Source organism: Lissotriton vulgaris, chromosome 7, assembly GCF_964263255.1.
Source record: "Lissotriton vulgaris chromosome 7, aLisVul1.2, whole genome shotgun sequence".
NCBI classification, from domain to species: domain Eukaryota; kingdom Metazoa; phylum Chordata; class Amphibia; order Caudata; family Salamandridae; genus Lissotriton; species Lissotriton vulgaris.
Window position 1 is genome coordinate 131,186,773 of NC_141695.1, and position 144,179 is coordinate 131,330,951.

Genomic DNA, 144,179 nt, shown 5'->3' on the forward strand with positions numbered 1-144,179 from the left:
GAACAACCCTTCATGAGAAATACGAAAATAGTGAGATGAACTGAGCTCCACACCATGAGGGCTGCAAGACAGCTCGGCTCCATCACCCATCCCGCACAAAATAACGACAAACCCTATGCAAATATTAAAAATATAGACAACACACCAGCAAAGAAACAGGGTAAAACATTTTATTAAAAAACTATTTACATAACGTTGGTTTATAAGATGATGTCAGTAGTGGACCGATGTGTGAATAGGTCGAAAGCAGCACAAGGCTCCAAGATCCGGATGGCAAGCTCCTGGATGTTGGGTGCCATAGTTCAGAGTTCTGAGTTTGAGCCTTTTTCAATGCCTGTGCTTTGTTGAATCAAAATGGCGGCTTGACACAAAGCTGACTCAAGCGTTGCTACTGATGCTATGCAGACCAAAACTGGTTTTCAGTTTGTACATTTTTCTAGATTTTTCAATCCAAGTTTGGTTGACTTTGTAGAACGATGGCTTCAAATTTTCAACATACGGTGTGGTGGCGCTGACTGGGAGGGGGCGCTTCGCTCCTGCCCCCTCCCCAAGTAAGATTTTCATACGTGAAAGTACGTTAATGGTTTTGGTCCCTGAGTTGCTTCGATGTCACTGCCATTCTCAAATGGCATAAGTTCTGGATGTTGGGTGCCATAGTTAAGAGTTCTGAGCAGTGCTTGTAACACTGTCTGAAGCTTATTTCCACCTACTGCAGCTTCACTATTCTCAAAGTAAGTGAGTGTCGTTTGTGGACCTGACTGCATTAGAAAACAATGTGATATGTTACCTTCCTAAACAGCTTGACGGAGGCCCCTGAGGGGCGGTGTAATGGCCATGGACTCGGAGAAGACGCTTGGCTCCGACACCCTCCCCAAGTCTTATAGCACTGGTGTAGCCTGAGATCGCCCCCGACATAGGCGGCCGGCTCCCGGGGTCCGGCAGAACTTTTTGCCTTTTGATGACTCTTCAATTCTGAACCTTGTCCCACAATCCGTTTGACCTGAAGACACGCTGTAGTGGGGCGCCCCTTTACCGTTTCAGTTGCCATTCCGCCCGCTTTTGCTACACTGTGCCTCTTCCGCCATTCAGCTGTTTACCGCCCGCTCTTGCGACTACAGCGTCTCGCTCATCATGTAGTTGAGTTGCTCCCGCTCTTGCGGTGCAGCGATAGGCGGCTGCCACAGGACTCTCAAAATGGCGGCCGGCTCTTCGGTTTTGGGCCTGGTCCACTAAAATGGCCCTGGGACACCTTTGAACTCGGACGCTTCCCTGATAGGGCTTGGGTCCCATTCTCGAAAAGCGTCCCCTCAGCCGTGAAGATTCTACAAAAGTCTTGGGGGCCTCCGACTCCCGCAGGCTTCTGGTGGGGAGCGGCTGCCATGATTGCTCGTGGAATGGCCACGACGGAGCTACGAGATGGTAGTGGTCTCATGCTGACGCCAGCTTTAGTCTGAAACATCCAGAAACACTGTAGACTACCAATTCGATCAGTTCCTGTAGCGCCCCAACATGACCCGGAAGAGAAGAACTTGCCCTCCCCTCTTTGACTGATGGTTCTTGTTGCCTGTCCCCTCTGTTGTCATTTAACAGAACTTTTTGGACTGCTGAAAGGGGTTGTGTTCCGAACGCTGGTTGGTGGAGACATTTTGACTATATTCTTGACCTACGTTGTCGCGTAATGCGTTATATGACACGCCGCGTTACCGCACCCGGAAGTGATCCGAGGCGCGGCGCGCAGCGCGTAACGTAAGCATAACAGGTCATGTGACTTGTTAATAAAACTTTTCATTGGTTCATTTTACTTTTGTTAATTTAATGATGAAAAGCTTGGTCATATGACCTAAAAATTACGCTTTTTATTGTTTTCGAACAATATTTTTTTTTCAAACATATGTTATAATATTCCAGGCTAATGTACTTTCCCGGAAAATTTACAACTGTCTTGCAAGTAAAATATATTCCTTTTTCGAGAAAAAGGGAGTTTCTTCCTTCCATGACGGAGCCGTTGAGTAAAAGAGATTCGGCCTGCTGTCTTAGTCGCCGATACGCCTGATTATCAGATTCTTATCGATCACTTTATATTGCAGACATGAAAAACACAACTGCCCTTGACCATTTATCTTTACTGCGTTCCTACATATTATACCTTTTATCCGTCATGTAATTGGACTGCTTTATTTCACTTGCCTTTTACTGATTCGAAAACAGTGACTAAAAGTAAAAACTTTACCAATGTAAATACTACTACCGTGTTTTGTTTTAAAAACCTTTATTGTGAAAATGTCAGTATACAAATACGGGCCTATAACCACGTGGGCCGGCCACGGAGCAAACTGAAATCGTATATGATGAGGAGACATTTACACTGTAGAAGAACGTAACGAGCGGGCCATTAGGTTGCAAGAACAAAGGTGTCTAACAGTTGCGGAATCGGTGGACGTACATTTTGTAATTAAAATACGACAGGGCCACTTACAATAACATTTTCTAGATATACATTTGCGGGCAAGGAGTTACGAGTCCCATTTATACCAGCGCCATTTTGGGCGAGGCCGGGCAGGTCCAAGATATAGTCAAAATGTCTCCGCCAACCATCGGCCAGACCAGAACCCCTTTCGGCCCTTTATGCTACAAGATGGTGTCTTCCATTCAGAAAATATTGTTGGCAGCATTTTGAAAGGAAACAGAAACAGCCGTTCTCCTAGTGAGTTTCACATTGTTACATTTAGGAAGAATGTTGAAGAGTAGTATGTGGAAAATTTGAAGCCATTTTTCTACAAACTCTCAATCAGACTTGGATGGAAAAAAAAAACCTGAAGAATGTACAAACTGAAAACCAATTTTTGTCTGTATAGCATCAACAGTAACGCTTGAGTCAGCTTTGTGTCAAGCCGCCATTTTCATTCAATCAATAGCGTCCCCCTGCACACATTCAGGGACCTGGTCGTGTCTTCAGATGAAACGGATTGTAGGAAAAGAAGCAGAAAGGAAAAGGAAAAAAGTTCCGCCGGACCTCGGGAGCCGGCCGCCTATGTCATGTGCGACCTTTGGCCACACCAGGGCAATAGTGAAGCTGCAGCAGGTGCAAATAAGCTTCAGACAGTCTTACAAGCACTGCTCAGAACTCTCAACTGAGGCACTCAACATCCAGGACTTGCCATTCGGATCTTGGCGCCTTGTGCTGGTTCCGACCTATTCACACATCGGTCCACTACTGACATCACCTCATAAGCCAACGGGGCACCCCACGCCGACTTTCGGCGCAGCATTGTAGGATGGCCACACCAGTGCGGCAACTTGCTGGACACAACATCGGGGCCATCCAGATCTCGGCGCGTTCGACTCACTGTACCGCAAGAGTGACCGCAACTCAGCTGGACACGCCATCTTTCGGCGCAGCATTGTAGGATGGCCACACCAGTGCGGCAATTTGCTGGACACCACCTCGGTGCCATCCGGATCTCGGCGCGTTCGAGTCACTGTACCGCAACAGTGACCGCAACTCAGCTGGACACGCCGTCTTTCGGCGCAGCATTGTAGGATGGCCACACCAGTGCGGCAATTTGCTGGACACCACCTCGGTGCCATCCGGATCTCGGCGCGTTCGAGTCACTGTACCGCAACAGTGACCGCAACTCAGCTGGACACGCCGTCTTTCGGCGCAGCATTGTAGGATGGCCACACCAGTGCGGCAATTTGCTGGACACCACCTCGGTGCCATCCGGATCTCGGCGCGTTGTGCTGCCTTCGGCCTATTCGCACATCGGTCCGCTACTGACGCCGCCTCACGTGCCAACGGATTTTCTACGCTTTTTGTAGCCCTATGCCGCATAACAGGTCATGTGACTTGTTTATAAAACTTTTCATTGGTTCATTTTACTTTTGGTTTCCTAAAGATGGAAGTCTTGGTCATATGACCTAAAAATAACACTTTTCATTGGTTTAGAACATTTTTTTTTCCCAAACGATGAAAGCCCCACCTTGTTTCTGGATCATTCAGACTGAAGCTGGCGTCAGCATGAGAGCACCACCATCTCGTGGCTCCGTCGTGGTCATTCCGCGAGCAATCATGGCAGCCGCTCCCCACCGGAAGCCTGCGGGAGTCGGGGGCCCCCAAGACTTTTGTAGAATCTTCATGGCTGAGGGGACGCTTTTCGAGAATGGAGCCCAAGCCCTAGCAGGCAAGCGTCCGAGTTCCAAGGTGTCCCAGGGCCATTTCAGTGGACCAGGCCCAAAACCGAGGAGCCGTCCGCCATTTTAAGAGCCATGTGGCAGCCGCCTATCGCTGCACTGCAAGAGTGGGAGCAACTCAACAACATGGTGAGCGAGACGCTGTAGCCGCAAGAGCGGGCGCAACTCAGCTAGATGGCCGCCACCTGGGGAGGCCCGTTCACGCCGCCTCCCCCACGCCCCCCCCCCCCCCCGGGCCGCCGCACGCCAATTTTCGGAGCAGCATTGTAGGATACCAAAACCAGTGCGGCAGTTTACTGGACATCACCTGGGTGCCTGTCGTACATGTTGTGTCAGCCATGGGACACTGGACACAGTCCCATCAACATCTCAACGCGTTCTGCTGCCTTGGGACTATTCGCACAACATACCGCTACTGACGAGGCCTCCCCCCGCACCACCCGGGACGCCCCACGCTGTTTTTCTGTGCTGCATTGTAGGATCCCAAAACCAGTGCGGCACCCAGGCGACATCACCTGGGTGCCGTCCAGAACTCTACACGCTGTGCTGCCTTGGGACTATTCGCACAAAAGACAGCTTCTAACCATTGTTGCTTTTTGAGTTGAAAAATGTTTAAATGTTTTTAGTTTTTGTTCCGTTCATTATAGTTAAAAGTTAATAAAGTTTTATAATCTTACTTTGTTGGAGTGTTATCTATTTTTTTTAAAACGGGTGAATAGGGCCTTGAATCGGGTTATTGTCATGTGTGGGATTTGGAAGTGTGCTGCTGCAGGATCGGACATTTCAAACTCAAATGCACGTTCTTTTTCTTACCTTTCCGAAGCATGGAGCGCAATAGCAGGCAGAGAAAGGGTGATGCACGTGTTGAACACTACCTGACCTGGCAAGTTGCTGGCAGTGCCCCCCCGCCCGCTCCTGAAAGAGGGCACACACACACCGCCGCCCCGAGTACTTCACAAATCTTTAAAAGACCATGCGCTTGTTCATGAGGCTTAAATGGTTTATCACCTCTTCTAGAACCCCTGCATCGACCCTCTGACGTTTCCTGGAAAAATTACCATGTAACACAATACCAAGCCCTGTCAGCTGAAACCCCCAAGGAATCGTGGGGCATATTATCAAGGGGGTTTACCTCCGCTTTTTTGGCTTTAAAAGCCATGAAAGCGGAGATAAAATTATCTCCCTATTACCAAGCTGTCGCTAACACCAGTTAGTGACAGCTAAAAGGAGATAGCGACCATCTTGGGCCCCGCTTTGCATGTCAGTGATACTTATCACTAATGACATGCAAAGTGGCGTGCCAAGATGTTAGCGACTGGAAACAGTCCCTAACATCGCTATCTCCTATTACCAACTTTTGGAGATATTCGCGCTAAGCGCGAATATCTCCAAAATCTAACACCTGCCCTGAGCAGTTCTTAGCCATGTTATCCAATGGGAGGTGGATAACATGGCTAAGAGCATTTGCTCGATAATACATGAATATCGCTGACTTTTCTGCGATAATAGCAAGGTTTATCTGCGATAAAAATCGCCGATGTGCGGCGGTAATTTTTGTCTCTAAACAAGTTAGAGACAAAAATTATCGCTAGTTGTTCGTAATATGCCCCCGGGTTTTTGCTTGCAGAAATCGGGAGGCGGGAGACTAGCACTGAAATCAGTAGTCACACGCCTGAATCGGGAGGGTTGGCATGTCTGAATTCTCTACAGCTGGGGCCATAAACTACATCCGCAGGGGTAGGTGATAGCCTGGGACCAGCCTGGCATCTAAAATGGCTGCTGTGCACGACAAAATTGTGGCATTGGAAAAAAGGCAAGATGGCGCAGCCGCTGGAAGAGATGTATCAACATATATCAGCCTCCTCAGCCACCCTCAGGAAACATAGGGGATTAGGATACGTCTCCCGCACCCCCTTATACCTAGTAATTTAATTAACGAAGCACAAAATGGCAAATTCCCGTTTCGCTACCAGTTTGCGGCCCAGTTCGCGGCCCGTGAAGCGCTTCTACCGTGAAAAATCATTTTTCTTTTTATTTTCCCCACGGGACCCTTTAATAACCCCAACAACATTCCTAGGGGGTCAAGAGGGGGATACCTTGCCCCCTTTCATTAAATTCCCCCTTCGTTTTTCACCTCTTCTTCTCTCTCGATCCTACCGAGAGACAAGATGGCGGCCGCTCCGGACTGTCACGCAGCAAAAAAAAAAAAAAGCTCACGCACAGCCGCTGGAAGAGATTTATCAACATATATCAGCCTCCTCAGCCACCCTCAGGAAACATAGGGGATTAGGATACGTCTCCCGCACCCCCTTATACCTAGTAATTTAATTAACGAAGCACAAAATGGCGAATTCCCGTTTCGCTACCAGTTTGCGGCCCAGTTCGCGGCCCGTGAAGCGCTTCTACCGTGAAAAATCATTTTTTTTTTCTTTTCCCCACGGGACCCTTTAATAACCCCAACAACATTCCTAGGGGGTCAAGAGGGGGATACCTTGCCCCCTTTCATTAAATTCCCCCTTCGTTTTTCACCTCTTCTTCTCTCTCGATCCTACCGAGAGACAAGATGGCGGCCGCTCCGGACTGTTTAGAATGTTGACAGACACCGGAGAGCCAATCAGCTTTGCTTCGCAAAGTTCCGATACGCGAAAAGTTCGCTAACCGGATCGCTGCCCGGAGCGCTGTTACAGATATATATCTTGATTTAAACGGTAATTTCTCAAAATCCACTGAAGCACATATATTGAGACCTAGCAAAGGCACATCGGGCTAACAGTCCCTAAAATTTTGCCAAGTTTCGTGAAAATCCATTCAGCCGTTCGGGCTAAAAGTGAGTCCAACCGCCCTATGGAAATTAACATGGGAAAAACGCGTTTTGGGACCCCCCTTTTTTCTCGGCCCCCCCTTGACGACCCCCCCCCAAATTTTCAGGGGCTGCTCAGAAACAAAATGTGCCATTTTCCTGAAAATTTCAGCCGATTCCGTCCACAAACGCTAAAGTTATTAGACATAGAATTTTCAGAAATGCCATAGGGAAAAAATCCTAACTATATATACCTACTGGCGACCGCCAGTAGGTAATATTACCTACTGGCTGTCGCCAGTAGGTATATATAGTTAGAATTTTTTCCCTATGGGACTTTTGAAAATTCTATGTCTAATAACTTTGGCGTTTGTGGACGGAATCGGCTGAAATTTTCAGGAAAATGGCACATTTTGTTTCTGAGCAGCCCCTGAAAATTTGGTGGGGTTTCGTCAAGGGGGGGCTGAGAAAAAAGGGGGGTCCCAAAACGCGTTTTTTGCATTGAGTTTTCCATAGGGCGGTTGGACTCACTTTTAGCTCGAACGGCTGAATGGATTTGCACGAAACTTGGCAAAATTGTAGGGACTGTTAGCCCGATGTGCCTTTGCTAGGTCTCAATATATGTGCTCCAGTAGTTTTTGAGAAATTAACGTTCAAACCAAGATATATATCTGTAACAGCGCTCTGGGCAGCGATCCGGTCCGCTTACTTTTCGCTTATCGGAACTTTGCGCGCAGAAAGCTGATTGGCTCTCCGGTGTCTGTCAACATTCTAAACAGTCCGGAGCGGACGCCATCTTGTCTCTCGGTAGGATCGAGAGAGAAGAAGAGGTGGAAAACGAAGGGGGAATTTAATGAAAGGGGGCAAGGTATCCCCCTCTTGACCCCCTAGGAATGTTGTTGGGGTTATTAAAGGGTCCCGTGGGGAAAATAAAAAAAAAAATGATTTTTCACGGTAGAAGCGCGGCCGCGAACTGGTAGCGAAACGGGAATTCGCCATTTTGTGCTTCGTAAATTAAATTACTAGTTATAAGTGGGTGCGGGAGACGTATCCTAATCCCCTATGTTTCCTGAGGGTGGGTGAGGAGGCTGATATATGTTGATACATCTCTTCCAGCGGCTGTGCGTGAGCTTTTTTTTTTTTTTTGCTGCGTGACAGTCCGGAGCGGCCGCCATCTTGTCTCTCGGTAGGATCGAGAGAGAAGAAAAGGTGAAAAACTAAGGGGGAATTTAATGAAAGGGGGCAAGGTATCCCCCTCTTGACCCCCTAGGAATGTTGTTGGGGTTATTAAAGGGTCCCATGGGGAAAATAAAAAAAAAAAGATTTTTCACGGTAGAAGCGCTTCACGGGCCGCGAACTGGGCCGCAAACTGGTAGCGAAACGGGAATTCGCCATTTTGTGCTTCGTTAATTAAAGTAGTAGGTATAAGGGGGTGCGGGAGACATATCCTAATCCCCTATGTTTCCTGAGGGTGGCTGAGGAGGCTGATATATGTTGATATATCTCTTCCAGCGGCTGCGCCATCTTGCCTTTTTTCGAATGCCACAATTTTGTCGTGCACGGCAGCCATTTTAAATGCCAGGCTGGTCCCAGGCTATCACCTACCCCTGCGGATGTAGTTTATGGCCCCAGCTGTAGAGAATTCAGACATGCCAATCCTCCTGATTCAGGCGTGTGAGTACTGATTTCAGTGCTAGTCTCCCGCCTCCCGATTTCTGCAAGCAAAAACCCGGGGGCATATTACGAACAACTAGCGATAATTTTTGTCTCTAACTTGTTTAGAGATAAAAATTATCGCCGCACATCGGCGATTTTTATCGCAGATAAACCTTGCTATTATCGCAGAAAAGTCAGCGATATTCATGTATTATCGACCTAATGCTCTTAGCCATGTTATCCACCTCCCATTGGATAACATGGCTAAGAACTGCTCAGGGCAGGTGTTAGATTTTGGAGATATTCGCGCTTAGCGCGAATATCTCCAAAAGTTGGTAATAGAAGGTAGCGATGTTAGGGACTGTTTCTAGTCGCTAACATCTTGGCACGCCACTTTGCATGTCATTAGTGATAAGTATCACTGACATGCAAAGCGGGGCCCAAGATGGTCGCTATCTCCTTTTAGCTGTCACTAACTGGTGTTAGCGACAGCTTGATAATAGGGAAATAATTTTATCTCCGCTTTCATGGCTTTTAAAGCCAAAAAAGCGGAGATAAACCCCCTTGATAATATGCCCCACGATTCCTAGGGGGTTTCAGCTGACAGGGCTTGGTATTGTGTTACATGGTAATTTTTCCAGGAAACGTCAGAGGGTCGATGCAGGGGTTCTAGAAGAGGTGATAAACCATTTAAGCCTCATGAACAAGCGCATGGTCTTTTAAAGATTTGTGAAGTACTCGGGGCGGCGGTGTGTGTGTGCCCTCTTTCAGGAGCGGGCGGGGGGGCACTGCCAGCAACTTGCCAGGTCAGGTAGTGTTCAACACGTGCATCACCCTTTCTCTGTCTGCTATTGCGCTCCATGCTTCGGAAAGGTAAGAAAAAGAACGTGCATTTGAGTTTGAAATGTCCGATCCTGCAGCAGCACACTTCCAAAGCCCACACATGACAATAACCCGATTCAAAGCCCCATTCACCCGTTTTTAAAAAAATAGATAACACTCCAACAAAGTAAGGTTATAAAACTTTATTAACTTTTAACGATAATGAACAGAACAAAAACTAAAAACATTTAAACATTTATTAACACAAAAAGCAACAATGGTTAGAAGCTGTCTTTTGTGCGAATAGTCCCAAGGCAGCACAACGTGCAGAGTTCTGGACGGCACCCAGGTGATGTCGCCTGGGTGCCGCACTGGTTTAGGGATCCTACAATGCTGCTCCGAAAATTGGCGTGGGGCGTCCCGGGTGGGGCGGGGGGAGGCCTCGTCAGTAGCGGTCTGTTGTGCGAATAGTCCCAAGGCAGCACAACGTGCAGAGTTCTGGACGGCACCCAGGTGATGTCGCCTGGGTGCCGCACTGGTTTAGGGATCCTACAATGCAGCACAGAAAAACAGCGTGGGGCGTCCCGGGTGGTGCGGGGGGAGGCCTCGTCAGTAGCGGTCTGTGTCCAGTGTCACATGGCTGACACAACATGTACGACAGGCACCCAGGTGATGTCCAGTAAACTGCCGCACTGGTTTTGGTATCCTACAATGCTGCTCCGAAAATTGGCGTGCGGCGGCCCGGGGGGGGGGGGGGGGGGAGGCGGCGTGAACGGGCCTCCCCAGGTGGCGGCCATCTAGCTGATTTGCGCTCGCTCTTGCGGCCACAGCGTCTCGCTCACCATGTTGTGGAGTTGCTCCCACTCTTGCAGTGCAGCGATAGGCGGCTGCCACATGGCTGTCAAAATGGCGGACGGCTCTTCGGTTTTGGGCCTGGTCCACTGAAATGGCCCTGGGACACCTTGGAAGTCGGACGCTTGCCTGCTAGGGCTTGGGCTCCATTCTCGAAAAGCGTCCCCTCAGCCGTGAAGATTGTATAAAAGTCTTGGGGGCCCCCGACTCCCGCAGGCTTCCGGTGGGGAGCGGCTGCCATGATTGCTCGCGGAATGACCACGACGGAGCCACGAGATGGTGGTGCTCTCATGCTGACGCCAGCTTCAGTCTGAATGATCCAGAAACAAGGTGGGGCTTTCATCGTTTGGGAAAAAAAAATGTTCTAAACCAATGAAAAGTGTTATTTTTAGGTCATATGACCAAGCCTTCCATCTTTAGGAAACCAAAAGTAAAATGAACCAATGAAAAGTTTTATAAACAAGTCACATGACCTGTTATGCGACATAGGGCTACAAAAAGCGTAGAAAATCCGTTGGCACGTGAGGCGGCGTCAGTAGCGGACCGATGTGCGAATAGGCCGAAGGCAGCACAACGCGCCGAGATCCGGATGGCACCGAGGTGGTGTCCAGCAAATTGCCGCACTGGTGTGGCCATCCTACAATGCTGCGCCGAAAGACGGCGTGTCCAGCTGAATTGCGGTCACTGTTGCGGTACAGTGACTCGAACGCGCCGAGATCCGGATGGCGCCGAGGTGGTGTCCAGCAAATTGCCGTACTGGTGTGGCCATCCTACAATGCTGCGCCGAAAGACGGCGTGTTCAGCTGAGTTCCGGTCACTCTTCCGGCACAGTGACTCGAACGCGCTGAGATCCGGATGGCACCGAGGTGGTGTCCAGCAAGTGGCTGCACTGGTGTGGCCATCCTACAATGCTGCGCCGGAAGTCGGCGTGGGGTGCCCCGTTGGCTTATGAGGTGATGTCAGTAGTGGACTGATGTGTGAATAGGTCGGAACCAGCACAAGGCGCCAAGATCCGAATGGCAAGTCCTGGATGTTGAGTGCCTCAGTTGAGATTTCTGAGCAGTGCTTGTAGAACTGTCTGAAGCTTATTTGCACCTGCTGCAGCTTCACTAGGTCCGGCGGAACTTGTTGCCTTTTCCTTTCTGCTTCTTTTCCTACAATGCGTTTCTTCTGAAGACACGACCAGGTCCCTGAATGTGTGCAGGGGGACGCTATTGAATGAATGAACGCGCCGAGATCTGGATGGCACCGAGGTGGTGTCCAGCAAATTGCCGCACTGGTGTGGCCATCCTACAATGCTGCGCCGAAAGTCGGCGTGGGGTGCCCCGTTGGTTTAAGAGGTGATGTCAGTAGCGGACCGATGTGTGAATAGGTCGGAACCAGCACAAGGCGCCCTGCACTGTTGAGCCTTTTTCAATGTCTGTTTTTTGTTCTTTCCCCTCCATCAAAAACAAAACAAAAATACAAGGCGCCAAGATCCGAATGGCAAGTCCTGGATGTTGAGTGCCTCAGTTGAGAGTTCTGAGCAGTGCTTGTAAGACTGTCTGAAGCTTATTTGCACCTGCTGCAGCTTCACTAGGTCCGGCGGAACTTTTTTCCTTTTCCTTTCTGCTTCTTTTCCTACAATGCGTTTCATCTGAAGACACGACCAGGTCCCTGAATGTGTGCAGGGGGACGCTATTGATTGAATGAAAATGGCGGCTTGACACAAAGCTGACTCAAGCGTTACTGTTGGTGCTATACAGACAAAAATTGGTTTTCAGTTTGTACATTCTTCAGGTTTTTTTTTCCATCCAAGTCTGATTGAGAGTTTGTAGAAAAATGGCTTCAGATTTTCCACATACTACTCTTCAACATTCTTCCTAAATGTAACAATGTGAAACTCACTAGGAGAACGGCTGTTTCTGTTTCCTTTCAAAATGCTGCCACCAATATTTTCTGAATGGAAGACACCATCTTGTAACATAAAGGGCCGAAAGGGGTTCTGGTCTGGCCGATGGTTGGTGGAGACATTTTGACTATATCTTGGACCTGCCCGGCCTCGCCCAAAATGGCGCCGGTATAAATGGGACTCGTAACTCTTTGCCCGCAAATGTATATCTAGAAAATGTTATTGTAAGTGGCCCTGTCGTATTTTAATTACAAAATGTACGTCCACCGATTCCGCAACTGTTAGACACCTTTGTTCTTGTCACCTAATGGCCCGCTCGTTACGTTCTTCTACAGTGTAAATGTCTCCTCATCATATACGATTTGAGTTTGCTCCGTGGCCGGCCCACGTGGTTATAGGCCCGTATTTGTATACTGACATTTTCACAATAAAGGTTTTTAAAACAAAACACGGTAGTAGTATTTTCATTTGTAAAGTTTTTACTTTTAGTGACTGTTTTCGAATCAGTAAAAGGCAAGTGAAATAAAGCAGTCCAATTACATGACGGATAAAAGGTATAATATGTAGGAACGCAGTAAAGATAAATGGTCAAGGGCAGTTGTGTTTTTCATGTCTGCAACATAAAGTGATCGATAAGAATCTGATAATCAGGCGTATCGGCGACTAAGACAGCAGGCCGAATCTCTTTTACTCAACGGCTCCGTCATGGAAGGAAGAAACGCCCTTTTTCTCGAAAAAGGAATATATTTTACTTGCAAGACAGTTGTAAATTTTCCGGGAAAGTACATTAGCCTGGAATATTATAACATATGTTTGAAAAAAAAATATTGTTCGAAAAAAATAAAAAGCGTAATTTTTAGGTCATATGACCAAGCTTTTCATCATTAAATTAACAAAAGTAAAATGAACCAATGAAAAGTTTTATTAACAAGTCACATGACCTGTTATGCTTACGTTACGCGCTGCGCGCCGCGCCTCGGATCACTTCCGGGTGCGCTAACGCAGCGTGTCATAAAACGCATTACGCGACAACGTAGGTCAAGAATATAGTCTAAATGTCTCCACCAACCAGCGTTCAGAACACAACCCCTTTCAGCAGTCCAAAAAGTTCTGTTAAATGACAACAGAGGGGACAGGCAACAAGAACCATCAGTCAAAGAGGGGAGGGCAAGTTCTTCTCTTCCGGGTCATGTTGGGGCGCTACCGGAACTGATCGAATTGGTAGTCTACAGTGTTTCTGGATGTTTCAGACTAAAGCTGGCGTCAGCATGAGACCACTACCATCTCGTAGCTCCGTCGTGGCCATTCCACGAGCAATCATGGCAGCCGCTCCCCACCAGAAGCCTGGGGGAGTCGGAGGACCCCAAGACTTTTGTAGAATCTTCACGGCTGAAGGGACGCTTTTCGAGAATGGGACCCAAGCCCTAGCAGACAAGCGTCCGAGTTCCAAGGTGTCCCAGGGCCATTTTAGTGGACCAGGCCCAAAACCGAAGAGCCGGCCGCCATTTTGAGAGTCCTGTGGCAGCCGCCTATCGCTGCACCGCAAGAGCGGGCGCATCTCAACTACATGGTGAGCGAGACGCTGTAGTCGCAAGAGCGGGCGGAAAACAGCTGAATGGCGGAAGAGGCACAGTGTAGCAAAAGCGGGCGGAATGGCAACTAAAACGATAAAGGGGCGCCTCACTACAGCTTGTCTTCAGGTCAAACGGATTGTGGGACAAGGTCCAGAATTGAAGAGTCATCAAAAGGCAAAAAGTACCGCCGGACCCCGGGAGCCGGCCGCCTATGTCGGGGGCGATCTCAGGCTACACCAGTGCTATAAGACTTGGGGAGGGTGTCGGAGCCAAGCGTCTTCTCCGAGTCCATGGCCATCACAGCGCCCCTCAGGGGCCTCCGTCAAGCTGTTTAGGAAGGTAACATATGACATTGTTTTCTAATGCAGTCAGGTCCACAAACGACACTCACTTACTTTGAGAATAGTGAAGCTGCAGTAGGTGGAAATAAGCTTCAGACAGTGTTACAAGCGCTGCTCAGAACTCTTAACTATGGCACCCAACATCCAGAACTTATGCTATTTGAGAATGGTAGTGACATCGAAGCATCTCAGGGACCAAAACCATTAACGTACTTTCACGTATGAAAATCTTACTTGGGGAGGGGGCAGGAGCGAAGCGCCCCCTCCCAGTCAGCGCCACCACACCGTATGTTGAAAATCTGAAGCCATCGTTCTACAAAGTCAACCAAACTTGGATTGAAAAATCTAGAAAAATGTACAAACTGAAAAACAGTTTTGGTCTGCATTGCATCAGTAACAACGCTTGAGTCAGCTTTGTGTCAAGCCGCCATTTTGATTCAACAAAGCACAGGCATTGAAAAAGGCTGAAATTTAGAACTCTAAACTATGGCACCCAACATCCAGGAGCTTGCTATCCGGATCTTGGAGCCTTGTGCTGTTTTCGATCTATTCACACATCGGTCCACTACTGACATCATCTTATAAACCAACGTTATGTAAATAGTTTTTTAATAAAATGTTTTACCCTGTTTCTTTGCTGGTGTGTTGTCTATATTTTTAATATTTGCATAGGGTTTGTCATTATTTTGTGCGGGATGGGTGATGGAGCCGAGCTGTCTTGCAGCCCTCATGGTGTGGAGCTCAGTTCATCTCACTATTTTCGTATTTCTCAAGAAGGGTTGTTCCTAATATTTCTATTTTAGCGAGGTCAAAAAGAGATCCAATTAGTGGCCTACTGATTTTGCTCGATTACTTTTATTTTTTTACACGATTTTTCACTATCTGCAAAGACTAAACAGAGTATTGCGACTTTGTGCTTGTTTGTAAATAGAGAATGATCCAAAGAGAACCAATTCTAAAACCGTAAATGCTTGGACAACAATCAATCAAATGGAGAGACAAGGAGGTACGACGGATTACAACGGGGGTAAAGGCCTGCGTTAACTACCCTTCTGTATCTGCAAAGAGAGAGTACTACTAAGGCAAAAGAGGGGAGGGGGGGGGGGCAGCGTTCAAAGCACATCAGCGTGCATAAATACGAAAATGTTTTTATCTATCACGTACTTGACATTTTAAAGCTTTTCATATTTGCTATTAAAAAACCAATGAAATTCACAGAAAAAACCATAGGTTATAGTGGATATATAGTTAGGAATTTGCATTTACAAAACCTTGAAAATTCAATGAAAAAACCATAGGTTATAGGCCATATATAGTTAGGAATTAGCATTTACAAAACCTTATTTTACTCGCATAAAACCATTGAAATTCCATATATAGTTAGCTAACTATAAGCGCTAACTATATATCGCGCACCCGCAATCCACTGCTGATGATGTCACATATTACATCATTCATGACATGGTCAGTGACATCACTGATGACATCACTGATGACATCTCAAATGACATCACTGATGACAACTCAAATGATATCAATGATGACATCTCAAATGACATCACTGATGACATCACTGATGACAACTCAAATGACATCACTGATGACATCTCATTTGTCATCACTGATCACATCACTCATGTGATAATACAATGAACCTCTTCAGACTCTAATATAACCTTACATACACTCAGTATAAACAGACACTCACAGACTGTCACTCATCCATGGAGTTACTCACACACCTAGTCAGTCATGCAAAGAATCAATCACACCTCCATTTCCTCAACTATACAGTTATACACATCTTACTTATTCAAACATATAATAACACATATTTACTCTCTTATATAATCCCTGATACAAGCTCACAGTGATCGATACAGCCACTCACACATTCACTGGCTCTTATGTTCAGTTATTTATATATCTCAACTCTCACATGTATTGTGTTTTACATACGTACTTACTTGCACATGTAGCAATGAGAAATCCATTCACTCACCAACACACCCATGCACAGTCAACCGCCCATATAGCTGTTTCCACATGCACTCTTGAACTCATACTCCTAGTGAATCAACTGCTTACACATCTATGCACAGAGTCACGCACCTCCCAGCCACCCACACACACACTCAGCCTCCCATTCAAATACTTGGGCAACCAATCAATAACCCATATGGCCACTCTTATAGCTACTGATCAACACATGCAGCAGCTTACACAACAACAAACATACTGATGCACAAATTAAGACAGTTTAGTCACTAACCCATGCACTCAGTGAGACACATTTAATCACTGTTTCATACAGTCAGTCATGCACCTACTAAATTCTTCATCCAGACATTTATACATCCACTCATTCTTCAATATGTAAGACATATTTTAACTTTACAGAAACATACAGTCACTGGATGTTGTCATCAGTGATGTCATCAGTGATGTCATTTGAGATGTCATCAGTGATGTCATCAGTGATGTCACTGACCATGTCATGAATGATGTAATATGTGACATCATCAGCAGTGGATTGCGGGTGCGCGATATATAGTTAGCGCTTATAGTTAGCTAACTATATATGGAATTTCAATGGTTTTATGCGAGTAAAATAAGGTTTTGTAAATGCTAATTCCTAACTATATATGGCCTATAACCTATGGTTTTTTCATTGAATTTTCAAGGTTTTGTAAATGCAAATTCCTAACTATATATCCACTATAACCTATGGTTTTTTCTGTGAATATATATATATATATATATATATATATATATATATATATATATATATATATATATATATATATATATATATATATATATATATATATATATATATATATCCATACACACATATATATATATATACATATATATATATAGATAGATAGATAGATAGATAGATAGATAGATAGATAGATAGATAGATAGAGAGATAGATAGATAGATAGATAGATAGATAGATAGATAGATAGATAGATAGATAGATATATGCAGATATATACACTTGTAGTTAGGACAGAAGAGTGGGCTACAAGTGCTAGTTGGCTAGCCTCTTGTTCAGTGTTAGACCTGGCATTATTTGGCATGGTATCCCCTGACTTTTTGACTTCCAACTACCTGTTTGGACACTGTTTTTCTTGTGTAGGACTTTGAGCGGTTTGCCACTGCCATGCAGTGCTAAATTGCTGTGCTTGTCATATACATAATGGTGATTGGTTTGTAAATGATTGGCTGATTTGAGTTAGCTGTAAGTCCCTTGTCCAGTGGTAAGACATATACTTAGGGCAGTTAACTTCAAACTCTCCTCTGTGGGCCTTGGGCAATGGTTGTGCAACCTACGGAGGTAGCTCTTTAACCCCTTCGATGCTGACGTGTGCGGATGACGAGCTGAGCTCGTCATGTATCGCGGTTATTCGAAAACAGCCGCACAGTGCAAAAATAACCGCAGCAGCGATGCGGTTAAAGTACACATAAAGGCTTTCCTCCCTGAGCAATTGCAGTAATAATCTGTAGGTATATTCGATCTTTAGCACACATGTATTAAATCAAGGTGCAAATAATGTTTAAGATCCAGTCTGTCCAAGTTTGTAAGAGTTCAAAAGTATAAATCATACACAATCCGTTCATGTAAGGTGTTGTCCAAAAGGAAAACCTCCAATTCAGTCTTGTCCAAGTGAACCTTTAATCAAGTTTTCTACAGAGTCAAAGAATATACAATATTCAATCCATGACAGAGCAGCCTACACATGTTTCGTCAAGCACACATCTGTGCAACTGACTTCATCAGGGCTGCGATTCAAACAAAAAACATACATTTCATTATAGTATAAATCCAATAGTTGTTCTTAAATACGAACATTGAGAAAATCTCAAAAGAAAGAGAAATATGTATAGAACAACACCATTAAAGTAACTAAAGAATATTATCAAGAGGATACAGCAAGTCACCAGGGTCAGAATCCACCTTAGGGCGCACCTCCACCGAAGAATACAAGTAGTTAAAATCAAGCTATTATATTAATTAACCGTCTTGAACATAAATTAGCTAGGTCCAAAGTATTGCTTGCTTCACTTAGTATTTGATCTCAACTCTGAGAAAATATTATTTATAGTGAGCGAAAAAGAGAACAATTATATCAGTTCTCTAACCTGATTATAACTCAGTATTTAACATTATTACCATATGGCTCGACGTGACACCTTACCTGAGATTATAACGATGTATCACTACCCTTCTGTAAAAACTAGTATTTAGATACACTTCAGTATCTACTTTTTATTAGTAAAAGGGGCTCACCTAAATTCTCGAATGAGTCCTCACTTCAAATGGTCATCTACGTAATACTATTTATTTCTGCAAAAGACAGAGGAAATAACTACTGAGCACCACGTTTGTAGGAGATGAGAATACATCCTAACATACTATTACACTGTATGAGCAATAACCCTAAAACACGCACCAATATATTGTGATCAGTGTTTTTATGAAGATGCAAATTAATTCCATATATCTCAGTCGTCACCCCTGTTAGCGAAAAAGAAGACCAAAGTGCGTCCTAAGTATATTGTCTCATCATTAGTACACTCCAAGTAAGAGACCGTGTAAATTCCAACGATTTATCCGGATCCTGGTCTTTCTGGGCCTATGATGCTCGTCGACGTTTTGACCCTATTGCGCCCCGGTTGGTGGTCGCGGCGGGTCTTTCTCAAGACAGAGGGACAGTTTATGGGACAGACCGGATAACTTCAGCCTGAGACCGGTGTGGCATTCATGCCAATCAACTCTTGTGGAGAGATTACTTGCAGAGTAGACGGAGGTGCTTCGTTCCTCTCGTATGCGCGCTGGGTCTCAGCGCGCATACGAGAGGAACAAAGCACCTCCGTCTACTCTGCAAGTAATCTCTCCACAGGATCCGGATAGGAACTTTAGGAATCCTTGGTTCAAAAGCATTGTCTGGCCAATGAAGAAACTTGTATATACTTGTACATAGATTGCACTGTATATTTCGCCATTCACTGAGCACCTTTCACCGAAAGTCACTTTTTATTTGACAGTCACTACAAGCATTGAATGTTATCTAAGAATGAATACAATTCAGATACCAAATGTTTGAAAACCTTTAATACAACTGATTGAATACATGACTTAAAGCTTTTGAGTGTTCATTGATTTATTCCTCAAATTGTTGGACTTGTATCAGAGAGTTCTTGTTTTTGTTCTCATTAACTGAATGTTTTCACAAGTAATTCATCTGTGGAATCAGCGGAACCTGCGGAGCGGTGGAATAATGGCTCCGAAGCCAATGGCGAGCGCAGCATCGAAGGCAGCAGCTGCGGCAGCCCGCAAACTGCGAGAAGAGACAGGTGCGAGCTCGGTCACTGCTGAGCCGACAGTATCGGAGCTGACCCTGGGAGAAACGCCGCAGATGCTGCAGGCCCCGCCGCCCCCGATCCGCCGAGGAGAGGACGAGGCAGAACTGCAGCTAAGAATCGGCCAGCAGGTCCCACGATAGCGGAGCTGCTGACGCGCAGCAAGGAGCCACCTACAGAGACAGCAGTGGCATCAGTGGAGGCTGTAGCAGCGCCAAAAACGCAGAAGGGTGCAAGAAGGAAGCAGGCAGGCGAGGTGAGCCCAGATGAAACCCGGGTGGGTCACCAAGGCTGTGTGAGTAAAGGGACGGTATTGACTGTACTGACCACACAATTAGGTAGCACTCAAGCGGCAGCCCTCCCTGCTCATTTGGATGTGGAGGAAGGGGAAAGTGTGCATTCAGGCAACTTGGGGGAGATAGTTAGAAGTGAGAAGACTACAGAGGAAAGTGCTGCTGTTAACAGTGATACATATGTCCCAGAAAAAGTGATTGTCCCTGGAGAATTGGGAGCTGAAGCAGAACAACATCATAGTCCCAGGGGAGCGGCTGACGGGGTGCTGAGCTCTTTTGATGCTTTATCAAACAAAAAATATATAGATAAAGATAAAGAAAGGGTGGAGAATAACAAGGACAAGGATCCTAGTGACTGTTTTTTCTCCATCTCTGAAGGGGCCGAGTGGTCTGAAGATGAACGGAGCTCGTCTCTAGGAGACAGTAATCTGGACTCAGACAGCGACTTTGAGCCCCCTCGCAGCTACTAAAAGGCCTAATACCCAGCCAGAGATTCAAGCTCAAGGCAGAAAAGATTTAAAATAGGATTACTCATCTACCATCCCATTTTCTGGGGTACTCAATTCAGAAAGCACCACAACCCATCCCCCTATGTTAGAGATAATCCATCAGGCTATTTTATTGCATAGATAAGAAACACACCAGGACTCTCGCAAGGCCCAGGCAGCAATGAGAAAGATGCAGGGGGTTGTAAGGAAACTCTCCAAGGCCTGCATAAAGGTTGGTGACATGGTGTCAAACCTCGAGGAGAGGATAGTAGCAATGGAATCAGAAGCAGCCGCCGCCTCTGCCCAAGTCGAGGCTCAAAATGCTCAAATTAAGGATATCCAGTGGAAACTGGAAGATTTTGAGAACAGGCAGAGAAGAAATACCTTTAGGGTGCTGGGGGTTCCAGAGGGGGTGAATGGCCAGATGTAAGGGCCTACATAATCCAACAGTTTGAATCTGCCTTCTCCGATCTGCCGGAGTGGAACTGGCCGGTTGAAATCCAGAGGGCACACCAAACTTGTTTAAACTACGAGCTGTATCAAGGGTGGGGGGAAACCTAGAGCAATATTGGTATTTTGGGGAAAATTTCTCCTGCGACAGGCAATATCCAAGAAGGCAAGACTGGAATCAAGGAGATCAAGTGGCGGGGTCACATTTTTTGTCCAACAGGATTACTGACACACAACGGTTGAACGACGATGGAGGCTGAGGCAGCTAATTAAGCCATTTCAAGAAAAGAATGTCCGGGTTTATCTTATTAATCCAGCACAAGTTAAAGTGATCAATGAAGGACAAACTCGGTATTTTGCATCTGAAAATGAAGCAATAGAATATTTAGATACTCTGGGCAATCTTGCAGAATAACTGTCATCGCACTGTAGAAACTGTTTGAATTCACTGTATAAGGGTAAGCGGGTTGTCGAATATTTAATCTGAAAAAAACATTTAGTCATAGCTTGCTGCTATACAGTCTGATCACATTGGTTTTTCTGTTTTTTTTGGGGGGATAAGGGTTCTTTTTTCTTTTTTTGTATGATTAGGAATGACCTGGGCGCTATTGCTGCATGCATCACATGCACAGACCTAGGTCTGAGCACTTCATGAGGAAGGGGGGAGCAAGGGGAGGGAAGAAGGGAGTGGGGTTGGGGTTTGAGGTGGTAGGGTGGTTGAAGGGTTGGCAAAGGGGGGAAGGGAGGGGAAGGAAAAAACTCTAAAAGTGAGAATACCTGGTACCATTCTGTTTTTGTTCTGTGCGTTATGGAATTTTCTATATGTGCACATCTAGTTTTGTTATTACAAAAGGAAGGAGAGAATTGTAAAAGGAAATATTGGGAAACTTAATGTATGTTCTACAGGAAATCCATCTTCCCTGGGAAAAGAGACATCTGCTAAATTTAAGAAAGCAGCCAATGAATATCAGGTCCATTGGGGTAAGCTCTACGAAACGGGGGAGTAGGCGGCAAAGTACTGGCATTACAGATTAGGCAGGGAATTTCAAAGAATGTAATCTCAAACATAGAGGAAGATGGGCAGAATTATACAGAACCAACGAAGATTCCGAAAGTATTTAAAAACTATTATCAAGCACTATATAAGGAAGAGATAGATATGGGTGTTACTAGAGGGGAGGCTGTAGATGTAGGGCCCCAGTTGGATGGTTTGGAAAGGGAACCTTCAGATAAGGATTTGGTAATAACTGAGATATTTGAGGCAATGTCAGAATTAGCAGCGTGTAAAACCGCGGGCCAGATAACATCCCGTTGGAAGTTTATAAGAGTATCTTGAACGAAATAAACCCAATACTCCTGGACTTATTTAGCAGGATAATTTGCACGGGCCTGATTCCAGAGTCCTGGAAGGAGACAAATAATGCTGTGTTCCACAAAAAGGGGAAGCCAAAAGAAAATCCCAGATCATATAGCCAATATACCTCATATATGCGGACACTAAGATCTACGCTAAGGTTCTCGCTAAAAGGCTGGGGAGGATTATTGGCGGTCTGGTCTCCCCTTGGCAGCATGGATTCATCCCAGGTCGAGGGACTACTGACCACATCAGGCGAGCTATTGCCCTTTTTTGATGTCCAGGCTGCCACGGGGGGACGGATGGCCATGATCCTCCTAGACGCGGTAAAGGTCTTTGACCGCATGAAGTGGAAGTATCTATGGGGGGCCCTAAAATACTTAATGCACTCAAGGCTATGTACAGGGATCCAGAGGCCAGAGTCCAGGTAATGGGAGGAAGCTCTGGGAAAATCTACATTACAAGGGGGACACAACAGGGGTGTCCCTGCTCACCGATAGTTTTTGCGCTTTATATCGATCCATTGGTACGGATGATCCAGGGCTGTGTTGATGTTCAACCTGTAATCTTTAATGGGTTTGAGACTAAATTGTTGGCATACGCCAACAACCTGACTGTAATTTCCCCAGAACCGGATAGGGCTATGTCAGTACTTACCGGGATAGCAAGAGAATTTGGGAATCATTCGGGGTAGCGTATGGATGAGGATAAGACTGAGATAATCTGCACCAATAATATTACTAAAATCGACTCGAGATATGTGGAATCGGCAGTCTATCTGGGTGTTAGAATTAACACAGTAACAGACCTAATTATTAAAGATAACTTTACCCTGCTTTTAAAATCAATAACGGTAGACCTGAAAAGAATCGATGCATTACATCTGTCTCTAATAGGGAGGGCTAATGTTCTGAAAATCACCATGTTACCGAAAGTCTTGTATCTGTTCTGCACCATTCCCCTCATAATAGACGAGCGTCTGATAAAATTAATTGAGGCAATATTTATGAATTTTTTATGGCAGTATGGCAAGATTAGGCGATCATTTTAATTTATGTCCCTTCCTGAGGAAAAAGGGGGGTTAGGAATTCCTAATATTAGGTTTTATCAATGGGCATGCTTGCTAACCCAGATGGCAATATTATTTGATCCAGCCACAAGTGTGGCTGATTCACCCTGGGGCAGTCAAAACCCCCCCTCTATTTATGAGTTGTTGTTGGGTAGAGAGGCAGTGGGATTGGTATTAAGGAAAACGGACCGGCAGTCCTACAAGAAAATGCGTTACAAAATTTTTAGGTAGTGCTTGGAGGGTGTGGAGACTTGTGCAAAGGTCATTGGCAATTCCGAAAATTAACAGCCATATGTCAATATGGAAATCTAATATTTTCCCACAGCTTAGCAATGATAGATTGTGGAAGTGCTGGGAGCAGCAAGGCATTAAAACAGTAGGAGATGTTATGGCAGGGTATACTGTGTTGAGGTTTGAGATTATCCAACAGAGCTATGGTATTCCGGCTAATCAAGGGTTTAAGTTTGCTCAGATCTCCCAAACACTAATGGCTAAGAGACCTAGGATCGCCCAAGGAGATAGAAGTATTGTGTTGGACTACCTATTAAATGGTGGTAGTAAGATTAAAATGGTATATAGATCACTATTGACTGGGATCCAAGACGATCTGGAAAAATGTGAGATAGATGTGGATAAGCCCTGCCACTAGATAAGAAATGATTCTGTTCCTCGAATCTTAGAGCGCAGCACTTTAAAACACTTTTTAATCTATATTTCACACCTGCTAAATTGTTTGATTGGGGTAAAAGGGAGGATAACAGATGTCCTAGGTGTTCAGAAGGACCAGCTGATCTACTCTATATGTTTCACCAATGTGAGAAATTATACTCAATTAAAGGGGAAATTGAGAAATTCTGGGAGGGACTGCTAGGTTTAAAGATCAACCTATCCCCTACCCTAAAGATAATAGGCATTGATTGTAAACTGGGGCTGAAATATGAGAACAAAGTCTTCGTGTTCATCTCTGTTGCTGTCCTTTGGATCCTCATCTCTGCAGGGTGGAAGGATGTGGTAGCACCATCTTTCCAGATGTGGTTGTTTAGACTCCTGGGGATACATAATATTGAATCCTTTCTGTTAGAGCATCAGGGTAGGAAAACACGGGAGATGGGGTTGAATATATGGGCCCCACTAAAAAGCTGGAAAGATTCTTGAATATAAAAGGAAACTATGTCAGCAGGCAGGCAGTTATAAACCTGATATGAATTATTTATGTATAATGTTATTTTTACACTGTGGTTAGGAGTCATGTGTTTTCCTATATAATATGTGCCTTATAGAATGGTTTTTCTCTCCCTGTTTTTTCTCACCTAAATAATTTAATTGTATATGTCTCCTTTTTAAAATAATTATGCAAAATATAAAGTATTTATTGATGTTTGTATCAGGAAATTCTCAATATTTTTTTTTTTAAATGACAAGGGTCGTCTTGGAGCTGCTTCCTACACAAATCTGATAATTTGTCCTAACATAAATAATGGCTAGTTGTAAAAGAGCCATGTTTTTAGTGACTTCCAAAATGGACAGGTGATTTGGGCTGTCCCTGAGTTCAATGGGAAGAGAGTTCCAGAGTCTAGCTGTTCCTGCAACGAAATTCGTCCACCACGTTAAGCTCTGTTTATCCTGGGCACAGTAAGGAGTTTTCCACTGGATGATCTCGAATGTCTAGATGGAAGACACCAAGTGAATTTTTTTTCGAGAAAATCTGGGCCAATGGTATGCAATGCTTTAAAAGCTATGCATAAAGATTTAAACTTGATCCTTTTACAAGTTGGAAGCCAGTGTAATTTGATCAATTCTTGAGAGAGCGATTTATGCTTGAGAATGCCTAAAAGCAGTCGTGCAGCCGCATTTTGAGCCAAGGTCCGGAGTGTGCCCCAAAGCGTTTATACCTTGTCTTGCCCACCTCATCTCTGAACCAATCTCATCCTCAAGCCACATACTTTGGTGCACGCCTCCAACAGTGTCCTGCTGGGTAGGTGATCCACCATACCTTCGCAGCTAGCCTCAATCTGGATCTGGTGTTGCACGCCACCCGCAATCACCCACGCTCAGTGGCAGCTACGGGGGTGTTACACGTTTCCACAGAGTTCCAGCCGGTACAAGCAAGAACGTTCTCCTGGCTTGGCTGCACTTCTGGCCGGCTGGCAGTTAAATCGATTCTGGGGATTCGTGGCCTAGGTTTCACGCCACTCCATCTCGCGTATCTCTCAGTGCACACTGCGTCTCAGTGCGGCCAGGACACTTCTTTATGTAGCCGATCATCTCAGCTGTGCGGAGCTATGGTTTGCGGGTACCTTGCCTCTGGCAAAATCAGGATTTATTAAGGATAGATCATTTGAAGTGCGGAGCCCTTCACTTAGGCGGCCATCTTCGGCGCCGGCAAGCTCCGCCCCCAGCTCTCCCATTTTTATCCAATGTCCCTGGGCATCAAGCAAGTGAGCACCACTTACTAATGGCATGCAGGATGCAACCCCCAGGCAGGACCATTTCCTACAAAGTGTAGCATGTTCTTGACCTGGAAAGCACTAACTCTGGGCAAAGCACTACGCTACACTCACGTAGTTTGCGAAGTTTGCGCAACTTCGCACTATGCCAACTGCACATAGCACAGTGCAAGCATATGTAGGGGAGCGTAGCATAGTGCAGCGGTCAATTTTTTGCTTGCTCGCGGTCATCAGCGTCAATTTGGCGACCCGCAAGCAAGCAAAATGACATCCTCGCAGGACTTTTTCCTTGTTCGCGAGCATGGAAAATAAACCTCCCGGCAAGATTCTCAACACGGGGAGGTCAGGTTTCTCATTGCGAGTGGTCGCGCATGCTCGCGACCGCTCACGATGAGAAACTACCAGTCCGCGTTGAGAAAGCGGCAGCTCTAGTAAAAATCTACTCAAGCGGCAAAAAAGTACAGCTCGCACTGTGCAAGATGCCGTTTTCTTTTTTTTTTTTTTTTTTGGAAAACCTTTATTTACGACACAGTAGTACACAGCTATTCAGCCATACATCCCGGAGGCTAGGCAGCAAGACTTTACGTAATATAAATGGTGCACACAGAATACAGTACAGAATCACATGAGGTTTATTTTATAATATGAAAAGAAAGAGAGATGCCGTTTTCAATGATTGCACTGTGCCGGATGCTTGTCCGCACTGTGCAATCATTGAAAATGACATCTTGCACAGTGAGAACATGCTACTACGCAGTTCACGTAGTGCTATGCATAGCTCGCGTAGTGGGAAGTGCACTTTGCGTAGCTACGTGTAGCGCTACTTCGCGAACTACGCCCACCCCTAGAAAGCACTATTCTTCCAGAATCCAAAATGAAGAAACTCTGTCCTGGAGGTTAGGATCTGGCTCAGTGATGCAATTGGTGTGGCTAAGTTTCCTAATCACCCCCCTTCCAGACCCTCTACTATTCTAATTCCAGCCGCTACTGCCAAGCTGGGGTGGCAGGATGTGTGCGGGTGAACCTGTGTTTTGTCCTAACTAGCCTCCCCTCTTTGAGGACCAATATGGCTACTCCACCGTGCCCTCGCTTTTGGTCTGCAGCAGCAGTTCTCCTTCCACCAGAGTCTTCCTTTGTCTCATTTCAGGCCACTTCACACCTCATTAAGGCAGCTTGGTTTAGCCTGGCAGAGACTGACCAATCAGAGAAGTACTGCTGGAAGGCTGGATTTTGGCTCATCAGAAAAAGCAAATTCTATAACTTATTGTCTGCGATAGTTATATTAGATCTAATGCTGGAAAATTGATGGATTTATTCTAACTATGATTTTGATAATTTGAAGTATATTTTTTTAGCTTGCTTCTATCAGTAGTTATACTTTTTTTAAGTATTCCCATATCCATTCCCTATGGAGCCAATTGTGCAACAATGAGGAAAACCGAAATTGGCAGTTTTTCCCACACCAGGGCATATAAAACATCTTTTACAATGTCCCTGCTTTTAGTTAACACCTTGGCTGCTAGGGGATTTTCCCCTCCTGTGCTGCAAAGTGGTATTTATCATTGTTCATGACAAGGACAACTCATCATAAGCACAGCTCAACTGTGCCTCATGATGAGCTGGCCTTGTCATGAGCATGGAAGGGGTTAAAGGGCGCCCTACCCCAGGAACACCTGGGGGAGACCTCAGAGGTGACCTAAATGTAAAAATAAGCTAGTTTAAGACTTTGAAATAACCATAATTCGAATATCGAATTTGCATATTGTGACCGGGTGTAGTGGGGAGGGGATACCCGGAGGTATGAAATTTGGTTCCGGGTCAGGACTGCTGGGCACACCCGGTAGAGAATCAGAAACTGGATGGACAGCAGGTCTTGGAAGTAAAGAGGGTTTTATTGGTATTGTACGTTTAGGGTTTGGTTGCAAAGTTCTCCGGGTCCTAAACGTAAGTCTCTCCCTAGCAAATTGACCGGGATCCGTCTTTGAACCGGGGTGATCTCCTTCTCTCGGGTCTTTGGTCTTCCGGTCTTGGCCTCAAGGTCTGGTCAAGGAGGTGTCTCGTCGCTCCGGAGCCCATGAAAAGGAAGACCAACAGAGAGGGAACCGTTAGTTCTACAGTCTTTTTGGGGATTGCACCTTGGGGCCGTGTGAAGTGGGGGAAGGAGGGCACCAGTGTTGAACTTGCTGCTATTCAATCGGTGACATGGGGAGGGTACAGAAAGTGAGGGATAAACGCGGGGTAATGAACACTAGAGGGAGGGAAATACGAGGAAACACGAACGGGGTTTGCTGTACACTATTTACATGCACGCCGTCTTCCCACCCACACCGCCATACGCTCCCGTACCTGGGACAGCCACGCTCCTCCCCCGGGAGAGTGGCACGGCGGCTCACAGGGTCGTTGGCCTCCTGGCTCTCCGTGTGGCTCGTCTCTTCCGGCCTGTTCTTCGGAATTCCTTCGGTGTCCTTCTCTACTGACTTCTCCGCTTCTTTCCAACTGCTCTCCGACGCCGCTCCTCGCCTTCTCCTCCTCCGGGGTGATGTCACACGCTTCCTGCAGTACTTCCTGCTCTATATCCGAGCTCGCAGACGTATACAGGAGGAGGGGTCACCTCCTCCTCTGAGTACGCCCAATTAAAGGCGCCACGCTCCTCATCTACGTCGTCCAGTCCTGTATCCCAGGGGTCAGTCTGTAAGGAAGGAGGCATGACAGGGTCAGTTATGGGAGTCCACCATTCCTCGGTAGCACTCCGCCTCGCTCTGTTACATTCCTCCCCCCTGGATTCTCCCGATCGGGGAGAACCGGCATGCGAGAGAGATAATCAGCGTTCCCATTGTCCCTTCCCTTCCTATGTACCACCGTAAAGGCAAAGGGCTGAAGAAAGAGGAACCATCGTAGAATCCGTGCATTCTGAGTCCTGTTCCTCTGCATCCACTGCAGTGGCGCATGATCGGAATACAACGTGAACGCCCTACCCTCCAGATAATAACGTAGTTTATCCACAGCCCAGCGTATAGCCAAACACTCTTTTTCAACCATGGGATACTTCCTTTCCCTAGGGTGGAGCTTGCGGCTGACATACAATACGGGATGTTCATCATCATCCACCCCTATCTGTGACAGAACTGCCCCGATTCCCGTCTCTGAAGCATCAGTGGCCAGTATAAAGGGACGCCCGAAGTCGGGTGGAATAAGCACAGGACTGGTGGTAATGGCTCTCTTTAAGTGAAGAAAGGCGTTCTTGGCTTCCAGGGGAGGGGGTCGGGGCAGTGCATTTCTGACGTTCTTCTGCAACAAATTGGTCAGGGGGGAGGCGATTTCTGCGAAGTTCTGAATGAACCTTCGATAGTAGCCCATGAGGCCCAGGAACGCCCTTTGTTCCCGTTTCGTGGAGGGAAACGGGGTCTCTGTTATGGCTTTTATCTTCTCTTCTTGGGGAGCTATTACCCCATCCCCTAGCATGAAGCCGAGGTATTTCACTTTTGGGAAGGCAGCTCTGGACTTCTTGGCGTTAACATGAAGACGGGCCTTACCCAGAGAGGACAGTACATTAGCCAGATGTTCTAAGTGTTCTTTCCAAGTCTGACTGAAGATGACAATGTCATCAAGGTACACCGAACTATAGGCGGTGTGAGGGGCCAATACATTGTTCATAAGCCTCTGGAATGTGGCAGGAGCCCCGTGGAGTCCGAAAGGGAGGACGTTGAATTCGTACAGACCGTCCTCGGTGGCAAAGGCTGTTTTGTGACGGTCCTCCTCCCTCAGGGGCACCTGCCAGTATCCTTTCGTCAGATCCAGAGTGGTTATGTATTTGGCATCTCCTATCCGCTCTATGAGTTCGTCCACCCGGGGTATAGGGAACGCATCAAAAGTGGACACTGCATTCAATGCCCTGAAGTCCATGCAAAATCGAGTGGACCCATCGGGCTTGGGCACCATGACTATGGGAGATGACCAGCTGCTTTTTGACGGTCTAATAACCCCCAGTTCTAACATACTCGCAACCTCCTTTCGTACGTCTGCCCTTTTTGCAGCTGGGATGCGATAAGGCCTCTGTTTTACTATACTCCCTTTGGCCGTAAGTATCTCATGTTCTGTCAGGTGGGTGCACCCGGGTGTGTCTGAGAACAACTGAGAAAAAGGGCGAAGTCTTTCAAGCAAGGCCTGTTTCTTCTCATCTGTGAGTTCTGGATTGATTGGCAAACAGTCTAAGGTTGTCTCAGTACTATTTTCGGGTAGCACCAGGTTAGATGATTGAGGGACTGGTCCTAACCATTTTTTCAGGAGATTTATGTGGTATGTTTGATTGCGTTTGGGTGATAGCTGTATCTTATATGTCGTATTGCCATATTTCTCTAGGACTTGGTATGGTCCGTTCCATTCGCTCTTGAACTTTTGCGTGGAAGAAGGGAGCAATACCAGAGCCCAGTCTCCTTTGTTCAGCGACCTCCACCTTTTCCCTTTATCATAACATTGCTTTTGGTGATTTTGGGCCGACTTGAGATTCGAGTAGGCGAGATCTCTCAACTTGCCTAATCTGGACCGCAACTGCTGGGTGTAGTCCAGTAGTGAACGTTGCTCCTGAGCCTCTTCTCTTTCCCAGACGTCTCTAGTTATTTCAAGTAGCGAGCTTGGTTACCGGCCATACAATAGTTCGAACGGGGAGTATCCCAGGCTGCTCTGGACTTGGGCCCTTACTACATACAGGGCCAATGGGAGCATTTTGTCCCAGTCTTTATTTTCGGCACTCAACAGTTTCTTAAGAGTGGATTTTAAAGTCCTATTGTATCGTTCCACTAAACCATCCGTTTGGGGGTGGTAAACGGAAGTGCGGATGTGTTGAAGGTCCAGGGTCTTGCAAACCTCCTTCATCATCCGTGACACAAAAGGAGTCCCCTGATCCGTTAGGATTTCCCGGGGAAATCCGACTCTTGAAAACAGTTCCACCAGCTTCTCTGCTACGTTCTTGGTGGTCGGGGTGTGTAGAGGAAATGCCTCAGGGAAGCGGGTGGAGTAGTCCACCACCACTAGAGCGTAAGTATGACCCCGTAAAGTGCGGGGCAATGGTCCTATGAGGTCCATCCCCACGCGTTCCCAGGGATTACCTATTACGGGCAGGGGTTGCAGAGGCACCGCTGGGGGTTTAGTCAGGTTTCTCCTCTGACACACCTCGCAGTGTTGGCAGTAGGCTTCGGTCTCTTTGTAGATACCGGGCCAAAAAAACAGCCTCAGTATATTTTGGGTGGTCTTTTCGGCCCCACTATGTCCTGCGGTTAAGTGAGTGTGTGCATAGAACAGTATCTGCTCACTGAACTCTTTTGGTACCACCAGTTGCCCTTGGTCCCCCTCTTTCCCTTCTTGATAGAGTAGATCATTTACGATCCTAAACCGGGGGTATCCCCGAACAGTGTCGGTGGTTTGCGCCACGTGGGCTGCTTCCCATGCATTCAAAAGGGTCGGATCGTTGGCTTGTGCGAATTTGAACCCCTTGTCTATGACCCAGGGTTCGACTGATAAGAAGGCCTCCACCGGTCGACTGGCTAGCTCTCGTTTAAATAAGGCCAGGAAATGGGGATTATCCGACCCGAGGATCAACTCCTCGGGTTGTGACGCAACCACTCCTACTCTCACTGAGCATGGTTCCCTTCCTATCGGGTTTATAGTGATGCGTGCAAGGGGATATGTCTTCACATCCCCATGAACACACCGGATGTGTACTACGCCCTCCCGCCCTATTTGGGATGGTACCAGCAATTTCTCCCGTATGACGGATTGTCTGCACCCTGAATCGAGAAGCGCCTTTACAGGTGCTTGGTTCACCAGTACCCTTACATAATAAGAAGGTCCCATTTCGGCGTAGTACATCACAGCTTTGGGTATGTACCCAACTTCCATGGGTTCCTCAACCGGTTTCTTTCTGGGGCACAACCTCGCAATATGGCCCCACTCCCCGCATTCAAAGCACTGGGGTCCCCTCATTGGAGTAACATCTGGGCGGAATGGCCGTGGCTTTAGGGGTTCGTAGATGGGTTTCTTTTTCACTGTCTTAGGGGGTGGTACCAGAGCCTTTGAGGGTTTTTCAGTCTCCCATGGAGAAGGTCTAGGAGTAGCTCTGGTGTAATTCGCCGCCATTTCTATAGCCTGAGCTGCGGTCAGTCCAGGGTGCTGTCTTAGCCACCGCTGGGTCCCATAGGGAAGAGCTTCCATAAATTGTTCAAGTATAATGCTCGTCATAACATCTTCCTTGCTCCTGCTTTCGGGACGCAACCATTTTTCCGCCGCCATTTTCAGGCGTAAATACAGTGTCTTAGGGTTTTCCCCCGTGACCCCTTTCTCCTTCCGAAACCTGAGTCTATATGCTTCGGGGTCCATCCCGAGGTGATCTAGTATCACCTCCTTGATTGCAGTATATGAGGAGGCACCAGCATGATTTGCGACCTGGTATGCCGTCTGTGCTTCGCCCGTCAGCAAGGGCGCAAGAAAAAAGGGCCATTTTTCCTCTGGCCACCCACACGCCCGGGCGGCCCTCTCGAAATTGACCAGGAAGGCATCCGGGTCTTCTCCGACTACATACTTCTGTAAGGAGACTCCGGCTGGATGTGGTCCGGCCGGTCTTCGATCCACCGAGTCAGCGGTCCCCGGTGTCTGAACCACTTTTTGCAAACTGTCCAATTGTTGCGTCATAGTGCTACGGAACAGGGCTCGATCCGCATCCGCTGTACTGATTTGTTGGCTGACCGCCCATTCCAGTTTTTGCTGACCATCGACTAGTGTCTGTATGATTTGTTCCATGGTCGTTTCTTGCTCAGAGGGAGTAGATCCCACTTCTGACACCACTGTGACCGGGTGTAGTGGGGAGGGGATACCCGGATGTATGAAATTTGGTTCTGGGTCAGGACTGCTGGGCACACCCGGTAGAGAATCAGAAACTGGATGGACAGCAGGTCTTGGAAGTAAAGAGGGTTTTATTGGTATTGTACGTTTAGGGTTTGGTTGCAAAGTTCTCCGGGTCCTAAACGTAAGTCTCTCCCTAGCAAATTGACCGGGATCCGTCTTTGAACCGGGGTGGTCTCCTTCTCTCGGGTCTTTGGTCTTCCGGTCTTGGCCTCAAGGTCTGGTCAAGGAGGTGTCTCGTCGCTCCGGAGCCCATGAAAAGGAAGACCAACAGAGAGGGAACCGTTAGTTCTACAGTCTTTTTGGGGATTGCACCTTGGGGCCGTGTGAAGTGGGGGAAGGAGGGCACCAGTGTTGAACTTGCTGCTATTCAATCGGTGACATGGGGAGGGTACAGAAAGTGAGGGATAAACGCGGGGTAATGAACACAAGAGGGAGGGAAATACGAGGAAACACGAACGGGATTTGCTGTACACTATTTACATGCACGCCGTCTTCCCACCCACACCGCCATACGCTCCCGTACCTGGGACAGCCACGCTCCTCCCCCGGGAGAGTGGCACGGCGGCTCACAGGGTCGTTGGCCTCCTGGCTCTCCGTGTGGCTCGTCTCTTCCGGCCTGTTCTTCGGAATTCCTTCGGTGTCCTTCTTTACCGACTTCTCCGCTTCTTTCCAACTGCTCTCCGACGCCGCTCCTCGCCTTCTCCTCTTCCGGGGTGATGTCACACGCTTCCTGCAGTACTTCCTGCTCTTTATCCAATCCGAGCTCACAGACGTATACAGGAGGAGGGGTCACCTCCTCCTCTGAGTACGCCCAATTAAAGGCGCCGCGCTCCTCATCTACGTCGTCCAGTCCTGTATCCCAGGGGTCAGTCTGTAAGGAAGGAGGCATGACAGGGTCAGTTATGGGAGTCCACCATTCCTCGGTAGCACTCCGCCTCGCTCTGTTACACATATAAATCACTTTTTAAAAGCAGCCTGCAAAGCATGGCTGCTCCTTAAAATGACAAATGCAAAAACAACAGTTGATGGACAGAATGCAGAACAATGTCATACATTCACCCTAGTACAGAGATCTGGGGATAAATTCATCGTTTATTTGCACTCCACACCACCCCAGTTCAGACATGGCCATATGCAAATCAGCCTTGACCCTGTGCCTCATGGGAACAGTCCAGCCCGAATTGCCAAGCCATGTCTTTCCTGGACCGGAATCAAGCATCCTAGAACCGGTTACTGCCTATCAGCCGTCTTCAGCCAGGATAGCTTGACTCCAGTGGTGTGGAGAGCATGGGACTCACGTCTGAGCATACCCATCCCACTCTGGGTGACAAATGCAAAAACAACAGTTGATGGACAGAATGCATAACAATGTCATACATTCACCCCAGTACAGAGATCTGGGCCTAAATCCATCATTTTTTTGCACTTCACACCACCCCAGTTCAGACATGGCCATATGCAAATCAGGCTTGAACCTGTGCCTCATGGGAACACTCTAGCCTGAACTGCCAAGCCATGTCTTTCCTGGACCGGAATAAAGCATCCTAGGACCGGTTTCTGGCTATCAGCGGTCTTCAGCCAGGATAGCTTGACTTCAGTGGTGTGGAGAGCATGGGACTCACGTCTGAGCATACCCATCCCACTCAGGGTGACAAATGCAAAAACAACAGTTGATGGACAGAATGCAGAACAATGTCATACATTCACCCCAGTACAGAGATCTGGACCTAAATCCATCATTTTTTGCACTCCACACCACTCCAGTTCTGACATGGCCATATGCAAATCAGCCTTGACTCTGTGCCTCATGGGAACAGTCTAGCCCGAACTGCCAAGCAATGTCTTCCCTGGACCGGACTCAAGCATCCTAGGACTGGTTTCTGGCTATCTGCCTTCTTCAGCCAGGATAGCTTGACTCCAGTGGTGTGGTGAGCATGGGACTCACGTCTGAGCATACCCATCCCACTCGGGTGACAAATGCAAAAACAACAGTTGATGGACAGAATGCAGAACAATGTCATACATTCACACCAGTACAGAGATCTGGGCCTAAATCCATTGTTTTTTTGCACTCCACACCACCCCAGTTCAGACATGGCAGAAAACGGTCCTATTGAGTTCTGGCGTCCCGTTATTTACCCTTTTTGTACTCAAACCATCTTGTTATGTTTCTTTTGGGTGGTTTCATGAAGGAGCTGAACAACGGCCATTTTTTGAGCTACCTTCGTGTTCTTTTAAAGCTCAGGGGTTTTTTGGGTGTCTTTCCAATTCCCTTGACGTTTTTTTTCCCCTGTCCCTTTTTTGTCTTTTCATTGTGAATTCCACCCCTTTGACATTCTCGATGTTTCCCGAGGGGGCGTGGTTGGTTTGGGGTTACACAAGAAAGAACCAATACAATTGCAGAGGCAGTATTCCTGTTTCGTATCAAGCCACTCCCGTTTGTTAACTTGGGTAAGCAGGGAGGTCGGTGGTTCATGTGTGTACTTGGCACTGGTATTATTAGTGGGGTGTATCTAACATTGTCCCCCTTTTTTCTTTTATAACGGTCTCATCTGAGTCAAGCAGTTAGCTGCCGAGAAGCCGGATGTGACGAGCTGTGTTCCCCAAGACCTTGGGTTCCCTTGTTTTGTTTACCCACCTTCTCCCGGTGTCGTGTTCTCCACCACCCGGTTTATTCGTGGGTGTTGGGGGTCACGGCGAGGGTAGGGGATTGGGACGTTCTTCACTCCTGCGGTGCTTGGCTGGTCGGCATCGGAACACATTGTTCTGCATTCTGTCCATCAACTGTTGTTTTTGCTCCTTAAAATGACAGCAGGCAGCACAGTAGTACACACCTCTGTGCATTAATCTGCAGGGTCTCTAAACCTACATGCCCTACCATGTACTAGGGGCTTACAGATAGATTGTCAGTATCAATTGTAATTACATTTAATTACCATATACCTTTTGAACGCAACACTTGCCCTAGGTCTGATTTGCAGAATCCAGGGTACAGAGTTAGTAACCACCAGTACCAGTCAAAAAGCGGGAGTGATCAGGGCAAAAAGGATGACTTTCACTCAGTGCTATTATAACTTGAAGAGGAGTACCAACCAATTTCACTTACAATCCACGTTCTCACAGCTACCAACACCCGGCACAAGCTCTTCCGGTATAATTTTGTTTAAACAGTAGTGAGCCCAGAAGAAAAGGAATGATTTTGAGAGGAAATTTTTACATGCTCTGGGACACTGATCGAGACAGTACTTTGGACACCATATACACAGCCAAGATAGTTATTCTACTTGATATCACTAGAGACTTATTCAGAAAAATTATAGATTTACTGGTAATAGGGGGTACCATCCCGGATCCCAGCCAAATTAGTCTTTGGATAGCAAAAGCTGCCAAGGAAAGGAGAGGGAGATTTTGAGATTTTAGGGATAGGGTAAATAGAGAGTAACTAGCCCACAGCGTACACAACTAATTTACAGAAAATTATCCCAAGGACACTACTCAAAACAACTATTTTGATTCATTTGAAGCCACCTTCTGGGGGAAACTATATTCATTGTCCAGAATAAGAAGGCTAAAAGAACAGAAACTCCTAGAGGAGTGTTGAAACTGACCCTTTCAGGTTAGTTGAGACGATACCCTAGCCAGGCAGAATCTACCACTCCCATCATAGGTGGATGATTACACTGACTGTAAAACCTGTGATCACCTGGGCCGGACTGGCCGTGGCGGGCACCGGGTGTTTCCTGGTAGGGCCGCCTGGTTGGGGACCGGTTTTGGGCACCTGGGGGGGCATTTCTGTTATTGGGGCCAGCAGTATCGGCCCCCTGTAACAAAATAGTCTGAAACCAGCCCTGCAAACAGCTTGGCCGAACCCTCCTCCCTCCCCCGCCCCGTTAGCGGGTCCGACTGAGCAGTTTGCTATGATAAAACATGCTTGAAAACTAGCCCTACTAGGCACAGCCTTGTTAAAATGATATCAGTAGTATGCACACTTGGGAAATACCATAATGTATCGCCTGGCACCACTAGGCCCATCCTGGCAATTCTCAAATCTCAATACCACACAGTTATAGGATGCATCCCAGATCACAACAATTTCAAAAATATGCACAAAAAGGAATTATCGCACCATTATGCAACACTGTGGGCAGAGGCCACATGAGTAAAACCACTGTCAAATGTAGTATTCTTCTGTCAAGGAATCAACATGTGAAGCAACGCCTCCGGCTAATGTCATTTATCACAGGTAATCTGCAGGATGTCACTCCCACACGCAAACACTTTACTCACGACCAAAACATGGCGCAATGGATTTCAGGCACGTCTGTATGAAAAAAACACACACAGATATGCATACAGCACTGTAATGAGGTGAAACTAATATTGAGCAGGTCAGTTGATAGCACACTGCAGACCCTGTGAACCAAGCCTCCCTCCACCCCCAAGTCCTCCTGACTATCCTATGCCCACGAATTGGAGATAACCAGCTTTATCCTTGGATAATGGCCACACGTGGCCAAAGTCACACTTAGTCAGGGTCCCAGGGAAGAAGGTGGGGGTATGTGGCAGGACTAATAGGGAGGCATTCATCAAATGGTGTTTTGAACACCTCTTTGGAAGTTCACACCCAGGATGTGGGGCAGAAGCGTGCTGAGGGCAATAATCGGTCACTCAAAATGGTTCCACAAGGTACCTTCTGGCACCAGCTAAGTTCTGAAAAGCCCAGGGGGTGGGGTATATCACACAGTCACTTGACCCGCTTACGATCATCTCAGATGCATTACTTCAACCCCGTCAGTCCCTCTCAATACCCAGGCCTGATCCGGTTACTAATACCTGCCTGCACAATGTTGTTGGGGCATGAAAGAGGATAGGGTAGTTGGTCCAATGCACTGAGGAACCAAAGGAACAATTGATGAATAGGGAATGAAGCAGGGAAAGAAGGAAGAAGAAGGAGGCCCCCGGTCAGGCACACATCGATCAGAGTAGCAACCAGGCAATCTGGGCACAACGTCTGGTGAGACAATTCCGGGCTCACACAATGAAGAGTTGCAAGCTAAGTCCCTCCCTGGAAATGAGGTACACCGCTTGGTGCATGTTGCTCCGAGTTGCACCCGACAGTTCTGGTCACACATGTCGAAGAGCTGCATATTCTGTACCTCCCTGGAAATGAGGCACAAAGGTGCGCATTGATACTTGCCGCACAAGGCAGTCCCAGTCACACATACAGGCGCAAGCACAGCAGTGCCACATCAGGTAGAATGAGGTACTACTAAGGGTACAACTTCACCTCCGAGGTCACAACCTGTGAATCGGACACCGCACGCAATGAGCATGCAGTTGCCGTGTCACACAACAGAGATACAGCACATTTGATGAAGGGGGCCACACTGTATTCCGCAACCGATGAATCCACTCACTACCAACACGATGCTTATGTGTGTTGAGGTCACCACAATGCAGGGGCCCCACCCCTTAGATGTGGGCAATGCTTTTGGGGCTCAGGACAATGCAATCCAGACTGAAAGCTTACTTCTTAGTTCCACGCTCACGCCGCGCTACCAGTTGTGATCCAACAGACGATGTAGGCACTTAAGAGGGTACCACTCTCCAGGTTTCCAAAGTAGATGGTGTGCGTGCCTCACAGGAGGTCTTTGATGTCCCTGAGACATCCACAAGAGAACAGGGGCTAAGCCAATTAGCCCTCGGCGAGCACACTACATGGTACTACGCAGCAGCAGGTAGTCAGCCCACGCCAACTACTATTCAGGAAGCACAGTCCCTTCCAATGGCAGTAATCCTTCTTGTGCACAATAGATTTATCTGGCAGTGTGCACCACATAGTTCCAGATTCTTAGGCCCCACATCCCCACACATGTATCTATGTCCTGCTGAATTATGGCACCAGTAGTTATACTATATTGTGCCTTTAAAGTTGGGGGTTGTTCAGAGAGTTTCCTTTTAAACTATAGATGTTTCCCCTAAATTTCAGTCCTGTCTGTCATGAAGCCATGAATTGCATTTCTTAATCTATAGTGGGGCCATGATCTGGCTCCCAGAGACCAAGTGTCAAAACCTTTTCCTCCAATCTATCCAGCTAGGCCCTCCAATGGCAGACGTCTGTCATTAGAGTTGCATGTCAAATATTTATAGCTGTTGCTTGGAAATGCACAGATGTCCTCCCCCAGCCGCCAGTGCAGGATGGAGACAAACTAAAAGGCACACAAAGAGTTTTAGAGCAGAGAAATGCCCACTTTCTAGAAGCATTTCTAAGCTAGTAATGTCAGAACCACCTTTACTATAGGAGAGGGTTTGTCATTGTGAATCCAATTATACTATTCACAAATGCAAATTTCAGCATTATCTGTTTTAAGATCAAATCATTCTTGTCAGCCTACACGTTTCGTCCTGTGGTGGACGTCATCAGGGCTATGTTTATTAATCCATCAGATTCCCATTTCTTAGCAATTACTTTATTATCCACGATCATCAATTTCAAGAATCAATTTCTATTGCAATCTGTGAGCAGCTCTTATGCTGTCAACTATTCCAATCCGTCCATGGAAGGTTAAGTGTTACAAGTCTCCCCTCCACATTATATGCCTTCATTAATCCGCTACTTTGAATACTTTGTTCTTCTTTAAGTTCGTCTACTCTTATTTTTATGTATTTCTGTTGTCCATGTCAGAGTCGCCCTTCATGCACCCGTCACCTCAACCAGCCAGTCCGATAAAACCTGCTGACCAGGACTAGTTCCATGCCCTCATCGCCAAGTGCATTCTGTATTAGTGAATCCAATTATAGGTAGCATTATGAGGCTGCTCCACTCCAATCCACTGTTGCAGCCATAAGTCATTTGAATCATTCTACCATATTAATCTATAGGAAGAGCAAAGCTTATTGTTAGTGAAAACATAAATGGGTATTCTTCATTACATCTTACAGGGTACACACATGTGTACCTGCCTTGATTTTCACCTACCAATTGCTTCACCTCTGAGGACTTACCCTAGGGGTGCTCTTGTGGTAGTGAAAGGTCTCCTCAGGATGGGCCAGTGATTTAGAAAAAAAATCCTGAGCATAAGTGCAATTGCGCACACACAGCTCACTTTTTAAACCTCCATAGGTGCCAGTGCGCATACACTGGTCTGACACATGTTTAAAAATAATCAGGTAAGCAAAACTACCTAACATGTGAAGGAAGGGTGCACGCACTTTCACACTGCTTTTATAGGTGTAAAGTGCCCAGACCCCTAAAGCCACAACAAAATAACCAGCAAAACCCAGGAGGAAAACGCAAAATGATTTTAGAGAACCACTACCAGAAGAGTATCAGGTCTAACAAGGAGTTAGAATAAGCGAAAATTGACATCAACGCAAACCCTCAATGCAAACAGAAAGGAACCATGGGGCATATTATCAAGAAAGCTTGATACATTATCACCGCTTTTATCGGCAGGAAACTGCAGATAAACCGGCGATAATGGGCTTGATAATATGCTCTATGGAATTCCAATCGAAGCCCATGTTAGATGTGAAGACATCTAACATGGGCTTCGATTGGAATTCCATAGAGCATATTATCAAGCCCATTATCGCCGGTTTATCTGCAGTTTCCTGCCGATAAAAGCGGTGATAATGTATCGAGCTTTCTTGATAATATGCCCCCATGTTTAGGGGCAGCTAAGAAGAGAGAAGGTAGAGAAAACACTAGTGAAGCTAAAACAGAAATGTTATGAAATGTAAACAAAGCTGTCAGAATGTTAGCCTATAATTTGAGAGTGCAGAGAATGAGGGAACTTATAACTAAATTCCGCACACCGCAGTGCACTAGCCAGCAAGGGATACATGATACTTATATTAAACTGTACAGGGCTCTACTCCTCAGGCTGAGACACCCGCACAGTAATACGGGCTTACTTAGACAAGCTCTAATTGCCCTCCGTCCTCTCTAATTAGAGACTGATCATGTTATGATCGACAAAGAAAGAAGATCTGCGGGTACGTAATCTATGGCGATTCATCGCTGTGGTGAAAATAACTCATCACCTGCTGCCTATGGTATGGAAACAAAGTTTAGAATGAGTAGGTCCCTTCTGCACAATTATCTGATCTCTTTACCAATGTGGCAATCGGTTCCACTTTTGGGCCCAGGGAGTTTAAATGGAAGGAGGGAGGGATAACGAGATGCTGATAAATGGGACATTCCTTGAGCTTTTTTTTTTAATAAATGAAAGCAAAGTGCTTGAGTGCCAGGGAGCGGGATAAGGTAGGAGGATGCGCTTGTGTTTCATATTTACTTTGTAGGTGGAAAATTGTAAGCAGACCTGATGGGTGGTCGATAGCAGTCCACACAGGGTGAGACATGTTCAAACCATGGCCCTGAGCACACACTCTAATACAAAAACCCACAATTGCAGGAAATTCAAATCATAATCTATATTTGTTCTTTCCTTTATTTTCTGTCTTCTTTTAGCCAGCCAACCAGTATTTCGCCATGTAGGGATTAACCCACAACTTCTTCAGGGCTAAAAAATATAAGGAACAACATTCTGGTTGCAGTGTGCTTACATAATACAGCCTACTGCACCTGTGACATTGTACTGTGTCAAATAACGTCTCCTAGTGCAAACATGTGGAAACCCATGCTGACATGCTTATAAAACGATGAAGTCATTACTGTACGGATGATCTCATTTTAACAATATTAGCCATTTTGGTAATATCAATGCACAGTTGTGGATCAGAAAGAACGTGGCACAAATCTAAATTTATAGTGTGTGCTGTCGAAATCAAGTGCAGCACTAAAAATTGGCGTTTCCCCACTTGTGTTAAGGCCTAGGTTCCTGCAATCTGTCCTAACAGTCCTAAAATTTGAAAATGTATACAATGTGAGCAACTCTATTTAGCATTCCCAGCAAATCATTTGTTTATTAAAAATTATGGATAGTCACCTCCCAAATCACCATTTTTATTTCTGTTCCAGTCCATTGTTTCTGTCTATGGATAATAACACCGAGTTACAGTTCCGATCTTATCTATGTCTCAAAAAATCAGCAACAGACATGTGACCATATCTCACCTATATCAGGATAAGTTGGGAGTCCCTCAAACTGGAGGATTTTCGTTTCCAAGGCTTGTGCCTTGTGTCCTTCCAAACACCCAGGGGCTTATTTATGAGCCCTTGCATCTCTCTTGCGCCGCCGGTGTGACACTTTTTGTGACGCACCAGCACTGTAAAAAGTGAGCCTTGTTGCACCATATTTACAAAGTGACGCATCTACCTAGATGCGTCCTTTTGTAAACCCTGCATCACAATATACTAGCTGCAGGTATAATGTATGCAGCGGGGGGCGTTCCGACGCAAGAAAGGTTCGCAGAAGTGACGCAGTGAAATCTATGAGCAAATGCGTCAATATCTTACGCCTGCCTCAGGGCAGGCGTAAGACTGACGCAGGCACATTTCACATCGGACTTGCCCAAGTGTAATGACCCATTGTTGGAGCTGTGTCACATTTGCGACACACTCCAGCAATGCATCATTTTTGCGCCTACAAATGCATCAGAAATACTTACGTATCTGTAACTCCTTGCAACATGATGCATCTTACTGTAAATATGATGCATTATTGGTGTTGCAAGGAGGGCGCAATAAAAAGTGATGCATCACTGTTTTCTCGCAGCGTTGTGTCACTTTTCGTAAATGAGGCCCCTAGTGTGTGTCCAGTGAGTCTCCCTCCTACCGTTTCTCCTCCAGAGTGCACGATCAGACAAACAAATGGTCACCGGTTATTTGAAATTCTTCACATTCATTTCCTGTCGTTTCTGTTTCCCTTGATTAATTCCAAACCAGAGCTTACTTGCACAATTGTAGGATGTGTGTTAATCGCGTTGCCCTGAATCGACTAACATGGAACAACTACCTTCGATCCCATTCTCTCTCTTTTACCGGGCCAACTTGATCGAAAGACTGCAACGCACACCCATTGTATTCACAATTCTATGAAAATCGCCATCCAGGACCTGCTAGTTTTTAACTGTATCACCACTTTCTACTTGGGCAAACTAGTGTCCATTATGTACGACATTGCATTTTCCACCAGTTTAATTAGAAGCAACTTTAGTCAAACGTTGGTGCATTACTCATTCAATTCTTGTGCACTGTCTATGTATATCTACTACTCACCGGTTTCAAATTACGTTTCAAAATTAACTTCACTCCATATAATATATAATGACCATGAAATAAATGATCACTTAAGGATTGGCGATTTCATTGCTTAAGTGACACTTTAATACACAGTCACTATGAAGCAACCCCCTTCACAAATAAGACAATCACAAGCTTCTATCCCTGCATAAGTTGCAAGGCTTGCAAATAGAGTTCCAACTTCACCAACTTTAAAGGTAGACCAGGGGATCCTTGGCTAACCAAAACGATTAAGCAGCTCCTGAACTGTAACCCGTAATATTCTGTGTACTGTTTAGAATGTCCCTGCCCTAAATGCTACATAGGCAGCACAATACATCCAACTAAAAAACGAATCCTTGAACACATGCAAGCTATTACCAAAAAGGATGTAAATTATCCTATGGCTCTTCATTTCGAGACTTTCCATCAGAGCAATCGAGACCTCCTGAAATGTTATTGTATTGATCAAATACAGAAAAATGAGAGGGGAGGTGATGGAGTCAAAAAAGTGTCTATTTTGGAGTCAAGATACATAATAGACTTCCAAGCAAAGATTCAACAATGATGAGGAGAGATGGGTGTATTTAGAGTAAGTAGAAATATTCTATACAAGTTCCTCTAAAATCTAAAATCTGAGACTGTATCGGAACCTATAGCCACACCTCTGCTCCTAGTGACACGATTGCCCATTCAGAGCTTAATAATTCAAAGTCAAAATGTTATTGTTTGAATTAATTAAAACCACAATAATACACTTTCTAATAAAAATGGAAAACTGAAATTAAAAAAATTGTTTTGTATAAATCCCCAAAATGTCATAAAAATCTTTTGTTTGACCGTTATTAACACTCAACTTTATATAAAATCAATTAATTAATCTCTTAATAATATACAGAAGTTTTCAAAAGTACATAATTGACGATTATTTAGACCAAAGCATTCATTAACACATAATTTGCTTAATAATACAAGAAAATGGGAGACAGTTTGATGAAATGTATATATATATATATTCTTAATAGGCAACACATTTACTATGTATAAATATCATGTTCAATGATACAATATTAATAATGGACTAATAACTCTATTTAATTGTGTTTGCATGATGTCTTATTATTCTCCCAAATGATCTTTTCTATGAAGTAATTTTCACGAGTAATACACATGGGTTTGATTTACTATTCCCTTGTTTAAAACCATGTTGTAAGATTGCCGCCATTAAATCAGGTAATTAACCTTGACTTAACCCCTTCGATGCGGCCGCGATTCCCCTGGTGTGCTGTAAACAGCACGAACAGGGGCGGGCCGTGACGAACCCCAGCCGTCATCAGCACACGAGCACCGTAGTGCATGACGGCTGGGGTTCGTCATCAGCATGGAAGGGGTTAAAGACTATCTTTTCTTTGATGAATTGCACCTGATACAGGAAGGCGCAAGCCAAAACATGTCTGTCAGTGCAGGGGGTCTGCACATTAAAGCACTTTGACTTGACAAACTTCCGTGTGTGCTCTCATATTTGCACCTGAAGATCGTCGGCGGTGTGCTTTCATGATTAGCGGCTCACCACCGCTGGAGTTCTAGCACCTGGGGTGAGTGGAGCGGCAGGGGTGATTTTCTGTTTTGTAATATATATATATATATATATATATTACCTACTGGCGATAGCCAGTAGGTATATATAGTTAGGATTTTTTTCCTATGGGATTTTTGAAAATTCTATGTCGAATAACTTTGGCGTTTGAGGACAGAATTGGCTGAAATTTTCAGGAAAATGGAACATTTTGTTTCTGAGCAGCCCCTGAAAATTTGGGGGGGTTTCGTCAAGGGGGGGGCGAGAAAAAAGGGGGGTCCCAAAACATGTTTTTCCCATGCAATTTTCCATAGGGCGGTTGGCCTCACTTTTAGCCTGAACGGCTGAATGGATTTACACCAAACTTGGCAAAATTGTAGGGACTGGTAGCCCGATGTGCCTTTGCTATGTCTCAAGATATAGGCTCCAGTGGTTTTTACGAAAATTTACTTTGAAAAATATATATTGGGCTACATTGGGCTATATATATGTTGGAGCCCAAATGTAGCCCAATGTAGCCCAATGTAGCCCAATGTAGCCCAAAGATGGCCACCAGAGACAAAAAAAACAAATGTAGCCCAAATATCAGCCAGATGTAGCCCAACTATAGCCCAATGACAGAATGTCCCAGAGAGTTCTAAAGAACAACTAGAGTGCTAACAGTCCTGCTTATTACAAAGGTATGGCACACCTGAAGCCATCTTGATTGGAATAAAGTGGTAACTCTTAAAACATTTAATTTAAAAAGGAACAAAATGAGGGGGTTCATTTTGCCATAGAAAGTATGATTAGCGAATATATGACGAAATCCCGCATACCATCAGTCCGCAAAAAAAATCCCGCATGTACTATTAGGCCGCAAATTAAAATAACGAAAACTTTTAGAACGAATATGCCTTTAGCATACACTAAACAACTAAACTACCCTAAACCCTAAAACACTACCCCCAGCATGACCCTACGCTACACAAACAGTACAACACTACCCTAAATCCTAAAACACTACCCCCAGCATGACCCTACACTACACAAACACTACAACACTACCCTAAACCCTAAAACACTACCCCCAGCATGACCCTACACCACGCAAACACTACAACACTACCCAAAACCCTAAAACACTACACCCCAGCATGACCCTACACTACGCAAACACTACAACACTACCCTAAACCCTAAAACACTACCCCCAGCATGACCCTACACTACACAAACAATACAACACAACCCTAAACCCTAAAACACTACCCCCAGCATGACCCTACACTACGCAAACACTACAACACAACCCTAAACCCTAAAACACTACCCCCAGCATGACCCTACACTACGCAAACACTACAACACTACCCTAAACCCTAAAACACTACCCCCAGCATGACCCTACACTACGCAAAAACTACAACACTACCCAAAACTCTAAAACACTACACCCCAGCATGACCCTACACTACGCAAACACTACAACACTACCCTAAACCCTAAAACACTACCCCCCAGCATGACCCTACACTACGCAAACACTACAACACTACCCTAAACCCTAAAACACTACACCCCAGCATGACCCTACACTACGCAAACACTACAACACTACCCTAAACCCTAAAACACTACCCCCAGCATGACCCTACACTACGCAAACACTACAACACTACCCTAAACCCTAAAACACTGCCCCCAGCATGACCCTACACTACGCAAACACTACAACACTACCCTAAACCCTAAAACACTACCCCCAGCATGACCCTACACTACGCAAACACTACAACACTACCCAAAACCCTAAAACACTACCCCCAGCATGACCCTACACTACGCAAACACTACAACACTACCCAAAACCCTAAAACACTACCCCCCAGCATGACCCTACACTACGCAAACACTACAACACTACCCAAAACCTTAAAACACTACCCCCAGCATGACCCTACACTACGCAAACACTACAACACTACCCAAAACCCTAAAATACTACCCCCAGCATGACCCTACACTACGCAAACACTACAACACTACCCACAACCCAAAAACACTACACCCCAGCATGACCCTACACTACGCAAACACTACAACACTACCCAAAACCCTAAAACACTACCCCCAGCATGACCCTACACTACGCAAACACTACAACACTACCCAAAACCCTAAAACACTACCCCCAGCATGACCCTACACTACGCAAACACTACAACACTACCCTAAACCCTAAAATACTACACCCCAGCATGACCCTACACTACGCAAACACTACAACACTACCCAAAACCCTAAAACACTACCCCCAGCATGACCCTACACTACGCAAACACTACAACACTATCCTAAACCCTAAAACACTACGCCCAGCATGACCCTACACTACGCAAACACTACAACACTACCCTAAACCCTAAAACACTAGCCCCAGCATGACCCTACACTACGCAAACACTACAACACAACCCTAAACCCTAAAACACTACCCCCAGCATGACCCTACACTACGCAAACACTACAACACTACCCTAAACCCTAAAACACTACCCCCAGCATGACCCTACATTACGCAAACACTACAACACAACCCTAAACCCTAAAACACTACCCCCAGCATGACCCTACACTAAACAACCACCACAACTCTACACTACACTAACACAACACTACACTACACAACACTACACTACACTACACAATCACTAACCCACGAAAAAATTAACACAAACCCACTTACCTCTCTCGTCATCGTGGTTTTCACAACGCAAATGCCTTTACAAACGTAATTCTTTGTAAAGGCATGCACGATAAATGCACATGCGTTTTGAAAAAATGCGGGATAATGGTATGCGAGGTCAATGACCTTGCGGGATAATGGTATGCGGACTGAAAGTCTGCGGGATAAAAAATGCGGGAAAATGGCTGCAAACCATGATTAGCAGCAGACTTCCCTGGTGAGCACTAGCTTTACTACAGTGATCTAATGAGCAACTAGAGTGCTAACATTCAGAATTTATGGCAAATGTGTGACACATCTGAATGCCTTCTTGATAGAACCAAAGTAAACAAGCATTGAAAATGCAATAGATCTCGCCCTCGTTTAAGTTAAAGCCATTCTGTTTGTAATGAGGTGGCTTTTTAGCTTTGCTTTTATTAGTGTTTTTAAAACTTTCATGTAAATAACATGCATATGTATGCATATATGTATATGTATGCATGCATTTATATTTATATAGATATGCAGATTATATATGTTTATATATGTATATTACCTACTGGCGATAGCCAGTGGGTATATATAGTTAGGATTTTTTCTCTACGGGATTTCTGAAAATTCTATGTCTAATAACTTTGGCGTTTGTGGACGGAATTGGCTGACATTTTCAGGAAAATGGCACAGTTTGTTTCTGAGCAGCCCCTGAAAATTTGGGGGGGTTTCGTCAAGGGGGGGCGAGAAAAAAGGGGGGTCCCAAAACGCGTTTTTCCCATTCATTTTTCCATAGGGCGGTTGGACTCACTTTTAGCTCGAACGGCTGAATAGATTTACATGAAACTTGGCAAAATTGTAGATATGGTTTGCCCGACGTGCCTTTGCTATGTCTCAATATATGTGCTCCAGTGGATTTTGAGAAATTAACGTTTAAAAAAATATATATATCTGTGACAGCGCTCCGGTTAGCGCCCCGGTTCGCGTACCTGACGCGTAACGGAACTTCGCGAAGCGAAGCTGATTGGCTCTCCGGTGTCTGTCAACATTCTAAACAGTCCGGAGCGGCCGCCATCTTGTCTCTCGGTACGATCGAGAGACAAGATGTGGTGAAAAATGAAGGGGGAAATGAAGGAAAGGGGGCAAGGTAGACCACTCCTGACCCCCTAGGATTGATGAGGGGTATATTAAAGTGCCCCGCGGGGCAATAAATAAAAAAAAAATTTTTTTTGCGATTTTACGCCGTAGAGGCGCGTCCCGGTACGCGAACCGGGCAGCGAACCGGGCAGCTCACCAGGCAGCTAACCGGGCAGCTAACCGGCAGCGTAGCTGTCAACATTGTAAACAGTCCGGAGCGGCCGCCATCTTGTCTCTCGGTAAGTTCGAGAGACAAGATGTGGTGAAAAAAGAAGGGGGAAATGAAGGAAAGGGGGCAAGGTAAACCCCTCCTGACCCCCTAGGATTGATGAGGGGGATATTAAAGTCCCCCGCGATTTTTCGCGGTAGAGGCGCTTCCCGGTACGCGAACCGGGCAGCTAACCGGCAGAGTAACGGGAGTCCGCCATCTTGTGTTTTTGGAACGTCCGGTTCGCGTACCGGGTAGCGTCCTGGTAAGCGTAACAAGGGGAAAACCAAGAGAAACAGTAAAAAAAAAATTAAGGGAATAGATTTCCAGCAAACTTGGCAAAATTGTAGGGACTGTTTGTTTGATGTGCCTTTGCAAGGCCTCAAGATATGTGCACGTGTGGATTTTGTCTAATTAAGGTTAAAAAAAAAATATATATCTGTAAGCGTGCTCCGGCACGCTTACGTTACGGGTTTTGTTTGCGCTGCAGAGCCGATACGTCACGGTTATGCGACGCGTCATGAGGCGTCTCACGTGGCTACGTGATACGTCACGTAATAAAGAATATATTTTACAGCTATAGATATTAGCTTTTAAAAAACCAATGAAATTCACTGAAAAAACCATAGGTTATAGACCATATATAGTTAGGAATTTGCATTTACAAAACCTTGAAAATTCACTGAAAAAACCATAGGTTAGAGACCATATATAGTTAGCTGGACATTTTATTGACATAAAACCAATGAAATTCCATATATAGTTAGTTGCACTAACTATATATCGCGCACCCGCAATCCACTGCTGATGATGTCACATATTACATCATTCATGACATGGTCAGTGACATCACTGATGACATCACTGATGACATCTCAAATGACATCACTGATGACATCACTGATGACATCTCAAATGACATCACTGATGACATCATGACACACCAATACCAGTTACTACATACGCACTCACTGATTCCTACGTCTACACACACATTCACTCATTCACCCATACAATCACTCATACATACAGTCACTCATTATTACAACACTATCATATGCACTCATACACCTATGCAGACACTCACACACTGCCACTCATCCATGGAGTTACTCACACACCTAGTCAGTCCTGTAAAGAATCAATCACACTTCCATTTCCTCATCTATACAGTTAAACACAGAACACCATACTTTTCACACATATACTAACACATACTTACTCTCTTATACAATCACTGATGCAAGTACACATTGATATGCACAGAGTCACACACCTCCCAGCCAGCCATACACACACTCAGTCTTCCATACATTCACTCATTCTTCAATATGTAAAACATATTTAAACTTTACAAAAACACACAGACACTAGAAGATGTCATCAGTGATGTCATTTGAGATGTCATCAGTGATGTCATCAGTGATGTCATTTGAGATGTCATCAGTGATGTCATCAGTGATGTCACTGACCATGTCATGAATGATGTAATATGTGACATCATCAGCAGTGGATTGCGGGTGCGCGATATATAGTTAGTGCAACTAACTATATATGGAATTTCATTGGTTTTATGTCAATAAAATGTCCAGCTAACTATATATGGTCTCTAACCTATGGTTTTTTCAGTGAATATATATATATATATATATATATATATATATATATATATATATATATATATATATATATATGTATATATATATATATCCACAGAATTCGATCCATTCCGCACGAGAGCGCTCACCAGCGTGTGCTAGACCCGAAGGCAGGATCAAAGCCCCAATTCAATAATGTACAGAAAGGGCAGCACAACTGGATGGTTTTTCAAAGTTGCTTTATTTCACAACACTCCACCAACGCGTTTCAGCCTCACGGCCTTTCTCACGGTTAGTGAGTCCTTTTTTGCTTTCACATTATATACTGTCCCATATTAGCCATTAAGTGGCATTATGGGATATGTAGTTTTAAGCAAAAAATTTTTTATTAAAACATAGAAGACAGACAAAAGGACTGGTGTGTTGACATCACTAGTATAGTACTTAGCGCCCTAAGTTATGTTCACTCAGGAATTACTATGTTTATGACATTCAAATTAGATTTAGTTGTAATGGGTATAGTACCCAGGTATTTGATAAACATTAAGCTGAGTTCATAATCACTCCAGGTGTATGTGGAGATCTTCTCCGAAGTTCATGCCTTTAGGCTGTTTTGTTCGGAAACGGACAATGAAGCGGGATTCCATTTGTCGCAAGAGACGGACAGTGTCTCCTCCTCTCTCTGTTTTTGACAGCATTTTCAGTCCGAAAAAGTTCATGGCTCTCCAATCCCCATTTTGGCAGGAAATCAGATGTTTAGCGGTGGCATACAGCATATTCTTGTTTTTTACCGCTCGTATATGCTCCAATATTCTTTTTTTCAGCAAACATGTTGTTGACCCAATGTACTTCATACCGCATTTACACTCTATAACATACACCACATTTTTTGATGTGCACGTTATGTATTGCTTGATGGGCATCTCTCTTCCATCTGGTTCTCGCACTGTCTTTGTTTTTCTGCCTATTTTGCACGCTTTGCACGTTGTACATGGCTTGAAGCCCACATTCTGTTCCATCCACCATTTAGGTTGTTCTTTTGCTTGGAAGAAACTTTTTACTAGCAGATTTTGCAAAGACGTGTTTTTTTTGTACGTAATAGATGGGTGTTTGCCCGCCAGGGGTCCCACATCAGGGTCACTGCTGATAAGATGCCAATATTTGTTCATTTTCTTGGCAATGATGCCACTTTCCTTGTTGTATGTTGTAACAAATCTGGGTGGATCTTTATCCTGTGGGGGTTTCTGTTTTTCAATGAGCGTTTCAGCTCTGCTGATTTCATCTGCCTTTTTTTTGCAGTCTTTTAATACATAGTCCTTGTATCCTCTTGCTAGGAATCTTGCTTTGCTTTCACACATCTTTTTTTCGGCTTCCTCTGGTTTGGAGCAATTTCTTTTCAATCTTATTTGCATAATTGGGAGCCATGGGGATTTCTTTTTCTCCCAATTATGCAATGTTACCATGGGATATTGGGAGAAGATGGTCGCCTGGAATACAACTGATCAAGAAGACTTGGACCGGATCATCTTATGGGTCAGATATATTGATGACCTCTTTCTGATTTGGAATGGAACTGACGAACAATTCCAAAAGTTCTTTACAACTTTGAATCAGAATGAAGAAGGTCTACAGTTCACCTGTTCAACAAGCAGTGATGAGATTGACTTTCTAGACACCAAAGTATATGTATCAGAAGGCAAACTGGAAACCACACTATTCAGAAAAAAAACTGCGACCAACAGTGTACTCCATGGTAATAGTTTCCACCCTAAATCATTACTCAAAAGTATTCCCTATGGAGAGTACATAAGATTGAAAAGAAATTGCTCCAAACCAGAGGAAGCCGAAAAAAAGATGTGTGAAAGCAAAGCAAGATTCCTAGCAAGAGGATACAAGGACTATGTATTAAAAGACTGCAAAAAAAAGGCAGATGAAATCAGCAGAGCTGAAACGCTCATTGAAAAACAGAAACCCCCACAGGATAAAGATCCACCCAGATTTGTTACAACATACAACAAGGAAAGTGGCATCATTGCCAAGAAAATGAACAAATATTGGCATCTTATCAGCAGTGACCCTGATGTGGGACCCCTGGCGGGCAAACACCCATCTATTACGTACAAAAAAAACACGTCTTTGCAAAATCTGCTAGTAAAAAGTTTCTTCCAAGCAAAAGAACAACCTAAATGGTGGATGGAACAGAATGTGGGCTTCAAGCCATGTACAACGTGCAAAGCGTGCAAAATAGGCAGAAAAACAAAGACAGTGCGAGAACCCGATGGAAGAGAGATGCCCATCAAGCAATACATAACGTGCACATCAAAAAATGTGGTGTATGTTATAGAGTGTAAATGCGGTATGAAGTACATTGGGTCAACAACATGTATGCTGAAAAAAAGAATATTGGAGCATATACGAGCGGTAAAAAACAAGAATATGCTGTATGCCACCGCTAAACATCTGATTTCCTGCCAAAATGGGGATTGGAGAGCCATGAACTTTTTCGGACTGAAAATGCTGTCAAAAACAGAGAGAGGAGGAGACACTGTCCGTCTCTTGCGACAAATGGAATCCCGCTTCATTGTCCGTTTCCGAACAAAACAGCCTAAAGGCATGAACTTCGGAGAAGATCTCCACATACACCTGGAGTGATTATGAACTCAGCTTAATGTTTATCAAATACCTGGGTACTATACCCATTACAACTAAATCTAATTTGAATGTCATAAACATAGTAATTCCTGAGTGAACATAACTTAGGGCGCTAAGTACTATACTAGTGATGTCAACACACCAGTCCTTTTGTCTGTCTTCTATGTTTTAATAAAAAATTTTTTGCTTAAAACTACATATCCCATAATGCCACTTAATGGCTAATATGGGACAGTATATAATGTGAAAGCAAAAAAGGACTCACTAACCGTGAGAAAGGCCGTGAGGCTGAAACGCGTTGGTGGAGTGTTGTGAAATAAAGCAACTTTGAAAAACCATCCAGTTGTGCTGCCCTTTCTGTACAATATATATATATATATATACATTACCTACTGGCGGTCACCAGTAGGTAGTTATAGTTAGGATTATTTTCAATGCAAAATCTCAACATTCTATTGTGAATAACTTTGGCGCCGGTTGAGGAATCTGCCTGAAAATTTCCTCAAATTTGCCTCGTGGCGCTCCGGTCCTTCCCTGAAAGTTTGGGGGAGATTCGTGAAGCGGGGGCCGAGATAAAAGGGGGTCCCAAAACTTATTTTCCCCATGTTAATTTCCATAGGGCGGTCGACCTCACTTTTAGCCCGAACGGCTGAATTGATTTCCAAGAAACTTGGCAAAATTGTAGGGACTGGTAGCCCGATGTGCCTTTGCTATGTCTCAAGATATGTGCTCCAGTGGATTTTGAGTAATTTAGGTTAAAAAAAATATATATCTATGGACGCGCCCCGGTACGCGTACCGGGGCGCTAACCAGTGCGCTACACGAGTTCGCGCGCGGAAAGCTGATTGGCTCTCGGGTGTCTTTCAACATTCCAAACAGACCGGAGCGGCCGCCATCTTGTGTCTCAGTAGGATTGAGACACAAGAGGTGGCAAAAACAAAGGGGGAAATGACCATAAGGGGGCAGAGTAGACCCTCCCTGACCCCCTAAGTTTGATGTGGAGGTTATAAAAAGGCCCCACGGGGCAAAAAAAAAAAATTTTTTTGATTTGCGCAGGGGGAGCGCCTGGTACACGCACCGGGGAGCGGACCGGGAAGCTTACCATGGGGAAAAAAGAATGACATGAGTTTTTAAAAAATGTAGCCTTTTTTTAAAAATTGGAGGTAGTTCTAAAAAGAACAGTTTTTTTCTTCTTTTTGTTGTTTTATATTTTTTTTAATGTTTTTGAACATTTTGTACTTTTTTTGGTTTTATGAACTATTTTATATTTGTTTTGTTATCTTTATGGGGAGAAACAAAAAACAGAGAATTGAAAATGGCTCAACTGGAGCAAAAAAAAAGGAAAAAATTAGGGTTTTTTGGGGCAATTGTGGTTGTCACCAGCAAGGAGGATGAGCTTTATGCTCTGTTCACCATAGGAGATGGTCTTACCACAAAAAATACATGTAATTCTGAATTCCCCAAACCGTGGTTGTATGCAAGGGATCGTCTCCCTTGTCACTGATCCCGATGGAGTGGGTTGCTTTCTTTTGGAGGTGGTGGTTGAAGATTGGGGAGGGTTACTGGCCAGTTCTCTCATCTCTGCAGCAGAATAGTTGTTCGGATGCTTGCGCTGCATGTGTCTAATCATGGTATTATTACCAAAAGAATATTTTTTGTTTGGGTTCCCCCTTGAAAGTTCCATGCCACAGATTAGGCAAGTCACCTTGGGCGCATTGACTTTCTTCTTGCCCTCAGGGATAGAAAAAAACTCCCATACAATGTGCGGCCTTGGCTTGTATGAGGTATTGTCTTCTTGCAGCTACCTTCTCCCCTCCTCCTCCTCCTCTTCCTCCTCCTCCTCTTCTTGACCACAAATGTAATGTTGTGGTGGTCCTCTTGGTGGTGGTGGTGGTGGTGGTGGTGCAGATGCTCCAGCTGATGCTGCTACTGTAGCCATTTTAAAGTACAAAATATTTCTCAAAGATGTTAAAACAGGTCTTCCTCAGTCAAAGGACAAAGTCAGAATAAGGAAAAAAGGTGGGGTCTTTCATCATTTGGAAAAAAAAATTTTCCTGAACCAATGAAAAGTGTTATTTTCAGGTCACATGACCCGGGCTTTCATCATTTGGAAACCAAAACTGTTCTGCACCAATAAAAAGTGTTATTTTCAGGTCTCATGACCGGACGCGCTTACGCGATTGGCCCCCGGGTGTGCCCGCGGGCGCTCCCCGGGTCGCGTCGCATAAGCACGTCGGATGTTTGCGTTGCGCGATCGTTTTTGCTCGAGTGCTTCCGGGCGCGCTTACGCTGTGCGTATCACACGGACACGGCTACGCGATACGTCACGATGATGTTTTCATTCGCGGCAATAGCGTTAATGGGACGCTAACCGGTGCGCACCCCGGGGCACACCGAAAAACTGCGCTTTCCTGTGCGCACACCGGCGGCCCGCACCGGGAGCCCTCCAGGGCAAAAAAAAATAAATAGTATTATATAAATATACAATATAGGATTCATTATAAAAAATATTACATTTCAGAGGTTTGAGACCCTATATATAGTTAGGAATTAGCATTTAAAAAACCTATGAAATTCACTGAAAAAAACATAGGTTTCACACCAGTTATAGTTAGGAATTAGCATTTAAAAAACCTATGAAATTCACTGAAAAAAACAGAGGTTTCACACCAGTTATAGTTAGGAGTTAGCATTTAAAAAACCTATTAAATTCACTGAAAAAAACAAAGGTTTCACACCAGTTATAGTTAGCTTGAAATTTTACTGACATAATACCATTGAAATTCCCAAGTTATAGTCTGTTGGACTTACTATAACTTGCGCGCCTGCAATGCACTGCTGATGACGTCACATATTACATCACTCATGACATGGTCAGTGACATCACTCATGACATCACTGATGACACCATCCTTGTGACAGACTGACAGACCTCCTTTCAGTGTAATGTAACCCTTGAAACACATATTCAAAAATAGAAACTAACATTTTCAAAACATTGGAGATATCCATACCAGATACAACAACCAATTCAGTAATTCCACCATCTATATACAGATCCACTCATTCAGCAACAGTTCTATATAGTCACTCATACATATACTCACTCATCATATGTAGTGATACACATATACATCATGTTACACACCGACAGTCATCCAAAAGTTACTCACACACATACTCACACATGCAAATAAACTATTGAACATCCATTTATTTGCATATACAAGTATACACACATTAGCACATTACTTCTAAGGAAACTTACACATACTTACTCTCATAAACAATCACTTAAAGAACACATACTTATTTAAACAGGAACTCTTACAATCTCTCACTCTCACATATACACTTATATACATCAATACTCACATATACTAGATTAAAACACATGCCGTTACTAATAAAGAAACTAGTGAGACAGTCATTCACTCACAAACACACACATATACACACTCATCCACCCTTACAATCCTACACATATGGTGTCTTCAAAACACATACAAACAGTGAGTCAGTCACCAACCCATGCAGCCACTTATACACAAAGTGAAACACTGATACATATATTTCAATATTTAAAAGATACTCGCTAATATATGTATTCACTAAGATACACTTAATAAGCCAGTTAACCAATCAATTTTTTTTTAAAAAACATCCATTAAGACACTTATTTAAACATTTATTCTTCCATCAATCTTTACATATACATATATAAAACATATTTATTTTTTAGAAAGATACACATTCACTGGATGGTGTCATCAGTGATGTCATGAGTGATGTCACTGACCATGTCATGAGTGATGTAATATGTGTTGTCATCAGCAGTGCATTGCAGGCACGCAAGTTATAGTAAGTCCAACTAACTATAACGTGGGAATTTCAATGGTTTTATGTCAGTTAAATTTCCAGCTAACTATAACTGGTTTGAAACCTATGGTTTTTTCAGTGAATATATATATATATATGTTACACCAACCCAGGTTTGAAGTATGCTGGGAGTTGCAGTGTCAGTAGTTTCACGTTGCAACTGACGATCACATGGTTTGGGGAGGCGTGCACTGAGCAATCAAGAGTGCCGCAGAGATTTAAATCAGCTGGGAGCACAAACTTTCAGTTGGGCAGAGGCGTCTGAGGAAGGCTCACGCCGAAATGCATTACGCTGTATCTGCATATCAATAAAGAACCTCTTCTCAAGTCCCCGTGTGTGGCTCCTACCTTCTGCAACACTGGAGGTTGTTTCTGATGTTTTTCGTGTCACACAGAGACACAATAAGGAGCTCATGTTTCTCAAGCTGGCTGCCTGTCATCTGGTGTCTGCGCAAGCAGTTTGTTCTCCGTCAAGGTATTGGCATCAGGCAGTCCACCAGCAGGATAGCAGGAAAAGCATGGGACGTTGCTCAATGGCAGTCTGTGTCCTCATGGACGGTGTTGGTACTCCGTTACCAGCCCACGGCCTGGCGGACCTATGCCCTGCGGGTTGAAGCATTTGCGGGGACTCGAGAGGCTCTTATGTTTTTATTGACTGGATACAGTTCGCCCAGCTCTGCTTATGCCATAAACACAAGGACTGTTCCCTCGGTTTCCCCACGTTACACCAACCCAGGTTTGAAGTATGCTGAGAGTTGCAGTGTCAGTAGTTTCACGTTGCAACTGACGATCACATGGTTCGGGGAGGCGTGCACTGAGCAATCAAGAGTGCCGCAGAGACTTAAATCAGCTGGGCGCATAAACTTTCAGTTGGGCAGAGGCATCTGAGGAAGGCTCACGCCGAAATGCATTACGCTGTATCTGCATATCAATAAAGAACCTCTTCTCAAGTCCCCGTGTGTGGCTCCTACCTTCTGCAACACTGGAGGTTGTTTTGGATGTTTTTCGTGTCAACCAGCGACACGATAAGGAGCTCACGTTACTCAAGCTGGCTGCCTGTCATCTGGTGTCTGCGCAAGCAGTTTGTTCCCCGTCAAGGTATTGGCATCAGGCTGCCCACCAGCGGGATAGCAGGAAAAGCATGGGACGTTGCTCAATGGCAGTCTGTGTCCTCACTGATGGTGTTGGTACTCCGTTACCAGCCCACGACCAGGCGGACCTGTGCCCTGCGGGTTGAAGTGTTTGCGGGGACTCGAGAGGCTCTTATGTTTTTATTGACTGGATCAAGTTCGCCCAGCTCTGCTTATGCCATAAACACAAGGACTGTTACCTCTGTTTCCCCACGTTACACCAACCCAGGTTTGAAGTATGTTGGGAGTTGCAGTGTCAGTAGTTTCACGTTGCAACTGACGATCACATGGTTGGGGGAGGCGTGCACTGAGCAATCAAGAGTGCCGCATAGACATAAATCAGCTGGGTGCACAAACTTTCAGTTGGGCAGAGGCGTCTGTGGAAGGCTCACGCCGAAATGCATTACGCTGTATCTGCATATCAATAAAGAACCTCTTCTCAAGTCCCCGTGTGTGGCTCCTACCTTCTGCAACACTGGAGGTTGTTACGGATATGAGATGTAGTGAACAAGGCGGACTTGTTTGCCGAAACGCGTCTGATCGTTTATATTGGTTAATAAAAACCTTTGAGCTTCATCCACGGAGTCGGTGCCTGTTCTTTTTGAAGCCAAGTCAGGATTGGAATAATATATATATATATATATATATATATTTTTCCAACAAAGTTCCCAACGTTTTGAGAAGGCACTCGACTCTGCTCAGCCATCCGGCAATAAACTGCAGTCTGCTTTCATGCCCCCACTGGTTTATTATTGCCAACGCGTTTCGCGGTCTTGCGCCGCCTCTTCATGGGCTGCTCCTGAACAAACACTGATGCACGCACTTTTGTTATCAGCTGGGCTTTATTAACATGCTCGCTCCTCAATGGGCGTATGCTAAAGAGCATTCCTTTGTTGTTGCATGCTGGGCTATTGAGTTCCCAAATGCGTGTCACGATTCAGTGTGTGTCCAAAATTTCGAAGCAATTATTGTTTTAATCCTTTAGTAAGGGTAGGAGCATTTCTGCAAGCTCATGTGCATTTTTAAGCAGAGTGCTTGATGGTCCCGAACAGTTCGAAATCCACTCCTCTATCAGCTGGATGTTCTGTTTTTCCAGCTGGTGATGGTGCCCCCTCCACGGCAGGGATGCCGTGCAAATAGTTTTCCAACAAAGTTCCCAACGTTTTGAGAAGGCACTCGACTCTGCTCAGCCATCCGGCAATAAACTGCAGCCTGCTTTCATGCCCCCACTGGTTTATTATTGCCAACGCGTTTCGCGGTCCTGCGCCGCCTCTTCATGGGCTGCTCCTGAACAAACACTGATGCACGCACTTTTGTTATCAGCTGGGCTTTATTAACATGCTCGCTCCTCAATGGGCGTATGCTAAAGAGCATTCCTTTGTTGTTGCATGCTGGGCTATTGAGTTCCCAAATGCGTGTCACGATTCAGTGCGTGTCCAAAATTTCGAAGCAATTATTGTTTTAATCCTTTAGTAAGGGTCGGAGCATTTCTGCAAGCTCATGTGCATTTTTAAGCAGAGTGCTTGATGATCCCGAACAGTTCGAAATCCACGCCATGCTTCGAAATTTTGGACACGCACTGAATCGTGACACGCATTTGGGAACTCAATAGCCCAGCATGCAACAACAAAGGAATGCTCTTTAGCATACGCCCATTGAGGAGCGAGCATGTTAATAAAGCCCAGCTGATAACAAAAGTGCGTGCATCAGTGTTTGTTCAGGAGCAGCCCATGAAGAGGCGGCGCAGGACCGCGAAACGCGTTGGCAATAATAAACCAGTGGGGGCATGAAAGCAGGCTGCAGTTTATTGCCGGATGGCTGAGCAGAGTCGAGTGCCTTCTCAAAACGTTGGGAACTTTGTTGGAAAACTATTTGCACGGCATCCCTGCCGTGGAGGGGGCACCATCACCAGCTGGAAAAACAGAACATCCAGCTGATAGAGGAGTGGATTTCGAACTGTTCGGGATCATCAAGCACTCTGCTTAAAAATGCACATGAGCTTGCAGAAATGCTCCGACCCTTACTAAAGGATTAAAACAATAATTGCTTCGAAATTTTGGACACACACTGAATCGTGACACGCATTTGGGAACTCAATAGCCCAGCATGCAACAACAAAGGAATGCTCTTTAGCATACGCCCATTGAGGAGCGAGCATGTTAATAAAGCCCAGCTGATAACAAAAGTGCGTGCATCAGTGTTTGTTCAGGAGCAGCCCATGAAGAGGCGGCGCAGGACCGCGAAACGCGTTGGCAATAATAAACCAGTGGGGGCATGAAAGCAGGCTGCAGTTTATTGCCGGATGGCTGAGCAGAGTCGAGTGCCTTCTCAAAACGTTGGGAACTTTGTTGGAATATATATATATATATATATATATATATATATATATATATATATATATATATATATATATATATAATTTTTTTTTTTAACAAAGGAAGCCGCACACAGCAACTTCTTTTTCACTGATTTATTACAGTGCCCAGTCTAACACCAACGCGTTTCAGCTGTGGAGCGATCCTGTAAAAAGACCACATTGTGCGAAAATATATATATATATATATATATATATATATATATATATATATATATATATATATATATATATATATATATATATATATATATATATATATATATATATATATATATATATATATATATATATATATATATATATATATATATATATATATATATTACCTACTGGCGGTCATGAGTATGTATATATAAGTAGGACCTAGTTACCATAGGAAATCCCCAACATTCTATTGGGAATAACTTTGGCGCCGATTAAGGAATCTGCGTGTAATTTTCCTTAAAATTGCTTCACTCCTTTCCGCTCCTTCCCTGAAAGTTTCAGGGGAATTCGTCAAGCAGGGGCTGAGAAAAAAGGGGGGTCCCAAAACGTGTTTTCCCCATGTTAATTTCCATAGGGACCTTTCGACACGGCTATAGCCCGAACGGCTGAATGGAATTACTTCAAACTTGGCAAAATGGTAGGGCTTGGTATGCAGATGTGCCTTTGCTATGTTTGATGAAAATCCCTCCAGTAGTTCTTGAGAAATTTGAATTGGAAATATTTCAAATGGCATTTTCTATGGTACCTTTAGACACGGCTACAGCCCGAACGGCTGAACGGAATTACACCAAACTTGGCAAAATGGTAGGGACAGGTAGGCAGTAGTGCCTTTTCTATCTTTGGTGAAAATCCCTCCAGTAGTTGTTGAGAAAATTGAATTTGAGCAAATTATATAGCTATATGCGCTCAACATTCTATTGGGAATAACTTTTGCGCCAATTGAGGAATCTGTGTGTAATTTTCCAGAATTTTGGCCAGCTCAGCTCCGCTCCTTCCCTGAAAGTTTCGGGGGGATTTGTCAAGCGGGGGCCGAAAGGGGGTCCCAAAAAAACGTGTTTTCCCCATGTTAATTTCCATAGGGACCTTTAGACATGGCTACAGCCCGAATGGCTGAATGGAATTACAGCAAACTTGGCAAAATGGTAGGGCCTGGTATGCAGATGAGCCTTTGCTACATTTGGTGAAAATCCCTCCAGTAGTTCTTGAGAAAATTGAATTGGAAATGTTTCAAATGGCATTTTCTTTGGGACCTTTAGACACGGCTACAGCACGAACGGCTGAATGGAATTACACCAAACTTGGCAAAATGGTAGGGACAGGTATGCAGTAGTGCCTTTTCTATATTTGGTGAAAATCCCTACAGTAGTTGTTGAGAAAATTGAATGTGAGCAAATTATATATCTATTATCTATATGCGCTCACTGTACGCGCACCGTACGTGTACCGTACGCGTACGTGCGCGTACCCTTATGTGCGCAAGCGAATTTCTGATTGGCTGGCAGTCGACTGTCAACATTACAAACTGTCCAAACCACGAAGTGTTGGCCACCATCTTGTTTTACAGGAGCACTGAGGCACAAGAGAGCCCAAAATAAGAGTGGAAAACATGAAAAGGGGGCAGGGTAGAGACCCCCCAACCCTCTAGCCCTTCTCAGGGGGTCCCAAAAGGACCCCCAGGGGGAAATAAAAAAAGAAAAATTCAAAAAAAGCGCGGGGTGAACGCACCGTACGTGTACGGTACGCGTACCATGCACGTACCCCGCAATTTAAAAAAAAATTATAATTTTTGCACTTGGTGGTCCTTCAGGGATCCCCTGAGAAGGGCTAGGGGGTCAGGGGGTCTCAGCCCTGCCCCCTTTTTGCGTTTTCCACTCTTGTTTTGTGCTCTCTTGTGCCTCACTTCTCCTGAGAAACAAGATGGCTGCTCAGGTAGTCCCCAAAGGATAATAACATATACAAACGTTATCCGCTAATAGAATTAGCATTCACAAAACCTTTGAAATTTATTGAAAAAAAAATAGGTTTCACGCCTGATATAGTTAGGAATTAGCATTTAAAAAACCTTGCAAATTCACTCAAAAAACCATAGGTTTCAGGCCTTATATAGTTAGGTATTAGCATTTTAAAAACCTTGCAAATTCTCTTAAAAAACCATAGGTTTCCGGCCTTATATAGTTAGGAATTAGCATTTAAAAAAACATTGAAATTGTTCCTATATAGTAAGTTGTACTAACTATATTTCGCGCACCCGCAATCCACTGCTGATGATGTCACATATTACATCATTCATGACATGGTCAGTGACATCACTGATGACAACACTGAAGACATCTCATTTGACATCACTGATCACATCACTGATGATATTATTCATGTGATAATATGATGCACTCTAATATAACCTTTGATACACCCAGTGTTAAATACAGACTACCATTCTTGAAACCATTGACACACCAATACCAGTTACTACATACACACTCACTGATTACTAGGTCTACACACACATTCACTCATTCACCCATAGAATCACTCATACATACAGTCACTCATCAATAAAACACTATCATATGCACTCATACACCTATATAGACACTCACACACTGCCACTCATCCATGGAGTTACTCACACACCTAGTCAGTCATGCAAAGAATCAATCACACTTCCATTTCCTCAACTATACAGTTATACACACAACACCTTACTTATTCAAACATATACTAACACATACTTACTCAATTATACAATCACTGATACAAGTACACAATGATCCATACAGCCACTTGTACATTCACTGGCTCTTATGTATAGTCATTTATATATGCCAACTCTCACATGCACTGTGTTTTACATATGTACTTACTTGGACATGTAGCACTGAGATATCCATTAACTCACCAACACACCCATGCACACAGTCAACCGCCCATATAGCTGTTTCAACATGCACTCTTGAACTCATACACCTAGTGAATCAACTGCTCACACATCTATGTACAGAGTCACACATCTCCCAGCCACCAACACACACACTGAGTCTCCCATTCAAATACTTGGGCAACCAATCAATAACCCACACAGCCACTCATATAGCTACTGATCAACACATGCAGCAGCTTACACAACACACATACTGATGCACACATTCAGACAGTTTAGTCACTAACCCATGCATTTAGTAAGACACATTTAATCACTCACTCATACAGTCAGTCACGCACCTTCTAAATCCATCATCCAGACACTTATACATCCACTCATTCTTCAATATGTAAAACATATTTAAACTTTACAGAAACACACAGTCACTGGATGATGTCATCAGTGATGTCATCAGTGATGTCAAATGAGATGTCATCAGTGAAGTCATCAGTGATTTCATTTGAGATGTCATCAGTGATGTCATCAGTGATGGCACTGACAATGTCATGAATGGTGTAATATGTGACATCATCAGCAGTGGATTGCGGGTGCGCGAAATATAGTTAGTACAACTAACTATATGGAAGCAATTTCAATTTTTTTTAAATGTTAATTCCTAACTATATTAGGCCTGAAACCTATGGTTTTTTAAGTGAATATATATATATATATATATATATATATATATATATATTGTAGTATTCGCCTCAGCATCAGCTGCTCCATTTTCTCTATGGAAATACAAAGAGCGGACCCGAAGTTCTTGGTGCAAGTCAGTACATTTTTATTAGATGCCCAGCAAGTCCGCCATAACGCGTTTTGACCCCAACTCGGGCCTTGATCACATGACATGTTGCTTTGTACCAGAATTTAAAGTGACAGTGCAGGAAGTAACGTATTGGACTGTGTTGACCAATACATAGAAATGGAAAAGTTACAAATACCACTTACCAAGATTTTCACTTGGTGCAAATATGTATTCAAATAAATATCAAAATAAATACATAAATGTATAGATCTAATGATAAATAATGCATACATAGTAAAAATCATGGTATTTAAAAAGAGAGTAATGGCATATAAATTCTATTAAAAGATTCCAAAATTGGATTTGTAGAAGCTAAAAATGCCAATATTACCTTACCAAGTTGCATTGGATATATAAATACCATCATTATCATTGCATTGTATAATAAAAACATTGTATAAAACAAACCTCTTGAACATAAATATTATTAGAATCTTAAAGTGTCATGGTGTATCACTCCTTGTTGCTATAAGTGATCGAAATCAAGCCTAAGTAGGCTGAGACAATACTTTCTATAATTGTAATCACCCTGGTCTTAATTTTGAACAGTGTAATGAATCACCCTGCGGGCCCACTATCAGTGCAAAAGTGTGAATTAAATAATTAAAAATGATATTGCTGTGCAAGGAGAGGTTCTGTTTATAGAATACCTAAATTCTCATATTAATAGCTAAGCAAGATGGAACTAATTTAACTGATAGACATGTTACCTAATATCTCCGGAAACTCTTTACAAGCATGTGTAGAAATCTTCACTGGCATTCAACCTCAAGGAGTCATGTTATCAAGCTCCAATATATATCTTGTTTCCAAGAGGCGCAATTTAGCTTCTCTGTTTTCTCCTCTTCTTAGGGGAGGGATTGCATCAATAACAAAATATTTTAGGTGTACAGGGTTACTTTTATGACGTTCTTCAAAAACCCTGGCAACAGGGTAGGATTGATCCTTGTTGTTATTTGCCCTTATGTGCTGGAGTATCCGCTTGTGGGCTGGCAGCTTAGTGCTGCCGATATACCTAATCCCACAGAGACACTCCCGCACATAAACTGCAAATTTCGTTTTGCAAGTCAGTCTCTTACTGATGAGTATAGGATCTGGCTTGAAAGGACTGTTGAAGTGGGTCTTTTTACATGCAAATTTGCATGCTCTGCAGTTTTGACATTTTTTAAAACTTTATGCATTGTAAGCCTCTTTTTAGGTGATTTGAGTTCTGGACTACTCTCAACCAAGCTGTTGCTCATTGACCTAGCTTTTCTAAAGGTCAGAACAGGCTTAGCAGGTAGGAATTTTCCCGGGATTGGGTCACCCCGCACCAAACTCCCATTCCTATTTAGAATCTTTCGAAGTGCCTGGTGCTGCTTGTTGTAGGTAAGTATGATCCTGGGTTGCAGCTCTGATTTATCCAGGCTAGTTTCTACCTGACTGGGTTTTAATGCAAGAGCCTCATTTCCTGACAGAATTTTAGTTTTCTCAATCGCCCTGTGTATATTGTTAGAGGCATATCCTTTTGCTTGGAACCTCTGTCTGCTCAAATTCTGGGCTGCTTCACAATCTTCTTCAGTGCTGTAAATGCGCTTGATACGTAGCATCTCCCCATAGGGGATGCTCTGCATCAAGTGACGTGGACGATGACAACTAGCATGCAGCACTGTATTGCCTGAAGTAGGTTTCCTAAATAGCTTGGTAGAAATAGTGTCCTGATTTGCAAATACCTCCACATCCAAAAAATCCACTGACAACTTACTGATGGTGGAGGTGAAATGGAGATTGAAACAATTATTGTTAATCTTATCTATGAACTGCAATGCACTGGTTTCAGATCCTCTCCAAACAAGAAACAAATCATCTATATAGCGTAACCAGGTCAATACATGCTGGACTATTATGTCATTTATATATCTCTATATATCTCTCTCTCTATATATATATATATATATATATATATATATATATATATATATATATATATATATATATATATATATATATATATATATATATATTCACTGAAAAAACCATAGGTTATAGACCATATATAGTTAGGAATTAGCATTTACAAAACCTTGAAAATTCACTGAAAAAACCATAGGTTATAGACCATATATAGTTAGGGATTAGCATTTACTAAACCTTATTTTACTCACACAAAACCATTGAAATTCGCATATATAGTTAGTTGCACTAACTATATATCGCGCAGCCGCAATCCACTGCTGATGATGCCACATATTACATCATTCATGACATGGTCAGTGACATCACTGATGACATCACTGATGACATCTCAAATGACATCACTGATGACATCACTGATGACAACATCCAGTGACTGTGTATTTCTGTAAAGTTAAAATATGCCTTACATATTGAAGAATGAGTGGATGTATAAGTGTCTGGATGAAGGATTTAGTAGGTGCATGACTGACTGTATGAGTGAGTGATTAAATGTGTCTCACTGAGTGCATGAGTTAGTGACTAAACTGTCTTAATTTGTGCATCATTATGTCTGTTGTTCTGTAAACTGCTGCATGTGTTGATCAGTAGCTATATGAATAACTATATGGGTTATTGATTGGTTGCCCAAGTATTTGTATGGGAGACTGAGTGTGTGTGTGGGTGGCTGGGAAGTGTATGACTCTTTGCATAGATGTGTGAGCAGTTGATTCACTAGATGTATGGGTTCAAAAGTGCATGTGGAAACAGCTGTATGGGCGGTTGACTGTGTGCATGAGTGTATTGGTAAGTGAATGGATATCTCAGTGCTACATGTCAAAGTAAGTACATATGTAAAACACAGTACATGTGAGAGTTGGCATATATAAATAACTGTGCATAAAAGCCAGTGAATGTGTGAGTGGCTGTATGAATCATTGTGAACTTGTATCAGGGATTGTATAAGAGAGTAAATATGTGTGAATATATGTTTGAATAAGTAAGGTGTGTATAACTGTATAGTTGAGGAAATGGAGGTGTGATTGATTCTTTGCATGACTGATTAGGTGTGTGAGTAACTCCATGGATGAGTGACAGTCTGTGAGTGTCTGTTTACACTGAGTGTATCTACGGTTATATTAGAGACTGAAGAGGTTCATCGTATTATCACATGAATGATGTCATCAGTGATGTGATCAGTAATGTCAAATGAGATGTCATCAGTGATGTCATCAGTGATGTCATTTGAGATGTCATCAGTGATGTCATCAGTGATGTCATTTGAGATGTCATCAGTGATGTCATTTGAGATGTCATCAGTGATGTGATCAGTAATGTCAAATGAGATGTTATTAGTGATGTCATCAGTGATGTTATTTGAGATGTCATCAGTGATGTCATCAGTGATGCCATTTGAGGTGTCATCAGTGATGTCATCAGTGATGTCATTTGAGATGTCATCAGTGATGTCATCAGTGATGTCACTGACCATGTCATGAAGGATGTAATATGTGACATCATCAGCAGTGGATTGCGGGTGCGCGATATATAGTTGGTGCAACTAACTATATATGCGAATTTCAATGGTTTTGTGTGAGTAAAATAAGGTTCAGTAAATGCTAATCCCTAACTATATATGGTCTATAACCTATGGTTTTTTCAGTGAATTTTCAAGGTTTTGTAAATGCTAATTCCTAACTATATATGGTCTATAACCTATGGTTTTTTCAGTGAATTTCAATGGTTTTTTAATAGTAAATATCAAAAGCTGTAAAATGTATACTTATTCTAATTCAAAAATATATTTTTTATATTTTGTATTATATTTTTTTAATTTAAATATTTATTTAATTATTTATTATTGTTTCGCTGCCGGTCCGTGAACCAGGCAGCTTCCTGTTAGCTTCAATTTGTTCCGAGACACGGCCCGCCAACCGGTAAATGTTCCGTTAGCGCAAGTACCGCGTTAGAAAGCAACATCGTGACGCGACGCGTAATCGCAACGTATCGCGTTACTGCGAAATGCGTCTTATGACGCGCCGCGTTAGCGCACCCGGAAGCGCTCCGGAACGCGAACAAAGGCGCGAAACGCAGAGCCCCGGAAACGATCCGAGGCGCGGCGCGGAGCGGAGCGCGTAACGTAAGCATAACAGGTCATGTGACTAGTTTATAAAACTTTTCATTGGTTCATTTTACTTTTAGTTTCCTAATGATGGAAGGCTTGGTCATATGCCTTAAAATTAACACTTTTCATTGGTTTAGAACATTTTTTTTTCCCAAATGATGAAAGTCCCACCTTTTTTCCTCACTCTGACTTTCATTTTTATGAGAGAAAGACCTGTTTCTGCTTGTTCAGTCATGGCATCTGTAGTAACTGCATCTGGTGGACCCCCAGCACCACCACCACCTCCAAGGAAGAGAGGACCACCACCTCGGGTCATCCTCCAACAAGAGGAGAAAGAAGAGGAAGAAGAGGAAGAGGAGCAAGGGACAAGGAGGTTTTTAAAAGAACAGCCAAGGAGGTCCCATATAAAAGAACATTTTATTTGGCAATTTTTTTCATTTCCTCCACATCAAAAAAAGGTAAATGCCCGGTACGTTACCTGCCTCATATGCCACAATGAACTGTCCAGAGGAACCGAAAAAAATACAGTTATGGTAATTATACCATGCATCGCCATATGGAGAGGTGGCACCCGATAAATTACAGTGCTGCCCAAATACGTGATTTGGTGGATAACCCCCGACCTGCCAGTACATCCACCAATGAAGTGGCAGTGACGGAATCAGAGGCAAGGGAAACGGTCCCAAATCTACAGAAGAACTTTGACCAAATGAAATTAACATGTTTAACTTGCGGCAAATTAATTTCCTGTGGAGAGAGGAGTGTAACTCTAATCAATAGGGCTTTTGAACATCATCAATGTACAAAACGTCCCAGAAACTAAATTTTCTTTTTTTTTGTTGCTCCTGTTGAGCCCTTTCTAATGAATCATTTTTGTTTCCCCACCCAAAAAAAGCAAAACAAATATAAAACAACAAAAATAATAAAAAAAAGTTCTTTTCAGAACTACCTTCCCTTTATGAAAAATTGCTAGAATGTTTAGCACTCTAGCAACCTCTATTTCTTTTGATTCGCTTCCCGGTTCGCGTGCCGGTACGCGAACCGGAAGCGAACTAAAAATTTTTTTTTTAAATAAAGAAGGGTAAGTAAACAGAGTAATGTTAAAAGAAAGACAAATAGAGGGAGTAACACACAGTTACTGTTGAAAGAGGGACTGAGAAAAGGAGTGGAAAGAGTAGTATAAGTAAGTAATAGAAAAAGAAATGAGGGAAGTAGCAAAGGCAGGAAACTGAAGGTTAAAAAAATGAAGCAGTGGAACTAATAAAAGGTAAATTTGATAGAGATGTAACGTAAAGAGTACTAAACACTTACCTTATAATTGTCGTTAATTTAGTCAATTGTAATTTTTATACTTTTAATCTGTGTAAGAAAGAACAAAATTTTTTAAATTAATAGAAGGTAGTAAAAAAAGAGTGAGCATGAGACAAGATGAATGCATATTATAAATCACAATTCAAAGTACAAAATTAATTATACATGTTTAATGGTTTATTTTTGCTGTTCTCAGAATATATCAAATTTCACTGAAAACAGTGAGTTGAAGGTATTCATTATATAACAGCGGGGAAAAAAAACACAATCAAAATGATAGTGTTTAAAAAACCCTCAAAATATAATCAATCAGAAATAAGAACTCCTCAAAAGTAACTTACTTTCTATGACGTCAAAGAATGTCCTATGAACAGCTTATACTCTGTTGTGCTGTTACTATTTTCTGCCCGCCACTTTCTGAAAGATAAACTCCATCGTTTTAAGAAAAATGAGACACACAAAGCAATTTAAAACAGCACACTAAATTACAGCAACACCTAGAATCATTATAGTCCAGTTACCTACCCTAAATTCTCACTTCAGAAAACAAGTCAAAAGGCAACATTGCTTCATACTCAATTGGTAATGTTTGCTGAAAGACTAGCCTTTTTTTATTTCAAATAAGCTGTGTAATATCCTGATGTTGTCAAAGGACCATCTTAATATATAATAGCTGCAGTTGCAAATGTTCTTCCTGAAATCGATGACTGTGTAGCCAAAACATTTTTAATTAGACTTAACAACTTTTTTTCATCCAGTTTATGTAGTTGAAATTGTAAAATGACATTTCACCCATAAGTTTCCATAAATAATATGGACAGCATTGCAGACTTACATTTCCTCTACTCCTTGTTTTGATCTGCTGCTTGAACTAGCTTATAAACACAAACAGTTTTCGCTCTGTACTACACTTATCCACAAGGCCATATAGAGTAGGAGCCATTAGAACCTCTTGAAATTCCTCAGAATAAATCCCAAGATTCCTTTCCTAAAATTTTGGTTGTAAGAACATCAGGTAAGAATTTTGAAGGTGGAAAGGCAATCTTTTTTTGAAAGTTAAAACAGAATCATTGCAGAATGACCAGCCGTTTCCAGATTTTAAATAAGCTGTGTAATGTCCTGAAGTAGTTGAAGGACCGTCATGATATATAATTGCTGTAGTTACAAAAGTCCTTCCTGATATTGACAACTGCGAAGCCACAAAATTATTAATTAAAGTTGTCAATTTAGTTCCATCAGGCCTACATCGTTGGAACATTAAAATGACATACTGGCCATAACTTTGTATAATTAACGTGGACAGCATTGCAGACTTACATTGGCTACACTCCATGTTTTGATCGGCTGCCTTTACTAGCTTATTGAAGGATACTGATTTACTGTCAGACAAAGTTAAATATATAAATCCTGCTGAGTCTACACTAGTAGTACTTGATAGCCTACAGTTCTCGCAATCATGCTGCCATTGATAAGAAAGGCCAAACAGATAATCTACATCTACACCTTTATCTCGCAATAAATCAAGCATATACATTAAAAACTCCTGACAATCCTGCTGAATATTTTGAGAGAATTGTGTTTGACCTGAACATATGGGCCGGGATGCCCGCCACCCCCTCCCAACACCAATTCCCCATGGGAGGAGACAGACACAAGTTTGAGTTTTTGGAAGGCGGGGGGGAGTTACCCCCCCGGCCGTATTTATTAAAATATGAAACAAAATTTAAAACTTTAAATTAAAATGTTTCATGAACTATGTACAATTTTACTTCCATTACATTTTGATGAAGACATGTTCTTTGGCTCACCTTAACAGATCTCTAATACAAAGGTTTCCTAGCCGAGTCTAGCATCCTGAAAATGCATAACATTCTAAAATAAAATTGTACATCCTAGCATTAAGGGCCAACGGCAAGGTCTTAACCGGTGTCAGATCCCTACTACCAAATTCCCGCCCTCACGGTGTGAGTGGCACATGCGCAGAGGACTTTACCCTCGTTGCCAACTGTAACTTCCCTTGTCGTGGGGGCCCCCTTTCACTCGACGCCATCTTAAAGGTCGTCCGAGTTCCTGTGTGAGGTATCCGTAAGAAGGACAGCGTGGACTCCCCCCCTTCCCCACACACTCTTCCGCCAGAGTGGATATCCGGCCCCCGGGAAATTCGTAGGAGGGGCATATAGCTGTCTCCCCCCTAAGAGGGGCCTATGGCCGTCTCCCCCTAGGCGACCCATCCGTAGTGGGTGTCGCCTCCCCGTGGGAGGGGCCAATGGCCGCCTCCCCCCATGCATTCCCATCCGTACTGGATGGCGCCCCCCCTAGGGACCTTGAAATCACTGCTCACCGATCATGACCCTACCGCCCGACCAAAATAAATACGACAGTTGTTCTTACCTATTAAGGAAAGAAAATACGCCTAATTTGCCATAGCTTGAAAATTCATCAACTTACACATTGCTACAAAGGGAAAAACGTCCTAAAGCACAAGACAATTTTTATTATTTGATACTTTCCTCCATTTTTCTACGTAGGAAAAAAGGCCTACAAATATTTATTCAACGATAGGCATACATCAATGCTGTAAAATGTGACTGTATCTCTTTAATACATTTGAATATCACCAACAATTACTTTATTCAAACAAACATTGCAAAAAAGGGGCTGGTGGGTGGGTCAAAATTGCTGCTTGTTCCTTCGAGGGCTCACGAGCAACGAGTGGTGCAGCCTTCCGAGCACTGGAACAAGAGGAAGCTTCATTGTATTCCCGCTCTATTTATCCGTCTGTGGGAGGGCGGGGGCCCTCGTCAGGTACGCCCATCCGTGCGCGGACTTCCGGGCGGGTGTCTAGGACAACCCCTTCTGGGCGGGAAGGGCGTGCTCCGGCTACGCCGCTTTGGGCATACCAGCTGAACCGCGCCCCCCCCGCCCACAATGGCTTCCCGGGAGGATCGGGGCACCCATCCATACGTTTGGGGGGACCGAGTGGTCTTCCCTTTCCATATGGGCCGGGATGCCCACCACCCCCTCCCAACACCAATTCCCCATGGGAGGAGACAGACACAAGTTTGAGTTTTTGGAAGGCGGGGGGGAGTTACCCCCCCGGCCGTATTTATTAAAATATAAAACAAAATTTAAAACTTTAAATTAAAACGTTTCATGAATTATGTACAATTTTACTTCCATTACATTTTGATGAAGACATGTTCTTTGGCTCACCTTAACAGATCTCTAATACAAAGGTTTCCTAGCCGAGTCTAGCATCCTGAAAATGCATAACATTCTAAAATAAAATTGTACATCCTAGCATTAAGGGCCAACGGCAAGGTCTTAACCGGTGTCAGATCCCTACTACCAAATTCCCGCCCTCACGGTGTGAGTGGCGCATGCGCAGAGGACTTTACCCTTGTTGCCAACTGTAACTTCCCTTGTCGCGGGGGCTCCCTTTCACTCGACGCCATCTCAAAGGTCGTCCGAGTTCCCGTGTGAGGTATCCATAAGAAGGACAGCGTGGACTCCCCCCCTTCCCCACACTCTCTTCCGCCGGAGCGGATATCCGGCCCCCGGGAAATTCATAGGAGGGGCATATAGCCGTCTCCCCCCTGGGAGGGGCCTATGGCCGTCTCCCCCTGGGCGACCCATCCGTAGTGGGTGTTGCCTCCCCGTGGGAGGGGCCAATGGCCGCCTCCCCCTGTGCGCTCCCATCCGTACTGGGTGGCGCCCCCCCTAGGGACCTTGAAATCACTGCTCACCGATCATGACCTTACTGCCACAGGTCGGATAGTTGACCGACTATCCGGCCCCCCACACCTCCTAAAGGTCATGCCTCCTCAATCCCACTAGCCAATCTAATGAAGTCTCCTATGAGTAAATCATTCCCCGCCCTGGAGAGGTGAACCCATCATTCAAGTAACAGTGATCGCCCTGAATACACCCATGGGGATTACTTTGTAAATGCGCGGAGCGTAACAATTTCCCAATTTTTTTGTTGGCCCTCTTTACCGAGTGGTTCAACGCTGTTACAGAGAAACCCCCCCGCCAGACTCTCCTGGGGATCATGTGGGACCAGGCAATTGTGCACCCCGGGAGCCTCCTAGCACACATATTGGTGTATTTACAAGGCCCTTGCACCACTTATGCATCACTTTTAACATGTACACTGTGGAGCACCATGGGGCAATAACAACACAGATGCATCATGCATCTGTTCCGCAAAAGCGACGCATTGCAGGAGTCACATCGCAAATAAATAAATTCTCATACAGCACAGCACAGCTCCTATGTACAACCACACCTTGTCAGTACTAATACTTTACATTATCTGCAATTACAATTGGTAAAAGAATGCAAAATCTTCTTTGAAAACATAATGCAAACACTTGACTCAAAACATCATTTTAAATGCACAGCTGGCTTTCTTATTTTCTCAAAAAAGCATACTAGTCTCCATCTAAAATAAAGAAACGAAATCTCACCTTAACAAATGCTTTTTGAATTTCAAAACAGTCTCAGAAACACACCAATTTTTCTTTAGCAGAACAAAAGGTATGCACTCCAGAGGCTGGAACCAACAAAGGCACTGAAATGCTTATATTCATCACACATATCTCTCATGTCAGCCAATCAAAACTCTTCCCTCACTTTTTTCAAATCAACACCCTTCCCCCCTTTGCCCTTTCTGCCCTTTTTCCATAGCAACTACCGCCTGCCAGACCTCTCATGTTTACAAGTTCACACAACAATGTTTCAAATGAACTCTGAACTCTCAGTACACCTGCTAATCCACTGCAATCTTTCATAACATTATTTTTTATTAACCATTCAAATTACATCTTTCAAAGAACACATCCATGCACCCTAACTTTCTGTTTTCAGCAATGGAAATCCACCAATCACTGCTAATGAATCATTAGCACTCAAACTCCACAGTTTTTTTTCTTTACAAACTCCACTGTTTCAACTGCCATTTCATTCCCACACTTCATCTGACTGCAGCAGAAGCTCCTCTCGCCATGTTTTCTGTCTGGATTCTAGGACATAGCTACATCCACTGGGCTCACAGGTATGCTGATAACAGAAATTTACACAACCTCAATTTACGAAATGTGGAAATCAAATGGATTGGCCAAAGAGGATTGAAATGTCACCAATTGATACCATTGGTGAAAACCTTTTTACATTTGCCAAACCCTGACCTCATAATAGTGCACTGTGGAGGAAATGATTTGGGCACTTTGACTGGGGTAGGTCTGTAAATGCTCTTAAAGGACACCTTTGAGCAATTGATGGCACTTTTTCCTCAAACTGCCTTGGTATATTCCAATATATGCCAAAGACAAAAATGGAGGTGGTCCAATCAATTTTGTCCACAAATTGAGAAATCGAGGAAGCATGTAAATAAGTCTGTTTCAGCTTACATGAGAGACCATGGAATGGGCTGCATCTACAATAATAACTTGCGTTACTACATGCAATATATCTACAGAGGAGATGGCGTGCACTTCTCAGATGAGGGGAACAGAGTTTTCATACAAAATTTAAGACTGTGTATTGGTACCTACTTATAAATACCTAGAACTTACACAGAACTCAAAAGCTCTTTTCAGAGCTACCTTAACTTTAATTACTCTTTTAAAATTTCGAATGTACCATTTTTCACAAATTTTCACTTATGTTCGCTTCCCGGTTCGCGTACCGGCAGCTAACCGCGCGAAAAATTCAATTTTTTTTTCCTGACATATATGAGCCTCCTCAGCCACCCTCAGAAAACCTAGGGGGTCAGGATACGTCTACCGTGCCCCCTTCTACCCATTCTGAACATTATTTACCCTCCATCTTGTATCTCAATTCTATCGAAACACAAAATGGAGGACTCCCGCAACGCTGCAGGTTCGCATACCGGGACACGCACTGACAAGCACTCGCTCAAAAAATGTGGGAAAGTAATTTACAGAAAAACCACTGGAGACACTTTCACCAAATATACATTAGCTCATACTACATACCAATCCCTACCATTTTCACAAATTTGGTTGGAATTCCATTTAGCCATTTAGCAATTTAGCATGTAGACCTCTCTAAATTCCCTGAGATAAATTACTTCATAAAACACATATGAAGTGTTGGAATTGACAACCAATTAAAATGTTACTTTCATTTTTTACTATTATATTATGACATTTGATTGGTTATGTACCTGAATATATATAAAGAAAGAGAGAGAAACACAGCCATTTTGACTACTACTTCCTGAAGTACATTTGAAGACCATTTTCACTGACAAATTAAACTTCTTTTTAAAAGGTAAGAAGTTATTTTAAAAATTTGAAATGAGAACTATGTTATGGTAATTTGTGAAAACGTTTTCAGATAGTTATATACTGTCCCTCTGTAAGAGTTAGAGATTGAGATAGGCTTCTCTGTTATAATTATGGATTGAGTTAGGCTTCTATGGTATAATTATGAATTTACTTAGTCTTCATCACAGGCACTTTGTAATAGTTCTACTTCCTGCCTGAATCCATACAGTGCCCAAAGATAACTTCACTGTTAAAAACTCACAAGTACCTGCCTGAACTTTAACCCAACAGTAACCTATCTCTACTGATATATTTATGTTTTAATGCAATTTACAGCAAAAAAATGGAAGCACAACAGAAAGAAAATAATATTTCCTTTCAAATAAAGATTGAAAACAATCCAAATGAAGAAAATGATGAAAATGACTTTTTGGATGACACATTAGACGCAGAATTAATTGAATGTGTAGAAGAATATGAATCATGGAATGAAAAGGAGGACATACCTGATGAATTGATGTTACAAATTGTTTTAGATTTTGAAAAATCTGAACAATAAATTTAAATTTTAAAATTAAAAATTGTTTGAGACATTATTCTTTTTTATATGTAAACTATGAAATAGTACCAAAATAGATATAATATAAAGTGAGACTTAAAATATACTGTACAACTTGTTTGTGTTACATAGTTATTTTGCTCATAGTTACTTCCTTTCTCCAACTATATTATCTTCAATGTGTACTTAACATCTCTTTATCATCTCCTGCCTCCATATTGTTTCGGCTTTCCTGACAGACTATGCTATGAATTCCACATACCACAATAACTTCTGAAACAACTTGCAAGATATCTACAAAGGAGACTGCGTTTATTTATTTTTAGACTCTGTATTGGTACCTACATGTTGCTACGTAAATACAAAAAAACAAAAAAAAAACCAACAAAACGAACAATCAATAAACATACAATATTTAAAAAGTCTATCATTCTTGTTTCCTTATAGTACGCTCCCTGGACCGCTTTCCGGTGCGCGTACCGGGCGCACCCCACGCAAAAAAAACGATTTTTTTGTGGAGTTTTTTTGCCCCGCGGGGCCCTTTTAAAGCCTCCACATCAAACCTAGGGGGTCAGGGAGGATCTACTATGCCCCCTTATGGTCATTTGCCCCTTCGTTTTGACCTCCTCTTGTCTCTCGATCCTACCGAGAGACAAGATGGCGGCCACTCCGGACTGTTTAGAATGTTGACAGACACCGGAGAGCCAATCAGCTTCGCTTCGCAAAGTTCCATTACGCGAAAAGTACGCGAACCGGAGCGCTACCCTGGACGCTGTCACAGATATATCTGTTTTTTAAAACGTTAATTTTTCAAAATCCACTGGAGCACATATATTGAGACCCAGCAAAGGCACATCGGGCTAACAGTCCCTACAATTTTGCCAAGTTTCGTGCAAATCCATTCAGCTGTTGGAGCTAAAAGTGAGGCCAAACGCCCCATGGAAAAATGAATGGGAAAAACGCGTTTTGGGACCCCCCAAATTTTCAGGGGCTGCTCAGAAACAAAATGTGCCATTTTCCTGAAAATTTCAGCCGATTCCGTCCACAAACACCAAAGTTATTAGACATAGAATTTTCAAAAGTCCCATAGAGAAAAAATCCTAACTATATATACCTACTGGCGACCGCCAGTAGGTAATATATATATATATATATATATATATATATATATATATATATATATATATATTCAAACAAACCATCTCCCTTTCAAGGTGGCCCCAGCATGCGGGAAACAGACATCTGCTCACATCACTGTCACACTCCTCCAACAAGGAAACTGCTATATGCCAGATTCTAAAAAACAATAGGCACTTTATTCAGAATCACAGACTGGGCAGGCACCTCAATACATGCCTGACGCATTTCGCCTAAATCCTTAGCCTTAATCGTAGAGTAGCTTGCCAATTGAAATCTCATGCTTTTGAAGGTGACCATAGTAGAAAGACTAAATTCCACCAGGGCAAAGTCTTTCTTCAGCTCATCCATCCAGGAGCTTACAACTACCACCATTATTGTTACTACCATCATTACCATTACTACCACACCATTTCCACCACCATTATTACTATTCCCATAACCTCTACCATTAGAATCCCCAACAGTTAGTAAAATAACCACTATTACCATTGCTATCTTCTTTACCAGTACCACCACAATTAAATTCAACACCATTACATCCATCATTACTATAATCACTATTGCTACCACCATTACCTTTACCATGGTCAGCATTTTCATTGCCACCGCAACTATCTCATTGGCATTACCGCCACCACCATTATCACACTGCTATCATTACCATCATACAACAATTAAAACCACCAACAGAATCATTATTCCCACATTTATCACCACTGTCACCACCATTCCCACTGCCACCATTACAACTATCACAATTAACACCAACACAAATACCACTGCCATTGCCATCATCACTAATATCAACACTGACATTAAACAATGCATTCTACCCCAACTATTAACACCACTATTCTAACCACCATAAAAGATCCCACCCCTACCATGACCACCACGCTTATCACAAACACCACCACATTTCCACCATCATTACTACTCCCACCATTACATACTTATTACCACCATTACCACTAGCACCGTTAATAGCACATAAGTCACCATTGCCTCCACCAGTACCACCATCATCATTACTGCAAACATTATCACTACCGCTGTCATTATCATGGCCATTACTATGACCTCAACAACCACATCAGAGATTACTGCCAACATTTCCTCAACCACCATTATTACCACCACCCACATTATTACCACTACTATTACAGCTGCTCTGTCATTATCACCACTACCATTATCTCAACCTCTTTTAAAACACTTCTAACAAGTTACACAAGATTCTATTTCAAATAATGTGGCTATGAGTTTTGATACAGTTTTGCTTTTTTGCTCAAAAGATCAACAATGTGTACCTTTTAAAATGGGTCATAGTGATTTATTTACATCGGAGTGACCCGGAACTTCTTTGCAATAGTCTCTGACAAAGCTGTTCAATTTAAGAAATTCAGTACACCACAAGGTATGGTAATTCCTTTGATCTGGAAGCCAACTTTGGTTCAGTGGAAGAGCTTCATGTGATCCAAAATGACACCACTACAATTAACATTACCGCCATAACTATTAGCTCCAGCATTACCACCACCATTAGTAGCACCATTATCATTAACTCCACCACATCTCTAATTACCATCGCCACTATCTCCATTGCGACAATCAACATTACCTTCAGGCAGTGCTTAATTTGTAGAAATATACGTTAATTTGAATAAAAATAAGTGCCAGGACCCGGGCTCATGTGTGCAGCTGGAACTGCCAAATGTCAGTGTGGCAGAATTTCTAGGCTTCATCTGCCACTATACACCTGTGGACCCCTTATATTACCCTTGCAGAATCTGTTTCATTTCTGCTTTCTGGCATTATCACTGTTTTTTTTAATCTTTGTCTTCCTCCATTCTGAGTCAAACTTGGACTATGACCGATAAGTGCTGAAGACCAACACAGGAGTTCCAGTGGGCTCTGCCTGCAAGCACCGGCTCAAAGTAACCAATGCCAACAAGCCAATTGCAATCTCCATCTTTCACAGCAACATAATTACAACCATCATTCCCACTGCTGGAAAATGAGGCAGTATCTGTGAGGCCTGCAAAAATAACATGTCTACATTTGTCCTTCACTGGGAACCAAACACCCAAATATAGCGCTTGACTCTCAGAGGATAGCGTTGCAGAGCAGTCTCAGGCTTACTTACTCAAGGGAGGTGGTGTGGGCTAGTAAACACATTTAATAGTACGCAGAAATAGTACTCAATAATTGATTGTCCAGTCTGTGCTTTGCTTTATAAAGGGAGACTGCATTTATTAAAGGCACACACTACTCAATACTATGCAACAATTTACAAATATTCATAAGCTGTTGGAATTACTTCGTGACATTGCATAACATTTCCACCCGTCCTGCAGGGAGGGTGGGGTCTAGTACCACCACTCCCATGTATCCACTTCATCTTTCCCCGTAATGCAGTAGGCTGACCATAACCTGGAGTAAGGGCCTTGCCCACTGGCATCATCCCAGTGGTGACCCATCCCATTATCTCAACTGTGGTAAATATTTAATTACCGTCCTAATTTCTATGCAGGTAAGTACTTAAAATAAAATAACTCAATCGGAAAGAAAGACGCAGAGTCCGTGGTGGTAGAGTTCTTAGGGGTTTTATTCCTTAAAAAGGAATGGTTCTTGAACCGGATATCGGATTCCTGACACCACTGGGGTTCAGGAAGGGATAGAGCATACTTTATTGACAATACATAACTTTTATACTTAATGCACATAATGAAAATCAATGCAGAAGGCGTAACAGCTGAGAGAAACAAGATAAGAGCACACACGTGTTAACAATACGTAATCAGAAGGCGGGAACTAGGGCGTGCACAGAGGTGTGTGCTAGAAACGTCATATAAAGGTGTCACAAGTGGGTGGGTACATAGCAGAATCTTGCAATGTCAGCAGAAATCTGAGGTCTGGATGCGCGCGCAGCTGCATGACGTGTAATTGACGTAAAGCTGGAGGGTGCAGGGGACTTGAAATTTACACTAGAGGAAAGAGACAGAAGTCTGGCATGTTAGATCAACTCGTTCCTATATCATATCTGATATCTGATGTTTCGGAACCATATTATCTAGAAGGAAAGGTCTCTTGGGCAGAGGCTATCCTATACTTGACTATGAATGCGTGCATATGTGCCTACGTGTCTGTGTGTAAAGCGAGGGGCCATGGGCCTACCATGGTAACGGGAGCTATGAATTACTTGCATGGAGACAGAGAGGCCGGGCCCTTTGCTCTGCAGCTGAGGGGTTGTTTATCTATTCTGCTAGACTGGAATGTGTTTTCAGGAAGCTGAGCTTGACTATACTGATAGCGTGAAGGTAAAATACTGTCTTTGGCAGGCAGGCAGGCCGAGCCAGGCTCCGCTCGCCTCGCAGGGAGTAGGACAGAGTTCACGGGGGGGCATCCCACGTTGCAGTTTCAGGAGGCAGAGATGACTTTGAAAAGAGGTTCGATGACAGAAAACAGGGCCTAACTCGCACAGAGCCAGGAATACGTGAAAGTGCACCATACAAAGACGGTGGCAAGGCATATTTAGGAACGGAATATCCGACCCATTCAGGGTGGATCTGAAAGAGGACACGTTAACGTTGGACGCAAATGTATTTGCGTCTTCATAGCTGGCACAGGAGGAAAATTACATGCACTTTAAGCTAGTACATGGAGACGGTGGGGTACACGTTAGGGAACATTTCTTGACCATAAAATTTATATTTCCTCATTCCCTCCTTGTTCCCTACGGACCCTTCATGATATATCAAACTTCATTAATCCATTTATTTGGGTAGTTAGCATCATCTGCTCATCCTTTTTCACACGGGATTTGGAACGTTGACTTGAATGGAGAGTGCAGGATGTGGCGCACAAGCCGCAAATCGCTGGCCCACATTGTAAACATAGACAGCAACTGAATACTATAAGTAGTATTGTTCCAAGGAGTGACAGTATTTTCCATCCCCAAGCTGAAATAGTAGTCCAGAGCCAACCGGACCAAGTCCAAGTGCCTGGATTCTGATGTATCTGACTAGCTATCTTATGGAGAAGTGTAATAGCCTTATATACGGACGGAGCATTATCTGGAATGAAAACACAGCAAGCTGACCCGAGGACCTTACAGGCTCCTCCTCGATCGGCTAGTATGACGTCAATAACAAGACGATTTTGAAGAACGACAAGTCTCATAGCAGACTGTTCCTCAGTCAAGTTACCTAGGGCGGAAGTAGTCTCCTTTACTACTGCTTCAAGGGTTCTGGTCAAGTGACGGATAGACTTACTATTAAAGATAGCTCCTAAATAAGGAAAGAAACCTTTATTGAAATCGGTGTACTGTTCCCAGGCTGTCTCAGTATAGTCGACAATTGGGAGATCTCTTTTTGGTCTGTGAACTAGACGGGAATTTCTATGATAATCAGGTGGAGCTAGGAAAACAGGTGGCAGTAAGAATCCAATGTAACAGGTCCCATCCCAATCTAGAGGCAAACGTATGTATGCTGTCTGACCACAAATGAAATAGGAATGACGTGTAGCTTTGAATGTGGACTTGCCCTTATCACTAAATTCGACCACAGTAGTACATTTACTATGACCCAGGTGTACGGAACCATTCTTTCTGACACATAATTCACCTTTGACTGGTAGTACTGACATAGTGGGCATGTCTGGCTCGGTTTCGGATTCAACATTCAGAATCATGAGATTAAGTGTAAACTTTCCTAATCCATATACTTCATTTTCTAGATCAGTCCCTGTCCTTTTGGGAAGTCCCTCTTTGTCAGGATAACATATTCTATGCAAAACTGTGTTCAGGTTTCCCCATACCCAGTTACCCTGATAAACTACGGAATTTGAATCTAAGGAATTAATCAAACTAAACCAGGCTCCACATGAACCATTGTGTGTGAACGGGTACCGGAAGAGGGGCAGAACTCCCCTGTATTTCTGGTAGGGAGGGAATCGGCCACATATCCAACAATTAGTAGCGTTGCTGGTCTGATGAGAGTGATGTAACATACTAATGAATGTATTGTTGCGCAGCGCAAGTCGGTAAGACAACTCGTGAGGGGGTAACTCACTAAAAGAATGCTCGGCAGTATTATTAGAAAAAGAATGTGCACGTGTAGCAATAGGAAAATAGATATGCAAAATTATACTTGTGACAATAATCGTAAGACTTAACGAAAACATAATCCATAAGGTAACAATACAGTAACTTTTGAGAGATTTGCAATATCGTTGCTTCTTGATCTGTTTCTCTCTATCTCTCTCTCTATTGGGGTCTAGGGGATACATGTCAGAAACTATTTAACCGATTCACCTAGGGGAGGACTTAAACAATTAAACTGTCTGACTTGCTAGACCGCAATTTTAATTTATACTCTTCTTGCGGAGTTTTCTCTACCATGGGGAGTTTAAAGTCACTAGAATCTGGGCAGTCCTTTGAGGGGGTGGTAGAGTCAGTCTCTGGCAACAGTTCATTACATTTTTTAATATGACTCGTATGGATCCACCCCTTGCGGCCCTCGACCTTGATTGCAGTCCTTGTGGTCAGAAGGACGAGCTTCGGCTCCTGCCAACGGGGCTCCAGCGGACTCCTCCTGTCGAAATTACGTATCAGGACAGTATCTCCGGGACGGACATCGTGTGGCTTCACATCAGTGTTGTCGGGAAAGGCTGCAGCAACCTGTGAACGACATGATTGGAGTGCAGACATCAAGGAGGCAAGGTAATCTGTCAGCATATTACAGTCAACATCTGTTATTTTCTTAGGCATGGGCGTCCCCCACATATTTGGTGGCCGGCCAAAGACCACCTCATACGGGGATAGCCCTGATCTCGAATGTGGGACCATTCTCATATAGAATAATGTAACTGGCAGGGCGACTATCCAGTCGACCCCTTTCTCTTTACAGATTTTAGCAAGACGGGTTTTCAGTGTCTGGTTGTGCCTCTCTACAAGGCCAGCTGCCTCGGGGTGTCGGACGCAATGGAATTTCCACTGATATCCTAGCAGGAGTGAAACCTGCTTCATGAGCTCGGATGAGAATGGCTGTCCGTTATCTGAGTACACGATACGAGGCAAGCCGTACCGTGGGAAGAATTCTCGAACCAGCTGCTTGGCAGTGGTCGGGGCAGTGTAATCTGGGACTGGATATGCTTCGGTCCAACGGGAAAGTGCACAAACAACTACGAGGACGTACTTGAATCCTCGACAACGTTCCATCTGGATATAATCCATCTGGAGGACTTCAAAAGGGTGATCGGGAGGATGAAATCCACCTTGCTCTACAGGGACGCTTTTACCTGGATTGAACTGACAACAGATCATGCAAGTACGCACTTTCTGTTTTGCTGCTGCTCGTAAATGTTTGTTGTACCAGAGATTCTGTAAACTGTCTAACATAGCCTTTTCTCCCAAGTGTGCTGGACTATGTGCTGTATTTATTATGACTTGAACCATAGAGTCGGGGAGAAACCATGTAGATTTTCCCTTCGTCATCCATCCCTGATCTGTTTGGATCCCTCCTAGTTCAGTCCATTTCTTGATTTCATCTGGAGTAGCATGTGTCTGAATATCGATTACATCTAGTGTGGGATCTCTAACTGTCATACAATGTGTCGGTACTATTGTCTTTGTCACATCAGTTGTCTGGGTGTGAGTCAATGCGGTATGTTTTGCTGTTTGGTCTGCCAGGTCGTTACCCTGGGAAATAGAGTCTGTAACTTTAGTATGTGCTTTACACTTCATGATGGATATGCCTGAAGGCAGATGTATTGCTTCTAACAGTGCTTGAATGAGGGGACCGTGTTGGATCTTGGCACCGTGAGAGGTCAAGAAACCTCGTTCTTGCCATAACATTCCGAAGTCGTGTACGACTCCGAAAGCATAACGTGAATCTGTGTATATGTTAACATTTCTGTTCTTGGCTAGTATACAGGCTCGGGTCAGAGCGATAAGTTCTGCTGCTTGAGCGGACAGTGTATCAATACGGTGTGTTTCTTTGACTTCAGTTTCGGTGGTCACTGCATATGCGGCCACTAGTTCTCCTGTGCTTGTTCTCATACATGAACCGTCCACGTAAAGTGTCAGGTCTGGATTTGTCAGTGCAACATCTGTTAAGTCTCGTCGGGGCTTTGTTACTGCATTAATGATCTCTATACAATCATGCGGGGCTGAATCTGTCATAACCGAGGGTAACAATGTGGCAGGATTTAGAATGTTACAGCGTCTGATTTCTATGTGTGGCTGGAATAGTGTCAGTTCATAACCTGTCAGTCGTGCTATGGTCAGGTGTTGAGTCTGTGTTCGGTTTAGAAGGACTTCTACAGAATGTGGAACTTGTACTGTTAATTGGTGTCCTAATACTATTGAATCGCTTTGTCTGATTGCTAAGGCTGTCGCTGCAACTGATTTTAAGCACGCAGGCAGAGCCTGGGCCACTGGATCCAATGTACTTGAAAAATAAGCGCAAGGCTTATGTGAACCTGCTTGATCTTGTGTGAGGACAGACAACGCTGTACCATCATGTTCTGTAACAAAAAGTGTAAAAGGTTTGCTGTAACATGGTGTCGCTAAAACTGGTGCTTGACATAAAGCTTTCTTTAATTCCTCAAAAGCCTGTGTATGTTCCTGAGTCCAAGGGAGGGCAGTCGAAGTCGCTGCCTCCTGTGTTGTCAACTGTATCAGCGGTTTAGCTAGAAATGCATACTGAGGAATCCATTGTCTGCAGTACGAGGTGAGGCCTATAAAGGCCCGCACTTCCTTTTGTGTCTTGGGTTGTTGTAACTGTGCAATTAACTGAACTCGATCAGGTGTGAGCTGTCTTCCCCACTTGGACAGCAAGTGCCCAAGGTACACCACTTGCTGAACACAGAATTGTAGCTTCGAAGGGGACACCTTGTGTCCCTTGTCGGCCAGAAAATGTAAAACTGTCAGTGATGCTTGTTCACATTCGGGTTCGCTTTGTGCGGTGATCAGCAGATCATCGACGTACTGGAGTAAGGCAGTGTTAACTGGCATTTGGATACAGTCAAGTTGTCTTTTCAGTGCTTGGCTATAGATGCTGGGGCTTTCTGTGAATCCTTGAGGTGCGCGTGAAAATTTGAAGCTTCGGCCATTTAAACTGAATCCGAAGAGATATTGGCTCTCTGGATCAATGGGTACACTGAAGAAGGCGTTCTTGAGGTCAATTACAGTAAAGAACGTCGCTTCTGAATCAATAGCAGTCAATAAGGATGAGATGTCGGGAACCACAGGATACTGTGGAACAATGCATTTATTCAGTTCTCGTAAATCAATCACCAGCCGATATACTGGCGGTGCATTGGGATCAGTACGTTTAAGAATCGGAATGATAGGGGAATTACAGATATTGGAGTCGGTCCCTGTTCGGGCGCCAAATTATTGTGGTAAATATTTAATTACCGTCCTAATTTCTATGCAGGTAAGTACTTAAAATAAAATAACTCAATCGGAAAGAAAGACGCAGAGTCCGTGGTGTTAGAGTTCTTAGGGGTTTTATTCCTTAAAAAGGAATGGTTCTTGAACCGGATATCGGATTCCTGACACCACTGGGGTTCAGGAAGGGATAGAGCATACTTTATTGACAATACATAACTTTTATACTTAATGCACATAATGAAAATCAATGCAGAAGGCGTAACAGCTGAGAGAAACAAGATAAGAGCACACACGTGTTAACAATACGTAATCAGAAGGCGGGAACTAGGGCGTGCACAGAGGTGTGTGCTAGAAACGTCATATAAAGGTGTCACAAGTTGGTGGGTACATAGCAGAATCTTGCAATGTCAGCAGAAATCTGAGGTCTGGATGCGCGCGCAGCTGCATGACGTGTAATTGACGTAAAGCTGGAGGGTGCAGGGGACTTGACATTTACACTAGAGGAAAGAGACAGAAGTCTGGCATGTCAGATCAACTCGTTCCTATATCATATCTGATATCTGATGTTTGGGAACCATATTATCTAGAAGGAAAGGTCTCTTGGGCAGAGGCTATCCTATACTTGACTATGAATGCGTGCATATGTGCCTACGTGTCTGTGTGTAAAGCGAGGGGCCATGGGCCTACCATGGTAACGGGAGCTATGAATTACTTGCATGGAGACAGAGAGGCCGGGCCCTTTGCTCTGCAGCTGAGGGGTTGTTTATCTATTCTGCTAGACTGGAATGTGTTTTCGGGAAGCTGAGCTTGACTATACTGATAGCGTGAAGGTAAAATACTGTCTTTGGCAGGCAGGCAGGCCGAGCCAGGCTCCGCTCGCCTCGCAGGGAGTAGGACAGAGTTCACGGGGGGCATCCCACGTTGCAGTTTCAGGAGGCAGAGATGACTTTGAAAAGAGGTTCGATGACAGAAAACAGGGCCTAACTCGCACAGAGCCAGGAATACGTGAAAGTGCACCATACAAAGACGGTGGCAAGGCATATTTAGGAACGGAATATCCGACCCATTCAGGGTGGATCTGAAAGAGGACACGTTAACGTTGGACGCAAATGTATTTGCGTCTTCATAGCTGGCACAGGAGGGAAGTTACATGCACTTTAAGCTAGTACATGGAGACAGTGGGGTACACGTTAGGGAACATTTCTTGACCATAAAATTTATATTTCCTCACAACAAGCATTATAAATGGGCACATCAATCATGCTGATACTTAACCCTGACTGAGCATCTCATACTGACCATACAGTATACCTCTACATCTTAGTGGCTAACAGTCTGGGTTGTTCTTCACCTAACACAGCAGCAAGAATACAAGTTTAGGCACCATCATCCGGGGGCCACCAGGTGCCTAAACAATGAGCTTTCCAGTTACCTTGCAAGGCGTTATGGGGTGCTTCATGCGCAGCCTGTGCATATCAGAGCAGCAACTCTCCCGCTGCTCTGCCAATGCTGATGGCCATAGTTGGGGCCTGGTCCAACCCGGGCCCATGCACGCCAGCTGAGTGTCACTGCAGCTCGGGGAGCCCACCCAAAGGCTGCTCCTCCCATTTCATTTTTAGGGCCCGGTTCCACCTGGACCCCTTACTGCCAGGTGTACTGAAGAGCAGCTTGGGGAGCCCAGTGCCAGCTGACCTCGCCGACTCCCCAAATGGCCAGCACCATCACATCCTGCTGCGAGAGCCGGCCTGTCATTCTGGTCTGCCCGCTCCCAGAGGCAGACCCGGAGGCTGCTACTGGCCTGGCAGGTCCTCTGGGGAGTGCGACAGCACTCTCCTGGTCGCACTACCCTTGACTTCCTGCTGCTTCGGCACTCCCCAATTCTCCGCCACCACACTGGGGCCCAGAGTTGGGCATCTTGTGCAATTTTCACGGGGAACACGACGGTGCTCCCCGGTTTGGCTTCTGCTGCCAGTGGGCTAGTGCGATGGCACTGCCCCCCTCTTCACCGCTACTTCGCAGACACCGGGGCCCAGAGTTGGGGATCCCGGGCCACCTAGATCTTCACGAGGAGCAAAACAGCACTCCCTGGCTTCATTTTTGGTGGGGCTTGGAGTTGGTGGTCCCAGGCCCTAGAGATCAAGGGGGATTCAGCTTCCGACAACCGCATAAACATGACAACTTTGCTCCCTCAGAATAAGAGTCAATCTCTAGAGTTGTGTGAAACAATAGACAGCTATTTCACTCAGTCAGATGTGCATTCTTAGTTTCACCAGAGTGCAGAGGATAGAGAGACAGGCGTTTTCAATAAAAGGTATTATTTATTGAGCAGTCTTCCTTCTCATGCAAGAGAAATGAATTGCCACAATTGCAATACTTAATGTAAAGTAAAGTACGTACAGTAAAAGGAGTATTATGAAATAATACTGTAAAAGCATTGATATGGTTTCTTAGCCATAAGACACTTTAAAATGGATAATATATATATATACATATATACATAGGCTAACGTGCTCAACTGGTGCTTCTGAAATACGCCTACCCCGGTGTACCTGACCTAAGCCTAATACGTGGGAAGGAGTAAGTAAGTAGCAGTTTAAGATAAGTAGGTTTTTTGCTAAGAATCTGACTCAAGAATTCTCTCTAAGGGTTTTAGTCAGCACTGTACCTTGGGAATAGAATGTAGGAGGTCTGGTATCTCTCTCTCAGGACTCGATATTCCAGTCACCCGCAAGGGTAGGCTGGAAACGCCGGAGCTGGATTTTCTCGGCAGCGTCTTTCTCAGCGCAGTCAAAGAGGAGGGGCAGCGTTAGGGGGCTCTCCGCGTCTGCTGGGCTCTCGGCAAGTAGATTAGCTGCTCTGCTCCGAAACCACCACCGTGTGTTTGCTTAAGGCAACGTTGGTATATTTATACTTGAAAGGTGCAGAGTTTGACATAAGGTTTGGATATAAGACATCAATAAAGATGATACTAAGAACTGGCCGTTCTTACAGTGCTCGCAGGAGTTCTATTACAAATCAAAACAAAGCAAGCGGGGATTTCCCAGGTTGCTGGAGGTTTGGTGTGTTGAAAGAACTTGTTGTGCTTTCTAGGAATCTAAGGAAGTAGCTTTTGCCATGCCTTGGGCTGCAAGGGCGAATTACTGAAACATGGATCTGCTTCTTATGCCATTATAGGGATATCTATTGATTATAGCCGTGTATGGGCATAAAATGGTAGTATCGATTCAGGTTCCTAGATAAAAACACTACACCCACTCCACGATTTTATGTCCATCAATTACTAAAAACTAAGCAATAAAGATGCATGTGTATTCCAACCCACCCCAAAATACATTTTGCATTCGAAATGGTGTATGGGAAATACACGGAAGATTATAGGTACTGTACGTTTTTAAGCAGTGTAATCATTCAAAAAAGTGCATATATTCTTAGCTGAACGATTTGCGAAAATTACACATGAAATGTCTCTTAATTACAGAAAAGAAGGTCGAGACTATTTCATCACATATAAATGAAATTACTTGAAAGTGTGATGGAGGCTGAGGTAATATATTGTCTGTAGAATTACTAAAAATAGAAGCTCTGTTCTTTATGAATAGTCCTACTGTAAGCAGAGTACATGTGCCAAAAAAAAGAAAAATATTTTGGAATTTTGGAAAAAATAATTTCGTTTCAGAGGAAAAAATAGTTCCAAATGTTTTCAGTAGCGTTTGTTTTTCAAAGCTGAAGGCTGAATTCAGAGTTCAGGGAACGCCGTGTACCGGTTTGCTTTAAAGTTATTCTTTTGTTTCAGGGGAGAACATTACTTCAGATAGATGCGCAAAAAAACAGTCTACAGCTTCAGGTGAAAGTTCGACCATGGTTGAAAAGGCTGTAACCGGGCAGTCGTGAGAATGATTGCTGTCATCGGTGTCGGGATCAGCAATGCTCACAGAAGGTCGTACCTGGGTGATGTTGCTCTCATTTCTTGCTTCACTGCCACCACCTAATCATAGTGGAGAAGTCTCAACGAATGCCGTCATCAGGATTGGTAACCGCTGGGGACAACAGGATGCATGAGCCGTTACTGGACTTAGCAAAGTATCGATATCCATTAGTACTGCTGATTGTAGTGTAAGACAGGTGTTCAACATGCATTATTCTCCGCATAGCATACATCGAAGCACAGGTAAGATGCAGTTCTGCCATATTGGTCTGAACGAAAGAAACCAGGTCATATTCAGATCTCTTAGCCGGGTTAATCCAAGGACTTTAGTTATGCGGTCCCGGTAGCGAATTGCTAGGATAGTTTCTTCCATTGTTGCTGGAGTCATGTCTGCGTTTTGGCTTGCCATATCAGAGCAGAAGGGTCAAAAATAAGATTCCTGCTATGAGTCCCAAAAGTAGTGGTAGGCCGCCAAAGACCGAATGGACAAAATTGGGAAAGATGCCCAGGACTGCTTCGAAGGGTGTTAACAGTCCTGAAAAAATTGTCTTAAATACATGTGCGATACCACTGGCATCTGACATATTTAGGATTTTGCTTAGCATTTCTATGAAATGCACGGTCAATTAGTTGATAAAAGTGTATGTATCTCTGCCGTTGTCCTTGCAACTTGAAGATCATACGTTTCTTTTGATGACGAAATAGGCACTGTTGTCTGTAAAAGCACAGACTTCATTCTGCTTAAAGCATCGATTCGTATAGAAGAGATATTCAAGGGAAGCCAAATCGTCGCTTCGGTATCAGTAGGGACGGTTGGATACAATGCTTGCATACAGCAAGTGACCATGGAACTAACGCTTACGAGATATGCTTTCCCTGGCACCATGCCACAACAGCTGTGGCCCGTTATTAGAACGCAACTCCCGTTAGAAAGTTGTCTAAAGAATGGCTCTATTTGTGTTGCAGGTGTGCCGTGCTGGTGGCATGAAAGGTTATTTGAAGCCCCCTCACAGGTCCCATGTAAATTAATACCTTGGCACAGAAGTATACCGTTAGTGATTATTTACAATTATCACCACTAAGAAATACATTCTGGTTTTTGTCACTATAACATGTATGTGTATAAGGTAATTTCCATGATGACTTAATGTACCCTTTACCCAACCTTTCATACTGGCCTGCTGGTATATACTCTTAGCATTTTGTAAATTGGAAAGTTGTTATCGGAATTGTGATAATTCCGTGTATTGTCCATTCAATGACAGGTCTTTCTGACATTGTCAATGGTAATCTCTCAAGATTTTTAATGCTCAGAATCGTATAGTCTGCTCCTTTTTGTGCCAAACTGATTTGTTTATCAGTAAGGTTAAAGATAGAGAACAATGACGTTGTGTTGATTAAACACCAAGGCACATAGCCTGAACGCAGATTTTGCAATGTGCAGCCTAGCTGTACAATAGAACATAATTGGGACTGACCGTGTTGTAACATTAGTAAGTCCTGATCTATTATATCAATAGCAGATGATAGAATACTGTCCAGTGAATATATTCTGGAGGACAGAGTCATTAACCCATTGTCCACAACAGTAAGTGATTTTTCCAAATTAATACGATCAATTTCTCGTATTTTCTCTGCAGTATCAATTTGAGTCACTTTCCATGTTTCGTTGTATGCAGCGTATATACTGGCCGCTATGAAACGTTTTTGACGCTGTTTGCGTGGTCCCATTATGAAATCGCGCAAGTCAGCACCGTCTTTGAGTAAAGTCAAGTGTTGCTTAATTTCTGCCAGTGTGGATGTTTGTAGCCATTCAAGGCAGAGTTTCCCTACACTGTATGTTGTTACTATCCCTGGATGTTGTCTCTGGGAGTATCTAGGGTCTGGTCTGGAGTTCTGGACTTTTTGGTTCCGTCCAGAGGTGTCAGGGTACAACACCCAAAGACCCCGGAGTTCCACCTGCCTTGGTGCACAAATGAACAGAAACACGGGCTTCTCGATGGTGGCGTCAAAGACCAAAGGTTTATTACTGCAGGGACACAGAAGTCACAGAATCTACGCACGGGCAGAAACTAGGAGCCTGTTCGACTTGTACAAAGTGGGTTGCTCCTTATATACCAAAAATTGTGCTCTAGGCAAATATTTCACATGTCGGTACATTCCCAAACCTTTTGTGTCTCTAAACAATAAATATTTGGCGTTACACAGGAACTGTCGATAATATCTGATACCAAACATCACGAAGAGGGGTTCCCACCAGTCCATCACAATCCCTTGTCAATATTGTATTCAAGAGCCGGACCGCCTCATCGTAAAGTTCGTTACCTCCCCCTAATAAAGGCCCAGAAGGAAAGGAGCAGAGCCAGGTGTGGAAGATAGAAAAGTGGGATAAGGGATGTTTGTAGGTCGTAAATGGGCAAGGCTACCGGCTTCGGCCGCCTAATCATGATCAGGTACAAATGGACACGAAGACCAGTTTGGCAGGACTGGCCTCGGGCAGAAGAGGCAGTCTTTGTCGAGTCATGCAGCTACAGCGTGATCTGGTTTAAGGTGCACGTGTCATGTAAGAGGTGAATCTCCGGCTAAGGCTACGTGTCCTTAATCAAAGTGGAGTAAATGAAATGATCAGAGGCTATTGCATATGTGAGGGCAAGGAAACACAAAATGGCGGCCATGATCTAAGATGGATGCCGTGGGTATATCAGAAATATGTCAATGGAAGGAGTGCTCTTGCTCGTAGCGTAGCGAAAACACTAGGATATACTAAATGGATCATTTGCGGTTCACTGATACCAATACTATGTATTTCCGACAAACTTGAAAACACGGGTTCAAGTCGTCACGGAACCGTCACGGAACCTCAGACCCTCCTTTTGCCCTTACATAGGCAATTACTCAGTCTATGTCAGAATCTAGTTCTATGCTCATCAGGTCAGTGACATGCTGTTGTATCATCATCCTTTCTCGTGTCTTTTCTCCAAACGCAGGTGGTTTTCTGAGACAAGTCGTAGCACAAAGACTACACAGAGCAGGACCACACTGGATAATCAGACAACATGAGAATAGGAATACTAGGATGACACCAATGACCATTAGAACTTTCCATCCCCACGCTGAGATCAGAGTCCAAAACCACTCCATGAAGGACCAGTTTCCCTTGTCTACATGAATGGAGTCCGAAATCTTGTGCAACTTAGAGATCGCCTCGTAGACTGTTGGAGCATTATTAGGAATAAAGACACAGCAGCTCGATTGGATCATTCTGCATACCCCACCTCGATCTGCAAGTATAACGTCTAGAACCATACGGTTCTGCAACGTCATGAGCCTATCCGCCTGAAGCTCAGCTGTCAGATTGCTAAGGGCACCAGCAGTTTCAGTAATAGTAGATTCAACTACCCGTGTTAGCTGACGTATGTTTCTACTATTGGCCATAGGCCCCCAGAACGGAAGGAAGCCTTTGAAGAAGTCTCCAGCTTCCTGACCAGCTGTATCTTCCTTGCTGAAAACACCTCTAGCTACTCTTGTTCTGTGGTAATCCGGTGAAGCAGTGTATGTCGGAGGCAATAATCGAGCAATATAACATGATCCTGAGAAGTCGGCAGGCAACCATGTATAAGCTCTGTCTCGACAAATGAAATAGGTACCCCTAGCAGTAAGAAAGGCAGGGGAAGAGTTAGCCGGAAACACATAAGTCTCTACGCACTCACTCCTCCCTAGCTGAGCTCTCGGATTTCTCCCATTACCTTGCAAACAGACCTGACCTCGGTGAGGTACGACCCAGATTGGAGTTGAGCTTTTACGCTTGCTTTCTCCTAAACTAAGGCGATACTCTGAAGTATTCCAACTTAAATATACTCGCAATTCGTCTCTAGGGTATGATGGAGTATTATTGACGTCCTTGACCATATCAATAATTCCCTGGACTAAAGCTTTGTTAGCAGAGTTATATTTAGTGGAACGTGGTGGACGTGGAGGATAGGTTTCAAGGGCATAAGCAAAGATGGTTTGGAAAGCCTGAAATGATCCATTATAGCTGTAAGGCAAAACCAGATATGGAATACCTTTATCCATAGTGTGAGGTATCAAGCCACATACCCAGCAGTCTGTAGTGTTAACTACCAGTTGGTGTTGGTGCAAGAGCTGTACAAAAGTGTTGTTGGTTAATTCTGAGCGTCTGGCTTGCTCATGTTCCGGAAACGAGTGAAAAGAGTGTATAGAGGAAACAGTAGAAATAGCAGGATCAAGGGGAGGTACTGTAGAAACTGGCACAAAAATCAAATTTATGCTAAAGACAATTCCACCCACCAATGTTGCTAAAACAATCAAAAATGTAACGGCACATTGCATCAAGAAACATTTGCTGTGAAGAATTCTATTAAGTCTGTTTCTGCGAACGTAAATCACATTCTTTCGTTGCAGCGCAGGAAGCTCCATCTTCTACAATCCGCTCGCGACCACTGATGATGTGTACGTAGATGAAAATGCCTCTATCAGCCCTGGGAGTTCCCAGAACCAACAGAAAGATCGACCTTGTGTCAGACCCCTGCAAATTCAAACTAGGCACACAGCCACGACCCTACGGCTACCCAGACGGCAAGGCAATTTTAAAAACAATAAATAATAGCAAACTTCCTGGCTGAAGGCAAAAGTTCAAAATATATATAAATATATCAAAATCACAGTATGCAGTTGCCTGCTTTATTAGTCCTTTTTATGGCTTCTAAGGTTGTATCTTTTCTTCGCTGGTACTGTCTGATCGGAAAATAGTGTATCACTAGCAGCTGTTGTAGAGTTTAAGTTCGCAGATAGCAAAGTTTCTTGTGATGCTGGAGACAAATGTTCAGTGTTCAAAGGAGTCCTTTCAGGAGGGGAGTCAAGTTTCAAAGTGTCAGTAATCAAACCGGCATCGCTGAAAGGGACAAATTTCGGAGTTATTTCAGATTCGGAGGCACCAATTCCCTTCTTCACCCAGTCGTCGTAGGGCAGCGGCAGTGGAACACGCTTTACGTGAGAAGCGTGGATCCAGTGCTTGCGACCAGCAACACGTACAGCTGTCCTCGTCGCCAGCAGGACCTGGAAGGGGCCGATGTAGCGAGGCTGAAGATTCTTTGTCCTCGCAAAATTTCTGACCACCACGTGGTCGCCGGGTTTCAGCTGATGCCCTGGACTCTCCGGAGGTTTTGGCAAAGCATCGAAGACCTGTTGATGAATAAGACTCAATTTAGCAGTCAAGTCGTAAAGGTAGTCTATCAACATAGGATATTCAATGGAGCAAAAGTGTTTAGGCCTCGGCACACCCCAGATATTTGCCGGACGGCCAAACACAATCTCATATGGAGAAAGCCCTATTCTAGAATGCACTGTTGCTCTCGTTGATAACAAGGCCAAAGGAAGTGCGTCTGGCCAGGCTAAACCTGTGGATGCTTGTATCTTGGCTATCTTAAGCTTCAGAGTGCCATTGTAACCCTCGACTAAACCAGCAGATTGGGGATGGTTTGCACTGTGGAATTTTTGTTTCAATCCTAGACCAGCACACACACTCTGCATAACTTTCCCTATAAACTCACTTCCGTTATCTGACCATACAATCCGTGGCATTCCAAACCTAGGGAAATATTCCTTGAGAAGAATTTTGGCAGTAGATAGAGCAGTGTTGTCCTTTAGTGGATATGCTTCTATCCACCTGGAAAAAGCACAAACTACCACCAGGACGTACTTTAAATTGTTGCAGCGTTCCATGTGAATGAAGTCTAACTGAATCACTTCAAAGGGACAGGAAGGAGGAGCGAAATGACCAGCTGGAGTTGGAGTTCCCTTGCCAGGATTATGCATCAAGCACACCATACAATTTTTCACCACTCTCTCTGCACACTTACTGATTCCCTCATTCTTCCAGACCGGAGCTAACATCTTACATATCCCTTTAGAACTTATATGCGCCACTCCATGCGCCATCGTCACTACTGCAAGCACATATGCATCAGGCAACATCCAACGCTGCTGTTCTGTCAAATCAATCCAACATCCATTCGAGTCCAATTTGCCCGTACTTTCTCTCCATACACGTTTCTCTTCCTCAGTCGCTTCTTTCTGAATCTCTTTCACACTTTCCATAGTGTCCTCACACATTCCAGACTCAGCAATCCATCTTGCAGACGTAGCAACATACATTCTACTCATCATGTCTCTAGCTGTTTGTTTAGCGGTTTCATCAGCAAAGGCATTCCCACGACCAACATCATCCGTGATTGCTTTATGAGCACTGCACTTCACAATCGCAACTTCAGTCGGTAAGGTTAGAGATTCCAACAAGTCGTTAACTAGCTGACCATGTTGGATCTTAGTCCCATGGGACGTAATGAAACCCCTTTCTCTCCACAACCGGCCAAAACTATGGGCCACGCCAAATGCGTACTGACTATCTGTAAACACATTCACTCTCTTTCCCTTAGCTAAAACACACGCTCTCGTTAGAGCTATTAATTCTGCAGCTTGGGCAGAATTCTGACTCACTCTTGCAGTCTCCACAATCGTCTTCAAAGTCGTTACCGCGTAGGCAGCAGTCACATCACCATTCTCCAATTTAAAACATGACCCGTCCACGTATAGCGTACCATCCGGGTCGGATAGGGGAGTATCCCTCAAGTCGATGCGACCTTTTGTCTCTTCCTCCGTTTTGAAATAGCAGTCATGTGGCTCAGAATCACTCGACTCTTGATCAGTCGGCAACAATGTTGCTGGATTCAATACATTGCATCTTTTGATCTGAATATGACTCGCTAATAATGTCAGCTCGTAACCAGATAATCTCGCACTAGTAAGGTGTTGAGTCTTCGTTCGGTTCATGAGTGTATCCACTGCATGAGGAACCATGACCACTAGCATATTGTTCATCACCAAACCAGCAGATTGTCGAATGGAAGCTGCAGCTGCCGCTGTAGCCCTCAAACAACTAGGCAATGCTCTAGCTACCGGATCTAATGTTGATGAGAAATACGCACAAGGGCGTTGTTTATCACCAAACTTCTGTGTCAGAACACTCAACGCGCAACCTTCTCTTTCGTGAACGTAGAGCGTAAATGGCTTGCTGTAATCAGGTGTACCCAATACAGGAGCTGAACACAATGCTTTTCGTAATTCAGTAAAACTCTCTTGGCATTCATCAGACCATGGCACCGGACTTGGAACATTTTTCCCAGTCAAAGCTACCAACGGTTTCGCTAAAAGAGAAAAATTTGGAATCCACTGCCTACAGTAAGAGGTAATACCTAGAAAGGCACGTACTTCTCTCTGTGTGCGTGGAACACTCATCTGCGTAATTGCTTTTATTCTTTCTGGGGTCAACTTCCTTCCCTCCTTTGATAAGAGGTGACCTAGGTAGGTTACTTCTTGGCAACAATATTGCATTTTGGAAGGTGACACCTTGTGATTCAAATTAGACAAATGATGCAATAGTGAAATTGTAGCTGCTTTGCAAGTTTCCTTGTCATCGGCAGCCACTAAAAGATCGTCTACGTACTGTACTAGGGCAGAACCTGGAGGAAGGACAAAAGAATCTAGCTGACTTTTTAAAGCTTGACTATAAATGGATGGACTTTCACAATAGCCTTGTGGAGCGCGTTTAAATCTGAAACTGCGACCTCCTAGACAGAAGCCGAAAATATCCCTACTTTCTTCGGCTATCGGAATGCTAAAGAAAGCATTCTTTAGGTCTATAACTGAGAACCATGTAGCTGTAGCAGGTATCAATGTTAACAAGGCAGTAATGTCTGGCACTACAGGAAACTGCGGAATTACAATCTTATTAACTTCTCTAAGGTCTATGACAAACCTATAAACTGGAGGTTTTGTAGGATCAGTTCGCTTCAAGATCGGCAATACAGGACTGTTACAGACATTTCCTCGCGTTTCTTCAACCACACCTTTCTTAATCAAATCTTGCACAATTAGTAAAAGTGCACGTTCTCCTTCACTTGAGATTTTATATTGAGGAATTCTTGGAAATTTCACATTTGCTTTCAAAGTCACTACATACGGTGGAATTTCTAGGAGACCTACATCGTTGGGACCAGTCGCCCAAAGAGAATCAGGGAGTGAACGGAGCTCCGGCGGGAGTGCGTCCATTGACAAGTACATCGGAGAGGTGATGTTTTTTCCCAGTGTAAGCTGTACTCCTTCCGGAGAGCAGTACAATGTCGCATATAGTCGCTTTAACAAATCTAAACCAAGCAGATTTTCATTACAACCTGTCGTCAAAATCAGGGGTGCTTTCAAGTGACACGGTCCAACAGAAATAGACAAAGGACCAGATATCGGATTGTACACAGGGGCGCCTGAAAAACCTACGGAAACATTTGTTGAGCCAGACAAAGGTGCGCCAGGGAGTTTCGCATGCATTATAGAACTTTTCGCGGCACCAGTATCCAACAGAAACGGTTCGACTACACCTGATGTTGCTACTGCGACATAAGGCCCACTCTGATCCACTGGAACTGATACTACTCCCTCTCTCTGTCCATGGCTGTCCTAGTACCCATTTTGTTGAAAACCCTCTTCTACTTCACAATAATCTTCAACAAGATATTGCTGAGATCTATTTTGCTGAACAGATTGTCCATTTCGTTGATCAAAGTGATTGGATGGACGATCATTAGTTTGTGGAGGCATAGCACCTCGTCCTCGTCCTCTAGAATTCTGCACAAAACCACCACGACCTCTCTGAGCTGCTGCTGCATTATTTTGCGCCAAGATCGGACATTCATTTTTATAGTGACCCTCTTTCTTACAGTACGCGCACTGATTCCATTGATATTGAGGTCTTGATGTACTATAATCTGTCCTTTGGTATGAGTTCTGCTGCGTATTAGTCTGGTTCGTACGAGGCGGATACGCCTGCTGCAAAAGAACTTTAGTTTTTAAATCTTTCGTTTTCTTTTCTGATTTTTCCTTTTCCTCTTTATCCCTATTTTCGTAGTACTGCGCAGTCGCAAGTATTTGCGCTGTCGTAGATACAGCCCACGCACTTTCTGAGTCTTTTAATTTATTGCATAATTCAGGTAACAAATTATGCACAAATTTATCGACAAAGAGTCTTTGCCCTCCTTCTGTGCTCATATCCTGACCACTATGATCTACAAAAGTCTCTTCGAACCTCGTGAAGAAGTCCGAGACACTTTCGTCTTTCTTTTGCCTACATGCTGACAACTTGTCCCAATTAACACGCAATGCTGGCATCAGAGTCTTCATTAAATCAATTATTCTACCTGGCAGATTAGCGATCAAAGGTTCGGGTTTCGCACCACCTATTTGTTGAGCATCTGCTGCAGTGATAGCTGCCCAATCACCACCTAAAGTAGCCTGATGATCTTCTCTACGAATTTTAGCCCACACTGGTTGCGGAACTACATTACCAAACAACATATCAATGTCGGCTAAGTTCATTATACAAGCCTCAACTGTCTGCGTCAATTCCTTGTAATATCCAGCTGGATTCTTACGTGGATCTGGCAAGGCCTGCTTTACTGCTAACACTTCTGCTCGTTTCCATGGAATATGTATCCATACTCTTTGGAACTGTGCTGGAGCACCTGCAATACCAGCATTATCATCACGTGGCACTGCTTCGCGCCAGATTGGAGGAACTTCCCTCATAGGATATTGGCGACTTGGCTTCACTTTACCTTTCTCTAAATCTCTCGGTGAACGAAGAGATGGATCACTCCTAAAACTTAAAATGAGTTCCATCGCTTGCTTTATATTCTCACCCACTATCATTCCAGCAGCAAACTCCTTTTGAACCCTAATTAAATCTTCCAAATCTGATTCGACATCGTCTTCTTCTATCTCTTCACGTAACAACGAGCACATCTCATCAAAGACGTATCGTTGCGTTGGTTCTCCCCACTGCATAAATGTGTCTAGCACATCTCTCGTACTATATCTTCTACCCTTCGAAATCCATCTGAGAGCCGTGGAGTCTAAAACTCCCCGTTCCTCAGTACTAGGAAGCTGACTCCGTCTCTGAACAGAGTCAGGAGTAGGAGTCTTAATCAAGGTTTTATATATAGGAGACAGCATATTAGTAACGGAATCAGTGATTCTTCGACGAACAGAAAGTGGAGTTAGTACACTCGCAGACATAGAGAATGCAGTAGAGGTAGGAATAGATGAGGAAGCAGTAGGAGTATCGAGGAAAATAGCTTCTGGAGCAGTAGGTACAGAGGTAGGTATAAGAGTTGGCAGTGTAGGAAGAGGAGGAGCTGTAGGAACATTTACATTCACCACAGGAAGTACAGGAACTTGGTTCTGAGGGACAGGAGCAGGAGCACCAGGTTGTCCAGCAACCGGCAATTGAACATTCGGGATGAGTGGAGCCGTAGCACCTTGTGCATACGGTGGAGGTGACCGTAACAGATAAGACAGCAGAGGATCGTTTTCGGAGTCCTCCAATATCTTAGCCATTTTCGATGGCAAGGCAGGATAGCACTTGTCAATCGCTAGGTTATGCTCTCTAATGGCTACATCTATGACCTTCTCACACTCGTTAGCCTGCAACTGTTTAGTCGCTTGCTCTAGAGTTAACTCTTCTTGTTCTTTTTGCTCTTTCTTCAACCTTTTCATTTCTCTCTGTTTGGATTCTTTCCGCCAATAACGGAAGGAATCAAACATTGCCGGCCGGGCTTTCTTCCTAAACAATTTCGCTTCTAAGTTGTCGAGAATCTCTTGCTCAAAACTACCATGCAGTGGCCAACTAAGGACACCATCCTTCTTACAATAACGGACCCATATCTCATTATAATTTATAGGACCCACGCCATACTTACAATATAAATCATATAGGGGAGTCCCAATCGGAGGAACCAGACAAGAGTCCTCCAATCGCGAGTCACTGTTGCAACTAAAACAAGACAACATTTTCCGACTTACCATTTTCAGTCCGGAACACAAAACAAACAAAACACGGAACAAATATGTGCACTCGAACCAAGAACTTAGGCCTACCAAAACGAACTGATGTATCGATACCCAAAACTAAACCAAATAGATTATCGTAACTAGAACAACCAATGATAATCTAGCAAAACCAAACTAAACCAAGAACCGATCAAGGATTTTTAACAATCCTCACAAAAGTAACCAGCTAGCTATTACTAAATACTTAACTGAGGCACTGAAGACGTCACCAAGGAGAAACCCGTCACGTTTCGCCGTACTAAGGACTGCACCACTTCGGGTCCAAGACAGGGCGACGGTCAAGGCAACGGCCCACTGCAGCCGTCCTGAACGGGAAACCCTCGTGGAAGAGAACTTCAGGGCCACTTTTGCGATATGCCGGGATCGATGAAGTGGGGCGCCTCCCTCAGGAATCTTCACACGAAGCTTCTCGAACTCTTCAGGCTTTTGGACCGGTACCGAATGACGTCGCCCCACGTTGGGCGCCAATTGGAGTTCTGGACTTTTTGGTTCCGTCCAGAGGTGTCAGGGTACAACACCCAAAGACCCCGGAGTTCCACCTGCCTTGGTGCACAAATGAACAGAAACACGGGCTTCTCGATGGTGGCGTCAAAGACCAAAGGTTTATTACTGCAGGGACACAGAAGTCACAGAATCTACGCACGGGCAGAAACTAGGAGCCTGTTCGACTTGTACAAAGTGGGTTGCTCCTTATATACCAAAAATTGTGCTCTAGGCAAATATTTCACATGTCGGTACATTCCCAAACCTTTTGTGTCTCTAAACAATAAATATTTGGCGTTACACAGGAACTGTCGATAATATCTGATACCAAACATCACGAAGAGGGGTTCCCACCAGTCCATCACAATCCCTTGTCAATATTGTATTCAAGAGCCGGACCGCCTCATCGTAAAGTTCGTTACCTCCCCCTAATAAAGGCCCAGAAGGAAAGGAGCAGAGCCAGGTGTGGAAGATAGAAAAGTGGGATAAGGGATGTTTGTAGGTCGTAAATGGGCAAGGCTACCGGCTTCGGCCGCCTAATCATGATCAGGTACAAATGGACACGAAGACCAGTTTGGCAGGACTGGCCTCGGGCAGAAGAGGCAGTCTTTGTCGAGTCATGCAGCTACAGCGTGATCTGGTTTAAGGTGCACGTGTCATGTAAGAGGTGAATCTCCGGCTAAGGCTACGTGTCCTTAATCAAAGTGGAGTAAATGAAATGATCAGAGGCTATTGCATATGTGAGGGCAAGGAAACACAAAATGGCGGCCATGATCTAAGATGGATGCCGTGGGTATATCAGAAATATGTCAATGGAAGGAGTGCTCTTGCTCGTAGCGTAGCGAAAACACTAGGATATACTAAATGGATCATTTGCGGTTCACCGATACCAATACTATGTATTTCCGACAAACTTGAAAACACGGGTTCAAGTCGTCACGGAACCGTCACGGAACCTCAGGTCTGGTCATTTTTAACCCCTGTATTTTGTTCAGGAATCTATCTTGACATTTATTTGTGTCTGTTGACCAGATCAACCACTTTTTCCAATCAGCATGTGTTCTGTTTTGATCTAAAATTTTGGGTATGTCTATCTCAATATCTGTGGTTGTATTATCAAGTATTGGCTTTGGAATATATGGTTTGTTTAAGTCTTTGATCTTGGCCAGGCCAAGACAGGTAGTTTGTTGAATGGTGTCATTCAAGAACATTATTTGTTCTGGGATCATGCAGGCTCGAAATAATGCTTCTAGGCCTTGTACCTGCCACTCTTTTGTACCCCAGATGGTTTTGTTTCAATTTTAGTTTTCCAGAAAACAAAACCAAATGTAATCATTTTCTCATAAAATGTTTCCGAATAAATCAATTTAGTATTTGCCAGCATGTTTTTTGTCCCTGTTTTATCTAACAGTTTGTAATAAAATGTTTCTGCATCACTTGTGTTAAACCCTGAGAAGTATGGGAATTTCTCATAGAATGTTTTTGAACTGCTTTTAGGTGGAGTTGCACAATGTTCCCATTGATTATATCTAAAAACATTTCTAGGTTGAGCAGATTTATGCAAGTAGTGGTGTGCATAGTGGTTATAGCAATACATCTGTTCATAGTTCGATGAACCCTGTAAATAATCATGTTCTGTAAATTTTGCTGACATTACTGAATCTGACATCATATTATTTATGCTTTCAAAGTCCCAATCATCATAGAATGTACTTGGTTTTACAAAGTCACTTAATGAAACCTTAAACTGATCAGGATATTTCAAGAGTTCGACCGGATCATAGATTTCGTAATCCGTTTGGTCCCAAACTATCCCCCCGGGTATTGGAATGGCTGTGACATTCACTGATGAAAGTTCTCTTTTCTAGATTTGAGATGACTTGTGTGGCATTAGTACCAAGTTGATGTTCTGACTTGCGGTGTCCATTGTACTGTAATAAATGTTCCTAAAATTAATGCTAAAATTAGGCAGAGTAGGAGTATGAGTACCCCTAATACAATCCAATATTCAATCAATGGTGCATTTAGATAGGCTTCTTTGAGTTGATGAAAGAGTTCTGTTGCTTTTTCTTTAGAAGTCTTTGTTGCTGGCATTACTTCAGGGTCACTTTGATCTTCAGAAAAGTTATCGAAATTGATGAAGTAGCCAGATGCAGTTCTGTCAATTGTTGGGATTGCTTTTTCAATTTGTCTTTCATTAGCACAGTCTGAGGCTACATCGTTGTAGACTGGTGTTTCCTGATGAACTGTTTCAATTTGGGTTTCAAGAGGCACAAGTTCCATGGCATTGTTGCATAGTCCTTTTGTATTCACTGCAGGTGTATCAAATGTGATTAGTCTCTCAGTTTGAACCTCTTGGATAGTAGCAAAGTTTGGTATTCTGCTATTTCTTGGGAGTCCACTGGGCCTACTAATTATGATTGGTCACATGATTGTGGTTTTACCAGGTCGATGGATACAACTCGGTTCTCCTTTTTACCAGCAAGGGGCGGTAGTACAACTGATCTCGTTCCGTTGACAGCTAAGACAGGTACTGCTTTTCTGTAAGAAGGCCCAAATTCCTTCTTCACCGCTATTTTCTCTCTGACCAGATCCCCAATCTTTGGAATCCAGACAGGTCTTGCTGGGACAGGTGGTGTGTCTTCAGTGGTTGTTGGCTGTTGTTTTAACTTTATGTTGCTCAGGGCTTTTCTTGTTTCATTTAAGTCTTGTAAAACAGCCAAACGATCTTTGATGTCAAAGCATTTTTTCTTATCTTCTACCACTGAAGTTAGACTATCTAAATCCTGAACATACATTCTGGTTCCGAACAATAGTTTGTATGGGCTGAAACCTTTTAGAGAATTTCTTGGCAGATTATTAAGACTACGTTGGACACTTGTTAAATGCTGGACACACCCATCACCCGAACCTAGTACCTTTGCCGTTATAGATCGCTTTATGTCTCGGTTTTTTCTTTCCACAATCCTGTTTCCCTCAGGATGGAAGGGACAAGAGTACCGCAACCCAATGCCCATGCTGGTCATGGCCTCCTTATAAGCTCGAGAGCTAAAAGCAGGACCCTGGTCAGAATGAAGCATGGCAATTGCGTATGTGCCAATGAAGTCTCGCAAATCTTTTAAAACAGTTCTGGCGTCAGACGAGCGCTGGGGCCACATTTTTAAGTGAATATAGTATTAAAAGGAATTAATAGGATGCTGGATTTTATGTATAGATAGCCTTATGCTAACTACAGAAATGGCCATGGCAATACTCCGGTTGGCTCGTTACTGCGATCTCTGTTGCAGTCTGGACAGCTTTTTGAAAATGTATAATGTTGCAGGCTCATCCCCGGCCACCAGTATTCTGATTGTAATTCTGTCAGATATTCCTTCATCTGTTTGTGCCTCGGATCTTCACCCATGTGTGCGTCTGCTATTAATAGGATTCTCCTGTTCATGTTTGGAATTACCATATCCCCCACTCCAGGGATTCGAGCAAAAGGAACGGAGTTTGCGTCAATTACGTACGTATAATTGAGTGGATAGTTCATGGGTAGTGCTGCCCAGTTGTCTTTTAAAGACGTTTTTACCGCCAGCATGGTTTCCCCGTCTATGTATTTTTCTGAACGTTTTTTTGTGGCTACGGAAGCCGGTTGAGTTGCTTCCGCTGTGGCTCTATTAGCCAATGAATTCCCTGCAACATGAACGCCATCACGTTGATGACTCAGAGTGTGTATCACGTGAGTCTTTTGTGGTTCTTTCTGTAAAAGAACTACCTGTTTCCAAAGCATTTTATTATGCTTTATTGTGGCACCTGTCTCATCTTTGTAATCGTTTTGAACCCAGTTCTGCAAATCATTATTGTAAGATTTGACGCGGAAATGCGAATCGCACACTATTAGTGTCGGAATTCACGTTCGGCATTTTCAAGCGCCATCTTAAATGCTAGTAGTTCAGCTCGCTGAGCTGTATAATCTCCTAGAGATTGCGTTTTAGTGACCAGTGGTCTAAATTTTCCTTTGTGCCAACGCCCTTTAACAATCGCGCACGCAGCACTGTAACCTTGTTTACCCCCAACTGCGGGTTGTGCTTATCCGTCTGTATATATTATACATCCGTAGTGTTCTAGAGGCAGGATTTCGGTTGGCAGAGGACATTCATATTCATATTGTAAAAATTCTTGTGTTTTTAGATTAGGATCAAATTCATATACTACGTCTGTTGCAGCAAGAGAATTAACCCATTGGATACATCTCGGATGCAGAGCTTTAGCATTTGGAATGCTCGCCTTTGTTACCGCTTCTAGGGCTGGTATCGGTGTAACGATTATTATTCATTTACCTTGTGCTAGGGCCCTTTCTTTTGCTACAGCAGTCTGAACCGCAGTTAGAATTTTTTCAGTTGCACTGAATTTTATTTCAGCTTTTGTGTACAAGTGTGATTTTTAAGCTATTGGTACTGTTTCTCCCTCATAAGAGGTCAGGTACGTGAATCCACATCTTCCTGGGATGACTCGGATTACAAGGTTGCGTGTATTGTCGCGTGTTTCTAATTTTGTTTTAGCTAACATGTCTGTTTGCAGTGATCTCAACATTTCTGTGTGTTTTTGAGTCCAATTCATTGGTTTGAAATCAGGTTTAATTAATTCATAGAGAGGTTTAACTCCCTCCGCATAATTTAGAATGTAAGTTCTTCCAAAATTCAGGAAGCATAGTATCAATTTGAAAGTTCTTCAGCGATTTTGGTGCTTGGCGTACAGCGCACTTCTCTAAGAAGTTGTCTGCAAGGCTTTTGCCTTCACTTGATAATTCATATCCTAAAAATAGGACAGTTAGATGGGCAATTCGTGACTTTTTAAAGTTGAATTTGTAACCCTCTGCTGCAAACCCAAGTATTATGGTGTTCACTCTTTTCAAGTGAGTATCCAAGTCGTCGTCTGTGAGATAGATGTCATCGACATAGGATAATGCCTCATCATCATACATTTGTAGTAACTCTGTTACCCTTGCTGAGAATAATCCTGGGCTATACTTGAATCCCTGTGGGAGTCGACAGAAATTTTTCTGTGACCCCATTATTGAGAAAGCTGTTAAATACCTGCTTTCTGGTGCGATATTTTGACAAAAGAATCCATTAGAGATGTCTAATGTTGTTTTGTATTTTTTGCGATCTATGTTATTCATTAGTGCCGCACTGTGCGAATTTTGTACCGCAAATGTTTTGCAACATGAGTTAAGGTGTCTGTAGTCCAAGACTAGATGATATGAATCGTTTGGTTTGGAGACAGGAAACAAAGGATTGTTCATTTGAGAGGTGCATGTTTCAATCACCCATTGGTATTCAAGTTGATCTAAGATTTCCCTGACCTGTTTTTTAGCTTCTTGCTTAATTGGGTACGGCCTTTGTGCAGTTGGTTGACTTTTTAACTGGATTTTGTGAGGAGGTGAGTCCTCATCCCATCCTACATGATTCTTATATAATGCAGGTGCTTGAGCTACTGCCCATTCTCTGGCATATATGTATTTTCTATGTATTGGAATATGATTTGAGGAGGCAGGCATAATCATTTCTTCGCCATGAGGGCACTCCTTGACAAACTCTGGTGGCCAGTCTTTCTCGGCTAACAGGATATCATAGCCTTTTGAGAGGTTATCCCAATCAGACCCCTTACCTTCCTAGTCTTATCTCCTTCTATACGCAATGTTATTTCATATATTTTTATGAGGTTCGCTAACTCTGGTATCTTCAGTGTCCACCTGAATGTATTCATTCGTGTCCACTGTCTCCAGATGATTCATCAGGATCTTGCGAGCTATGGTGATTTCTGCTGCGCTGTCTAGCATTGTCTGGGCCCACTCTCCGTTTTTCAGCTGTGTCCTCAGTATCCTCAGCATGCTCGATTATTTTAATACTGGCTACCTTCTTTCGTGGAAATTGTAATTTTTTACTTTGAGTAGGTTCCTTGTCTTTGGACTTGACGTGCTCTTCCCTGTGTTGTGACCGTCCTCTTCTTTCCGATTTCTGCGAAAAAGATCGAGAGGGACGTGTATCAATATCTTGATATCTATCAGGTTTTTTCAAATTATCTCTTTTTATAAGGTTGTATCTTTTCTCAGAGGGCTCCATTGGGGAGACTGGTGTTCTCGGCTCAGAGCTCTTTCTCTCCGCTGAGGGGACCTTCCTCTGGACTGGAAACCTTTTTCTTTGGAAGTGGATTGTTTATTTCCATCCCAGCTCTTTTTTGGAGTGTTCAGATTATTCTTAATGAATATCTTTCCAAGATTTTCAAGTAGTTGGGGTTTTACCGGTTTCCCACCCAAACTATCTCTACCTAGTTCTTCATAGGATTTTTCTATGATTCTGGCTAGTTCAATTGGTTGGTCTGTTATATCTGTTTCTTTCAATTTTTGGCGGAGCGCCACAGATGCTGCTTCTCCTTTTATGTTGGCTAATAATATAGCCGAGACCTGCTTGAAGTCTTTCAGTAATTTCATACCAAGTGTTAAAGCAGGTTCTGGACCGTATTCATTTTGAATCTGTCTTAGCACATCTGGTATTACCGCCAGAGACGGAACACCATGTGTTTTTGTGTAAATGGAAGCAAAGACTGTGCCCCAAGTGTCACAGTCCTCCACATGTGGTGCGACCCCCATTGGAAGGCAGATAGTCAGAATTCTGTGTTTCTCACTAGGGGTATTATTCGGGAATACTGCCTCTATTTGAGTTATTTTCTGTGCTAGCCAGAATGGAATTTGTTCCCGTTTTGTGGGTGTTTTACCAAGACATGATTGTATGTTCTGAGGTGTAATTTTATTTGTGTTCCCCTTATGAGGGGTCAGCTGTGGAATATTAACAGCTGGTTGGACTGTTGCAGTCCGCATTACATATTGGACTAACCGTCTGTAAATTTTAATTAGTAATTTTAGCTGGGCTAAAAGTTCCTTGTCTGACATTTTATCAATGTCAGGATGTGGTGTGTAGCCGGCTAGAACCGGCCACGTTGCTCCTGGTCTACCTAGTGGACCGAGCCTGGTGATGTGATCATTATGTTTTAGGGCGCCTTTAAACCAGAGCAGGTGCTCTTGGTAATTTAGTGGGATTTCCACATCCTCGAAAGGTGTCTATTCATCCGGAGGTTCCTCTATTTTGTAATAGTGGAATTTGTGTGTTTATCCATGAATAGAATACCTCTGTCTGCCGATATTTGTGTGCCTCTATCACGAAAATGACTGTACCACCTCGTGATGTCAGTCCGTTTTCTATAAGTTTTAAAGTTATAGTTTCTCTTATGTTTGCCGGGATGATAATTGCACCCGGTTCATTTTCATTAAACCCTGTAAAGTCGAAACCCCGTTGATTCGCATCTACTGCGATTTCATCGGTTTCGCTGTTGTTGCCGTCATTTTACATTGTTTTAATGAAAGTTTGCAGAGCAGGTTTCCAAGGAGACAAAAGATTAGGTGCACAATATTTGGAACACTGTATCCTTCAACATTGACTAAACCAAAAACTCTACATAGAAATCTCTTCCTACTAAGTTCCGGTGGATTTTAAACCTTTCACCCACTCCAGACGTCTATTGGAGTATTTACGGGAGAAAGTGTCAGCGTGAAAAAGCACGACTGAGTTACTCTAACGTCTTGCGTTAGTTTTATCGCCTTACCAAACGTTGGGCGCCATGTAGTGTAGTTCCTATTTTCCCTATAGGCCCTGCGCATTGAAATAACAGAAACAAGAGTGTAGACGTAGGACTGAGGTCATCTAGGTCTCTACTGACTAGGTTAGACTTAAATTAGGTTTGCGCCAGCTAGCTCAGAGGCCACTGGAAACTTTCTTGACTGAATAGGAAGGGATCAGCTTCCCTGGCTCAGACAAGAAGGGATTCAGCTTCCGACAACCGCATAAACATGACAACTTTGCTCCCTCAGAATAAGAGTCAATCTCTAGAGTCGTGTGAAACAATAGACGGCTATTTCACTCAGTCAGATGTGCATTCTTAGTTTCACCAGAGTGCAGAGAATAGAGAGACGGGCGTTTTCAATAAAAGGTATTATTTATTGAGCAGTCTTCCTTCTCATGCAAGAGAAATGAATTGCCACAGTTGCAATACTTAATGTAAAGTAAAGTACGTACAGTAAAAGGAGTATTATGAAATAATACTGTAAAAGCATTGATATGGTTTCTTAGCCATAAGACACTTTAAAATGGATAAAATATATATACATATATACATAGGCTAACGTGCTCAACTGGTGCTTCTGAAATACGCCTACCCCGGTGTACCTGACCTAAGCCTAATACGTGTGAAGGAGTAAATAAGTAGCAGTTTAAGTTAAGTAGGTTTTTTGCCAAGAATCTGACTCAAGAATTCTCTCTAAGGGTTTTAGTCAGCACTGTACCTTGGGAATAGAATGTAGGAGGTCTGGTATCTCTCTCTCAGGACTCGATATCCCAGTCACCCACAAGGGTAGGCTGGAAACACCGGAGCTGGATTTTCTCGGCAGGAGAAAAGACAGCGTCTTTCTCAGCGCGTCAAAGAGGAGGGGCAGCGTCCGTGGGCTCTCCGCGTCTGCTGGGCTCTCAGCAAGTAGATTAGCTGCTCTGCTCCAAAAACACCGCCGTGTGTTTGCTTAAGGCAACGTTAGTATATTTATACCTGAAAGGTGCCGAGTTTGACATAAGTTTTGGACATAAGACGTCAATAAAGATGTCACTAAGAACTGGCCGTTCTTACAGTGCTCGCAGGAGTTCTATTGCAAATCAAAACAAAGCAAGCAGGGATTTCCCAGGTTGCTGGAGGTTTGGTGTGTTGAAAGAACTCGTTGTGCTTTCTAGGAATCTAAGGAAGTAGCTCTTGCCATGCCTTGGGCTGCAAGGGCGATTTACTGAAATATGGATCTGCTTCTTATGCCATTATAGGGATATCTATTGATTATAGCCGTGTAAGGGCATAAAATGGTAGTATCGATTCAGGTTCCTAGATAAAAACACTACACCCCTATTGCTGCCATCATGACCCAGAGCAGCTTGGTGTTTGGCACCAGGTGACAGCTGCTGATGGATAACCTGTAGCTTCACCCCCATCTCTCCCACTTGGAGAGGAGACCTTCGCCCTTGGAATGCTTGCAGTAAAGGGCTAGGTGTCTGAGGCAACAGCTTGGGGATGAAGGTCATTAATCCAGCCTGGCAGGGTCACACCCAGCCATGCTCTGGGTATGAGCTGAGTCAGAGGAATATGACATTTCTGGATGACCCATAAGCAGCACAGATATGGCTTTGGACTCAGCAGAATACCTCTTTTTACACAACCTAGAGTGTACTTTGGTGAGAGTCTGGAATCTGTAAGCCCAAGGGAAGTGAAACTACCCCATGTGGTCCCCATCTTCATAGGAGAGTACTGGAGTTTTCCTATAGTAAAAACAGTAAAGCACACTGACTTTCCCTCACATGTGTCTTCCCATACTATAAAGCCTATTCCATGTCACCAGCCAACGCTGCATAATTCTTGCCACACCATTCTATCTGGACCTGCTCCTGGGCTGCACACGACAGGAATCTCCCAGCACAGCAGTTACACAGATGCACACGTGTGTACACACACGTGTCTACATGTAACGAGTCCGGTGCCCCTTACCCTGGCTGCAGCCCCGCAGCCTTCTCTCACAAGGGGGACACAGGTGCAATTCACATGCAGTCTGTCTATTCATGAGTTCACTGTGGGTAAGTCTCAGTTTATGAGGCTCTCCCACAGTGAAAGCTAAAAAATTAGGTGTTCAAAAAGCAAAAAAAATGTGGGTGGCTCAGATGGTAGAACCACCTTCTAGCAACCACCCTCACTGTTACCACAATGACCAACAGCATTACCACTCTCTTTACAGTGTACAGAAATGAAGTACACTGCGTAGCGAGTGCAAGAAATATCCAGAGTAAGATAGAGGCAACAATTAGATAATCCCAAATTTCTTTTGTAGTAGTGTGGGAGAGCAGTTAGACTTATCAGAGGAAATTGTAAAGCATGTGTTGTACTCACAGAGGCAATCAATGAGACACACCCTCAAGAATAAATCCGAGACCGATTTTTGTAAAAATAACATCTTTATATATCTTTTGAGAAGCATGACTTCAAAATTTGAAATATAATTTGTATGGTTTGATATTTGAATAAATACTTTGTAGACCTTCAATCACCGAGAGAAAATGCAGTGCATTTCAAATTATGCAGTACTTTCAGTATTTAGGCGGTCGATACCGTCAGACATTGACAATCACGGTTGTCGGAGAAAGCAATAGAAGCATATGTCTTGAATGGAGTTCAGTAGACCGCCAACACAGTTATGGTCGCAGTCGCCGGCATCAGGTCTCTATAGGTCAGTGTATGCCAAACACCACCAACCCAGGGGCAGTGGTTGGTGGGCGGCTAGTGTAAATTTGCATAGCGGTTGACCGCTGACAAAGATATCAACGCGGTCACCAAAAAGAGGTCTACACCAAGGAGTTTCGAAGTTCACCAGCAGCGAGCAGGCCACAGGTGTGATGCAAAACAGACCATCCTGGAGTAGGCGATTGCGCCAACATTGCTGCAGTACGCCATCAAAGTCACTGATAAGAGGTTACAGGCTCTCAGGAAGGATGCTGTTTACAGCATTGTTCGTTTTGATGAGAGGATCCCTCAAGTCGATGAAGGCGTGCAGGGGCCGGTCCTACTGGACTGGTGAACCAATAGGTCTGGGAAGCTGCAACGTTTTTATTCAGTGGTGAGTCGCATCGACATGGAGTGTGCCAATCTTCAACCAAGGCAGCTTCTTTATCAGCAGACGCCGGGGAATATAGCCTCTAGCCCAAAGGGAGATTCTTGGCAATTTAAGAAGTCTGTGGGGGTTCTGGGGCTTCTGGGAGCCGTTGAATTTTTCATGAAGGACAGCAGGTCCCACTTTGCAGGGTTTGTTCCACTTTCTTCTGCAGCAGGTCTCAGTTTCTGGTACACCAGTGGTCTTCTTCCGTCACCTTCTTTAGGTCAATTGAATCTGAAGTCAGAGTCTCGGTGCGCAACCTAAATATTGAATTTATGGGTGTTTTGAGTGGAAGACCAGGTAGTGGCCAATGGCTGTCTAACTGTAGTGTATCTACACTCTCTTTATGCTCACCCCACATGAGGGGTGGGCATACCCTGACTCTTAATAGCCTATTATCCCCAACCTCAAGATAGCATTTAGTGAAAAGCGGGGTCTGCCTCACCAGCCCCACGTGAGGGCGAAGGTAAACCCTAATCCTATGTTACCTAATTTTTCCTTAATCCTACAACCAAAAGTGGAGCGGGGCTGGGGTGTCTCCATCTGTTTCTAACACAAAAGGGCTAGGTTCAGAGGTGGTATGTCCTTTGAAGTTCCAGCTTCTGCTATGGCAGATCCTGCAGTGGGAAAGATGTTACACCTCTGCCCACCTCAGGCACCCTTTCTGGATCCAGAGAGCTCTGCTTCTCTACCCAGGGGTCCAGACACATGTAAGGTGATGGAAGGCTTGCTACAACTAGACAGGGGCCACATCCAGGGGTTGGTAAGGTTTCAGGAGACCCTCTAACATGGTCTCCTGTGTGAATTTATTATTAAGTCAGAACACTGGCATCAGCAAGGATTTATTAAGACAAGATGTTTGGTACCAAACATCTTAAAAATCATTGACCTCACCATAGAGCTGAGAAACTCATGTTTACGAGTATACAGCTCATGTACTAGTCATGGCTTCCCTGTTGACTTCTGACATACAGAATGGACTGGATGTCATAAGGGCCCATCTTTGTTATGTAGATGGTCCATCTTATAGGGTATAGTGTGCACTACCTTGGTGCAAAAGGTCTGCAGTAGGGGTGGCTTACCTATATCTTATGCAGTGCAGGGTTAGAATATCATGCATGGCTGTGTGCCAGGTCTGCTCTTCAGTTTGCCCTACACCTGGACAAGTGGCCAGCGATAGCAGCACCCTGATCCAGTTGAGGGTTCCATAGATGACCTCCTTCTGTCCTCATGCCCTGGATCCTGGGGATACCATTTACTGGGGCTTACAGAGGCCACAGATTTGCACCAAACATGTTACAATTTTAGGGAAGGAGATGTCATGGTCCCAGCCACTGCACGACCCTCAATGCCCCTTTGATTTAGGTAGAGGTTTCTCCTTTTTCCTTGTTCCCTCCTACTTCCCCAAATTTTATATTCACTCTGCGGTGTGGGTAGATGTGTGTTCCTTCACTGGTGGCATGGTTGGGCCTATTGGCCTTAACAGACAGTTGACTTAACTCAATAGTCTGCTCATTAAAAATCCATAAGAACACCTTGCACACTTCAGAAGCGTGGTAAACGTGACAGATGCACCTACTAATCAAATTCATGAGAGGAAACTATCAAAACCATTAGCTCTGCCCAATATGAATGCTCCACGACCCTAGGGGCAGCAGCAGGTTTACTCCAAGATTATTTACTCTGCTCACGTTGAACATTCCATGACCCTATGGGCAGCCGCAGGTGCACTCCAAGAGTAATTATTTTTCTAAAGTTGAACTTCACATGACCCTGGCACCAGCAGCAGGAGCACTCCAAGACGTATTACTTTGCTCAAGTGGAACTTTCCACAATACTGTTGTTTTTTAGAAATGCGCAGCCGGCTGGTATTTAAAGGCTGCTCCCAACCCGGTTTCATGCTTGGCCTCCTTGTCCCACACTCACCTGCTTCCCTTCGCCGATCCTCCTCTCGCCATTTCAATCATCTTCTGTTCTCCACTTCAGGCTGCAGCCTCTGCTCGGCCTTGTTCTGACCCGGCGACCGCGCCAGCATTGATTCCCTAGAGAAAGGATAAGACAGCTAAGAAGCAAGCTGTCCAGGTATTTTGCTAAAAACTGTTATCTTATCTTGTTCTCTGAGCTCAGTAGTGGTTGATTCTAAGAAATAAAATAATATTTGATTTTTTTCAATCACACAATCAACTCTCACTACCGGCAGGGCTGCCAAGAATAAACCCTCTAGCCCTAAAAACTTCTGTTTACCCTAGGACTATAAGATCGGTAAATGACGACTTTACACATGGGCTATAAACGAAAAACCTAGGTGGAGCGCATGACAAATGGGTGCCAAGGAATTCCTTCCACTGCATTTGGGACACTACAGGATAATTGAGACAACATCTAAGATAAGACAGGTGTTCTACCTAGAAAGGCAGAGCACTACTAGATGTCTGTTTGGGAAACTAATTTAATATAAATAAGCATTGATTATTTTGTTGAACAACTACATTGTGAGTCAAATCATGGTTCTTGTAATTCACAGATGCTCCTCTGACCAGGCGTTCATAGAAGATGGGTGACAGCCTTTTGAGACCAGCACAGAATCTTGTTTGTCTTTCTCAATCCCAACCTACTTTCCCCTTGGGGCCTGGCACCGATACTGTGTGATTTCCTGTCACTGGAGGTAAACCCTAAGAGAAACTCAGGGATATGGTGTTGCCCTATTGGAAGCACCTGGGTTTCAGTTGAGTGGCTTACAACAGGAGATCTGGCACTGGGAACCTGGCCAACAGGGACTCCATCACTACCACCTGCATATCAACATTACAACCACCACCATCATTACCATTTCTACTGGCACTACTACCACTAAAGCCATCAACCTAATTACCACTCCCAGTTTTACCACAAGGCCCTTTACCTCATTACCATTACAACATCACTATTTCATCCCCCATTATCACAGGCTCTATCAGTTACCACAACCACCGTGGCTAGTATCACCATCAACATTACCATAGCCATTACTCCCCAATGACATTCCTACCAGCACCACCTCTGCCACCATTACAACCACCATCTCTACCACTATCTCTATTCCCACAACCAGCATTACCACCACTAGTATTAACACCTCGATCACTGTTACCAACACCATGATCAGTACCACTAGCTTTACTGTCACACTCGCTAAGACCAGCATTAACACTACTGTTGCCACCATTAGCTCTAGTACCACCAGTGATAACACCACCAACACTACCATCACCGCCACTTCTACTATCATCACCACCATTACCACTAATTCCATATTTTATTTAGATTTTTATGTTTTTTCTCATAACTCATAACAACATATGTGTTAGACCTGTCATCCTTACAGTGGTCTTTCCCCAAACATTTTGGCTGCTTACCTTCTTTTTTGCTGATTGATTTTGTTGGCTATAGGACTCTGAACAATTTTCCACTGTTGACTAGTTCTAAAGTACCTGTGCTTCTCCCCTAAACATGGTAATATTGGTGTATATACAATTGACATATTTAATTTACTTGTAAGTCCCTTGTAAAGTTGTATACCATATACACAGGGCATATTACCTAAATGCTACGAGTGGGCCTGCATCACGGATTGTGCCACCCACACAAGTAGCCTTTCAAATTTGACTCAAGCCTGCAAATTTAGGGCCGGCGTGCCTGCCATTGCAGGGCCTGTGTGTGCCTGACATTGCAGGGCCTGTGTGTGCAGTATGCTGCCACTTTGACTTGGCATTTAAAAGTACTTGTCATCCCTTTAACTCCCCTTTTTTTACACATGATTTCATCCATAAGGTAGGCCCTAGGAAGTCCATAGGGCAGGGTTCTGTGTAAATAAAAGGTAGGACATGTGCTGGTAAGTTTTGCGTGTCCTAGCAGTGACAAACACCCACATTTGTTTTCACTACTGTGAGGCCTACTTCTCTCATAATTTAGCATTGAAAATTCATTGATACAATTATATGCTCCAGTTCCTGATCAGAAAGGAGTATCTGCATCATGTTTTATATCTTTGAAATTGTAAAGACAAATCCTCTTTAATAGTAAAGCTGGGTGACAGCTGGGCTTAGGGTATTCCTCTATATAGTCACAAACAAAGGAAGCTTAGGTGTGTCTGATCAGCCAATCTGGGTGATGAGAGGGAGGAGCTGGGAACATCCTCACACTTATACCTGAATAGACTGTGTCCTGGCCACACACAAAGGAATGCATATCCCACAGAGTGAGTCTTGAGCCAGGACAGGAAGAGAGGACCTCTGTGCAGTTTGAAGCTAACTTTCTTTGAAATCTCTCCTAGTTCAAAGGCACAACTGGGCATAAGCACTACACTCCTGACACGATGACTTCAGTACATGTCTGGACCTGTGATCAGTCTGCCAGGATGAAGTACTGCTGTGCTGCTGAAGGACTGCCACTCTGCTGGACTGCTGTTTGCTGAACTCCTGTCTTGTTGTGTTGCCCTGTTGCAGGCTGCTCTCTCTTGTCTCAGAGAAAATGACTGAACCTGCATCAGTTAACACTCCTAGGGCTTGCTGGCTTGCCTACTGTTTTAAGTCTCAAGGACATAAAAAGGCTAACAGCCTGCCTGTTTCAACATGTGGATTCTTCTGCTGGTGAGTCTGCCCTGCCAAGTAGTGCCATCACAGTCATGGACCATTAGAAGTGGGCCTAGGTATTTGCTCCAGCAAACCGATACATCCTTGACTGTGAGAACAGAATCAATAACAGGATTGATGCATCGCTTTTGAAACCAGAGAATCGCCTCCTGAACAGCCGCTACGGAACTGCGCTGATGCATCGCCTCTTTTGCGTGGAGAATACTGACACATCTTCTCTTCGGCGTGGACAATCCACGGGACATCACATTTAGACCTGCAGTGTCACGAAACCGGCTCATCGCTCTCTGAACCATCATATCACCGCAATTGCATGGAGTAATCCAGGGCAGTGCCCCAACTACATGGCGATAACCATTGCATCGATCAGCTGCACCCTGAATCTTCTTTGACGCAAACCAAGTATTATGGTACTTTTGTTCAGCTGGGCTAGGTGGGTCCTTGTATCTGGCCCGTAATCTATCACAATCGGCCTGAACTCTTGACCCGGTTCAGCCCGAACAATTAATTCTTTAGCAACTGTTAGACTTTTCATCCTTAGGGTGGTCTTCTCCGCAACTGCTTGCTTACCCCCACTTTTTGCTGTATCATTTTCTTGGCCTTAGGACTCTGAGTAATTTACCAATGCTAACCAATGCTAAATTGCATGTGCTTCTCCCCTGAACATGGTGACATTGGTATATACCTGATTGGCTTATTAAGTTTACTTACAAGCCCCTTGTAAAGTGGTATACCATATAACCATGGCCTGTGATCTAAATGCTAATAGTGGGCCTGCTGTACTGATTGTGCTAGCCATACAAGTTTCCTTTCCAGCCTGTCTCAGGCCTGCTATTCTAAGGCCTGTGTGTACAGTTTGCTGCCACTTTGACTTGCCATTCAAAACCACATGCCAAGTTTTACACTCCCCTTTTATTTCACATATTTCACCTCTAAGGTAAGCCCTATGTAGCCATAAGGGCAGGGTGCTATGCGAGTAAAAGGTAGGACCTTGTCAGAACACGGGCGATAAACCATCTAGGGCCTGCCTCATGCATCTCCACGTACCTGCATGTTTCTCCTATTGTTTGCAAAGTTGCAGTGTGGTAAAGCACATGTGGCAGCTCTTTCCGCCCGTTGGTGGTCTTATGTTCCAATTTGCGTTAGTATAGGCTCATCTCTTATGGTTGCAACACACAGCTGTTATGTTTTTATGCCCTTCATGCATTACTTTGAGTGATTCAGTCTCTGTTCTCTGTTTAATTCCACTGTTGTAGTCATTGTACTACACTACCCATGTTTCCTAGTGGTGCCATGTAGGGTGGGGCAGGTCTATTTAGACACCCACTCCCTAGCTTCAGCTCTCACTATTAAGCTGAAGCGCTTCAGGTTTGGAGTACCTTCCTGTCCTGGATATCTGGTGCTTGGGTGTTGGCTCCTGCGGCTCTTACCCAGCACCAAACGTGATCTACTGTGGCAGGCTGTGTTCTTCTTTAGTAGATGCCGGCTCTTCTGAATCTCTCTTGTGACGTACTTCATTTCAGAGCGGTTGCCGGCTCCCGCATGCTTTCATTGCTGGTTCCAGTTCCGGTAAAGCAGCCGGCTGCCGCAGTCTTCAGATAAAGCAGCCGCCTCCTGCAGTTTTCCAGACAAAGCAGCACGCTCCCGCAATCTTCTGACTTAAGCAGTCAGCTCCCGCAGCTCTCTGCTGAGTTGGGCTGTTACTTGAGAGATGCTCAGTCAGAGTAGGTCTTTGCTCTTTTCAGTAAGAACAGTCTAAGAATTTTGACTTGTGGCTGTAAGTTAATAAGCTTCTTTCTAGTTGGTAATTATAGTTGAGAGATTATTTCCTAGAAGCACGTGTGAACATTTCTGAATAATCTGGTTAAACACAGTTGCAATAATTCAAGATAGAAAATATAGATATTTTGGTTCATGCTCATTTATTTGAAATTTGTAGAGCGTGCAGCTACCTCCAGTGGAGGTGTCCCTATGCTAAGGCAGTCGAATATCACAGGGCACACCAATCTTAGAGACGGTTAAAGAGCCAGGTTTGTAGAGCTTGCCTGAAGGAAGGCTCTAGTTCAGTCAGGCCGAGAGAGAGCGGCATGGCATTCCACAGTGTTTCTGTCCTAAACGCGTAAGCTCTATCGCTTACCCTCACCTAGTGAAAGCGGGGACTGGTGAGGAGCTTCGGGTGGTTAGATATCAAGGCCCGGTCTTTATGGTAGTGTTGGAGTCAGACTCTCAAGAAGACCAGGCTGCTCTGTAAGCCAGGGTGTGTGCCTTGAACTCTATTCTCCTTATGACGGACAGCCAATGAAGGGTTCTTAGGTGGGGAGTGATGGAGTGACGGTAAGGCACCATGCAAAACAGTCCAGCCGCTGCATTCTGTATCATTTGCAGTCTGCAAAACAGATATGTAGGGAGACCAAATTTAGGCCATTGGCCTAGTCCAGATGGGATGTAATTAAGGTATGAACCACCGTCCTCTTGCAGTCCATCGGGAGGAAGTGGAGGAACTTCCGCAGGGTGCGTAGTTTCCCGAAGCACGAGGAGGAGACTTGCTGAATCTGGGACTTGTAAGAAAGATCATTATCAAATCTGAAACCCAAGTTTCTCACCGAGTCTACTATCTCGGGAGGGGGATTCAATTCTTGAGAGCCTAGAGGGTGGAGTTGCCAGTTGGTTGAAGAAGAACACCTCAGTTTTCTCTGATTTCAGCTTTAGACAATTTTGGGTCATCCAGGCCTAGATGTGGAGTAGACAGCTTGTAAAGTTGATAAAAGCAGCCTTGAATTGTTCTTTAAAAAAAACAGAAGCTAGTTATCATCAGCATAGGATATTACCTTCACCCCCAGGGATTGGAAAAGGATGCAAGCTCATGAGTTAATGAGTAGTCTCTACCAAAAACATCTAAATATCAATATAGATAAATATATATACTTTGCTTTCTTTAAGAGAATACTCACATATCCATGTAAATGTAAATGTATTTGAGCTTATATAGCGCACAGCTACCCACAAAGGGTTTCCCGGCGCTTGCTTAGGGAACCCGTCCTGGTATTCCCCTGTGAGATAACCCCGGCGGGGTATCCACAAGGTGAAAGCCAGGCATCCCACCGCGAGGGGCCGTTGTGGAGATTAAGCAAGCTATTGCCCAGAGTCGCAGAGTGTGAACCCGTGAGTCGAGAAGGCACCGGAGCGAGAATTATCGAGTCCGTGGAATTTTTGAGCCCAAGACCTGCCGAGGCGGGGAATTGAACCCTGGTCCAGGGCCGATCTCAGCTTCCGGGTCTGCCGCCTCTAACCCCTGAGCCACACTTCTCCACAAGGTTTTGACAAATGATAATGTTCTATGGTACATAAAGTGCTTTCTTTCCTCAGACATCCTCTTGTCCTTTAGCACATACCTGAGATTTACGCTGATTAGTGTTATTTTCTGTATTGTTTGCTTTACTGCTTTCTTTTATAGGCCTTCTTCCCCGCAGCTCCCTTCCCATTCCCTTCCCTCCACTTGGCCTCTCTAATACTCTGCGCTATAATAGTATGCAGAGTTGGAGGAGCCAGGAGGTGGGTCCTTGTAGCATCGCACGTAGATCCTGAGGAAGAACGGCCACTCTGACAGATATGTACTTTTAAGCTCTACATATCCTAGTAGTGGAAAACAGCTAAATTCATTTTTCACCACAGTGAGACCTACTCCTCTCATAGGCTAGCATTGGGAATTCCTTAAAACACGTGTAAGCTGTAATTCCTGATTAGAAAGTAGTAGCTAAATCATGTTTCATTTCTTTGGATTGATATTGATAAATCCTCTTTAGTGGTAAGGTTAAATTTGTTTCAGAAATGTCACTTTTAGAAAGTGGACATTTCTCTGCTCTTACTGCTCTGTCTGTCTCCAATACACGCCTGGGGTGGATGACAGCTACTCTTTGTGCATTCCCTTTAGACAGCCATAAACACAGGAAGGGTAGGTGTGACGGCGGACTCATCTGCCTTCTGATAGCCTTCCTGGGCAGGAAGGGGGAATAGGAGCCAACACATCTGAATAGGCTTTGTCTTGCCTCCACACAAAGGGCTGATTACCCCTCACAGATAGCGTGGCAGACCGGGCTTGGCTGACCAGGGACTTTTGCACTTCGAAGAGCCACTTTGAAGTCACCACCACTTTAGAGGCACATTTGGGTAAAACTACTGGAGCTCTGTCCTTATCAAGACAGTGCACTACTGGACCAGTGAGGATTACCACTCTGCTTGACTGACTGTTCCAAGGAACTTCTACACTGCTCTTCTGAGCTGCCCTGCTGCCTGCTAATCCTGGTCCTCCTAAGGACAGACACTAAACCCATCTCACTTGAACCCAGAGTGACTTCTAGGGCTTGCTGGCTTGCCTCCTGTTTTTGGAAGTCTCAGGGGCACATTTACAAGGAGTTAACATCGCTGCAGCATCACGTTTTTGAGGCTGCAGCATTTATTTTTAGGCTATATGTACAATATGACGCTGGATTTATTATTCCAACACCTTCCATACTGTTCATAGACTGGTGTTGGAATAGTAAATCTTACTATCCCTAAGTCCAGCGCCCTCCAGCACAAGCCGTTGTAATGACTTGCGTTATGAAAACTGCGATGTAACATACCACAATCATTTTGATTGCGTTGTTACATCACATATTCCTGCTGGTGCCTATTTTTTTCATTGCCAGTTCTGGTAGCAGCATTTTCCGAAAATGATACGCAAGGTAGGGTATCCCTTCGAAAAACCTTTGAGAAAACCAATGCTGCCATATGTGCAAGAATTATTGGAAATGCTGCTACTTTTTAAAAACTGCTGTTAAGTCCCATTAGCAGCAGTATCTAACCACTAAGGAAAAGTTGGTCTTAAAAATGATGCTAGCACACTGGTAGAAAAGAGAAACAGACCCAAAGCAATTTGACAAACTCAGCTATGCCATGGATCTACTGCTATAGCAGCTAGGAGCACCAAGGATACCACCACCACCACCACAGAGGTAGTGCAGGAGAAGAGAGTGGACATACGGCCCAAGGATACCCCTCAGTGACCTCAAGGTGGAGGAGGCCATTGCTCCTTACAGGCTCAGGATAAAGTCCATTGCCCACCTCCTGCGCCAGATTGCACCAAGCTTGCAGTCAACATCGCAGCGGTGCACCAACATCCCTCAGCATGCCAAGCTACCGGCTGTACTCTACATGCTGGCGCCTGGAACTTTTCAACCCACCACAGCCAGAGTGGCAGGAATTTCCCAGACATTCTTCTCCAGGTTCCTCCCCACCTTCCTGAATGCCATTATAAGTGTCACACCCTCGTACCTTTACTTCTATAACACAGAGCAGCAACAACTGGACAAAAAGCAAGGCTTTTATGCCAATACAGGATTCCCACATTTGTTACGGTCAATAAACTTCACCCATGTGCAACTTGTGCCTTAAGCGTTATTATCCCATGTCTACTGCAGCAGGAAGCACACCTATTCTATGAACCTACTCTATGAATGTGCAGGCAATCATGGACCATCTGGGCCTGTTCATCAACGTCCTTGCCAGGTACCTGGGCAGTGCACATGACTCATTCATCTTCCAGGATTCCACCATTAATGAGCGTTTCCAGAATAATACCTATGGGAATTATTGGTAAAAAAACTATCCAGCAGTCTATTGCCATCAGAGAAATAGTAGAGGGACTAATCGCAATGGATTTGTGAAGAAGCGCAACAAGTGGGTTGACCATGCGAATTAAACTACATAGACCAACTAACATCCTAACACCACAAAAAAGACATAGACCGGTCACACGAAGGTGCGCAAGCGCATATTCCCTATCCCCCCTGGCTATCTTCAGGTTCCTGTGATTGGAAAGGCTATAACTGTAGGAACGAGACAATATTTTCAGGACAACCTGGGCTCTGTGCAATCTCCTGGGGTCCTGTGGGAAGCCTATAAGACGGTGATACGGGGGCAGGCTATCTCTTCCATTACGGGGTATAAACGGGCGATGCTGAATGACCTGGAGGAGCTGGAGATGGACCTATCGGTACTCCAGAACCTGCATGAGTCCGATCCCAATACAGAGACGGCCCATACTTTGCGCCTTAAACAGTGCGAGGTAACTGAACTACAGACGTCTCAGGTTAAACTGTGTATACAAAATACTAGACATATAATTTACGAGCAGGGTGATAAGACTGGCAAACTCTTGGCAAGGCTTGATAAGAAAGAAAGGGCACATAGGACAATCGCACAACTCCGTACACCATCAGGTGGAGTAGTCACGTCTCCATCTGACATTACGAATGCCTTAGCAGACCATTTCGAACAGGTCTATGCGTCAACGTCAAATATAACGACGGAAGAGGCTCAGACCTACATTAAAGATATTCCAATGCCCTCATAGTCTGAGGAGGAGGCTCTGCTTCTAAAATCAGACTTCACAAATGATGAAGTCTTGGATGCATTACAATCGGGTAAGGCTTCGGGTCCTAATGGGATCCCAATAGAGTTGTATAAACAAGTCGCGGATGTGACTGTGCCTCATCTTCGTGCAATGTTTCAGGATAGTTTAGAAAAGGGTAAACTACCTCTGGATCAACGAGTAGCCACAATAATTACGATTCCCAAACCCGGCAAACCACCGGATGAATGTACGTCATATCGTCCAATATCTCTACTTAACGCTGAAGCCAAAATTTTTGCCAAAATGATAGCCAATAGACTGACCCCTTATCTCGATACTCTGATACACCCGGATTAATCGGGGTTTATGCCTAACAGGAGCACGGCCCACAATCTGCACCGGATTCATGCAGTATTGGCACAGATGCCAAGTCTCCCCGAGCCTGCAGTTATTTTGTCGTTAGATGCGCGGATGGCCTTTGACATGGTGGAGTGGCCATAATTGTTCACGGTTCTCTGTCATTTAGGTTTTGGACCTATATTTTGTGCATGGGTGCAACTCCTTTACGCCGAGCCCCAGGCGCATCTAGTGGCAAACGGTCATGTTTCCAGAAACTTTCCACTTAGCCGGGGAACGCGTCAGGGATGCACATTGTCCCCTTTGCTCTTTGCTTTTGTGTTGGAGCCCTTAGCTGCCTGGGTCCGGTGGGACTCTATGGTGAGGGGCCTCAGTTGAACGGCCACATGGGAGGACCGCATATCGTTATATGAGGACGATATTCTTCTTTATTTGACCCTCCCACGACGCTCCATTATAATGCTTCTTAATATTTTTGAGATTTTCGGACGGGTCTCTGGTTACATTATTAACTGGTCTAAGTCGGTTTTGTTTGTTCTCAAGGGTCCTCCGCCTCAGCTCCCTGCAGAATGCCCCCTTAGGATTACTGAGGAACCATTTAAGTATTTCGGGATCTGGGTTACACCTGATTGTAATGCTTTTTATCGTTTGAATTTGGAACCCCCGCTCGTCCGGTTTCGGGCAGATGTTAAACACTGGTGCTCTCCGCCTTTGACCCTCTTGGGTAGAGCGGCTCTGTATAAGATGATGACTTTGCCCAGGTTGCTGTATGTTCTTGAAAATACCCCTTATTTCATCGGCCCAAAATACTTCAAGTCCATAGAGGCACTGTTGTCGGGCCTTCTCTGGGGCAATAAACCGGCCCGCATATCACGACAGAAATTGGTTAGGAGCTGGTACGACGGGAAGATCGCCCTCCCGGATATTCAATTATACTATTAGGCAGCCCAGCTAAAGGTCATAAATCATTGGCTACATGTCCCACAGGAAGAACCAGCATTCAAGGAAGACAGATACGACCTGGGTAGGGGGGAGGCGTGCTTGGCACACTGTATGACAAGAGAGTTGCCTCGACTCTGATCGGCCCGACGGCGCATACTGTTAAGTTGTGGTACGTCGCTCACGCCCGTCTTAAATGTCCGGACCAACTCACTCTTATGACGCCACTTTGGCTTTCTCAGAGGTTAGGTAGTCTGAGGTATACTAAAGGTTTTGAGGCTTGGGACTTGATAGGGATATCGACTGTAGGTGATCTATGGAAACAAGGCGCCATTCTGACGTTTGAACAACTTCAGGCACGATACGACTTGGCCCCAACGGAGCAGTTTCGCTACTTGCAGGTGCATCACGCCCTTAGTTACGTTGTTCGCCCGGGCAAAGAACTGCCCGACTGCACTCCAATGGAAGACAGGCTCCTCAGGGAACACTTGCCCAAGAAAGCGACGTCCTTTGTGTATCGCAAACTTATTAATAATTTGCCTGACCCTACCCTGAAACTTAGGGACTCGTGGGCTTGCGAGGGGGGAGAACTTGATGAAGCAGACTGGCAAGCTGCGCTCTCCTCGCCTAGAGAGGTGGCTATATCATCCAGACTTCGTCTTGTACAATTGAAGATACTCCACCGAGTCTATTATACTAGGACAACTCTGTACGCAATTGGTAGGGCCACTCATAAATTCTGTTTGCGGGGATGTGGGGAGGAGGGTTCCTTCTATCACACTATTTGGGACTGTCCTCTAGTCGCTCCTTATTGGGCTAAAGTTATGAGGACTATGTCACAGGTGGTGAAAGTACCGGTGACCCCTGACCCTAGGTGTTGTTTGTTGAATGTTTGGGAACCTAATGATTTAACGCGTTATATGCAAGATTGGATGACGCTGGGCTACATGTATGCTAAGAGGAACATAGCCAAGTTTTGGGGGTCTCCGGTGTTGTAGATGCTCAGAGATTGGTGCAACGATTTAGACTCTGCAATGTTGGCGGAACGCGCTGTGTATTTGAACCGGAAGTACCCTCAGAAATGGTCCAGAATATGGGGGGCATGGAATGCATACCGGGTCGATTTGTGTGAACCACCTGTATTGAGAAGTGAAGATGACTCGGAGTGAGTGAGGTGACTGGAATTATTGCCTTTTTATTGGAAGTGCTGGAAGTTCCCGTCCTTTTGCTTTGTCAGTGCATTTGTTGATTGCATCCTTGATCTCCATGTCTTACTCGCTGTGTGATTTACCTGAACTGTAAGATTATGCTAGGCCCTCAGTTCGTTCTTTTTTTCTGAAAAAGTTAATAAAAAATATTTTTAAAAAAGACATAGAGATCCCTCTGCCAACAAAGAATTGCAGATCTCGAAAATGTAGTTTGACTGAGCACAATAGACCAGTTAAGCTTGAACATAGGCCAGCAACAAAACCAGGGAGGGAACCACGCAGGCAGCATGATTCCGATTTTGGAAGATGTATGGGGACACTCGACAAGGAACCAAGGACGTTATGAACAGAATGAAACTAGTGATGTGGGAACCAACATAGAAGGGCCTCCCAACACCCACAAAGTGGTGGCCGAAAGACACGAAGCAATAGCTATAGTCTCACGGAACGTGGCAGGCCTAAAATATCAACTTGAGGATCCTGATTGGCACAGTTACTTAGATGTCTGTGTCTTCCAGGAGTCATGGCTGACAACTCCACCATCCAAGTTAGGATACAAAACATATTATGAAAATGCTATCCCATCCCCGAGAGGTAGGCCTTCAGGGAGGTCAGTAATCTGGACCAAAACAACCCTGGAAAGGGGAACTAGTATTCATAACGTATACTCACCCGACATACTTGCTGTGTACCTAGATACCAAAGTCAAGGCCCACTTGCATGTATTCAATGTCTATAGTAGACCAGCTAGACAGAACCAAAACTATCAGATTAATGACTCATTGACTCTGTAAACCCACACAATACAGTAATTGTATGCAGTGATTTTAACTGTACATATGAACCACTAAATGGTCTAGAAATGCTAACAGAGGAAGAGGATACACCGAAGGGACTGCCCCAGCTACACGCAGGACCACTCGTTCTGTGCACTGTCACTGCAATACAGCTAATGCAGCTCACCCTAGAAAACAATCTAAGGACTTGTAATGGAAGGGTGAACAACAAGAGGGACAATAATCCCCACTAATGCACATTCAAAAGGGTTAGAACTCAATCAAAGATAGACTACATCATGCACAGCACGCATAGCTGGAACAAGATTTTGAGCTTTAAGATAGATGCAAGAGATGATAGTGACCACCTTCCCCTTTACCTTGAAATATCAGGGAACACCACCAGAAAACAGCTCCCCAAAACAAGCCCATCATCAAATCAGCCTCTGATAGGGAATAATCGCAGAATGGCAAAAAGACCATACATTGCTTACAATATAGAGACACTGACCGACATCTACAAGGCATATGTTAAGGTAGTAGGCCCCCCTGTAAAACAATTCACCAATCACTAATGGCAAAATTAGAACCCCTCTTAACTGGAGTCGTTAGAGGAAAACCTAAGCATAACCACAAAATGGAACCTAAAAGCAATTTCTGGTATATTTTGGACTGTTGGAAGGCCAAGCAACTTCTACTGGAGAACTTAAAACATGGAAGTGCCCAATTAATAAAGGGAGCTAGAGATAGCTATAAGAAAACATTGGCCACTGCAAAATATAATTTGGAGGAAGCTAGTTGGTTGGACTTCTTCCAGGCAGCGAAATCCATTAATGCAACAGTATTTTGGAAAATAGTAGCCCATACCAAGCACCATCTGAATCCTGCAACCTGGACTGAACACTTCACCATATTATATTCAGATCCCAAGCTCGCCATTCAAGAATACTGTGTATTTTCAAATAGTGCAGGACAAGCAAGCTACTTCAGCCTAGGAGAAACAACACAAGCAATCAACTCTATGAAGCTGGGGACTTGTTTAAACATGACAAAGAGGTGTGGGTCCCTTATGTTAACCTGGTTAGTTTTGCTATTGCCTCAGGAGCACCAATACCAACTTCATGGAGGGGCCGAAATAGTCCCTATCCGTTAAAAAGGGGTACGAAAAGCCAAAGAATTACAGGCTAATTAGCCTAATAGATGTTCTACAAAAAATGTACACCGGACAGCTCCTAAATAGGCTAAGTAAATGGATAGACAATAACAGCCTACTATCCCCATACCAGGCTTGATTTAGAGCTCGAACAAGCACAGTAGACCAAGTTTTTAGACTCCTGTGCATTCTCTGGAAGTACACTAAGATAAACGGGGGCTCTATCTACGTGGCATTGTAGACCTAAGGGCAGCATCTGACCTAGTACCCAGAGGACTATTGTGGGCCTCGCTAGACAAGCAAAAACTACCCGCAGATATTCTAGATCAGATGGTAAGACTGCACCTTGATAACTGTGCGAGAGTCTGATGGGGTATAAATGGAGAGCTCACTAAACCAATTCCCATAAACAGAGTAGTGAGACACGGATTTGTGCTTGCGCCCACCTTGTTCTCACTCTACAATAATGACGTGGTTGATTGTCTCAAGAAACCCCAAAACGACCCCCCTAAACTCAGTGGGAATTCGATTCCAGCGCTGTTATTTGCGTACAATGCCATCTTGATCTCATAGATGCCGAAGGGTCTCCAAAATCTATTTGATGACTTGGGATCAGTGACTAAATATCGAAGGACACAATATCGAGTGTCCAAAATATTGAAGCAAACATATTGAGGGACATCATTTCGAACCCCTACCTACAAACAGGTAAGTTCCAAAATATCGAGTACAGAATATCGTTGTTAAAAATATAGGTAACTAAAATATCAATTTTTTAAAATATATTAAAAGTAATATAAAAGTAATGAAATATTAAACACAATTAAATACAATATAGTTAAAATAATATAAAAAAGCCAAAAATGTAAAAATAATGAATGTAATGTAAAAAACAAATGTCATTATCTTTTTACATATGTATATCAACTGAATAATATTAAAAAATAATTAATATTCTTAATGATAAAATATTTAAAACATTATTAAAAACTATAATTGTATATATATATATATATATATATATATATATATATATACATATATACATTTAAAAATAAATAATATACAATAAATTAAATAATAACATTAATATTTTTTATGCAAGGTACTATTTTACACCACTTTAAATGGAACAATAATAAAAATGTTGCATAGCGTAGTGAATAAAAAGAGTATTCACACTACAACAAGTGCAAAAGTATGGAATATGTTGGATAGTGGGTGGGTACAAATTACTATTTTTTTATGTTAGCAATCTATGAGAACTAGCTCTGGTTTAAATTGTTAGTATGTCTGCGGGTGGAGGACAACCATTAGGTTTTATGAAGGCCCTCACCCACCAACCTAGTTGGTGGCATGCTTCATCATCGGGCCCCACCCGATGTACCAAGTGTACCTCAGGTGTGCTTCAACGCCAGATTATTGCATTCTATATAATGGCATTCCATATAATGACATTCTATATAATAACATTCAAAATATTGACATTTGATATTACCTACAAAAAGGCCTAGAAATAAACACTGGAAAAATCAAATACATGGCCATAATCCCCCACAAGGACTTTAGAAGAAATATCAGGGTTAGAGACCAAAAATTAGAACATATCTTAAATATCACCTATCTAGGCATAATGCAGAAACATCATTCTATAATTGTCCTTGCACAGGGGTCCAGGCCATACTCAAAAAGTATAATTTATCCACAAACCAATCACAACAGTGCTGGAGATCTATAAACATAAAGCAGAGGCAACTTCCTTATATGAATCAGAACTGTGGGGAATTGGTGGTACTAAACAACAAATATCTGGACAGAACACATTTACATTCCTACACCACATCTTCAACAAAGCAAGCAGCTCCATCGCACCCCACCTACGCAACATCATTAATCTCTCCCTTAAACATGCGAGCTTTCCAGAGCGCTGGAAACACCCCGAGATAAACGCCCTACTCAAAAAACCCAAGGCAGACCCAAGAAACCTCAAGAACTTCCGACCTATCTCTCTGCTCCCCTTCCTGGCCAAGGTCATCGAGAAAATCATTAACAGACAGCTAACCCGATACCTCGAAGAGAACAGAATCCTGGACCCTTCCCAGTCAGGGTTCCGCAGCAACCACAGCACTGAGACCGCCCTCCTCGCCACCACCGACGCCATCAGGACCCTGCTAGACAACGGGGAGACTGCAGCACTCATCCTCCTAGACCTTTCCACGCCGCCTTCAACACCGTCTGCCACGGCAGGGATCCGAGACAAGGCTCTGGATTGGACCACCTCCTTCCTCTCTGGCAGAACCCAGAGTGTCCGCTCCCCCGTTCCGTTCTGAAGCCTCTGAGATCATCTGCGGCGTACCCTAAGGATCCTCCCTCAGCCCGACACTGGCCCCGCTTGCACACGTCACCTGACAGCACGACCTCAACATAATCTCCTAGGACGACGACACTCAACTGATTCTCTCCCTCACCAAGGACCCCATCACCGCAAAAGCCAACCTCCATGAAGGAATGAAGGCAGTCGCCGACTGGATGAAGATCAGCCGACTGAAGCTGAACTCGGACAAGACTCCAACCCATCAGCCTGGGACGACTCCTGGTGGCCAACAGCACTGGGGGCAGCCCCGACCCCCACCGACCACACACACAACCTGGGAATCATCCTCGACTCAACGCTCTCAATGACCGAGCAAGCCAATGCCATCTGCTCCTCCTGCTTCAACACCCTCCGCATGCTCCGCAGGATCTACAGATGGATCCGGACAGATACAAGAAAGGCAGTCACCCAGGCCCTCGTCAGCAGCAGACTCGACTATAGAAACGCCCTATAGGCGGGATCCCCGACCAAGCTCATCAATCGACTACAACGCATCCAAAACGCCTTGGCACGACTGATCCTCGAAGTACCACGACACGGCCACATCACCTCCCACCTGAGAAACCTGCACTGGCTCCCCATCAAAAAGAGGATATCCTTCAAGCTCCTCATACACGCACACAAGGCACTCCACAAGACCGGCCCAGCCTACCTCAACAGACTGCTCTCCTTCTACACCCCCAACCGCCAGCTACGCTCCGCCAACCTCTCACTCGCCACCGTCCCGCGCATCCGAAGAACAACCACCGGCGGGAGATCTTTCTCCCACCTCGCCGCCAAGACATGGAACACCCCCCCACTGATCCTACAACAGACCCAAGACCTGCTGACCTTCAGGAGGACACTAAAGACTTGGCTGTTCGATCAGTAGCGGCCCCCACCTCCTCCCCCCCAGCGCCTTGAGACCCTCACGGGTATGTAGTGCACTTAAAAAATGACTGATTGATTGATTGATAAATATTCTGGGGTTACCATTGGCAAAACCACTTACCCCGATGTTTCACGACCTAAATATAAAGCAGGTGGGGTAAATTGTAGTACTACTTCCACTGCTCTATTGGATTAGGATATGGACAACGCTGAAGTTGGCGGACTAATGATGTAATGATGTAATGATGATACTTGTAAAGCGCACTGTTACCCCATCTCGGGGTGTCCTGGCGCTGAAGACCGCTGGGGAACCCATCCTGGCTTTCCCTGTGAGATGGTCCCTTCTGGGTCCCTTCTGGGTATCTCCAAGGTGAAACCAGGCATCCCCGGCGTCTGTGGGGGGCCGTTGTAGAGATGAGGCAAGCTTAATGCCCAGAGTTGCTGAGTGTGATCCTTGGTTAGAGTTGGCACTGAGGCGAGAATTATCGAGTCCGTGGACCCTGGTCCACAACCCTGCCGCGTCGGAAATTGAACCCTGGTCCCGGGCCGTTCTCTGCTTCCAGGTCTGCCGCCTCTAACCAGTGAGCCACACCACTCCTTACTAAAGAGAGGGCATAAAAGAACTTCTAGACCTCGACGTATGCTTAACCTTACCTTGGCTTAGATATGTCAAGAAATGGCTCAATAGAACTTCGCTCCTATTGGATGGAGTTACAGCAGATAGTGCTAAGGTCTAAGAATACCCTGAAACACGTATATTGAGGATATGTCCTAAACGCACTCCACTAGGATTCAAATTTGGGTAGATTGACAATTTCTCAATGTTAAATCTAACCCATGTCACGAAGAGTTCCTTGACACTATTCAGCCACACTTGGCAAGAAGCTTGTACCTAAAATGTTAGCACAAAACTCTCCAAATCAAGAGCTGTCCTACAAGGTGGGAAACCCAGGGACAGTCAACCTGCACTTTATGCACTTAAGGATAGACTGAAAATATCATGCATATCATCTTCTTTTGCCCTGCATATGTCAGAGCAAGTAAGAAATGGATTTGCACGCTGTACAACAGGTTCGGGTTCAGGAAACAACACAACATCATACATGTGTCTAATTACTTACTAGCAGAGGGATTCACAAGGAGTAAGATGGGGATGAAACTGTGATGTTGAAGTGAATAATATATTCTCCTTTTCTAGCATTTTATTGTGGATGACGGCAGCTTTAATGTAAATACTGTATATTATCTATTGCATCAATAACAATTGGTTTTTATGAACATGTTTTTTAGCGATTTTAACTGGAACAAAAGATACAAACCACCTAGCAAACTCTACATGACTAAAAGATAGGCCCAAGAACAAGCATTTACTCTTCCTTCAGGTATGGCGGACCATATAAGGTTCTTGCCTGGGGCTGAGTCCTTTCCTGAATACCCTGGACTGAAATGCAAATAGAAAAGCCATGTATGTTACACCATTGAGTCGAAATCCACTTAAAATGATGTATAGCTGGATGCCAAAAAAATGAAATACATTTTAACCCTGTTTTGGTTTGAACCTTTTATAGCCTGTGGTGGAAATAAAGTGTTAAAATGAAAGTACACCTTAAGCACATGACAGACCATATGGCACTCAATTATGTAGGAATACGTTTTCATATCAGTCTTGGGTTGAATGAGACAGTGCATACGTAGTTGGTGTGGGTCTACATACTTGCACCATACTACATGGCCTATGCGCAACACACTCCTACAAGCGACACACGTCAACAGCGCCTACGTCAGTGGGGGACACAATTATAAGAGAAGTTGAAGATGGACTTTCACAATTCATGATGCTCTTGTGGAGCATTTTTCCTAATCACATCAATCTGGCAATGTAAAGTCTGTCTGCATGAAATTGCATGGCCTTATAGGTATGCAGTAAAGCAACCCATACCAAAGTGCAGCATTCAGTCACCTTACATTAAGGATGTCTACCCTGGACCTTGCAGTGGCCTGACCCATCCTATAACAATGATTAACTCACACAGCTGATCATAACCTAGGTTCAGGGACCCTAGGACAGTGTGCAAATAGTGTGCCTCCGAAGGGAATGTGAATTGAAGTTATAGAATCACATGCCTCTTTGTCATATCCAATACCTATGTGTCCACCATTCTGCATGATACATAGGAGGATTGAATTGCACAGATAATGTATTATTGGTGCTGAAATGTGTCCCTTAGAGCATGACATAATGTGAGGACACTAAGCTGACACTCAGGAAAATAATGTGACAGTCTTGAAGCAATGCTGCACTCGTTCAGCCTGTGCAGCCACAGAACCCTGGAAACTGAATCATGTTGAAGATTTAGCTTACACTGTCAACATGACGTGAGGCCCTGTAGTGTAGTTATTCCACCAGTTGTCTTGTACATTGAAAGATTGACTCACCCTATTGGACACTGTGCACTGCCATGTGCCTACTACCAAGTCCCATATTTATATCCACTCACTATCCTTCCCAGGCGGAGCACATTGAACAATATTGACTCCAATTTCCAATGCAAAATATGTGTGACTGAAGTCATTCACATCATCTGCTCCTGTTACATGTTGTCAAGTCAGACAGGTAGCAGTTCAGGAATGGCATTAGTAGCCATTAATAATCACAATTGATAAACGTGAGACATTGGTCTACTCAATGGCAAATTGACTCTTCTTACTGGTGAGAATCCATCACCTGCATTGCATTAGTACTCACTAGAATGAAAATTAGTAAGTAAATCACAGAGGGCAGCACAGCTGCATGCGTAGCTCAGTGTCAGCCATTGCCAATCCCTACTTGTGTGTATGTCTCATAATGTCATAGCACATCTATTACTGTGAGCAAGGGGTATGAGTCAAGCTGATCAAATTAATGGTGGGCTATCCCTTGTCATGACTGTTAACTAATAGGACACCTCCTTTCTTTGTAGCAGGACAAGGTTACACTCTTATGCCATGGTTCTTGATTTTAGGCTAGAACCCACAAATAGAAGCCCGCCGGACATACAACCATGCCCTATGCAGCACCAGGTCCATCACTGAGCAGACATTTGGCATTTGGAGTATTACAATTCGACTTCTGGACATATCTGGGGCAGATTGCACTACTCGCCACCCATGGTGTGTACATTTATTTTTGTCTTCTGAATTTTGCACAATATCTGTGTGAGGACAAATGTTCTATGGACAGATGAAAATGGGGAGCAGGAAATGCTAGACAATGAGGAAGAGGAAGATGAGAAACCTGGACCAATTTTTGTGTGAAACACTGCAAAGGGACATTATAAATATTTTTTTTACTGAACCATCAAAATCATAGCCAACAATGATGAAATATCAAACATTGAGAAAAATCCTAACTTTAAGACTTTCGGTATTCACAGAAGGCATTTAGGAGTCCTAAAGTTAGGACTCCTAACTTCTGTGAATACCGACATTAGTAAGTGCCTTCTGTGAATACCAAAATGAGTAAGTGCCTTCTGTGAATACCAAAATGAGTAAGTGCATTCTGTGAATACCAAAATGGTAGTAAGTTTGGGATTTTGTCTTAAGTTAGTTCTGTGAATCTGGCCCAATGAAGTTAATTTCATTTTTACTTTAAGTCATAGTTTTACTGTCTGTGCTTGAGGGTGGTAGTGTTTTGCTTGTGCTGGAGTGTGGTGTAGGTGTTTTTGGAGCTGGTGCATCATGTATGCTATCCTTGTTGTGTCCCTCAAGTCCTTTTTATGCATATATGTTTCATATTGTTGTGTATTGTTCTGCGTGCTGTCAGGTGCACCCTGCTTCCCCTCACACCATCCCCCCTTCTTCTCCACTATTGACACAAATCCCTTCGAATCTTAATGATTCCTACCCCCAAAGACTTGATAGCACCTCTCCTCACTTGCCCCTTTCCCCCTCGTCTTCTCATAGCACCCATCCAACCCCTGGATATATGGGCACTCGCACTACAAGTCATCCTCAGTTTATCATCCAGAACACCCTTCACATCCTGCCTCCTGGTTTCCCTCCACGTCCACGTCCACTTCCTATTCCTCTCTCCCTGGCAAATGTGGAACATGCCCCTCTCCCTAACGATGTCCATTCCTCCTTACCGTTCATGGTTTTAACCCAATCGCTTCTTAACATCGAACTCCACCTATCTATCTTGACATTAGAACTTTCATCTCTCAGGTGCAGAATTGATCTCTTGCATTCACATCGCCCGAAAATTCCCTTGATTGGAAACAAATCTAACTTAGAGATCATTAGAAAATTAAGATGGTCTGAGGTCGATCGGGAAATGATGGATGCAAATGTGGACAATCATTTGACCAAATGGGATCTAGACTGTAATAGTCGTCTCACAGTACCATCATGGGAAGCCCTTGTGGTCGAGCTCAGAGAACAACTAGCCATAAAGCAAACAAAAACTCAAGGCAAAGGCCTCTCAGTTTCATCTTCACTCCCAGAGCAAAAGCACCTTATAATTACCACCAAATACAAACTAAATAAGCTGCAGCGTACTCATGCCAGCAACGAAAGTGCATATAAATCTCTGCCGGCTGAAATAACAGCTGCTCGAAAAGAATATAGGAAGGCATGGTTCACCCTTAAGAGATTGGAAGAAGAACAACATTGGGCAACTTCCTACGAGATCATAAAGTCAAATGATCAAAGAAAATTTTGGAGTTGGATAAACAAGGCCACTAAAACCACCAAACCACCCAGCGCAACAAACATTTCTCCTACTGATTGGGAGGACTATATCAAAGCACTTTACACAGAACCGATTGGTATAACTCATAACAGCCTCACCATCTCTACTCATTCTAGTTCCCACGATGACACGAAGCCAACTGCCAAGATAACTCCAAATTAAGTTTCGTTTTAATAGAGAAAATGCGCTCAGGGGGGCGCAACAGGACCAAACGGCATTCCCACCCAAGTATATAAAGCCTCAACCCAGAAATGGGCCACTCTGCTGGCTCCTCTTTTTGAAACAGCAATACTAGGCGGATAAATTCCGGTCTCCTGGCAAGGATCGTTACTTGTCCCCATCCATAAAAAAAGGCTCTCGCTCCAGCCCTGACAATTATCGGATGATAGCGCTTCTTGATGTAGATGGAAAGGCGTATGCAAGTGTCATTCTCTCTGAATTAACAACTTGGGTGGAGAACTATAACTTAATTCCTTTTACACAAACCGGCTTCCGAAAGGGTTGTCATATTGAGGACAATCCGGTCTGCTTAGCCCATATGATAGATACTACACTAGCCACGAAAGCCAAATCGTTACACTTGGGCTTCATCGACTTTCGGAAGGCTTTTGACAGTGTGACCCGCGCAAAAGTTTGGGCAAAATTGGCAAAATGGAGTATTCCCCAGCTCCTCCTGAAAGCTCTCATAGCTCTGCACACAGATACCTGGGTGAAAATAAGGGTCACCTCGAAATGGTCAACAACCAACCAATAAAATCTCTACCAACAGAGGCCTAAAACAAGGATGTATCCTTGCACCCTTACTCTTCAATCTGTACCTTGCAGACCTCCCTGAATGGCTAGCTCAATGTCATGCTTTTCCTCCACGGATTGAATTAACAAAAATTCAAACCTTGCAGTATGCCGACGACACCATCTTACTTGATCAAATCCAGGTGGGACTCCAAAGTTTATTCGACTCCCTCGTGCTATACTGCAATACCAACACGCTGGCGATTAACATCACCAAGACCAACGTTATGACAGTCTTGTCACTGAAAACAAGAAAGAGCACTTGGTACATTGAGGGTAAGGCATTGGAATCAGTTACCGAATATAAATACTTGGGTGTCTGGATAGACCACAAGGGGCGACCGTCCGCGCACATAACCGCAATGCAGAGTGTCGCCCTAGCTTGGAGGGGGCTTTCATTCGAACAAAGCAAGCCCTCCTCTCCCTGGATTTTGCCCCGTTAATAAGACTGATAGGCGTAACACTCTTGCCTACAATAGCTTTTGGTGCTACAACCTACAAAGGTAGAATGTCCACCTGGCTAGATAGAGCTCAGTCGGCATGTTTCCGCAGAGTGTTTCAGTTACCAAACTCGACCCCACATGCTCAAATTTGACTGGAATTCTCTTTGTCCTCCCAACACTGGGTCATGAGTGCAAGATTCATTGCTTATAGTTTCAAAACAAAACAAGCTCGCCCTCATACTCTAAAGAGCACTATATGGTCACTGCTCACTAATCCAGATACATCCTGGAATAAATATTTGTCATATTGTTTGGAAACATTAAAGGCTCAGGATATATGGTCAGCTTCATTACCCATGGAGACAATATCCAAACTTTTGACCAAGCAAGCAAAAATTCTGTCCTATGAACACGGCGCTCAAACAGTGTTAAAGCTTTTTCATGGCACCTGGGCCTCTAAACTCTATGCTCCTAAAACATTACCGCTCTACCTCTCAACGCCAATGAAACCATATGTAAAGCTCCAATTAATGAGATTTCGTTTTGGCTTAATCCCAATGATGGCGAATAAATTTGTCCAAGGATATAAGTAAGCAGTTTCAACACAATGCCGTCTCTGCACACAAGAGGAAGAAAATCTTATCCATATCCTGTGTATCTGCAGACGTTTACAGGCCCTACGAATCTTCTGGCTTCGCCCAATCTGGCTTTCTTTAAAGATCAGGACATGCTAAGAAGCACTAGAAACGTGCCTAAGGGGCGACTCACCTCAGATGGCCACTCGCTTCGTAAAATTCATGTCTAAAATTTCCAATTTACTACCACCAGGTGACCAAGAATGAACTCTAATCTCTAAAAATGAACTGCTCCCTTTTTTTATGTTCTTACTGTTTTTACTCTAATTCGATTAATGCACTTCCTCTAATTTTTTATTATTATCTGTACAAATTGCAACGATTTTAATTAATCATGCAAATAAAAAATACTTGAATACTTCATCCCCCAGGAAAGACTTTAACTCCCTCTCTAATACTAAGCCTGCCAATCATCCCTTAACAATGGACGGCCGACATACTAACACTTCTTTTTCCCTACAAGGATGTACTACTCCTTATGGCACCTCAGGCGAGGAACTTCCTGGTAACTACCCCCTTATTCCATCCAATGCCCCGGCCCATCCCTCTTCTCCGGACCCCTGAGAGTTAAATAATACCTACCCTCCTAGCCCCAGGACTTGACTCTCTTTTGCCTCACTCCTCTATTCTGGTGATCCAGGGGAGAAGCTGCATCCCTGCCTCCACTTGCTCGCCGAGGCTTCCTCCGCAACTCACTGCGACTACTAATCCTCTTACATTGCACTCCACTATTCCTGTGATCCTGGGGATAAGCCATATCCCTACCTCCCCTGGCTCACCCAAACCTCTCCCACAACTCACCACTATTCATTCTGACTGCTCCCCTGAAACCAACCATAAACCCCTCAATTGCATGCTGGTCAACTGTCAATCGGCTGCACGACATGCATCAGAAATCTCGGAAACCATCCTTTGTGAAGCCATTGACATTGCTTTTCTTATGGAAACCTGGCTCAAGGCTCACTCTTGATCGATTCTTGACTTGCTCTTCCCCCCCGGGTTACTCTATCCTCAGAAAAGATAGTCTTGACAAAATTGGGGGAGGCCTAGACATTATTTATAAAGATGAACTCTGACTCTCCCTTGTTAAGAATTCTGATCAAGCCACTTTTGAATACCTGGGAGCTGAACTTAAAATTCAGGGGGCCCCTTCTATTCGGCTACATATTATTTACCATCCCCCTGGTGACCCTTTGCCATTTGCAGAGGAATTGTCTGACTCACTCTCACAAGCCTCGATTTCCAACTCCAAAAACATTTTCCTCAGAGACCTCAATATTCACTGGAACAATAAGGCTGATCCCTCGGTTAAGAACCTCAATGACCTCCTCGAGGTTACAGACTTGATTCAACTATGCCATTCACCAACACATTCCAAAGAGGCTACTCTTGACACTATCAACATTAGTAATCATCTGGCTTCCCTTTCGCTCATTGTCCCTATTGACTGGCCAGACCATCACTTTATCCTCTTCACGATCAATAGCGCCGCACCTCCCCCTTCCCTCAAAAACATCCAAAATAAGAAATGAACCAGAAACCTTCACCTTATTCATCCTGGTTAATTTGAGATTAAGATCAAAGCAAAACCTCACCTTCCACCTCCCTCACTAAATGCTAATAATCTTACTGAACACTAAAACAACTCCATCATTGAGGTTCTTGACCTAATTGCTCCAGCCAAATTAAAATCACAAAAAACATCCCGCCAAATCCTGGTATAATACTGATCTCAACAATGTTAGACACACACTAAGGATGACCGAACGCAATTGGAGACAACATCCCTCCCCCTCCAAATCTTGGCCTTCTCAAAGCCGCTAGGGTTAATTATAAAAAACACATCCTCAATGAAAAGGCCTCCTTCTTCCGCGCACACCTCGACCAAGCTAAGAATATACCTAGAGAACTATTCAGCATCATCAAAAATCAGCTTCTGCCCTCCCAAATTCACGGCTTCTGCCGAAATATGTGAAGAAAATGCGAACTTCTGTTTCGATAAAACCACCAAGATTGATCTATCCTTTCCCGCAACTCCCTCTCCACAGTGTTCATCACCCCTCGTTGTCCTCCCCATCCAAGTCTCCTTCTGTACCTTTGCCCTCTCCTAACTCTGTTCATCTCCCTCACACCATCACTCCCCTTGAAAATTTGCTCACCAGTCCATAGTTAAAAAATAATGCATCTTGGCGTTATTTTAACCCAGTTACTGAGTGAGATGTCCTCAACATCATCACTAAACTTAAACCCTCCTCTCATACCTTGGACCCTCTCTCCGCCAACCTCGTTCATGATTTAAAGCATATCATTTCTCCTTCTTGGACTATCATCATCAAATCCTCCTTGACAACAGGGTGTGTCCCTGTTTCCCTCTAGTTTGGCCAAATCTCTCCCACTCTCAAAAAATGCCACTGCTGATCCCAACGACCTTAACAATTTGCGTCCTATCTCTAATCTGCCTCTTCTTTCCAAGGCCCTCGAAAAATGCACCTTGCTCCAACTGGACAAGCACATTGACTCATTTAGCCTTTTGGACACATTACAGCCAAGCTTTCAAAAGGGCTGCAGTACTGAAACTGCGATGCTCAACATTGGAGTGGAGAAGTGTGGCTCAATGGTTAGAGCGGCAGACCCTGATGCAGAGGTCTGGCCCGGGACCAGGGTTCAATTCCCTGCCTCGGCGGGTCTTGGGCTCAAAAATTCCACGGACCTGATAATTCTCGCCTCGGTGCCTATTCCAATCATGGAGTCCCACTCTGCAACTCTGGGCAATAGCTTGCTTAATCTCCACAACAGCCCCCACAACGCTAAGGATGCCCGGCTTCCACCTTTGGGGTGCCCAGGAGTGGACGCCTCACAGGGAAAGCCAGGATGGGTTCCACAGCGGTATTCATACAGCGGTATTCATACAACCTTGCGGGTGAGTAGTGTGCTATACAAGTATCAATTTACAACATTGTTGATGATATCCACCATTCCCTCAACATTCTTCTTGACCTCTCGGCTGCTTTCGATACTGTAACCCACTCTACCTTACTGAACACCCTCAAACATCGGTTCGGCTTCAATGGTCCTGTTCTCGAATGGTTCACCTCCTTCTTTCAGGACAGAACCCAACACATTAAAATCAACAATTGCCTTTCTAAACCTAAGCCTGTCAACAGTGGTTCCATCACAATCACCTTGAACTCAATCCTAAAAAAACAAAAGTCTCCCCATTCAACATTGGATCCCTGATCTTAAAGCCCTCAACTGCTCCTTGTCCACCTCTAGCTCAGTTAAAACTCTCAGAATAAGTATTGATCAAAACATCAGCCTTTCTCCCAAAATAAAAAAGGTGCTCTCTTTTCGCTACACCACCTCAAGAAAATTAATTCCTTCATTCCTGTTGATGACTTTAAATCTGTTGTTCAATCATTACTACTCTCCAGATTGGACTATGGTAACGCCTTTCTCGCCGGAACACCTAAAGTCCACTTAGCCCCGATCAAGTCAGTCCTTAACCAGGTTTATTTCTGATTGCAAAAGGTTTGATCACATCTCTCCCATCCTCAAAGATCTCAAATGGCTTCCTATCAAAGGCAGATCCTTCTACAAGGATGCGTGCATAACGCATAAAGCCTTGCATCTTCAAACCCCACTGTATATCTTACAAAAACTTCACAAAGTGGGCTGTGCCAGAGAAATGAGGAGCACAAATACTCTCATGCTGGTACCTCCCTTGGTTAACAAGAAATCAACTCAATCATGCTTTTTCTCTGGAAACGGTCCTATCTGGAACTCACTCCCCAAAGATCTTCGTTGCAACCCCTCCTACCTCAGCTTCAAAAAAGATCTCAAGCAACATCTTCTCTACAAATACTGGGGTCCCTAATCCTGCTACCTATCAGGGTCTCTCAACCTACCCATGACAGTGCTATGTTTCTCTCCACATTATACCTGATGTACTTCCCCCACCTCTCTCCCTCACATTTACTTCCACCCTCCTTCTACTAGTCCTCATTTAATCTCCACCTATTCCTACGTGCTATCTCCTCTTCTATCACCACCTCGGTTTCACCCTATCCCCATTCTTTCCCCCGATCATGCCTGACTACCCACGCTTGCACAACTATCCAAATCATGGTTATGGACTTTATGTACTTCTGATCTTCTTGTCCATGTATTTATTGTTCTTATCATTTTGGTCATATTTGTTTTGTCACACTTTTCCATTTTGTTTGAATGTAATATTGCAATCTGTTTCTACTTCCAACCAGTGTAAAGTGCTCTGCTACCCTTGGGTCTAGCCAGCGCTATATAAAACCGTTTAAATAAAATAAATAAGGTGTTTGTCTTTTGTGGTGTAATTGTAATAGGGGTAGTAGGGTGTTTTAGGGTTTATTTGTTGTGTTTGAATTATATAATTGTGGGTGGGATCATGCCGGGGCGTAGTCGTTGTCGCCCCATGAATAAGAAGGAGTTTTGGCATTCCTGTGCTGTTCTGCCATTACCTGCCCAATATGTTGGCCAGTGGGGGCGCTGTCATCCAGGGCTATCTTGTGAAGGTCCCAAAGCGTTTGCCGGAATACACATGTCTCCAGATGCAGAAGATCTATGGAGCGGATCAATACGCCCAGCAGCTCTAGCATCGCTGGGCCAATGTGATCAGAACGGTGTCAGACCTTCTGGACTATGTGGGCACTGAGGTTGATGGAGCAACATGTGAGTATACATAATTTGTCTGGTATCCTATGTGTCTTATGTACCCATTGATGCTTAGTGGTCACATTAAGTATGTCTCACATGAATTTCGGCCTCCAGTTAGACATGCTCCCATGTAAAAGTGGTAAATGCCGTGGCTATAGCGCTGCCGCGATCTGTGCACCATTGCTATCTGTGACAGTGTGCAGCCCACGCAAGTATTTGTGTGCCTGTCAGTGATAAATGTATGAGAGTAGGATCTGCTTACTATGGTTACCCCCACTTTTTGCTGGTGTTTTACTGTTTCCCAACTTTATTCTGGCTGGGGCCCTGCAAACCAGGACCCCAGCCTAGCTGCTTCCTCTCTAAAATGATTGCATGCACATTAAGTACACTCCAGATTGGTTACTGGGTTACCCTTGTGAGTCCCTAGTATATGATACCTTAGGTACTAAGGGCATAGGTACCCCAGAGGCCTACTAGGGGCTGAAGCATGTATTATGCCACCCCTGGGAAACCTTCCAAACAATGGCACCACAGGACTGCTACTGCAACCTGGTTAAGGTGGTGCATGCACCCCTTACTAAGATATAGGTTACCTATATCTACCATTTATCACTGATACATATAAACATATAAGTCACTCCTGTGGCAGACCTTAACAACCCTGAAGGCAGAGCGCTTGGTTTTGTGTGAGAGGGTGCCCATGCATCATAACCACGCGTTAAATGCTAACTTTGTAATGGCTGCATGGAAATGTTGTGTTTGGTGTCAAACACTTTGGAATCCTACCCCCCCCACCCCACCCCACCAGTCCTGGTGGCAGGGATAGAATTCCACCCTTCTAGAGGGAGAGACATGTACACACTGACCTAATAGTTTAAAAGAGCCCCAGCATCACAAAATAGATGCTGCAGCCTCAGACACGAGTCTGACCTCCTGCTGCTGGACAAACCTCCGGCAGGGGAGGCTTCGACAATAGGTTTCCTGTCACATTGAGGTGTAACCACCTCCTAGACAGGCTTTAGTATATTGGGGCTGGCTGGGTGCATTCAGAGAGTGCTTTTCAGACAGTGCTGGTGCCACATTTGGTGTCCCTGTGCATACCCCAGTTCAAACCAGTTGCAGGGGCAGTCATCCTCTCCTCTGATGTGAAACTGGACAAAAGGGAAAGGGGTGTAGCCACCCCCTCCCTAGATCCTCCCATAGGTAGGTCCCTAAAGTATGTCCAACCCCAGTCCTCCGTATAAGTATGGGACCTCAGTCCTTAGGACTTCATATTACACCTGGATTAAACTCTGCAACATATATCCTGGAACTTCGACATTCGATGCAACTAGAAGATGGAAGAATCTCCTCTGGGGTCAAGAAATGACTCCCCTGCTCAAGCAGGCACCAAAGAAGCATCTTGCCGGTCTGCATTTCCAAGGCTCCTGCCGGACCCGAAGAATTTGTGACTCAGGACATGGACTTCCAGATTTCTCAGAGGCTGATATGAGATCCCAGCAAAGCTAAGACCAGCAACCCTCATGAGTGATGTGGGACCGGAACTCCTGGACACATGCACATTTGCTAGTGCATGCACTTACCGAGATTTCCCGAAGTTGTGCATTGGGCTACTTGTAGTCCAAACCCCGAGTACCATCTGCACCAAAGATTGTGGGCCTAAACTCCACAAGTGTTCCGTGAGCCTGCTTCTAGCATTTCTGCTTAAGGCCCCTTTGCGATCCCTGGTCTATCAACTAGTGGGTTCCCACGAAGGTAACTCTTCTTTTCCTTGTGCTTCCCTGGTTGCTACAGATGTGCCCTGACTCCCCTCCAAATTGTGAGTCCCTCAGACCTTGCTGGTCTGCACCGAACCCAATCTCTGCTTTCTGCTTGGGTTGCTGTTGCCAAGGCTTGTTGGGTCCAATCCGGAAATCGACATGGCAGCACTCGACATCCTTTGTGGTACAGCTCAAATCCAGCACCTGGTCATCATCGACGCCTCCTGGTCCTCGTGGCTGTAGAGTCAAGCTTCACCTTCTTCACCTGAAATCACCCGACATTGGTGGGCATCTGCTCATCGCTTTCCTGGTCACTGGCAAGTGACCCAGACTCTGTCCCCTCTGCTTTAAGGTTCTTCGCATCTCCGATCCTTGGATCCACCCGCACACTTTCCACTTGGTCGCCAACAGCACTTTGAAGCAGCTCGCCATTGAAATCAACGACGAAACCCGATGCAAAAAGACACCTAAGCACCCAGCTTCCCTGGGTGAGGTAACTTGAGTACTCCGGTGCTCCCATGGGTGTTGACTCTAGAGCCTCCTAGTTCTAAGTGGTTTTCTCCAAATCCTCTTATAAGAGTTCTTAATCTTTCAATTTAAATTTCCAACCACAACTTGGGTCCCTTGTGTCACTACCTTGGGTGGTTCCTGGTGCCCCCAGCGGTTCTAAAGTCTCTAGGCCTTGCATCTATGTCATTCACGGTACTTATACCACTTTCTTAATATATGGTTTGGTACGCCCCCAGGGCTCAACTTATATTGTGCTAATTTACTGTGTGCTAATTAAGTTTACTGAATGTACTTTTGCATCTAGCCTCATAAAGAGACTAGAGGGATTTATATATATATATATATATATA